Raw genomic sequence first — 144179 nt, 5'->3', positions numbered from 1 at the left:
TTGCCTAAAAAATGCATAGAAAATAAAATAATTACTGAAAACAAGTATCGCCCACAAAAAGCCCTATTTGTGGCAACAAAAACAAGATATAGATAATTCACATGTGAAAAGCAGTGATAAAGTTATGGCCAGATGAATGGGAGGAGGAGCGCTGACAGGTGAAAATGGCTTTTGGCGTTAAGGTAAAATGGCCAGTAGGCTGAAGCGGTTAATATATGATGTGTTTAGAAACACTACAGTTTGCAGTGTAGTTGGCATAACTCGATATTATATAAGATTACAGTTATGTTTTATCCCCACCACGTTTCCCTTTAATCCGTAGCTGGGGGAGTCCGGGGCAGGTAGGGGTTGCGCCCCGTGCAGCTCGGTGGCACGTAGCATGAAACAAGGCCCCTGTATGAAGGGATGATGTTTCCCTCTTATAGTGGGAAGAGGGGAGGCCCTGTTCCATGCCTGCAGTGCTACTGTGCTGTGTGGTGCAGGAGCCTCAGGATACAGACAGCCTTTGTAGCTCATGAAAAACAAGCCTGGCTCAGGAGAGCTGCACAGCCTGGAAGCTGAAGCCGCGGCATCCCAAACAGGAAATTCCCAGAGCAGACGAGCCTCACCGCCGATGCATGTGCTCTGCAACCTGAGTAATTACAGGGAATCTTCTTACCAGCGCTGTTTACAAGGAAGCACAGTATCCACGGCGATCGTCGCTTCCAAAGCATCGCCAAGCGGGCGGAAGAGCCCAAGTTATAGCACTAATTGGGCCTATTACTGTCCACTTCCTACCTCGCGACCTTGCGGTTGACACATAATGCTGACACTATGCTGACAGCGGTCCTCCATGTGAGAACTCCACCACCTTCTTTCTGGGAAATGGCTACAAGGAATTTTTAATATCATTAATATGGGATGATAATTGGCTTGATTTATTCAGGGCAGGTTCACCTGCGTGCATGAGAAAAAATGGGCGCGTGGTAAAGCGGATATACCGTAAGTCTAAGCAATAAACACCGTCAGGAACTGGGTGCTAAATGAAAAAATATTTACAGTGGTAAGGATGATAGTAAAACATTGGTAAATGTTATCGACATTTTACTACAGCTAAACCTAACCATACTCATAGACAGAACCCTCCCCCCTCTGACACCTAACCTTAAAGGGGAACTGAAGAGAGAGGTATATGGAGGCTGTCATGTTTATTTCCTTTTAGACATTACCAGTTGCCTGGCAGCCCTGCTGATCCTCTGCCTCTAATACTATTAGCCATAGCCCCTGAACAAGCATGCAGCAGATCAGGTGTTTCAGTGGTTCAGACTTATAAGTCTGATCTGACAAGACTAGCTGCATGCTTGTTTCTGGTTTTAATCAGATACTACTGCAGAGAAATAGACCAGCAGGGCTGCCAGGCAACTGGTATTGATTAAAAGGAAATAAACATGACAGCCTCCATATACCTCTCTCTTCAGTTCCCCTTTAAAGGGAACCTTAACTGTAAAAAAAATGAACGAAACTAGCTGGCAGCAAGGGAGGAGAGCAGCCATGAGTGACTGCAAGGGCACAGGATGGCTGCAGGGGGCTGGTAGATGCCCCAGGTAAGTAAAACTCATTTTTTTTTTTACAGTTAAGGTTCCCTTTAAAACTCCCTACCTGACACCTAACCCTAAAACCCCCGCTTCCTGACATCTAACCCTAAAACCCTCCTTCCTGACATCTAACCCTAAAACCCCCGCTTCCTGACATCTAACCCTAAAACCCTCCTTCCTAACGCCTAACCTTAAAACCCCAAAATGATACATTTAAAAACAATACTTTTTTTTAAACGATTATTATGATTATCATTATTATTGATTTATAAAGCGCCAACATATTCCGTGGCGCTGTACAAAGTAAGAAACAAACATGGGGTACATAATACAGACAATGGTGTACACTAATATATGAAATACATAATTAGTGACAAAATACAAAAAAATGATACAGCATACAGAATACAAAATACAGAAGTGGTAATGGCAGTGATAAAAGTACCATGATGAATAAAATGTATAATGATTTCCAAGACACAAAAGGGGGAGAGAGCCCTGCCCTTGCGAGCTTACAATCTAAAGGGAGTGGCAGGAAACAAGAGGAGGGGATTACTTCCAAGACTTCAAAATTATTATTTTCAAAGATGAAAAATGTTGGTTGCACGGTCCAGGCACCTGCTATTTATTACTGCTTTTGGCGCCCAATAACCAATATTTGCATTAGCGCCCATGGCAGCACCCAAACTGTCCAATAGCCACAGGGGCCCAAATTTCCTGCTTCCGGTTCATACTGGTATGCAGGAATAAATACATACATTTTTTAGTTCCCATTTTTTGTGGGGGACACCATGTCATGGACATGTTTTGTGGACACGTGGAAAAATTCACTTCAGGGCTGCAACCACTGAGGGCGACCAGGATATCTAGGGAGCCTTGTCCAAAGACTCCTTACTGGTTTCCAAACTGTACTGGCTTGAGCCAGGATGCAAACCTTGTTCCTCGGCTCAAATCCCACATCAAAGACAACAGTCTTACCAGTACGCTATCCAGCTCACTGCCGAGTGTCTGCCATATCCCACTAAACCACCTTTATTAATCGCTTGTCAGATCAGGCTGTTACTGACCTCTGCATGGCAAGCGTTAGCTGAAAAATCTTGTACAGTTCACTATTGTTCTGGGCTAGATGTGTAGCGGTAACACAGAGCCACATGTTACTGCATGGAGAGTTTACCTTGTACAGTGCCTGTAGCCGGAAATCAGAATCTGTGATGATTGGGATTGTTCTGTATGGAGGAACAGAGCCTTCATTCACTACAGCAGGGAACAATTGGCAGTTGTGTGCAGGGCACAATGACATTGGGCTGAATTCACAAAGTATCACCGCAGTTGCTAATGCAGAAAACAAGCATCTTGTCAAAGGCCAATTCACTAAGGCTGAAAAGTCCACGTTGTAACATTGCAAAGATTAAACATCTGATTCCCCCAGAGGATCTTCAAACCCTAGTCCACGCCTTCATCACATCACGGCTGGACTACTGCAATGCCCTTTATGCTGGCCTCCCCAAAAAGGACCTGCGTCGCCTGCAATTAGTGCAGAATGCTGCTGCCAGATTGCTAACAAACCAGCCTCGCCACTGTCACATTACACCGATCCTTCGCTCACTGCACTGGCTACCAGTAGAATGGAGAATACTCTTCAAGATTGGACTGCTGACATTCAAATCCCTGCACAATCTGGGCCCTGGATACATGAAGGACTTGCTGAAGCTGCACCACACCTCTCACAACCTCAGATCAGCAAGTTCTATAAACTTGGTCACTCCCAGAGTGCACCTCAAAAAATCTGGAGACAGAGCCTTCTGTCATGCTGCCCCTACTCTTTGGAACTCCCTACCACACCCAGTAAAGACAGCACCATCCCTGGAGCTATTCAAATCCAGACTGAAAAGCCACCTGTTTAGCCTGGCATTTCCAGATTTATAAAATTCTTCCTCTGTACCACGATGGTCGGAGCCATGCTTATGCGCTTTGAGTCCCATGGGAGAAAAGCGCTTTACAAATGTTATTTGTTGTTGTTGTTGTTGTTGTAACAAAAACCCACCTTTGAATCAGAATCAACTATGATCACCATAAATTGTGACAGTAACATAATTTAAATTTTGAGATAAATAAAATGTGTGGTTGGTATCTACAGTAACACTTATTATTGGAACCCTATAATGCAGGGCCGGATTACCGTCCAGGCAACAAAAGCAGTCGCTTGGGGCCCCATTCAGAGTCAAAGGGGCCCCATCAGCACATAAACCAGCCCTCGCCATCCTGTCAGCATTGGCTGGATGGTATAATGGTTAAAGGGACTCTGAGCAGTGCAGTAACTATGGAAAGATGCATATCATTTTAAAGCTCTCTTTCTCCTCTTTCCAATGATATATAAACCACCCTATGCCTTTTAGTTTTCGCTATTTTTGCAATCGAAATCGCGGCCACGGAAATTTCAATTGCCAAAATAGCGAAAACTAAAAGGCATAGGGCGGCGGTTTATATATCATTAGAGAGACTTGCCTAAGGTCTCCTACTGAATAGGTGCTGGCTTACTGAACAGGCAGAGCCGAGATTCGAACCCTGGTCTCCTGTGTCAGAGGCAGAGCCCTTAAAGGGACTCCGAGCAGTGCCTGTGGGTATGCCTTTAAGCATACCCACAACTAATTAATTACATCTTCACACCTACCAGCATGATGTTTGTAATTATATCCCCCTGGGTTCCTTATATTTCATTGCATTGTGCTGAATCGAGCTGCTGACTTTGGAGAAAAGTCGTCCTGTGTAATACAATGTAACTATGGAAAGATACATATCATTTGTAATTCTGTCTGGAGAACGGCTTCCAGTTTGGCGGTGTCCAGAGCTTTCTGCTATTACCAGGCTGGAGATGAAGGGGAAAGTGCTGCTGCTGTGATGTCTGGCGCCCTCTTCACAGTGGTGCCCCAGCCCCTGAATGCAAATGTCCCAGCCATTCATCTCTCACTCTGCATTTTGCCGCTGCTATTCCCTGCATTGTGCACCCACAGAGGAAAGCGAGCTATTGCCCATAGCAACCAGTAGCTCGGCTGCCCCGGTGTGTGCGGCATGTTGCTGTTAAGCTGTATCTTCTGATTCTATTACGACATGATGGGGGGGCCCAAATCAGTTACTTTGCTTAGGGCCCCATTTAGCCTTAATCCGGCTCTGCTATAATGGGTGAAAACTGAGAAATAATGCATTATTTAATTTTTTTTCTTTGTTGATTTAAAAAGTGTAGAAAATAAAATTATTCTTGGGAGAAAATACTTTCCAAAGAAAAAATCTATCTATCTAAGATGTTATTGCTGATTAAAGTGTACCTGAGATGAAATGTGATAAAGCATTAAAGCGGCTCTGAGATGAAAAACTAACTATAGAAAGTAATTTGTCTATATATATATCTCATCTAAAGTTCAGATGGTTTACACAGCAAATCTAGCTGCAAACAGCTTCAATAGTATATAATTATTTCTTCCTGTGATCAAATGATAGCAGCCATGTCATCATTACACAGCCAAGCTGCTCTGCATCTCCAGCCCTCAGTCTCTGAAAACTGCACTCCTCCTCCATCCTCCCATCTCCGTCCCCTTGCCTCTGAAAACTGCACTCCTCCTCCATCCTCTCCTCTCCGTCCCCTTGCCTCTGAAATCTTAGCAGCTCCTGGCTGGTAACGCCTCGTCCTCCTTCGGGAAAAGCCTCCTCCTCCCCAGACTGAGCTCCCATGAGCACTTGCTACATGGGACTCAGAATGCCTTAGTGCTGGCGGAGCTGTGGGCGTGGCTTGTTTAGTTTACAGGGAGTTAGAGCATTAAAAAAATAAGTATTTGGCTTGAGAAATGCCCTATAAAATATATGTCAGGGGCATAATTATAAAATGTGTAAAAGTTTATCTCGGATCATCTATTTTTTGCATTGTGGTGGGGATGTTATGCTCATGCCGCATCCCACCATAACTCAAAAAATGACAAACATATGACCCTGCAGCAGAGTGTGCCGACAGGGTCATATGCATAGCTCCACCCCCTGTTCAGTGAGGTACTTCCTGCTGGGCAGGAAGCACGTCACTGGGATTCCCTTCAGTCCACGCATGCGTGCTGCGAAGCACTCCCACCAAAGAAATGCCTGCATCACCCTTCCGCGGCGTCGCCACAAAAGTCATATGGTAACGCGCTGCTGACTTTGAGTTGGCTTGCCGGCAATTCAGAAACTTGTGACACAGTCAGCAGTACGAGACCCCATTGACTTGCATTACTGTTGCATTACCCTGCGGTAAAACAAGGTATTGCAATGCACACTTGCAATGTAAGTGTAAAGGGGGGCTTATACTTACCTGGGGCGTCTTCCTGCCCTTCCCAGGCCGCTCAAGTCTTCTGCTGGCCAGCCCAGTCTCTCAGTCGTGCTGTACTGTGCATGCGTGGCCTGGCCGCAGTTGTGCTCCTGTCGCCATGAGCATTCTGCACAGTACTGCGGGACTGGGGGTGACTTGAGGAAGGGACGGGTCAGCCAGCAAGGGAGCCTATGGTCTAAAGGGGGCTGAATTAAGCCTCAGGTAAGTATAGATGCTTTATTACATTTCATCTCAGGTACACTTTAAATAGGGACATGGCTAAAATATCATAACTGCTGTGGTCCTTATATGATGGTCCTGAAGTGATTAAAGTGACGCTTTGTTTTGCATAGGCTTCTACTTAGTATATGTTTCTTCACACATCCCAAAACATACTGCTAGGTTTACTGACTACCCCCCTCCAAAAGAAATGGCCCAGTATCAGGGACGTTAGATTGTGAGCCTCGCTGAGCCGCCACTAGTATTCTGATATGAAATGTTCAATGAATGGGGTAAATCTTTATAGAAAATGTGTCATCCCTATATGAAGCTATATTTATAATCTAATTTTGGACTGTTCCAGACTCCAAAGACTCTAAAGAGAAAAGCAAGATGGAGATTCTATACATTCTGGTTCCAAGCGTCACCATCCCATTGGCCATAGCCTTGCTGTTCTTCTTCATCTGCATCTGTCGAAATAACCAGAAGGTGGCGTCTCCAGCGGTGCTGCGGCAGCCCAAGCACGTCCGAGGACAGAATGTGGAGATGTCCATGCTGAATGCTTATAAGCAAAAGGTAGTAAATAAGGAGAATAACTGTCTTCTTCAGAAGTAAAGTGGGCTTATGCCAGCTTTAAGGGGTACCTGAACAATGACTAAATATAAGAGCTGGTTATACCTGGGGGTTCTTTAGTGTCCCCATAACCCGGGTGGCTCATCAGCTAAGCGAGCCACCCCTCCTTCTTCTTGCTGCCCTTTCAAAGCTATGTCTGAGCCCAGTTAGAACAGGGCACGTGCTCTGTGTCCTTCATGCATGTCCACTTTGATCACACTGCCGTAGGGTTCTGCACAGCATCTGTGGCCAGGAGTGCTGTGGGCATGCGAGGTTCGGACACATATTGTGGTTTGAGGTCTGTTTTTATCACACTGTCTCCCGTACCATACTTTGGACGCATTAACTGATTTGATCATAGGCAGCTCAGTCATAATCATTATAACCAGTGGTGTAGATAGAAAGCCATGAGTCCCAGTGCTAATGTGCAAATCTTACCCTGTGATCATGATATGATATTTCATCTCCCATGTGCGATCAAAATACAGGTAAGCATACATCAGACGACTTGGCGGCCGATTGACCATCCGGTTCAAATGATTATAATCTAGTCGGATGAAAATTGGTGCCACCAAGAGCATGCCCGAACAGTGATGCAACTAATTTTGGCCCGAAATTGGACATGCTGCAAGATGTCGGGCCAACATGCCCTATCGGGTGCGTGGCAGTAACAGCGTGCGATATCAGGACGAGCGACCAACGTGACAGAACCTCCCCAGTGTAAAATGTGCCTCAGGCATGAATACTTACCTGTCGCTGTCCTCTGCTGGCTCCGTCTCCATACTCTTCCTCACATACACGCACCCCACGTGGTTGCCGGCGTAACATAGGCATGTGTGTGATGTCACACACGTCACGTCCCCGCGTTACTCTGGCAACCATGCAGTATGTGAGGAAGACAGAGCCAGGCGGACACTTACATAAATTCATACAGAAATGGGGAAAACGTAGTGGGTGTGGCAAAATACCTTTCACAGAAATTGATTTGGCACAAAGTTCTGGGCTTAAACGCCATCTACACGATACGATTCTTTGTGTGATTCGATTACAATTCTATTTACGATCCGATTAAATCCGACATGTCCGATCGGGATTCGATTCAATTCGATTTGCCATTGTTTTGCAATGTCGGATTTAATCAGATCGTAAATAGAATCGTAATTGAATCGCACAAAGAATCGTATCGTGTAGATGGAGCTTAACTCTTCCAGTACGCAATGTGAAGATTCACACTGTAAGGACTCCGCCCATCTGGCAACACCTCTGTTTCCATATTCCCTGTGAAGCAGAGGATCTCGTTATCCCATCTTACTGCCTCCCCTATAATTAGATATCATTCTTCTGCGTGATCATCAGGAGACACAAAGGAGGTCCCACAAAATGTTTGGGAAAGTCATTCGGAATTAAGAAAAAACAAATGGAGTTTACAAAGAGGCCATTGTAGATGATTATCTGTAAAACTAACAGTAAAAAAACAAAACAAAACCCTTTTCTAGCTTCCTGATTCCCTAGGCGAAGAGCCTAATAAAACTAATCCTTCCATTCTCCTATAAAATGAAGACCCTGATTGCAAGACAGCCGGACTGAATTTTCCATTATACGATGTTTACTTTGGCTCTTATTCAGCTCCAATAGATCTATATATATATATTCTTTAGTAGTTACAAAACACGTACTTCTCAGGCACACCAGAACCTCATCACGAGACGCTCCCATTGGTTGAAAGTGATTCGGTACTGCCAAATCTTTATGGGTTTTGTTTCATGAGCAGGTATTCTATGATGTTGGTTTAGCTGGGCGTAGGTCATTCAGAGGTCATCTCATTTTCCTTGCCGAGATATAATTTACTATATGCCAGGATCTAAACAAGTTTTGGCCTTCAGGATTTGGGTAATGTAAACCATCTGGTCTTCAATAGCGGAGCTTATTTTCCACTATGGCCATGCATGGGACTGTTTCTCAGTATAGGGATTTCCCTCCAGTTATTGATTACACTGAGGTTGTTATTATTATTACATCGTGGTGATATGTCAGACGCTGAAGAACAAGTACCGATTTATGGTTAAAGTGGATCTCTAGACAAAGCTAATTTGGCAGCTTGGAGCAAGTAAGAATGTGTTGAAGTTTTATCAGGCTTTCCTGTGTCTGAGTTGAAAACTTACAAACAAGGGGTGGGCGAAACAGGTGGGGTTCCAATTGTACACCCCACCTGGGACCACCATCTGCAAGCTACACCCTAATGGGGGGGGCAGGAACAGTGCAGGTAGCCCCTCAAATGCTCTCACCACTCGGAGGACTACCCACTACTGCCCTCACCAGTAAGGCGTCTACCCACAAACATTCACAAAAACAAACAGAATGGCAAGAGCTCCTTTCCAAGCAGGGGAGCCTATCAGCAAATTTGAAGGCTGAACCGACTTCACTATTTCCTCTAAACTAGGGATGTCAAACCAGTCCTACGAGGGCCGGGGTCCTCACACATTTTTGACACAGCTCAAATGAATTGATGGGCCTGAATCAGGAAAGGTGTGGTCCATCAGTTAGAACACATTCCTCTCTTTCTCAGTCTATCCTAAACACTGGCATGAATCTGGCCCTCCAGGCCTGGAGTTCGACACCTGTGCTCTAAACTATGAGAAGACATTCAGTTTCACATAATAATACATTTATTTGGTAGCAGGGACGGCACGGGCAGCCAGTCTCTATGCCCCTATGTCCTGCACTTACTGTGCACAAGGGGGGAGGAGTAGGCCCTTGGTCCCTCCCACACGTGGTCACGGGGATAGCAGGGGGGGGGGGGTATTTTTACGCCTTTGCATTGCAGTCACCCAACACCAGCTGGACTAAGACTTCCTACATGCCTGAGCGCCCATTAAAAAGATAGACTGAGGCGCTGTCTAATTTTTTGCTGTGCCTGGAGTCTAGTTCCTTTGGATATAGCTGTAAGTCAATAACAATTTAATTCCCTTATCGTCACCTAAAACTAAATCTTGACTATACAGTGGTGTTCTCCTTTAATAAATAGCCATCATTCCTAGTCATGAACGAGATAAAGCCATAAAGACTGTCCCTCAGCACAGGTCCTGTAAAACCACCTCTGTCTGTTGATACCTAAGAACTCAAATACTTTCCAACTTTTAACTGCACCCACGGCCGATTATATCCTATTAATAGATAGAGAGGAATTTGCCAGCGTTATTTATAGGAATCTGCTGCCAGACTGAGGTTTACACTATGTAATCAGGGGGCAATCTGCATAAATATGTAGCTATATGTAATTATTAATCCTTGAATCCATGACTTAGACCAAAGAAGGTAGCCCCCTGAACATTACCCAGAAGCATCATGGGAATGTGGTCTAGTAAATGCTAGTGTACATAAGTTTGCTCATAAAATGGAAGAAATCGAGACATACAATGCTTTTCTTTCTTTTAAGACCGGCTACACTCCTCTTTTGGGGGTGGGATGGTTGTATTAAGTAGAGAAGGTCACATTCTTATATTATAATCAATTTGGATTTAATTAGCACCGACCTATTTTGCTGCTCTTTATAGAGTACATAGTCATGTCCTTATAGAGCAAAGCCTTTTTTTGGCACAACCTGTGATAGATTGTGGAAAAGCCGCCGCGTGGACTGACAGCAAGGCGGCTGATTCCGCGTCCAGCTCAGTGGTTTGCACGCAGCAGCGTGCGTTTGATCTGGCTGGGTCTGTTAGTGCACACAGGTTGAGGAATACACGCCACGCGCTGAGAGGCAGAACCTTTATGGCAAACGAGACGGGATCAGCTGACCAGGTTGGTCAGCTGATCGCAGAGCAAGTGGCCATTGGCTGATCAGCGGTGGGTGGCGCCCGGGAGCACCGCTCTATATATAGTTATTGCTGGTCAGTCTCAGGTTGTCTGCCGTTGCGAACACTTACGTGGAAGCACTCAGACCATAGTCAGATCCCACAGTGTGTTAGAACCAGGAGGACCTGGGAATTCACACTGAGCCAGATTACTTCTGTATTATCATTGTGTTATACTTCAGACTAGTTCCAGGGTGTTGAGACCACGGACCTCACACCCAAGACTAGGTATACTGTGTTATCATTGTGTTAAGCTTCAGACTAGTTCCAGGGTGTTGAGACCACGGACCTCACACCCAAGACTAGGGATACTGTGTTATCATTGTGTTATACTTCAGACTAGTTCCAGGGTGTTGAGACCACGGACCTCACACCCAAGACTAGGGATACTGTGTTATCATTGTGTTATACTTCAGACTAGTTCCAGGGTGTTGAGACCACGGACCTCACACCCAAGACTAGGGTGTAAGGCTTGGTGGTGTATTCTCCACAGTCAGCATGCAACGCATGAGCTGACGTGGAGGAGGTACACACACTAGCACAAGGAAACAGGCTATCCCTAGTATAGTGGAGGGGAGGACTGACTCCAACAGGAGATTGTGGCGCACAGAGCCGGTGCAGATCTGACAGCCACAAACAATGCTTTCGCTATAACGTCTCAGCGCAAAGTAGCGCTGAGCGCACAAACCAGAACTGAGGAGATCAGGACAGGTAAACAGAATGAACGCTTGCTAAACTAGCCACTACTTAGTGACAGCAAGCGTCCACAATAACACAGACTGGAATGAGGCAGCCAATGCGTTGCGGCGATGGCGTGCCTCACAAAGAAAGGACAGGATAGTCAGGAAATAGCAGGATCAAGATAGATGAACGTAACACAGACAAATATACAATAAGTATGTTTTCCTAGCGTATTACAATTACAGCTATCAATGAAACTATTTGTAACGTCTGACTAACATATGCATATATCGGCAATGAACCGATATATGACATAAGCAGGAACGCTGACTAGGACTGGAGTAATACAGGGAACAGAACTCAGAAGGATTCGCTATCTCTTCGCAGAGATGAACGCAATCCACAAACGGTAACAGAACAGGATTCAGAAGGATTCGTTATCTCTTCGCAGAGATGAACGCAATCCACAAACAGTAACAGAACAGGATTCAGAAGGATTCGTTATCTCTTCGCAGAGATGAACGCAATCCACAAACGGTAACAGGACAGGATTCAGAAGGATTCGTTATCTCCTCGCAGAGATGAACGCAATCCACAAACGGTAACAGAACAGGATTCAGAAGGATTCGTTATCTCTTCGCAGAGATGAACGCAATCCACAAACGGAACCAGGAGCAGGGTAACTACCTCAGCACGGGTGGTCACGGTACGCGCAACCTACCAAAACGTGCTGGAAAGCTGACTAACTGCACACAGGATATAAACAGTTCGTGTACGTATACATCAGCGACACTGATGTATCAACGTAACACAAATACAAGGAAAATAATAAACGTGCTGGTATGCATATATATTGGCAATGAACCAATATATGATACAAAGACCAGCAAAGTATCTTTAGAACAAGAAACACGATCGGGGGGCCGAAGCGACAGCAAGACAGGCTTAAACTGAAGCTATGAAAACCCAAGGAAACCCTGCAGGAAGCAGATCTTTATACTGAGGTCATCCAATGGGAGCAGACATGCAGATTCCCACACAGGTGAATGATAATCAGTCACAAGCTGACAGCAGGGAAAGGCAGACAAAGCTATGCAGCTTGCATGTAAAGAGATGAGAACTACCTGAGCTGCAGCACTACTACTTCCAGCAATGCCTGCTGCAGGAGCGATCATTACAGTACCCCCGCCCTTAAAAGCGGATTCCAGACGCTTTTCAAAACTGAAATTCCCAACAAAACAGTCTGACTGATAATTCATGATGACCGGGACAGCCCGGCAAGACCGAATTCCAGAATCAGTCCCCACAAGACTGGACCCATCAGAACCAGAACCTACAGAACCATGCCCATCAGTACTACAAGCCCCAGTGTGACACCCATCAGAACCATGATTTCCAGAAGAAAGCCCTCCGAAACTCCCTGAGCGAAACCCACCGCCTTCCAGGAACCGTTCAAAAATGCCAAAGCCTTTGCAATGCCCACCGGGACTGTCTTTACCAACACAAAACCCACTGTTGAACCAGTCCAAGGCACCAGGACAAGTTTTCTCAGAGACCTCCCAGAACACCTTGAAGCTCCAAAGAGATCCCCATAGGTCAGAACGCCCCTTAGGCTCACATGGAGAACTATCAAGAACCCCTATGGAACCTAGGGCAATTCCCGAGTCAGGGCCACAAGGACAAACATCAATATCAGGGCTTTCAGGGACCAGAACCATCTCTGGGCATGCAGGCAGACTGGCAACATCAGAACATGTTCCTACTAAGGAAGCATCAGAGCACGCTAACACCTTAGACACACTTGGGCATTCTGGCACACAAAGAACATCTGGGCACACTGGCACAAGAGAAACCTCTGGGCATGTCAAGGAACTGTGAGCCTCAGGGTCAGCCAAGACAGGACAGGACCAAAACCAGGACTGGCCAAAAAAAAATCATCATGACTAGACTTCGCAACTACTGGACTTTTACACGAGAATGCAGGATCAGACTTAGATGTCGCTGATTCCAGCAAAGTCAGTAACAAATCAGATTCAGGGGCACTAACAAGACAGGACAAATCTTCTGATGTATGCACTGAACCAGATAGGGACTCCACAACTACCTCTGGACTGGACTGAGACTCATCTAATACACTGGATTGGAGCTCATGAGGCGCTGCAGAACAAGTCAGTATTGCAGCAGCCCCCACCGGACTAGGCAAAACTGAGGAATTCCCTGGACAGGAAGGGGACTCTGGAACCTCTGCCACAGCGGCCAGAGAACCAGAATCTTTCAGGATACTGGGCTGGGTTTCAGGAACACTCATCAGACCGGACTGAAATTCTGAGATTTCTATTATTTTGACCAGAGAATCAGAATTATCCATGTTACAGGGCAAGACTTCTGAAACATTCAGAGGACAGGGCTGGAGTTCCTCGGCTGTTACAAAACTGGAGAGGGACTCAACAACATTGGTTAAATCAGACTGTGTACAGGGCAAGGTATCTAACACACTTGCTGACGAGGACAATATTTCAATGGCTTCTGCTTTGCTGGGCAGAAATTCATCAAGTTTTATTAGAGCAGACTGTAATTCCAAAACAGCTGCTAGACAAGTGAATATTACTGCAACACCAACTGAGGTAAGCAGTGCCTCAGACTCCTCTGCTAGAGGGTCTGAAGTATCCAAAGTACTGGGTGAAGCATAAGACTCTGCGACCACAGCTTCACTGAACAGTCCATATTGCAGGGCAAAACCATGGAAGCACCTGCTGGACAGCATAATGATTCTGTGACCTGAGTTTCATTGGAGAGATCTACTGCACAATTCATGGTACAGGGCAAATTTATTGGAACATTTTCTGAACAAGGTAATAATTCTGCAATTTCAGGTTCACATAGCAGATGCTCTGAGCTATTCACGAAACTAGAGCGAGGTGTAGAAACAGGAAGATCAAGACACAATGTTTGCGCATCTGAATCACCATTCAATTGTAAAATTGGAAAATTCAGATGCTGGGGTTCTGAGGTTTCTGGACAGGATTGCTGGGACTCGGAAACTGATGTAGTGCATCTATTGGCATCTGCTGGATCAGACAGGAGTTGAACTTTATTAACACAGGTAATTTCTGCAGAAGTGTTTGCAGAGACAGGCAAGATTTTTCTGGTGTCTGTTTCACTGAACAAAGACTCATGAGTACTGGCTAGGCTGGACTCAGAAGTCAGCAGGACCTCTGGATTCTCTGCTGAGAAATTTGTGCAGGGCAAAGTTAAGAAAGTATAAGTGGCTTCTGTTTTACTGGGAAGTAACACTGAGTTATCCATGGTACAGGGTGGAATTGCAGGAACTTCAATTTCACACAAAAAGAGCTCCGAATCACCTGCTGAATCAGCCAAAGGTGCTGAAGCAGGCGGGTCAGAACGCCAAATTTGCGAATTCGGAGTCACATAAAAATCATCCAAAATCAGTTCCCACACATCAATCAAAGGAGCCACACAGTCATACCTACACACACCAGCCTCTATTAGGTTATAGGCTGACTTAATGCATGCGTTCAATACCATTTCACTTTTTGCACTGTAAAATTGACAAAATGAACTTGAATCATTCTTCCATTCACAGACCAGGGCTTCCATCTCTCCCCTCTCGAATGGAGGATCCCATGCATACTTAACAGCGAAACATTTAGGCTGATCACAGTCTGCAGATATGATTGTGGCAGGCACATGTATAGGGTTAATTAGCAGGTGATTGGCAGATTCCTTATTCTTAAGAATCTCCAATACCTGTAGCAAGTGCTGAACTGTAGTGTATGCAAACTTTCCTTGCTTCACAAATAATTTGATTTGTTCAATACTCTGTAATATCTCCTCATAATCATACTCAGATAATTCTTTTAAACAAAAATCTTTATTTTCCCTAGCCAGGGAGGAAAGTTCATTAGTAGTTTCATAAGTCCATTTAACTCCCCTGAAAGACAAATGCATTTCATTATCTGTTAATGGCAGAATCTCATTATAGGTCTCAGTCGCTAAGGATAACGACTCTGCAGATCGGACACGTTTCTTAGAACGTTTGCGTTTTGCCTTAGACCCTGCTGTTTTTGGTGATTTATTCAAGGCTGCAGGAAAATTATCAGTAACACTTTCTGCTTGCTGAACATTTTTGCAAGCAATTGAAGGAGAAGCTGATTGGCCTGCTGCCAGGAGTTTATTAAGAGGAAAAGGCAATGGATCTATGCGCAACCAGTTATGGATCACAAACGCTAGAAATTCCAGCGGTCTCTCTTTCAAATCGGAATGATTGAGAACATCAAATGCCCACTGGAATAATTCCCCTTTAAACAAAATATAACTTAGTTGGAGTGCCCAGGTTGAAACAGGAGTCGCTTGGAGATCGGGATTGGCCAGGAACCTGGCACATTCAGAGAAAAACTCATTTTCTGTTTCAGAGTTAAGTTCTTCAAATTTCTTAAAGGAACAGGAACCATAATTAACAGTGTCATACTTTCTGGGAATCCCCCCCACAATGGGGATTGGTAATGGGGTTTTCATAATGTAAGGCTTGGTGGTGTATTCTCCACAGTCAGCATGCAACGCATGAGCTGACGTGGAGGAGGTACACACACTAGCACAAGGAAACAGGCTATCCCTAGTATAGTGGAGGGGAGGACTGACTCCAACAGGAGATTGTGGCGCACAGAGCCGGTGCAGATCTGACAGCCACAAACAATGCTTTCGCTATAACGTCTCAGCGCAAAGTAGCGCTGAGCGCACAAACCAGAACTGAGGAGATCAGGACAGGTAAACAGAATGAACGCTTGCTAAACTAGCCACTACTTAGTGACAGCAAGCGTCCACAATAACACAGACTGGAATGAGGCAGCCAATGCGTTGCGGCGATGGCGTGCCTCACAAAGACAGGACAGGATAGTCAAGAAATAGCAGGATCAAGATAGATGAACGTAACACAGACAAATATACAACAAGTATGTTTTCCTAGCGTATTACAATTACAGCTATCAATGAAACTATTTGTAACGTCTGACTAACATATGTATATATCGGCAATGAACCGATATATGACATAAGCAGGAACGCTGACTAGGACTGGAGTAATACAGGGAACATGACTCAGAAGGATTCGCTATCTCTTCGCAGAGATGAACGCAATCCACAAACGGTAACAGAACAGGATTCAGAAGGATTCGTTATCTCTTCGCAGAGATGAACGCAATCCACAAACAGTAACAGAACAGGATTCAGAAGGATTCGTTATCTCTTCGCAGAGATGAACGCAATCCACAAACGGTAACAGGACAGGATTCAGAAGGATTCGTTATCTCCTCGCAGAGATGAACGCAATCCACAAACGGTAACAGAACAGGATTCAGAAGGATTCGTTATCTCTTCGCAGAGATGAACGCAATCCACAAACGGAACCAGGAGCAGGGTAACTACCTCAGCACGGGTGGTCACGGTACGCGCAACCTACCAAAACGTGCTGGAAAGCTGACTAACTGCACACAGGATATAAACAGTTCGTGTACGTATACATCAGCGACACTGATGTATCAACGTAACACAAATACAAGGAAAATAATAAACGTGCTGGTATGCATATATATTGGCAAAAACCAATATATGATGCAAAGACCAGCAAAGTATCTTTAGAACAAGAAACACGATCGGGGGGCCGAAGCGACAGCAAGACAGGCTTAAACTGAAGCTATGAAAACCCAAGGAAACCCTGCAGGAAGCAGATCTTTATACTGAGGTCATCCAATGGGAGAAGACATGCAGATTCCCACACAGGTGAATGATAATCAGTCACAAGCTGACAGCAGGGAAAGGCAGACAAAGCTATGCAGCTTGCATGTAAAGAGATGAGAACTACCTGAGCTGCAGCACTACTACTTCCAGCAATGCCTGCTGCAGCAGCGATCATTACATAGGGATACTGTGTTACCATCGCGTTATACTTCAGACTAGTTCCAGGGTGTTGAGAACACAGACCTCACACCCAAGACTAGGCATTGTTTGATATCTGTTATGACCTATTGCATTCCTGACTATCCCTCTGCTTTCTGATTCGGTACCTACGCATATCTGATTACCTGTTGCCCTGCCTGCCCCTGGTTACCGAATCAGCCTTCTGTCTCTGTACCTTATCTGCCCGTGTGTTGCCGACCCGGCCTGACCGACCCTTCTACCTGTGACACCCCCCAGTGGGGTGCCCAGGAGCTGCAGGGACTCCCTGTCTCTCAGAGGGACCTCTCTGCAATCCAGTCAGGGACTCAATCTCACTGGAGTCCTTTGGCTGCAGTAGAGTCTGTTTCCCAACAGTTCAGGGAAACATTGACGCTTTGTGTACTCCTAGACCATCAGGAGAAACTCCTTATACAGTCTGGAGTCACCTGCCCCTCAGGTGGTCCAGACTCCCTTACTGTTGCACCAAACACTTACATTCAGGTGTCCAGAGGTTAGTTATATATCTGTATTATTGGTGATTCTGCAGATCATTAATAATCAGGTATAAATCTGTATTCTTGGTGATACTGCAGAACACCAATAATCAGATTTTCTCTGTGTGCTGTCACCGATCGCTACACAACCTTGTACTTATTGGCTGTGGGATACAACCTGAGTGCCCAGAGGAAACCCCCATAAACACTACTAGAAAGTACAAACATGCAGGTAACATCCGTGCCAAGACTTGAACCTGGGACTCTGTAGCTGCAAGGCAAGTACTTGTGGATGGGCATGTTATCTTAAGGAAATCAGGGACAGAGGTACAAATATTTTTATAAATTATAAATATACTATAAGCCAGGGGTCTCAAACTCGCGGCCCACGGGCCATTTGCGGCCCTCGATACAATATTTTGTGGCCCGCGCTGGCAAAAGCTTCCTTATAGTTTGCTTCAGTGCTCCCAAGTAATCCGCCGCATCCCCGCCGCTAAACGAGGACTGCAGAGCCCTCAAATCGCCCAGGGGGCAATCCGCTGGCATTTCCTGGAAGGGGCAGAGCTTTCAGCTCTGCCCCTCCTGACGTCAATCGCCGCCTCTCCCCGCCCCTCTCTGTGAAGGAAGGGTGAGAGGGGCGGGCAGAGGCGGCGCCGCGATTGACGTCAGGAGGGTCAGAGCTGAAGCTGAAAGTTCTGCCCCTTCCAGGAAATGCTGGCGGATTGCCCCTTGGGCGATTTGGGGGCTCTGCAGCCCTCGTTTTGCGGTGGGGACACGGCGGATTACTTGTAATGGGAGCACTGAAGCGAACTATAAGGTAAAATAGGCAAAATAGTTTGCTTCAGTGTGAATTTGATTTTGAAATAAAAATCTGACTTTGCCTCCTGCGGCCCCCAGGTAAATTGAGTTTGAGACCCCTGCTATAAGCCATGGACAAGGCTGGTTTCACGCTGAAAGATTATGATAAATTATGGCAAATATGATTAACAATGATCAGCAAAGTGCGCCCATTTCAGATAAAGCACGCCCATTTCAGGCACAACATACCCCTTTCATGGAAAACACACCCACTTCAGGTAAAGCACGCCCATTTCAGGCTCCACACACCCCTTTCATGGAAAACACACCCATTTCCGGCACAACACACCCTTTCCCTGGAAAACGCACCCATTTCAGGTAAAGTACACCCACTTCAGTCATAGCCACGCCCTTCCATAGGTTTCAAAGCAGATAACCCGTTTTTCTACTAGTTATGGAGATTTGTAATTGTACATCCTTGTTCACACGTATTCAATATTTCTTTTACCATTTTTAAAGCAAGAGAAAAATTTATATACAAGTAATATTTTCAAGGTAGTTTTTTTGTTTGGAATAAAAAAATGCTAATTACTTTATTTCTTCTTCCTTTCAGCAGACCAAAGCAAAGGAGCTTCCCTTGTCAGCAGTGAGGTTTATGGAAGAACTGGGAGAGTGTACTTTTGGAAAGGTCTACAAAGGTCACCTCTACCTTCCAGGAATGGATCATGCTCAACTTATTGCCATCAAAACACTGAAGGATTATACCAATTCCCAGCAGTGGTCTGAATTTCAGCAAGAGGCCTCTCTTATGGCCGAGTTACATCACCCCAATGTTGTTTGCCTTCTCGGAGTTGTGACTCAGGAACAACCAGTATGCATGCTGTTTGAATTCATGAATTTAGGCGACCTGCATGAGTTCCTCATAATGAGGTCTCCACATTCTGATGTTGGCTGTAGCAGCGATGAGGATGGCACAGTTAAATCTAGTCTTGATCATGGAGATTTTCTCCACATCGCCATCCAGATTGCAGCTGGGATGGAGTATCTCTCAAGTCACTTCTTTGTCCATAAGGATTTGGCTGCTCGTAACATCTTGGTTGGAGAACAACTTCACATCAAAATCTCCGACCTTGGTCTTTCTCGAGAAATATACTCAGCTGACTATTATCGGATACAGAATAAATCGCTTCTTCCAATTCGATGGATGCCACCAGAGGCAATATTGTATGGAAAATTCACCACTGATTCAGATATTTGGTCTTTTGGTGTGGTTCTATGGGAGATTTTTAGCTTTGGTCTTCAGCCATATTATGGCTTTAGCAACCAAGAAGTCATAGAGATGGTACGGAAGAGGCAACTCTTACCATGTTCCGAGGACTGTCCTCCTAGAGTGTACAGTCTGATGACTGAATGTTGGCAGGAGTTACCTTCCAGGAGACCAAAGTTCAAGGATATCCATATGAGGCTGAGGTCTTGGGAGGGACTTTCAAGCCACACAAGCTCTACAACACCTTCTGGTGGTAATGCTACAACTCAGACCACCTCCCTGAGTGCTAGCCCTGTGAGCAACTTAAGCAATCAGAGATATGCTAATTTTATTTTCCCTACCCAAGGTATGCCACAAGCCCAGATTACTGGCTTTATTGGGCCACCATTACCTCAAAACCAGAGATTTATCCCAATCAATGGATACCCTATCCCACCAGGTTATGCTGCTTTCCCTACAGCTCACTACCAACCTCCTGGGCCCCCAAGAGTCATCCAGCATTGTCCGCCTCCAAAGAGCCGCTCCCCAAGTAGTGCCAGTGGCTCTACCAGCACAGGTCACGTGACCAGCTTACCATCTTCTGGATCCAACCAAGATGCCAACATCCCCTTGCTATCCCATATGTCTATGCAAAGCCATCCGAGTAGTATAGGCGTACAGTCCTTTGCAAGCAAAGGAAACAAAGCTTACAAAATGGACTCCAAACAGTCATCCTTAATAGAAGACTCCAATATTCACGGACACAATGATTCAATGATTTCTGCGGAGTTGTAAAACTTTCAGTGCCTCCATATGTACTCTATGCAGATGAAAAAAAAAATGTTCAGACATAAAAAATGAAATTTATATGAAATATAATTGAGGACATTCCAGATGTTAAACAGACATTTGCTTCGGGTACCTTCTGTGAAGATTGAATATTTAAAAAAAATGGACCTGTGACCACCAGATTAGAACATGGCGGTAATTTTCTCAGCCTCAAGTGGGGAATTCACTGTATTGGGAAGCCACTCAGGCCTAATTTACTAAGATCCTCCTGAAGTGAAGGTTACTGGAGAACATGGCTGATCCTGGAAGTCTGGCCTGAGTACACCACTGCCCAGAGAAGGATTTAGACAGAAATAGGGCCCAAGGCAAAGTCGTAGCTTTGGCTCCTAACTAAAGTCTTTCTGGTCAGCTGAGGTGGGAGAGGAGTCAAAGAAGGTAGCAGTTGTGCCCTTTGACACCCAGTAGGCCCCAGGCACTTGCCTTTTGGATGATCCTACCGTGCCACTGCCATGACATTCACTTACTGTACCTACCAGCAGCCTTAACTGAGCCAGGCGAGAGTCACAAACTTTTGCCACACTCTAGAACACAGATTTTAACAATTCCAGTTCAGGATTACAGCTTCAATTATGTTCTCCAAAAATCAAAAGATTGGGAGAGTGTTTGGAAATAATGCCCACTGTACAAAGGCAACCCTTGGAGAACCTACAGGTGTTAACAAGAAGAAAGCAAATGAGTTTCCCGTTTTATGATCTTTCATACAGTTTGTCTGTCATTTATACTATATGTGCATTTATAGTTCTACCAAAGATCAATAATGAGGAAAATTAAAAAAAAAAATCAAAAAACAAAAAAAAACAGCTACAGCCAGACTACTAAAAACGTAGTTGAAACCCACTAGGACCACTATTGTGAAAAATTGTAACATTTAAAATACTGAATGAAATGTAATTATAATGCACTATAAATTAATTTTATCCTATATTGCTGTCACAGTAGGCAGTAGAAAGCTAACAGATATGACAGATTTTAGACTAGTTTATCTTCTCGGGGGGATTCTCATTATTACCTTTAGGGCCTATTTCCACTACACGCAGATTGGATGCAGAAAAACTGACTCCTATGGGAAAATCTGCATCAGAAAAATGACGTTTAGTGGAAATAAGCCCATAGGCATTCATTGGAGTCAGTTTTTCTGCATGCAATCTGCGTGTAGTGGAAACAGGCCTTAAGGGCTTGTTCACACTATGAGCGTTTGCGTTTGTTTTTTTAAGTGCTGGCAATTTTGTAAATCACTCTAAAAGCACTTGTGCAATGATTACCTATGGGAGTGTTCATATCTGAGTGCTCCGCTTTTGAATCGCAAATGCGGCTCCTGTACCATTTTCTGAGCATTTGTGTTCAATAGAAAGTATAGAGAAATCGCAAAGCACTTGAAGAAGTGCTTTGAATTTAGTTTTCCCGAGCGATTTAATGAATAAATACATTGTATTTATTCATTTACGGGTACAAGAGTTCACTTCCTGACTGGCTACAGTACACGAAATTAATCGCTCAGCAAAAACACTTTTCTAAGCGCATTGCTCTTTTAAAATCGCTCAACAAATCGCTCAGCGCTTACGATTAGGCTAGTGATTTGTAATGTGAACAAGGCCTTATTCTTTACAAAAGCATTTTCTGGAAAGGATTGATGCAAAGTTGTCAGCCAGCCTCCTTGCTCATTCGCACACTACTTTGCATATGGACTCAGAAACTGATATTCATTAAGTACTTTTGTAAATAAAGAAATAACTGAGAACTCCCCCATGAAAAGATGAACTAGTCCAAAACCTGTTAGATCTGTCAGATTTTCTGTACCTACTGTAAGTGACAGCGACATAGGAGAAAAATAATTTATAGGGCATTTTACTGTTCGAGAATTCTACATTTTATACATTAGTATTTTAAATTGGAAGGCTACTTAAGCACACTTGCTATACCATAGTGCCAACCCGCTTTTTTTCTATGTACTGTATTTTAAATTTTACAATATCTTGCAATAGCTGTGCTTTAAAAATTATTCAACTTGTAAAAAGCCTTATTTTAGATTATTTGCTTACTCTTCAGACTCGCCCTCCCCTGCTTTCAGTCTAATTTGTGTTAGGAGAGTCAGAGCTTGACCTACTGCAGAATGTGTGCAAGTGCACCACCTGCTGGCTGCTTTTTTTTATCTCAAAAGGAAATGCCCACAGCTACGACTCCCTCAGCTGAGCTACTGTATATCCCTCCTATAAACACAGTACCTCTCTCAGCTTACACTTTGTCATCCAAAACTTTTGCTTGTGATCATATCAGTCGACTCCCCAGAGCATATACTGTACAGGTGTCTCTCAAAGTCCGCAGACTTGGACATTGGTGATTGGATCTGCTAGAAAACTTTACCCAACTCCAGCTGCAGCTTGCTCCTCCTTATCCTCCCCCTTCTCTCTCAATAGAGCAGAACAGGCTGCTCGACACTGAGCCAAGCAGCATGTTTGTATGGGGCTCTGCCATCTGGATTGATGAGTAATGATTGTTTCAGGTGACAGTAATCACAAATGTGTTTAATACTTTTGCAGCAAACCTGATTTCAGCATTCAGCTGGCCTATGGCAACAGTAGTATGAGAGTCCAGGGGCACTCACAAAGACCAAGGTTAAAGTGTGTACCAAGACCCTCACCCTCCTACCACAGGGTCACAGTCCAGCAATATCCACAAACCGGGCGGCGTCACACGAATGTATTTGATAGTGCAATTAATTTTTTTAAATCATCAATGTTAAAACTGACAGCAAATTGTTGCTGTCAATTTTAACATTGATGATTCAATAAAGTGATAGAGCTATCAATATAGACGAGACACAGAACATTTACATTGCGCTTTTCTCCTGGTGGACTTGCCAGAGCTGCAGCCATTAGGGCTGGCAGTAGCAGTGTTAGGGAGTCCTGCCTAAGGTCTCCTTACTGAATAGGTGCTGGCTTGCTGAACAGGGAGAGCTGAGAATGCGAACCCTTGTCTCCTGTGTCAGAGGCAGAGCCCTTAACCAGTACACTTATTTGTGTGGTTTCGACCTGCTTGTGGATATTGTATGGCAACGCAATACCGGACTGGTAACACCGGATAGACTGAAATGGCCCTATGGAGTGCAGTGCTTTTGCAGTTTTGGCTGGAGTAATTCCTTAAACAGCTAGTAAACCAAACCTGTTTTATTTAAAAGGGCTATTATTATCACAAATGTAACAGTTACAGGGGCTTGTAAAACTATACAGATCTGGGAGAAAAAAAGGTTTGATCCGAACTTGAGAGATTTTTCAGCCAATGCCAGACTTCCTGTTGTAAGGTATAGAAGTCAGCAGTTCTCTGGCCTTTCATTTGTACTCACTGTTAGCTGTTGAAGAAACTTATATGCAACGTCAGATAACTTAGCTCCGCTTCCTAAAGGGGCTCCCCACTCCCATGTCTGTGAATGTTCTCTATAGTTCTTTCATACAAATCTGTCATTTTAGGTATGTTGGTCTTCAAACATAGATTTTAATTTATTTTAATTATAATCCTAACAGTATAAATATCAATGTGATGACACAGCTAAAACTGGTTCAAATCAAGTTCCTACAAGCCAATATATATATATTAGCATGCCCATTTTGAGCTGAGAAGTTATCATAACATTTATTTTTTTTAGGCATCAGTCTCCTTGTAATTTTCAATACAGTGGTGCAACTACAAATCTTGGCACTCCGATGTTTACACCCCTTCACTTGCCTCCCCCTTGGTGACCCTCACTGCCAGGGGTCCTTTTGCCGCCTCTGTTACCCCACTGTGTCACCTCTGTCCCCATGTGCATGTGACGCGTGGCGAGCAATGATGGGCGGATGGGCGCGCGCGGTGGAAATGTGCGTGCACGGCGGGCGCATGCGCAGTGACAGACCTAGCCCGTTTTTAAACGGGCTTAGGTCCACTAGTATTTAATATTTTTTAAATATCACATTGGTGGGTCATTTGTAAGTCAGGTGTTCAAAAGTCTGGGACTACCTGTACGTACCTTCTTCTGACTCTACATCCTTTGAGTCTGAAGAAGGTATCACTATATACTGAAAGCTTTCTCTTTAAATCTTTGAAGCTAGCTTCCAATTTAAAACTTCCTGTCTTAACTGAAGGTCAGCACGGTACAATACTCCACTGTACATGACTGCCTGTTGCTGCCTTTGTTTTGTCCACAATGCCATTATGCAGGGCTGTTCAACTCCAGTCATCCAGGGCCATACCCATGCCAGTGTTTAGGCTGGACAGACAAATGGAGAAGTGTCTTCTACTTGGTGAACCGCACCTTTCCCTAGTGTTTGCCATGTCAGCGTACTGCTGGGCAAAGTCCCGCCTCCCTTTGCCCTGATAGGACCATTAATTAATAAATACCCTCAGACACCCCATACTGCCATTCCTTTTTCAGTCCTCGCCTCCAGCAGGATGTATCCCTTACCTCCGCTATGCGGGTCCAGCAGCTTGGCTCTCTGCTGTAGTCCACGTCCTCAGGTGGCTAAATGTCCCTAAGAGGAGTGGAGCCCCCTCTGGTACTCTCCGGGGCACCTGGATAAGATTCCTGCGACCACAATTAACATCTAAAGGATGTTGTGAATCCCTAACAGCCATTGGACTTAAGCGCATGGTATGAATTGTTGGACGCTATCAGCAATGCTGGATAGCGTCAGTATTTCCTTTGCAGGGAGTAGGAACTTCCTATTATCGCGCGCACGTGCGCGAGATCTTCCCTTCTCATTGTTTGATTGCGGAGAGAGGGCGGAAGTGCTATGGCGGCCATCTTTAGTATGGGCAGTGCCGGGTATTTGCAGCCAAGCACTTCCGGGGCATCAATTTAAAGCCGGGCTGTCGCTGCAACATGGATGCGGCGACAGGAAGTGTGGATAGCGTCCTGGCTGTGTCGGCAGAACGCCTAGCAAGGAACCCGGCGTTACAGGAGTCTTCTGACCAGGTAGGACTATGGGTTACTTTCTTTTCCAGTACGCTGTCTATTGCAGGATATAATTCTAGTAGGTTCCTAGCTTGCTGATAGCTATTGTATCAGTCTCAAAGAAGTGTGGTAGGATATGCTGACTCTCTTGGAGTTTAGTGAGGCATGGCTATTCTGAGTGGATGTAGCTTATATGGATATTGGTGCATCTTAGAGTATCAGAGCACATGTGTATGTATGCATGGATGTGTATGTATATATGTATATATATATATATATATGTGTATATATATGTGTGTATGTATGTATATATATATATGTATATATTTTGAGACTAGAAGTATATTGTCAGGTTCGGTATGTTTTTGGCTGTACAATGGAGGATAATTGTCAGGTTGGGTCCTGATGGAGCGCTATTTCTATTACAGTTGCTGTTATGGGAAAACATCAGGGAGAGTACCCTAAGACTAGATCTCGTTCCAAATCCAGATCTAAGTCTAAGACAAATAGGTAAGGGTGGTAAGTATTTATGTGTGAGCTGAATGTAAATCTGTCATAAATACTGACGTGTTACCGTCATGTTGACAGGTCGCATGAAGACTGAAAGACTAGGGGATCATCTAGACATCAGGAGTCAAGAGAGAAGTCAGGGTCCCATGCAGAGGGATCGAAGACGCGGGAGTCTTCTTCACATACGTCCAGACTTAAGGAAAAGACTGATGATGTGGTTAAATTAGTGAAAACTACTGAGCTTCAAATCCAGCAGGAGGACAGAGGGTCCTCAAGTGATAAATCAGTGCAGGAACTAGGCCCGGGTCCATCAACAAGCACAGCGGATCATGGTCATTCAGGTCCTGATCTTGATAAATGCTGGATTTGTGGCAGAACTCCGTTACCGAACAAAAAAGTTTGTGATTTGTGTTATGCTGACATTGCTAGAGAAGACAGGGATGTATCTTCCCTAATTAAGCAAGTGGTTAAAGATGCGGTATCAGAACTCGCAGTGTCAAAGAAATCGCCCCAACCAGGGACGCCGGATTCTTCATCTTCAGAGAGGAGTTTGTCAGATTCCGAGTCTGAACATGAGGAAGCGGGGTTTGATTTTTCTCTAATTCCCCCATTTGTATCTAGAGTGAAAGCGGCGATTGAGTGGGAAGAAGACTGCTCTTCACCCCAAAATAAAAAGAAAAGATATTATAAACATCTCAGTAAAGAAAAAACCTTTTTTCCTTTGATGGAGGAAATTAGAGAGCTCATTCTGGAAGAATGGGAAAAAACTACTAAAAAACCGTCCCTTAGGAACCGCTATCAAAAAATGTACCCCCTTTCGCAACAAAGTGAGGATCTAGTACAATCTAATCCTATTGTAGATGCTTCTTTAATGAAAATTGTTAGAAATGTGACACTACCAATGGAAGATTCCACTTTATTTAGAGACGTATTAGATCGCCAGATAGATCAAGATCTTAAAAGGTCATACTTGGCGACAGGAGAGGCAGCGAAGATTGCTATCACCCTGACTTCAGTAGCAAAGGCGATGAAGGTTTGGGTGGAAGATTTACAAAGAGCAGTGAAAAGAGCAAAAAACATGGAAGATTTATCATTTGCTTTTCAGGAATTATCATTGACTGCAGATTTTGTTGGAGCTGCCAGTGTCGATCTAGTCCGTAGTTCTAGTAGGTCAATGTTATACTCAGTAATGGCCAGGAGATGTCTGTGGTTGAAGCCATGGTCGGCGGACCCAACGTCAAAACAGTCATGGGCAAAGATTCCGTTTGACGGGAAATATCTTTTTGGCCCGAAAATGGATGCAGCAATTTCTAGAGTGACTGGAGGGAAATCCGGCTTATTGCCGCAAGATCGCAAGTTTAGAAAACAGAGATTCCCACAGTACAGGAAACAAGTAGTCAACAAGTTCACAGAAGCGAAGTCGTATAAGCCTGGTAGAGAGTACAGAAGAAATTGGAGATCAACCCAACCATTTCAGAAAGTCAATAGATCAAAAACCACTAATGCAGAGGGAGGGAAGTCTTTTTGAAATGAGGCCCGCTCAAGAGATCCCAGTAGGTGCAAGATTGCAATACTTCAAGGATGTCTGGGCGGGAAGTGTACGGAATATGTGGATAGTGAACACTGTTTCTTCAGGTCATCAGTGGACATTCAAAAGGGGTCCGCCAAGAGACCATATGATTCGAACAAAAATTCCAAGTACAAGGAAAAAAAGACTCATTCTAAAAGAATATGTGTCAAAGATGTTGGATCAGAAAGCGGTTTGTCTAGTTCCGCCTTCAGAAGAAAGTACAGGCTACTATTCACCAATATTTCTGATAAAAAAGAAGTCAGGAAGCCTAAGACCAGTGTTGGATTTAAAGAGGCTGAACAAATTCGTTCAGATTCCAAAATTCAAAATGGAGACTCTGTCATCCATAATGATGTGTATGAGGCCAGGAGATTGGATGTCGTCCATAGACTTGAAGGACGCGTATTTTCACGTCCCGGTGCATGCAGAATTTCAAAGGTTTCTCCGGTTTGCGATTGGAGATCTGCACCTGCAGTTCGTTTGTCTTCCGTTTGGTCTCGCTACTTCTCCGCGAACTTTTTCGAAGGTGCTTCTCGCGGTAATTTCTTTGTTACGCCTTCGGGGAATACGCGTCCTTCATTACCTGGACGACATCATTCTCCTGGCCTCATCGGAACAGATGCTTCTACAGCACCAGGCTATAATAATAGAAACATTATCAAGTTATGGCTGGATAATAAACCTAGAAAAAAGTCACCTTCTTCCCTCACAAAGGATGCTGTTTCTGGGTGCAGTAATAGACACGGTACATCGCTCTATCTCTCTACCGGAAGAGAAGAGGTTAAAGATTCAAGAGTCAGTTCAGAGGATAATCAAAAAGCGATTTGTTCAAGCAAGGGATTGTCAGACTCTACTAGGCCTCATGTCCTCAACCATTCTCATGGTGTCATGGGCCCATTGGCATCTCAGGCCATTTCAGTTGAACTTTCTGAGTCAGTGGGACACAGAGAATATGAAGCAATGGATAGAGATTCCGGAGTCAGTAAAGAACTCTCTAAAATGGTGGTTAAACAAGCACAATTTAATGAATTGTCGCAGTTTATTCCCTCCAGACTGGAAAATCGTTACGACAGATGCCAGTATTGTGGGATGGGGAGCAGTGCTAGAATCCCGACCAGCGCAGGGAGTTTGGGAGAAGAACTGTCAGCAAGTCGTTTCCAATGTATTGGAACTCAGGGCAGCCCATCAAGCTCTATGTCATTTTCTCCCAAATTTGAAAGGTCATTCAGTCCTTCTAAGGATGGACAATGTATCGGCAGTGTCATATGTGAAGAGGCAAGGAGGGACGCACAGCAAGACCTTAATGAGGGAGGTTGGTCCGATTATGCAGCTGGCTCAGATATACTTCAGGGACATTTCGGCTATCTATCTGCCAGGTCCACAGAACCAGCAAGCGGATTTTCTGTCTCGTCACCATTTAGACAACAACGAGTGGTCCCTGCATCCGAGGATATTTCTCCAACTGGTACACAGATGGGGGTTACCCCAGATAGATTTGTTTGCCTCACGAAAGAATCATAAAACGCCCCTGTACTATTCGAGGTATCCGGACCAGCAGTCCCTGGGAGCGGATGCGTTGACACACAATTGGACGTTCAGCAAGGCTTATGCCTTCCCGCCGACTCCGCTAATCTTCAGATTTCTTCAGAAATTGAGTTACCTCAGGATGGAGGTGATTGCAGTACTACCATATTGGCCAGCCAGGCCTTGGTTCCCACTTCTTCTCCAGATGACCAAGGAGGATCCAGTACCACTGCCAATGGTCAGGGATCTCTTGTCACAAGGTCAGGTTCAACATGCCAATCTGGAACATTTACAGCTAATGGCTTGGAATTTGAGAGGGCTAGGTTACTAAATACAGGGTGTACAGTTGAGGTGGTGGAAACCTTACTTAAAGCCAAGAAACCGTCTACCACATCCTCATACAACAGGGTATGGAAGTCCTTTCAGGCTTTTTCCAACGAACAGGGGCTATCCTCAGAAAATATAAAACCATGTGACCTTTTGTTATTCTTACAAAAAGGCTTAAATTTGAATCTGTCATACTCAACTCTTAAGAGGCAGGTGTCAGCCATTTCCTCAGTGTCAGGAAGATCTTGGGCCGCTGAGCCATTAGTTAAACAATTCTTTAAGGCTGCAATCAAGTTAAGGCCTCCTATTAGACCAAGATTTCCGAAATGGGATCTACCCTTGATTTTGGATTTCCTTTCATCTTCTGCTGACTTCCAAAATGATAACGCAACACTACAAAATCTGTCATGGAAAACAGTATTCCTAATAGCCATTACTTCTGGGAGAAGGATGTCGGAATTACAGGCATTATCATGCAAGGAGCCTTATTTGATGTTCTTTCAGGACAGAGTGGTACTGTTCCCAGTGCAGTCGTTTCTTCCAAAATGTTCTTCTCTTCTTCACTTCAATCAGGAGTGGACGCTTCCATCATTTGTTTCTCAGGAGGATCCCTCTAAGCCTCATTCTCTGGACATCCCATCAACTATTAAGGCATATTTAGAAGCAACAAGGCAAATTAGGCAGTCTGACAGACTATTTATTATTCCAACAGGATACAGAAAGGGGAAAATGGCGTCTACAAGAACCTTGGCCTGTTGGGTTGTGAAGTTGATACAATTGGCATATAAGTCAAGAGACTTGGAGCCACCGCAGGACATTAACGCCCACTCAACAAGAAGTATATCTTCTTCATGGGCGGCATTGAACAAGGTATCATTATTGACAGTATGTAAAGCCGCAAATTGGGCAACTGATCACACTTTTATAAAGCATTATTGTGTTGAACCAGCTTCTCTATCAACTGTAGATTTTGGAAAGAAAGTTATTTCCTCTGCAATGAATAATGCTGTTTGATTTCAGTTCTATGTTTGGTTTATTAAAACTTCTGTTCAGCATACCCACCCTGAATTTGTCTAGTTATTGCCCAGCAGTACGCTGACATGGCAAACACTAGGGAAACTGGAAAACTGTATACTCACCTTGGGTAGTTTTCCTTTCCTGGTGTTTGTCCATGTCAGTGTACAGCCCCGCCCTATGCTGTCGGCTCGTTCTAGTAACACGGAATGGCAGTATTGGGTGTCTGAGGGTATTTATTAATTAATGGTCCTATCAGGGCAAAGGGAGGCGGGACTTTGCCCAGCAGTACGCTGACATGGACAAACACCAGGAAAGGAAAACTACCCAAGGTGAGTATACAGTTTTCCAGTTTCCTGACTCAGTCCTATCAATTAATTTGAGCTGTGCCAAAAATGTGTGAAGACCTCGGCTCTTGAGGACTTGATTGGACAGTCCTGCCCTTATGGAACACCTCTGTATTCAGGATCACACTAATCATTGCAAACTGTGAGGTGTGAGCCCGAAGGTAGGCCCATACAAACATATCAACAATAATCACTAGGGATGGTCGGAAAATTCCATCGGAATGCCGATGTCCAATCAGAAATTGGCTTTCCGCAGAGATCATCGGAAATCGGTACTTGGAGATCAGATTTCAGTGGGAATGCCACATTAACTCAACTCGTATATTTTAAGCCAGTCACAGAACTTCGAAGCATTGGACCAATCAGAAAATTCAGGATTTTTTAGTGGAAATCAGATTTCTGCAGTAATATTAGACCAATGATCTGCAAACTAGGCTCTCCAGCTGTTAAGGAACTACAAGTCCCACAATGCATTGTGGGAGACAGCCCCAGTCATGATTCATCAAGGCAAATGCATTGTGGGACTTGTAGTTCCTTAACAGCTGGAGAGCCAAGTTTGCAGATCACTGTATTTGACCAATCACAAGACTCCGATACTAGCGAGTTTTTCCAAGTCCTTTGATTGATTTAACATTTCTGTAGTTTTCCAATTTCTGTGGATTTTTTTTTTAAAAACTTTTTTTAAATTGCCTAACTTTATTAACAAAATTTGGGGAAATGGCAATTTCGGTGGAATTGGCATTTCCGACCATCCCTAGTCATCAGTACAGCAGCTTAAAAAAATGTGGCTTAATCCTCAGTTCACCTGCAGCTTACAAATAAAATAAAGGCCTAGCCATAGCCTGATGGTCTACATGTTCCCATGTTGTGTCTGATTACGCTGCCTGTGGATTTGCGCTGCCCCGCATGCGCAGTAGGAGACTGTGCGGCCACATTTCCTATAGAATGATGCTGCTGGAGGTAAAATACTAAATATCTCCGCTCCCACACCTCTTACACTCCCCAAATTTTCAGGGTACAGAGGGGACCCCCCGAACTACCTCTATACCAAATTGCAGCCCCCGAGACCCGCTGGTTCCCGAGATAGATTTCTCTAATCTATCTCCTGAACCAGCGGGTCTCGGGGGCTGCAATTTGGTATAGAGGACGTTCGGAGGGTCCCCTCCCTACCCTGAAAATTTGGGGAGTGTAAGAGGTGTGGGAGCGGAGATATTTCGTATTTTATCTCCAGCAGCATCATTACCTTCACACTGAGCATGCGTGTGCTACTCAGTGTGGAAGGGAGCTTCCGGGCAGCGCAATCAGACATTACACCCACCTTGATTGCAATTCCCCTTGTAGGAGCTCTGCTCCCATAATTCCTTGCACTGCATTGCAGAAATAGTCTGGTCTCCGGCTGGCAATGTCGCCCTCTGTCTTCTGGTCTTCACTTGGAGGAATCATTTTTAAACCGTTGTTGTTTTTTAGCGATTAGGAACTGTTCACTCTGAAACCACTTCAACATATTACAAACCATATTTTTATATTATGCTATTTACACTGTCAGTTTGTATATATAAATTAGTAGGATTTTTTTTTTTGTAATTATGGGGCTGGGCGGGGAGATTGAAACAGCTGTTTTACAGTTTTGTATTATGTGTTTATTATGTACAAATTTTTTGCACAAAATTGTTTTGTTTTATACAGCAGAAATGAAAATACATCTCTGCAATGGATGTGTTTGTGTGGTTATTTTATTGTTACTTATTGTAATAAAACTTTGCTTACCTGCTAAAAGTTTACTTATACCCGATACAACCGGGATCGCACTGAGAATGCAGCCTATCCATTTATTTAAGACATGTGACATAACCGAGGATGCAGCCTATCCATTTACTAGAGACCAGTGATATCACTGAGAATGCAGCCTATCCATTCACTAGAGACCAGTGACACCACTGAGAATGCAGCCTGTCCAATCACTAGAGACCAGTGATATCACTGAGAATGCAGCCTGTCCAATCACTAGAGACCAGTGATATCACTGAGAATGCAGCCTATCCATTCACTAGAGACCAGTGATATCACTGAGAATGCAGCCTGTCCAATCACTAGAGACCAGTGACATCAATGAGAATGCAGCCTATCCATTCACTAGAGACCAGTGACACCACTGAGAATGCAGCCTATCCATTCACTAGAGACCAGTGACACCACTGAGAATGCAGCCTATCCATTCACTAGAGACCAGTGACATCACTGAGAATGCAGCTTATCCATTCACTAGAGACCAGTGACACCACTGAGAATGCAGCCTATCCATTCACTAGAGACCAGTGATATCACTGAGAATGCAGCCTATCCATTCACTAGAGACCAGTGATATCACTGAGAATGCAGCCTATCCATTCACTAGAGACCAGTGACACCACTGAGAATGCAGCCTATCCATTCACTAGAGACCAGGGACATCACTGAGAATCCAGGCTATCCCTTCACTAGAGACCAGGGATATCACTGAGAATGCAGCCTATCCATACACTAGAGACCTGTGACATCACTGAGATTGCAGCCTATCCATTAACTAGAGACCAGTGACATCACTGAGAATGCAGCCTATCCATTCACTAGAGACCAGTGACATCACTGATCTTGCAGCCCATGCTTTCAGTAGAGACCAGTGACATCACTGAGATTGCAGCCTATTAATTCATTAGAAACTGGTGACATCACTGGGAATGCAGCCTATCCATTCTCCACAGAGCAGACAATGACATTACTGAGAATGCAGCGTATACATTTACTAGAGACCAGTGTCATCACTGAGAATGCAGCCTATCCATACACTAGAGACCAGTGACATCACTGAGAATGCAGCCTATCCATACACTAGAGACCTGTGACATCACTGAGAATGTAGCCTATCCATTCACTAGAGACCAGTGATATCACCAAGAATGCAGCCTATCCATTCACTGGAGACCAGTGACATCACCGAGAATGCAGCCTATCCATACACTAGAGACCAGTGACATCAATAATAACGTGACCTATCCTTTCACAAGTAATGACATTACTATTCTGTAGCTATCGATTTGCTAGAGACTAGAAATGAGTCAAATCTCTCTGCTTCACCCTGCTCCGAAATTTGTCTGTGGCCATTTTACATGTATGCCTCATGTAAAGCCTACCTTGTATATAAGATGTACACACTGAGACGCCATTAGTCTTATCCCACATACTAAAGAAGCTGACAGGCTGCGGTGTTATATGAGAATAGCTGGGTTTATCTGAGGTGGTGCATTTTTTCCTTATTTTTGAGAAATCTGTTCACAATAAAGCATTTGCTGAGAGGTAAAATCTCCCACAGACCACATCACAAGTCAGCTAAGCGATGTCAGAAGCAGATGGATTGATCAAAGCCTTTCAGCAGCCATCTAATGCTGTGCGAGGTGCGGAGTGCTTGCTCGCTGCTAATCATGTGCTGAACATCTATTATACATGTTTTTTTAAAGACTTTTTTGTCTGACTACAGCAGGGGCCTTGCAGTGACCTCAGCTGATTAGTACACTATTCCACCAAGTCTCTTCTAATTATTACTCTTGTGGCAGTGCAAGCCCTGTTATCAGGCAAATGGTTTCACCATCTGGTATTATTATCAATCTATAAAGACATTTCTGATATGGCTTGATTAGCCCAAACATTAACATGGACAATGTGTAGTGATGTCACCGTTATGCTTCTCCTTACCCCAGTCTATTTTAAGTTGAAGTGTATGTGCATCCATGGTAACAGGAAGTGATGCTAAAGAACCTGAAGTGAGAGACATATGGAAGCCACCCAGGGCTGGATTTACCATAAGGCACTGTAGGCTCGTGCCTACAGGTGCATTTTGATAGAAAGGCAGCTCTCTCCCCTCCACAAGTGCTTCCCTCCCTTATTCCGAGAATTCTTAAGAGTGTTTAAGAGGTTACTCCCCCAGCTCTCTGCATTCAACTATTGAGATCTCCCTTCAGTCGGGGGCACCCCTAGCTACTTAATACTGAGGGAGTCTTTGGCTACCTAATGCTAAGGGACACCTGTAGCTACCTATGACGGGCAAGGAAAGTAAGGGAGAGGTGACAGCTGGGCCAGCCAGCACACTTATGGTGCAGTTTGGTGGGGTTTGTAGGTTCATGGAGGGCAAAGTCTAGGGTGCCAGGACATCTGTGCCTATAGGCTCCAGTGATAAATAAATCCAGGCCTGAAGCTGCCATATTTATTCCCCAGTTGCCCGGCAATCCTGTTCATCTTTCTGGACAGTAGTGTCTGAATCACACACCTAAAACAAGCATGCAGCTAATCTCGTCAGATTTTTGTCAGAAACACCTGATCTGCATGCTGGAAGAAATATCGAATTGCGCTGCGTAAATAGCAATTATCAAAGGAGTGGGGAGTGTTAGGTATACAAAATATGAGACTGTATAACTTGGCATGCCTAATCCAACATGTTAAAGATTGGATAGACAATACCAGGAAGTTCTCTCACTAGGAATTGGAGGTGGCTGTAGCAGAACCCTGGACTTTAAAAGGTCTCCTTTATTTGCCCATAGGTATTAAATATACCCTTACCAAGTATCAAAGTAAATGACTTTATGGGGCAACCCAGAGTTCCCACCCACAATACAGCACAAGGGTTTCCTGCAATGGGAAGAAGGTATAACAATGCTTGGACACATCTGTGATCTGAGGGAGACGAGATTATTGACATTGGCGTAACTGAGGCACAAATATGATATCCCAGCTTCACACTTTCTATACTATGCACAGATTGCCTTCTTCAGTTCTTAGGGATTTGACACCTGCCTTAGAGGTGACAGTCAGGAATAACCATGTCAACACTGCGTGCAGAAATGGCTATGTGGAAAAGCATATCGAATCCTGGGGCTTCCCTCCAAAAATGTTATGTGTCCCCCAATGTTCACAACCATTTCTTTTTCTACCCCTGGTGGCCCATCTTGCAGGGGTCATAAAGCAAGTGTGGGCATCTTACTCTTCACACCCATAACAAATGTAGGTACACAACACCTGATGTGAAGGCTGGACCCTTTTATCGGAAGGAGTGAGATAGTAGTTGGAGCCCCTTACAGCTCTGGGCCCTCCTGTGGTCGCAGGAGCTGCTCCCCTGTAGTTCCGCCTCAAGGCCTAAAGAAGTGGGGAGGTTTATTGAATGATCTTGAGTCACCAAATCAAAGTCTGCAAGGGCTGGAGATGGTTGATAATAAATGTGTAATATTTGAGGCATGGAGAGAACCTCGTCTATTATTTCTACACAGGGCCAAGTATGAGTTCAACATACGGTATAGAAACTCTACCAAATGCCCGAAATGTGGACTGCAGGCAGTATGGCTGCTTCACTGTGTATGGGATTGCTTGGTTATTTAAAGGGAACCTAAACTGAGAAGGACATGGATTTTTCCTCTTAAAATAATACCAGTTGCCTGCCTGCTGATCCTGTGTCTCTAATACTTTTAGCCACAGCATCTCAACAAGCATGCAGATCAGGTGCTCTGGCTGAAGTCAGACTGGATTAGCTGCATGCTTGTTTCAGGTGTGTGATTCGACCACCACTGCAGCCAAAGAGCTCAGCAGGACTGCCAGGCAACTGGTATTGTTTAAAGTGAACCTAAAGGCAAAAAAAAAAAAAGAGGGCACCGATCGTCTGCAGGGGGCTGAGGGAAGCCCCAGGTGAGTTAATCTCATTTTTTTTTTTTGACTTTAGGTTATCTTTAAAAGGAAACATCCATATCCCTCTCAGTTAAGGTTCCATTTAAGCTTATTGGTATGCAGTGTGTACTCTAGTCAGCCGAATGTGTGGTAACACACTAACGAAAGGTCCTCACATTTGCCATTTAAAGTGTACCTGAGATGGTACACTGGCCCTTATTAATACGAGGCTTTTTCCAGCCCCATAAGCACCATGGCTTCCCTTGCCATCCACTTCGGACCCTCCGTTCTGGCTCTACGACTCCCGGTAATCTGGTCAGTTGCTGCCAGTCATGGGCTTCTGCGCATGCGTGACTTGGCTGCATGCCCCTGCCGCGCTCCCTTCCTCTGGAGCGTTCTGTGCCTACGAAGTACTGCTGCGCAGGTGCAGAACTCTCCAGGGGATGGAGGCACGGAGGGGGGGGGGGTGCGTGGTGCTCATGGGGCTGGAGGCAGCCCTATGTGTATAAATAGGGGCTAGTGTACCATCTCAGCTTCACTTTAATTATAGTGAAACTGATGCTAGAAATAGGCCCAACAAATTGGTCAACACTATTATCATATCAGCCAGAAAGGTAATATTTAATAGGTGTGTGCAGGGAGTACACAGCAATTTATCGTTAATTACGCAGACAAGGTAGAGCGACTTTACCGGTCTTTTGTGCATATACCTGATAGATAGATAGATAGATAGATAGATAGATAGATAGCAGATAGATTTTCCTCTTATTTTCCTTAGATTGCAGTTTTTCCAGCAGCAGATGTGAGCTGTTGGCAGCGGGAGGGATGAAGTGTGACTGGGCCCTTTTCACCCAGCACAGCCATCTGTGAAATATGTGTTAGTTTTACTCGCTCTGACTCTGCAGACTAATAATATTTACCCTAACGGTGTCACAAAATATGGAGCGTCAGGCCGTGGTTGATTCACCTTTCTCTAGCCGTACAATGAATGGCAACTTTCAGGAACCCCATAGCCCCAGTTCTTCACAGCCAGCCCGTTAAAGGAAATTTGGAAGAGAAGCATTTTTTATTTATTTTTTACTGAGCAAAGCTGAAGGGAAATAAATATTTCCAGAGAGGGAGGAAATACAGGGCTCGAGTGTTGCTTCACATTTATCCATATTCATAAAATTATTCATTTTGGACCGTAAAAAGTTATGGGCAGGAAAAGCTGGCAGGCTGCAGGGAGCGGTGAGCTCATAGAGCGCGCATTAAGGGAGGGGCGCAAATATAAGCACCAAGTATGACAACCATCTTAAAAAGGTCTGTATGATAGGGAAATTTATTTTTGCTTGGGGCAGCCAATTACATTTTCTTGGATGTTCTTCTCAGTGCAACGAAACCAGCAATGTATATCATGGCACAACAACAGACACTGTATGTATGTTTTCTGATTGTGAACATACAGTGCATCGATGTTGTTGCAGCCAGTAGCCTGAGGAAGTGATTTTATTCCATGAAACATGTCGTCATGTGCTTTTATCAAAAGACATCACAAAAAATTGTAAAATTTAAAATGTGTATAGGGTACATACCATTTCTCTCAGAACAAAATGCACTATTATTATTATTATTATTATTGATATATAAAACGGCAACATATTCCATAGTGCAGTACAAAGTACGAAAACAAACAAGGGGCACATAATAATACAGACAATGATATACAGGGCAACCATCAGGGGGGGACAACTGACACTGCAGTGAGGGGCCCAGGGCTTCTGGGGGCCCTGCCCCCCCCCCCCCCAAAGCGCTGGAAGGGTTGCATGTGCTAGCTGCGGGCCTGTGGCTCACTAACCAGCACACAGTGTTCCAGCACTGAGAGAAGAGTGACATCAGCGCTTGAACATGGGGAGCAGATGAGTGAGCCCGCTACAGCAGACTTTCTATACTGGGACACCACCTATATCTGGCTACAGGCTACCTATACTGGGCCACCACCTATACCTGGCTACCTATACTGGGGCTGGAACCACCTATACCTGGCTACCTATACTGGGCCACCACCTATACCTGGCTACCTATACTGGGGCTGGAACCACCTATACCTGGCTACCTATATTGGGGCACCACCTATACCTGGATACATATACTGGTGCACCACCTGTACCTGGCTACCTATACTGGGGAACCACCTATACCTGGATACCTATACTGGTGCACCACCTGTACCTGGCTACCTATACTGGGGCTGGAACCACCTATACCTGGCTACCTATACTGGGCCACCACCTATACCTGGCTACCTATACTGGGGCTGGAACCACCTATACCTGGCTACCTATATTGGGGCACCACCTATACCTGGATACATATACTGGTGCACCACCTGTACCTGGCTACCTATACTGGGGCACCACCTATACCTGGATACCTATACTGGTGCACCACCTGTACCTGGCTACCTATACTGGGGCACCACCTATACTTGGCTTGTTAACCGGGGCCTACCTGTATTTTGCTAGTATGTGGTTCCACCCACAACATGCCATGGTCACTCCCACTTTTTGCCACATCACGATGTGCATGCCGCTTTGTTCAGCGTTGGAGCCATGCGCATTTTTTGCCGCAGCGCAGTTCACGCACGGACACGGGGTGAGGTGGCTAGTGGGCGGGTACAGCAACCAGTGGGTGGGCCCAGGGAGGGGGGCCCAGGCCTGATGATGTGTGAGGGGCCCCAAAATTTCGGATGGCAGCCCTGATGATATACATCAAATATGGACACTGGTACAAAATACAGGACTGGTGATTACAATGACATGTAACATGATGAAAAAATGTAATACAGAGTGCAAGCTATGAAATGTATAACAAATTCCAAGACACAAAAGGGTGAGAGAGCCCTGTCCTTGGGAGCTTACAATCTAAAGGAATGGGGGGAAACAAGAGGTGGGGAAGCATCCAGCATACATACAGGCAGTTTGTGTTTAGGTTATCTAGCAAGGAGTAAAACTTGATGAGAGGTCGAAGGGGGAATGGCCTAAGTTAGATCACATGCTTGATGGAAAAAGTGAGTTTTGAGGGAGCGTTTAGAGGACACCCGAGGCGAAATTAAACTGATGAAATAAACGATTGTATCTATCTTCCTTCTCCTAAAAATGACTTTTAAGATATTCCACAGTTTTATTTTGTTTAAATCTACTTTTTAAGTTTTAACTGTTTTATTGTTTTTGCTCAATGACACATTCCTTGAAGTATGCCAGAGCTAAAATTTATGAACTATTGATCCTTTCTATCTCTTTCCTGTTCTCAGAAGCCATTTTCTGCTAGGAAAGTGTTCAGGATCACACTGTAGTCACTTCCTGTCCTGAGTCAAGACTGAGTCAGCCACTTACATACCTGATCTTTAACTCTTTCACGCAGATAAAGAAAAAAAGGAACACAGCATAGTTATTTGTGTGCTAGGCACTGTACATACACATGTCTATCTCATTATGTCACATGTCACCTCAGGTATCCTTCAAAGATCTTAATGGTTGGAGAGTGACGGATATGCTGTGGAAGGACAATCCAGAGCAGGGGTGATGCTACAGCATGTGAGAAGTCTTGTATATGTGAATGCGAGGAGGTGATTCTTGAGGAGGACACTATAAATTACCTTTCTCCCATGTTCCTAATGGTTAGTAAGGCAGTAATAATCTGACAAGTTTTGGACTAGTCTATCTCCCCATGGGGGATTCTCAGGGTTTTCTTGATTTTCAAAAAGCAGTGGTTCAGTCCAACAGCCAAAATAGTGAGCCAATGAGTATACAGGTTGGCTGACACCTTTGTATTGATCCTTTCCAGGGAGATGTGCTTGTGTAATGAAGAAAGCAAATACTGAGAATCCCCCAAAAGGAGATGGACTTGCCCCCCTCCGAGTGCCTCCCTCCAGCCTTAACTATGCAGAGTCCTAAGCGGAGCGTAAATGAGAGGTTACTCACCCAGCTCTTGGCGTTCCACTGACCCGATCTCCCTTCAATCGGGGGCACCTCTAGCTACTTAATACTGAGGGTATCTATGGCTACCTAATACTAAGGGGCACCAGTAGTTACCTATGACTGGCAAGGAAAGTAAGGGAGAAGTGACATCTGGGCCAGCCAGCACACTTGCGGTGCAGTTTGGGGGTTTGTAGGTTCATGGAGGGCGGAGTCTAGGGTACCAGGAATCTGTGCCTATAGGCCACAACTGATTGGGGTACTAGATGTCATTGTGGTTGGCCTGCAGTGCAGTAGGCCCTACACAGCTGTTAGACCCCTGGCATGTGGTCCTCCTTGCTTTTGATTCTTGGCGGGGGTGGGAAGGGGCATCAAAACTTTGTTAGGGTGTTGTAGTTTTGTTCCTCTATTATACATATGAAAATCACACCAACACTTACTTCCATGTGAACTTTACAATAACTCCGAATGACTACTTATGAAAACCAGAGAACTCTTTTGTATGTCAGTTTGAATTTAGCCAGAAGGAATAAGGAGTTAAAGAACAATGGCTGGGCCAGCATCTGCTTGGATGTCCCATAAAATCTTACAGAGTTTTACACTTTATTTTACACTGTCTGCCATAAGCTGCAATGTGCTACAATGAGGAAATTGTTTAAACATCACATTCTTTAATATTTAAATAATTCTCGGTTCACGCCAGGCTTCGGTTCCCAATGGATCATTTCATATTAAACTCCAGCTCTTTATCGCTGCACGTCGTACCCCGGCCTTCAGACCATTATTAAAAACAGAATGAACTTGTGTTACACTCTCACATCAAACGGACGGGGAGATCAACTACAGAAAATGTTGAAACCTAGAAAAAAAAATACATAAAATAAAAGATTAAATTATCAAAAGCATCTGTGTTTTCACTGGCTGTTGCAAGCAGAATTATCTTTAAATGTGATCTTTGGGTTCAAGACAATTGACGATTGGCCATTGAAAATGTCAAGTTGGATGTATTGTGAGTTTTTATTATTATTATTATTATTATTATTTTACAGAAGAGAGCCTTCGTAAGTCTGTATGTGAATAACTCCTGATTAAAGAAAACCTGGGGACGAAAAGAATATGGTGACCAGGGGCGTAACAATAGACCCTGCAAGAGATGCAGCCGCAGGGGGGCCCTGTCCTGACAGACTGACAACTAAGGGCAGGGAGAAAAAAACCTCTCTGCTCTCTGCACAATTGTTCTTTGTTCTCATGACTGCATCTGCTCAGCCATTGATGGTGACTACAATCATTAATGAATTTCACAAATTGCTAGATGTTAGTCTGTTATGCGAATATTGTGGTGGAACGGTATCCGAGTCACGCACCTTCAAGAAGCATGCAGATACCAGTCATGAAGTCAGAACAACTGATCTGTAATGCTGGAAATACACGATGCATTTTTTCGGTCGATTTTCCGTCTGCTCGATTTGTTTTTCAGCTCGATTTCCTGCTCAGTTCTCTTATCTTTTCTTATCTATTTCCATTGACTTCTATGAGAAATCGTTCAGAAAAACGATCGAAAATAAGATCAGACATGTGCGAAATTATCTATTGAACCATCTATCTGCCGGAAAAACGTATGGTGTATTCCCAGCATAAGGCTGTACAAGATGAGGCGATGAGGCAGGTCTAATCTTGTGACCTCCACTCCCGCAGCTTTGCACCTAAAAGGTTTGAACAGTGCTACAGTTGTCTTGACCATTGTAGGCTGCACCACTTCCATTAAACATAGAAATTGGCAAACGGAAGGTGTATGACCTTTTCTTTCTACTTGAACTTGACCTGACCTGTTCTCTCGTTACTGATAGGGCAAACCCAGGGGTCATGACCTGGTGGCGATCAGGTAGCAAAGTTGTCTATTGCCTGGTAGGGGTCACCACTTGTAAAATCAAGACTGTAGGCACTTAGACTTCACTCCTTGGGAGAGCCATGCCAATCAATGGTGGCAGATTCAACAGAAGCTGCTAGATCCACCTCCAGACGCCCGCGCTGTAGCTGGCATCAGTGAATCTATGGTAAGCGGAAACCTCCAGGCACTCCAGCTGAAGCCAGCATTAGTGGATCTACAGTAAACGGAACAGTCCGGGAGCTCCAGCTGTAGCCCACATTAGTGGATGAGGGAAGTGGAACACTTCAGACACCAAGCTGTAGCCAGCATAAGTGGATTAGGAAAGTGAAAAGCCTCCGGGTGGTCTGCTGTATCTGGAATTAGTGGATCTCCGGTAAGCGAAAGCTTCCATGTGCCCCAGCTGTAGCCAGCATTAGTCAATGAGGGAAGCCTCCAGGTGCCCCGTTGTAGCCGGCATTTGGCTCGGTCCACACTTCTCCAGGTGCAGATCGGATCCGTTTCAAAAATTGATCAGTTTTTCAAAATGTTGTCCTTTTGTAGCATACGTTTAAACATACATGTCCTTTCTTCATGTGTGTTTCTATTGGATAAGAGATGATGTTGAGGGGAGGAGCAGGCAGTAGGCAATCCGTTTTTGCCTCTGTTTTATGTGCAAAAGTTCTCTGTGTAGAGGGAGATCCCTTTTTTGGGAAGCATTTCACTACCCCTCCGTGTATCCGAGGTCCATGAAAAACCTGTAAATCCGGACTCTCCGTTCAGTTTTTCAAAATGTTTGGTCTACGAGAAGCAGAAGCCTCCGGATGCCCCAGCTGTAGTTTGCATTAATGGATGAGGTTCCAACAGAAAAGTAGGGTAGTGGGGTTACCCCCAGGTGCGATCAGGCCACGCCGAAATCGCTCGGCTGCTCCCAATGCAGTAACCACTGTAAAAGTACAATAAAGAAAAAAGAGGGGCGCTCTGAGGCTTGAGGTACACACTTCAATACATTCCCAATAGACAGGTCTCACCTGATCTTCAGTTGGCTGGCACAGCGTACTCAGCCACGGTTCGCCTGTGTCCCACAATGCCAAGCCGGGTATCGGGCTCTCCAGAATCTCGCTTGGGCTCGCGGGGTGGATATGACGTCACTTGCCGGAACCCTCCGCATCACAAGGATACTGTCATGGAAACCAGGACACCCGCTCTTCTCTAGCATAAGCTGCGCAGTAAGCGGCGCCTGGACATCGAGGCAGCAATGAATAAAACGAATGGGGAAACCACCACTAGGACGATATATGCTTAAAAAGGACTAGGAATTATAAGATGGGGATTTATTAAAACAGACTTAATGGATGAGGGAAGCAGAACCCTCCCGTCTCCCCAGCTGTACCTGGCATTAGTGGATCTCCAGGAAGCTTTTATTCTAACTCTATGTCCACTTGGATAGTGGACATTGCACACCAGGACCCAGACCATTAACTCAGGTTGCAAGGTTAGTGCTGCTGATGGGGATTATGGGGTTAATTTATGACCTGCATGACTTTGCACATGCTCAGTAGCATTTGTATGCTATTCTGTCAGGTATGCTAAAATGTTGGAACACCTGCATTAGTTGATCCCCGAGGTAAGCCTCTAGTGCCCCAGCTGTAACCGGCTTGGTGGATCTCTAGGTGCCCTAACTATAGCCGCCAGCTGTAACCAGTATCTAAAATTCTTGGGAGTGCAAATCTCCTTTGTCCCAGCTCGGCCTGCAACTGTGACCCGTCTGATGTAGCAGAACTTCTCTGTCGCTACCTCCTGTAAATAGCTGTGGCTATGCAGCCGTAATAAGGGCGTCCCGTGCCATAGCCAATACAGCTGGGGACACAAATTAAAACTCACAGGGGACCCGTAGCTCTTTAGCTGCACCACTACATCTTTGGAATATACAACCCTAAAATCTAGAAATTATTATTGTACTGCGTCTAGCAGAGTATTCGCCTGCTCCTCTCCAGCACGGCCTGAAGAGCAAAGAAACCGCAGAATGTAGGGGATTTTGAGACTACCTTGCCCACTGGACCTTTCATGATTGTATGAACCTTATCATTATAGCAACATTTTTGCACATTCCCACACCCAGTGGGCAAGTCCAGCTAGATGTTTTTGGCACTTGTAGCGTAGTTTGGGGGTGGAAATTTATACTTTATTAAAAATAAAAAGGTGTTCTTTGCCCCACGTATACATTTCAAATGAAATTCTCTCATTGTTTTGACAACAATGTGTAATTTGGCATTACCCTCTGTTACCTTTTCCTCCCTATCTGAGATATCAGAATCCTTATTTCAACTTTATTTTAACTCTTAGTTGTGTTTCTCTTTGGCGTAGAGAAGAATGAATTTCGCAAAGCCCTTTTTGCTTAGCTGAAGAAAATTATCAAACACATTCAGTCCCACAATTTACAATTGTTTTATAAGGACTGGTACACACTTTTAAAGAGACACTGAAGCAAAAAAAAAATATATATATATATATATATAATGAATTGTTTGGGTAGTATGGATAATTACTAGAACATTAGTAGCAAAGAAAATAGTCTCATTTTTATTTTCAGTTATATTGTTTTGTTTTGTTTTAATAACAATGCATAATTCTCTAATATTTGCAGTTTACACATTACACTTAGCATTCTAAATGATTTCACAGAGCAGGCTGATTAACTTTTGAACTGTCCTCTGCAGAAAAAAATAAAATACAGTGACAGACACTTGAGATAATAAGCTTCAGAAGACAGAGCTCTATGTGACTTTGAAAGTCGTGGAGAGATCAGTGGCTCTTTTGCATAGATAACAAATGGAGTTTCTTAACTGTTCATGTACTGGAAACAATATTAGACTTGTATCTCTGCTGCTAATGTTTTATTTCTTAGCTGTACTACACATACAAATCATTATATCATCGGTTTATTTTCACTTCAGATTCCCTTTGTGGGAAATTATGGCTGTTTCCAACTGCCAAGCAAGCAGTATCTCCCTCTCTCACTAACGGAACATTCTGTACAGATCACCTGGCGGGATGAAAGATGTTGTCACCTGTTTCAGAATGTAAATCAGGGTGAGGAAACATTTTACAATGGGCAAACAGTGGGTAAATAATTTATAAATTAATACTATAAAAAATAATTGTATTTATGATGTCATTTTTTACAGTGCTTATGTAAAGGGTTTCAGTTTCCACACAAACTTTGAAGGAGGGTGATCTGACCAGACATGGCATTCACTAGCACCGCAACATATTTATTCCTACCAGTTAATGAATGACTTAATTAAAGTAGTATTTCTCTTTGACCTTAGGCCCTGTTCACACTTGCGTTTTGCGGACCGGATCCTGATCGGATCAGGACCTGATCCTGCATCAGGCTGCCATCCGGATCCGTGGGCAAAAAATAGTTAAATTTAAATTAAAAAAAAGTTGGGGTCAGCAGAAGGTGCACCTGGTGCACCTGTAGAATCAGGTTTCTCCGCTGTAGGCCTCACCTCCACCTCCGACATACTGCCAAACAGCTCCAGCACGTCTGTCACTGCTGCTCCACTCCAGACATGCTTGGCCCATGTGTCCCCATCCGAAATGGCCGCTTGGATACGCATAGGAAGTGGGGTAGAACGTCAGGTTTTTGTAGGCAGTGTGTTCTGTGCCTTCCGTTCCCCATTGGTTTCTGTGTTCCGGATGGTGCTGTCAGGCTCAGGTCCGGCTCCGGTCCGGGTGCGTGGGCCGGAGATCCGGACCCAAAAAATAGCGCATGTTGGAAAAGTGTCCGGAGTCCAGATCCGATCCGGCTCCGATACGTACGGAACGGACGCGTGTGAACGTCCGCATAGACTTTACATTGCTATGCGGAACGTACGTTCCGTTTGTACAGTATGCGGTCCGGATCAGATCCGGAAAATCCGGATAGTGAACGCTAATGTGAACCGGGCCTTAGGCATACTGTATTTGATCCATCCATTTAGAAAGCAGAGTTGTCAGACTTGAGCAGGTTAATGCTGGTATATTATTCCACCCCCTGTAGGCCGTATCCCTCGCTGCCATAGCAACACAAACAATGGAGACTGTAACAGGCACAACAGTAGTTTAAAAAGAATTCTACCGCAAGTAAATGATAAAACACTTCATGACCTCATCACGATTTACAAGAATTCCTTTAGCACTAAATATTATAAATTCAAATAAAAACATTTTTTTTTGTAACTATCTCAAGGATCCCTGTATCTGCCAAGCTTTTTCAAGGTTGACTATTAAACCTCAGAAGAAAATAGCAACTTTAAAGAGTTCTTCATTTTATGCTTATTGCATTTGTTTTTATATTTATTTTTTCTCTGATGTGAACAAGCAGAACAAAGGATTAATTACTCGAGGTAAGTATGAGATATTTTAGCTGCTTTTGGATGTTTAGAATTATTGGTGTATGTAGCATTAGATGACAGTTTCCTTTAGCTCTGTTAATTATTTTCTTAATATTAATTTTGTACAGAGGACTGTTGTTTTCCAACTTCTGATATCAAGTTTGTTGTATGTGATATGGGCAATAAAATGTTGTTTTTTGTTTGTTTTAATTAAAAATAGTGTAAGGCTAAGTTCACAGTAGGATGTAGCATTGAGGTGCAAGGTTAAGGGCGCACAACGCAATTATAACGCAACTCTAAGTCACACAATGCAGACTGTGGTGGCACACGTTAGGTCGTATTGCGTTATGGTGCACGCGCTACTGAAAACTCAGAAGAAATGGATGACTATTGATTATCTTATTTACTCTGCACCTGCAACAGACATTAGTGCGCATGTGCAAACATTGTAACATCTGCAATAGATAGTGCATGCACTATTTTGGCCTAACGCAGCAGATTACACCTCAACGCAACGTGTGCATTGTAAACAGCACATATATTTTTCATTGCAGTGCGCTATTCTGCGTTATAAGTGATAACGTACAACTATAACATCCCACTGTGAACTTGGCTTAATAATGTGCCACAGGTGATTTTCCATGTACGTTTATCATATAAAAAGTAGAATATAGGGATGAGGGAGCGAAATTGTCAAATTCAGACCTGCAGCCAATTGGCCCCAATCTCGTTTAGTGATATTTTGTGAATTTACTGCCAGAATTAGCATTTTACATTTCCAAGTCATTGGCGCTGAGCTGCTGATCTCGGTGGTTTATGGCAAAGCTCCCACACATGCTTTCATCACCAAGGGGTGTATTCACTAATGCGCTAAACGGAATAGCGCGCATAAAGTCTTACAGCACGATGAGTAGAGAAGAATGGAATTGTGGACTTTACGCACGGTATTTTGGTTACCGCAGTATAGTGAATGTCCCCCAAACTTTGCTAGCGAAGTTAGGGAGAATAGGAGGGACAAGTCATTTTTTCTAAAAAAAAACATTTTTAAACATGGTTAAAGGAAACCAGAGATAAACAATATTAAAAGTGTTATACATACCTGGGGCTTCCTCCATCCCCATCTGCACGGATCGCTCCCACACCACCGTCCTCAGTCTTCTCCATCTTCTGCACCGGGTCCCGTAACTTCGACCAGCGGCGGCCAGTCTGCGCAGGCGTAGTGCACTGCTCTCGCTCACACTTGCCGCGACTGTCTGAACTTCCCGAACCTGGTGCAGAAGACTGAGGAGTGCGGCATGGGAGCGATCCGTGCAGATGGGGCTGGAGGAAGCCCCAGGTATGTATAACTCTTTTAATGTTGTTCTTCTCTGGTATTCTTTGAATGACAGATTGCGGCGTTATACCTAATAGTAATGTGCTTTATACACTTTATTACATTTTAACAAAATGGACAGTGTGGAGTCTGCCCTTCTAAGCCTCTTCATCCCATTGTCACTCATGCAGGCTGGCAGAGATGTAATATGAGCCTGGTGCCCCCCCTTCTCCCGCAAAACTCCACTAGCTGGGCCCCCGGGCACTTCAACACCCCCAAGATCGCAGTGTGTTCAGCATTGGGATGCTAACGGGGCCCCTACATAATCAGGGCCGAGGCAGAGGCAAGAGAGGCTCCAGCCTCAGGGCACAGTGTAGGAGGGGCGCACAACTTGCTCAGCTATCATTCCCCTATTGTGTTTGAAGCAGAGAGAAATAAGAAAAGGGGATACATGGCAGTAACTGCAAGCCAGATAACTAGAGATTAAGGTGTTGGGGGCCCTGGGGCACCTCTTAGTCTAATAGCAATCAGTGTGTGACGGCTGGGGTGGGGGGGATGGGGGGGCGCACTTTGGTGTCTCAGCCTTGGGTGCTGGAGGACCTTGTCCCGGCTCTGCGTACATTGTACCAGTGACGCAAGTAGCCTCTCTGCAGCTTGTGTCACATGTCCAGCACAGATGGGTATTGTGTGATTCTGCTCTCCATATTGGTATAAATCTGGGCCCCGGAGCCCCTCACCCTCTACCCCCCCTACACAGCGATGGTAGGGTTTCCTGGGTTATTTTTACGCCCATACAGAGATTGGAAACCATGGGAGTCGGCACCCTGAGCTACACCAGCCCACATAGTCCATATGGGGAGCTGTGTAATAGAGGTGCAGAGAAGCATGGGCTCTCCCTCAAAGCCCTAGTCTATGTAAAGGAGGAGAGGCATATAGTCATCTCAGAGTCAGGGATTACTAGGTTACTACTGTGCATTTTTTTTTTTTTGAAAGGTGGCACCATAATGCTAAAAAAAAGCAAATGTGAATGTGATATTTTCTATCGCAAACTAATTGCAATGCATTTTTAAAAACAAACACAAAGACACATAGGGGCTTGATTCACTAAGCCTACAAATCACTCTGTAACAGCGTGAGGTAAATCTTCTTACACTCTTGGTGGCACTTCCTGATAGCGCAGGCACTCTACACACACTATTTTTTAGACATTTTTGAAATAGAACGGTAGAAGGGCCCAGATGAGGGGGAATTAGGCTAAACTCTCTAAATACATACAGGCAGAGCTGGGACAAGGTCCTCCACCACCCAAGGCTGAGACACCAAAGTGCGCCCCTCCATCCCTCCACCCCAGCCATCACACACTGATTGCTATTAGACTAAGAGAGCCACAGGGCCCACAACCTCCCCAACACCTTCATATCTAGTTATCTGGCGTGCAGTCACTGCTATGTATCCCCTTTTCTTATTTCTTTCTGCTTCAAACACAATTAGGAATGACAGCTGAATGAATTGTGCGCCCCCTCCTACACTGCGCCCTGAGGCTGGAGCCTCTCCAGCCTATGCCTCGGCCCGGCCCTGCATACAGGGTGAATTTATCTATGTTTTCCTTCTGTCCTGTGCAAGAGTTTAGGTCCACTTTAATTGTACACCACCTAATAACTATGGACTGATCCTTTAATTCAAACATTCAGCCAAAAGCGCCAGTGTGACATCAGCCTGGCAGAACAATGAACAGGAAATGGCGGAGGGTGCGGGAATCCTTCGTGCATTATTGCGGCCTGGACGAGCTCGCCATTTATTTTCTTGTCTCGGGGATGATTATAAAGATGCAGCCACACTAATTTGTTTTATGAAAATGGTTCTTTATTTATTCCTGATTGTTTCGGGCTGTTCGGCGGAGTGGAATCTGCCTCTAGTTTAAGTCTTGTAATCCAGAATGTTCCCATATGTGAGGGGCAGCCGGGCATGATAAGTGACTAATACAATTTACAAAACAAGCATGAAGGTATCTGATGTTCCACAGCCCCCCCCCCCCCCCCCCCAATACTGTAAGAGGCTGTCTGAGCTCCCAGAGGCCTCCGTGCTCTTTCCAAGCCCAAATCCTGGCAAACAGGAAAGACCACTGTTAACTCCAGTTATGATTTCAATCGATGATTAAATGAATGCTATAGTCAATTTGTATTGTATGTTTATAGTTAGCATTTGCATTTGTTGTGTAGGAGTACAGTTTCACACGGTATACATTTAGATTCTAATTTCTTTATGTTTGCTGCTGCCTCTCCAGCCCTTGTTTCGTATCACAAAGATTGCAATTTATAGCTCTTCTAGGGTTGCCAACTTAAGGTGCCCATACGTCAGAAAATGTATGTGCTGATCGATTAAAAGACATCTCTCTGATTGGAGAGAGATCTGCTGCCTGCCCATACACCACAAGCCAATTCCCGATCAATTTCAGCATGAAATCACTTGGGAATCATCTTTGTGATGCCGCATTGGCTGCCTCCAGGGCCAGATTTACCATAAGGCACTGTAGGCATGTGCCTATAGGAGCCTGATGATAGAAAGGCGACTGATTCTGCTCCTCGAGTGCCTCCCTCCCTCTTTCCCTATGCTACTTAATACTGAGTGTACCTCTGGCTACCTAATACTAAGGGGCACCAGTAGCTACCTATGACGGGCAAGGAAGAACAGTAAGGGAGACGTGACAGCTGGGCCAGCCAGCACACTTGCATTGCGGTTCTGCAGGGGCTTGCAGGTTCATGGAGGGTGAAGTCTAAGGTGCCAGGAGATCTGTGCCTATAGGCTCCTGTGATGTAAATCCAGGCCTGGCTGCCTCACCACCACCCCAATGTAAAATGGTCCAGCCCAGTGTAATACATTTATTATACATTTATACTATATTTCAATATTATAATAGATGGATTAGTGCCTGAGGTTTGTTTTTATCCTGAAGTTTTTTCATATGGAGTGCAAACGTATACAATAGAGTATTGTTAATATTTTTTGAAACAGTGAATGGTGCTTAATGGGCAATTCCCTTTTCTTTTTTTCTGCTACACTTTACCTGTCTGTCGCTGGTTCTAGGCTCTGTCTGCATACACGCAGGGCCGGATTTGTACTTCTTACCGCCCAAGGCCGACTATTACCAGCCGCCCCAACCGAAACCGTATCCTACCACCTCTCTCCACACAAACCCAAAAAACTTTGGGCCGATGATGTCCACTATTGCGGCTAATGCCGAGGTCTCCATGGCAACGTGAAGTGAATCAATCACGTCACATGGGTAAACTGGTCAATCAAGCGATCTACAGGTGATGGACGTGGTGGGAGCCGTCCACCACACACACACATAGTCAAAAGTGGCTCACAATTGGACATTGGGTGGGGTCAGCAACACGTAAAAGTGAGTCCTGTACCCACTGCTGTCTCCAGGGTAACAGCACTGGCCATCAATAATTAAGAAATGGGTACTGTGAGAGGCTGCCTTCTGTATTCTGTACTATTTGCTGGTGCTGCCCCTGGTCCTTTCATCCCCCACACCAAGTGCGTGGGACCCGGCCTTCTGTAACTGCCTGCAGCTGCTAGTCATTGGACAAGGTCTGGCTTTTTGCTAGTCACACACTGTTCACAAACGTTTGGTTAACGGACTGCAGCTGCCTGTAGCACAGCACAGGCAAATGCCAGCTGGTACTAATAGTGCAGTTATCCTGATCACTTTCATTTGTTTGGACACTTGCAAATAATGCCCTGCAAATAATGCCCACTGTCTGCAGGCCGCCCCTTGTTTATCTGGTGCCCTAGGCCATGGCCTATGTGGCCTTGCCAGAAATCCGGCCATGCATACACGTGCCCCACTTGATTACTGGTGTATATGTGGGCGCATGTCTGATGTTACACGCCCATGTTACGCCAGCAACCACGTGGGGCGCATTTATGCAGACGGAGCCCAGAGCCAGTGACTGACAGGTAAAGTATACTGCACTGGGTACCGGGGGAACATTTTACATTAGGGGGACAGCGCCATGGTTCTGTCGCTTTCATCGCTTGTCCTGATATCGCACGCCGATATCGCCACGCACCCCGATCAAGTAAGTTGGCCTTACATCTTGGATCATGTCCAATCGTTACATGCAATCAATTTTTGCCCACAATTGGTTGCATCGTCAATTGGGCATGCTCTTGGCGGCACCAATTTTCATCTGATCCGATTAAAATAATCGAATAGTGGATTGGTCGCCAAGTTGCCTGACGTATGGCCACCTTTACTTTATCCTGTTTCATGGACAAAAGGCTAAATGCAAAAAGTACTGGACAATGCTAGTAAATACAGAGGTGCCTGGCTCTTCTACTGACCACATATGCTATTGCTTCATTGTTATTGTCTGATGAAGCAGGATCAAACCTGCGAAACGCGTTGCATTGTCCCCCGAAGTATGTAAATAAACTTGTTGTATTTGACAAATACATTGGCAATTTCTGTGTCTGCTTGGAGGCAGTAAGTCCACCACTGCCTCCACATGTTTTAAACTTTTTAGATTATTTTATCCTTTTTGCGCCTCTGTATCCATACTAATGCTAATAAATGTTCCGATTGTAATAATGCCCATTTTTCTACGTACCTCCTTACCACGTCCTCATTATAGTCCTTATATTACAGGGCTTCCATGATAACACCATGCTCCATGCTGATCCCTGCAGGGAGAGAAACTGACAGACTGTGAAGCAAGTGACATGTTTATAGACTACTGTTATGGTTAGCAGGGAACCTGTTGGACTGACATCATCAATGTAAAGGTGCCCAAACTAAACAAACAAACAAACAAACAAACACACGATGGCTTTCATCTGTTGAATTCTAAACAATTTTTTTAGTCTGATTGTATTCATTATCATTTCCAATCAATCGCAATGATTGGATAGGATGGTCGATGGTTACGGAAATTGGATCATTAATGGAATCTTCAGGCTTGGTTCCCACTTGCGATGGATCAAAACGGCCGGTTCAAATCGGAGCAGAGCAGGCCAGTTCAGTGTCCGCTCCGTTGTGTTGACCCGTTTGCGTTGTATCCGCTATAAATGCAGCAGTTCAGGACTTTGCTTTCTGTTTACTGCAATGCAGCAAATTGATCCATTTAAAACCACAAGTTGTAACATAAGCCCCGTTCTTATATTTGTTGCTGTGCTGCAGAAAATCATACCAAGTGGGTAGGTTTATAGTGCAAGTGGGACCTGAGCCTTAAGCTCATTACTCACCACCTAAAGGATCCAGCGAGGTCTCCTTGACGATGGTCGTTCAGCTATGCCTCTTCCTGATTGCGACGTTACATGACAACACACGGCAATTAAGTGATCGCAGTACTTTAATCGGAGTCGTCTGGGATCTTAAAGATCCAATCCGCCCTGATGGTTGTTGTCGGCGTTCGTCGCTAAATGTCAATAGAGGGTGCACCTGTACCGACATCACAAGATCGCAGAAAAGACCGATCTTCACTACAAAAAATCATTGGGAAAATCATGTGGTGGGTACGGGCCTTAAGGCACGGGCTGTCCCAAGGCTCTGGTCTTCACCAGAGCATCCCGCAAGACAGCGGTGTAGCAATAGGAGGTGCAGAGGTTGCAACCGCACCTGGGCCCTTGGGGCAGAGAGGCCCTCCCTCAACCACAGTAATAGCTCTTTATTGGTCCTGCTTTGAATAGTAGTAATCATTAGCAAACTGTTCCCCATCCCCTTCTGACACTGGGGTTGTCTTTGGCAGGTTTTGGTCCGCCGTATGTTTTGGTATGTATAGAGTGCTTGGGGCAGTGGGGGGGGCAATGTGAAACTTGCACCGGGGCCAATAGCTCTTTAGCTACACCACTGTCGGGAGGACATTACCCATAGAGGGAGGCTTGGATTTACCTCACAGGAGCCTATAGGCACAGATGTCCTAGCACTCTAGACTTCACCCATCATGACCCTACAAACCCCCTCTGAACCGCACCCCTAGAGTCCTGGCAGTCCCAGCTGTCACTTCTCCCTTACTTTCCTTGCCTGTCATAGGTAGCTACAGGTGCCGCTTAGTATTAGACAACCAGAAGTACCCTCAATATTAAAGAAAACCTGTACTGAGAAAAACCTCCCCTGGGGGTACTCACCTGGGGTGGGGGAAGCCTCCGGATCCTATTAAGGCTTCCCCCGTCCTCCTCGGTCCCACGGCGCCGGAGATAAAGCTCCCCGAACAGCGGGGATGTAAATATTTACGTTCCCGGCTCCAGCGCAGGCGCAGTATCGGCTCTCCACTCGGAGATAGGTGGAAATAGCCGATAGCTGTTGGGCCGCTATACTGCGCAGGCGCAAGACTCCTGCGTCTGCGCAGTAGAGTGGACCCGACGGAGAGCGGCTATTTTCGCCTATCTCCATGCGGAAAGCCACAACAGCACCCCCGCTGGAACCAGGAAAGGTAAATAAACCAGAGCTTATCAGCATTCGTCATGCTCGTCGAGGGAGGATACCGAGACACTTCGTGGAAGCCAGCGCTGGATTGCCTGCAGCTACAGAGGAGGGGGAAGCCTCATTGGGACCCTGAGGCTTTCCCCTCCCGAGGTGAGTACCCCCCAGGGGAACATTTTTTTGTTACAAGTTCTTTTTAAGTAGCTAGAGGTGCCCCCAAGTATTAGGTAGCTAGAGGAATCTCAGTATTAAGTAGCTAAAACTGCCTCTGACTGAAGAGAGATCTCATCAGTGGAAAGAGCAGGGTGAGTAACCTCTCATTTATACTCTCAGCAGGAGACTGCATAGGGAAGGAGGGGGGGAGGCGCTCAGGAAGGGGAGTGAGCCGACTTTCCACAATTAGTCACCTGTATGGATGTGCCTACAGTGCCTTATGGTCAGTGGCGTAGCTAAGGAGCTGTGAGCCCTGATGCAAGTTTTACAATAGGGCCCCCCAAATACTCTATACATAACAATGGATACGGCGCACCAAAACCTGCCAGTGGCAACTACAGTGTCAGAGATGCAAGAAGGGGATGGGGAACAGCTTGTTAATGATTACCACTATTCAAAGTATCTATAGAAGTGATTATTATGAGAAAAGGACCAATATAGAGCTAATACTGTAGTTGAGGGAGGGCCCTTCGGGGGCCCCTCTGGCCCAAGGGCCCCGATGCGGTGGCTACCGCTGCAACCCTCATTGCTACGCCCCTGCTTATGGTAAATCTGGCCCTGCATAGTGGGTAGCAAATACTGTGCTGTTAGTGCCTACGAGGTTGCAGCTCCTGGGATTAAAAGAGAAAAGGGAAGTCAGTACTGAGGTATGAGTAGATGGGACTGAATGTGGGGCTTGGAGTCCAGGAGATAAGGTCGGAGACAGGTCTGCAGGCAGCGGACAGACATAAAAGCTGAAATGGCATATCTCTTTTTTTCACCAGAATCCATACATACATATTCACATAGATCTGCATACTACACTTAAAGGAACACTTTCAATTAACATGTTTTTTTTCAATTGAGATAAGAATAGCTTTGGAAGTGCTGTTAAAGGCGTTATCAGGCAAATATAACAAAATAAGCGCTACTTACCTGGGGCTTCTTCCAGCCCCAAGCTCCCAGCATGTCCCTCGCCGCAGCTCTGTCCGCAGCCGTTCGCCGCAGCTCTGTCCCGGTCCCCGGCGATGACGTCAGGCCGACCTCGTCGGCCTGTACTGCACCTGCGCGAGCGGCGCTGTCAATCACAGCTACGTGGACCGGAGAGTACTGCTCAGTCCGCTCTGGTCCATGTGGCAGTGATTGACAGCGCCGCTCGCGCAGGAGCAGTACAGGCCGACCTGGAGGTCGGCCTGACGTCATCGCCGGGGACGAAGATGGAGCTGCGGCGAACGGCTGCGGGCAGAGCTGCGGCGAGGGACATGCTGGGAGCTTGGGGCTGGAGGAAACCCCGGGTAAGTAGCGCTTATTTTGTTATATTTGCCTGATAAATCCTTTAAGTACGGGTGGATACATTTCAATCCTCATCTCTTTGTTTACTGTTATCAAATTCGTTTCGCACTTCAGTGTCGCCAAATCTGACGGACCAGTGAACCATGAGAGGAGGGTGATTCCCTCACACTACATCTGTTAAGCCTGTGTGTGAGAGCTCTCACTGCAGCTGCCTTTCTCTGAGAGCTGTCTGCAGAAATCAGAGAAAATGTATCTTACAGTATGTGCAACATAAACATTTGTAATAGTATGTTAAACCTGACACCAGAGGCATGTCATATAACTCTGCTTCAATATTACACCGTTCTTAGCATGGCAGACTGCTGAGATTCACCTATACAAATGAGACATTCCGAACATACCTAAAATCTACCCACAGTGAATTGCCTCTGATATTTAACATGAAAAGTAGGAAAATGTTTACACAACTACTTAGACATTATTTGTATATTGTCATTTTATAACACTTGGTCTGATAGTGTTACTTTAAAGAGACACTATAGTAACATATAGTAGAATGCTGTAAATTATTCAGAATACCCACTTTTACTGTAATTTACTATATCTATAAATTGCTGTATATTGGTATTTAGTCCCACACTGTCAGTTATGTCAAAGCCTAGGCTGTTTAGCTATGCAGAATTCCTCTTCCCAGAGCATTCTGGGAGGTGTACCTGTAAAAAAGATGCTGGGAAATTTAAGATGGCCATACACTGGCCCGATTTTCCGCCGGTCGACAGCAGATTCGATCACTGGGATCGAATCTGCTGTCAAATCGTTCACTCAACACGCTAATTTTCGATCTATTTCAGCCCGAAATGGATCGGTCCCGTCGATCGCGGCGTTCGGAAAATTACTGTCGATCGCCGCAAATAAGGAGCGCATCGCTAGCGGCGTACGACCGACACAGGTATACATTACCTGAAGCCTGGTCCCGGGCATCTTCTCCGCATCACCTCCCGGCTGACATCTTCTCCGCATCAGCTTCTGCATCCCGGCATCCGGCATAACTTCCTGTGTCACTGCAGTGACAGCGGAAGTACAAATAGAGGGCGCTCTATTTGAACTTCCGCTGTCACTGGAGTGACAGAAAGTTATGCCGGGATGCGGAAGCTGATGCGGAGAAGATGCCCGCCGGGAGCTGATGCGGAGAAGATGCCCGGGACCAGGCTTCAGGTAATGTATGCGGGGGCCGGGGGGGCGACAGCGGCAGCTCAGCAGATCATGTATTTTACCATATATATCAATGGGCACATTAGAAAAAACACCTACCCTGCTCTCTGTTTCATTTTTAACTGTTTAGCGTTCTTCTTATCAGCCATGATAAAATCCCAGATTGAGCATTCAGTCTGGCTTTGCTCAGGAATCATTATTATTATAGCTGAGTCATTCGGGGACAGCTCAGTCGGGGACTTTATCAGGGCTGATTAGAAGCAGGCTGAACAGTTAAAAAATGAAACAGAGAGCAGGGTAGGTGTTTCCTCTAATGTTTCCACTGATATATAGGGTAAAATACATGAGGGTGCTTCGTCTCTGGTTCACTTTAAGGACTACTTATTTAAGGTAGGACCGATTTATGATAACCATAGTTTCATTACTATATAATACCTATATTTTATACATTGGCATATACCTACTTTTTTGGATCACCCTGGGTGCCTCCTAAGTCCTAACCTACATATAATCCATAATGTAATTTGATCTCTCAGCTGTGCCAGCTCAGGAATTTCTACTGCCTTGGCAGAGCAGCTAATTTGGAAACACAGGATGTTAACCCTATGTCTGCTTCCATGAAAGCCAAAAGTAGTCAAACTGCAGATTTTTTGCAGGATTTCTATCAGCTGTAACAAAGAAATGTTTTTCTTTAAAGGCTATTTTGCTGTTGCTTATCTTTTAGAGCAGAGAGGAAGTCCTGGGTTTAGGTCCATTTTAACTACAGTTCATCTGAAAAAGGGGACAAACGGATTTGGATCCAAAAGACGGAGCCCCTTGAAATACGAAGGATCGTGAGATACGGATAGGATAAATACACAAAATGACTGATACACTGTAACTACTTTGCAAATGTTTCAGGGCAGGCCTCTGTGAGTCCCAGAGAGAATCCTCATGCATTCCAGAGCCTATCTGCTGGTGGAGCGGGAATATGAGGAGCTGCAGGAGGCTGAGCTCTATGTGAGTATACAGAGATCTATTCATCATCATATAGGATGTGTAACAGCCCTGCAGAGAGCTCTTCATCTCCACTATCTTTATTATAGCATGCGTCTGTGGTTACTTCCCAGAGCCCAGATACAGAGCAACTGCAAGCCATAAGTTACATACATCAGCAAACGTCTCATTCAATTGTGGGAGCGGTTTTATCTGGACTGCACTTAAACAATCCACTTTATTTACTTTCACTATAGTTTATAGTCTATAATCCAATGCAGCAGCACTCAGAGGGTTTATTTAGTGCAACTGCAAAGAACAGGGGCCCTCCAACAAAACTTTAATGGGGCCACCAATGCTAACCACCCTCCCCCCCCCCCCCCCCCTCCAGCGTGGACCTCAGTATCCAGTATGTCTATGTTAATTTGCCAGGCAGTGGTGTAACTACAAATTAGAGATGGCTCAACCTCCGATTTTCGGTTCGCGAACCTCCGCAAAAAGTTTGGTTCGCGCAAAGTTCCGTGAACCGCAATAGGCTTCAATGGGGAGGCAAACTTCGAAAATTAGAAACATTTATGCTGGCCAGAAAAGTGATGGAAAAGATGTTTCAAGGGGTCTAACATCTGAGTTGTTGCATGGATGAGTGGGATAGATGCCAAAAGTCCCAGGGAAAGATCTGGATTGACATAAAGCAGCGTTTTAAGGGCAGAAATCACATTGAATGCTAAATTGGAGGCCTAAAGTGCTTTAAAACATATTACATATGTATACATCAATCAGGGAGTGTAATTAGAGTACTGCTTCACACTGACAGACCAAACTCACTGTGTAATGCACCGCATACAGCTGTTTGTGTTGTGACGGCCGTGCTGGACTGGTGCGCACCGTGGCCAGAGTGCAAGCCGTGGCGGTTTTCAAGCCCATATGGTCGCTGGGCTGTACATGCCTTTTGTTTTGTTGTTGCAGCTGCAGTGCAGCCAGAACACTTAGGCAGGCATGTACACGCACCAGAAAAATTATTATAGCGGCCGCTGCTAGCAGTAGCCTTAAAAATTCAGGAATCCGCCTTGAGTCCTGTTTTTGGTGGCGGAGAAGGCAGTCAAGCGGCCTGCAGGCAGAGATGCTGTGTGGGGATCGACTTAGTCATGGGGCAGGCAGTCACACAGCGTGTAGGCAGAGATGCTGCGTGCGGGGACTGACTTAGTTTTCGGACGGGCAGTAGCCCTCCCGGATCCATGCCTCATTCATTTTGATACAGGTGAGGTACTTAACACTTTTGTGACTTACGTGACTTCTCCTCTCAGTGACAATGCCTCCAGCTGCACTGAAGGCCCTTTCTGACAGGACGCTTGAGGCAGGGCAAGACAGAAGTTGTATGGCAAATTGTGACAGCTCTGCCTCTGGCCACAGGTCAAGCCTGCGCACCCAGTAGTCCAAGCAGGGCCGGGCCGAGGCAGAGGCTGAAGAGGCTCCAGCCTCAGTGCGCAGTGCAGGAGGGAGCACACAATTAATTCTGCTGTCATTCCCAATTGTGTTTGAAGCACAAAGAAATAAGAAAAGGGCATACATAGCAGTGACTGCAAGCCAGATAACTAGAGATTAAGGTGTTGGGGCGCCTCTTAGTCTAATAGCAATTCGTGTGTGACGGCTGGGGTGGGAGGGATGGAGGGGCGCACTTTGCTGTCTCAGCCTTGGGTGCTGAAGGACCTTGTCCCGGCTCTGAGTCCAAGGGTTCATCGCTGCTCAGTGTCTACATCCACACTTAAGGCCAGGTTTTTGGCTACCTGCCGGTCCAGGCATTGGTGGAGGGTGGATCCGGAAGGGCTAAGGCGAGGCGTTGGACTAAAGAATGTCCTTCATCACCATGTGATCGCTGGAGTGTCCTGTCCTTGCCTGCGTGGACATAGGAGAAGGATTACTGGCAGTGGTACCTTTATTCCATTGTGCTGTGACATCACCCTGAAACGCACTGTAAAGCATAGTTGCCAGCTTGTTGTGCAAGTGCTGTATCCTTTCTGCCTTCTGGTGATCTGGAAACATCTCCGCCACTTTGTGCCTATACCAAGGGTCTAGTAGCGTGGCCACCCAGTACAGCTCATTCCCCTTGAGTTTTTTTATACGGGGGTCCCTCAACAGGCTGGACAGCATGAAAGACGCCATCTGCACAAATTTGGATCCAGACGTACTATCCATCTCCTCTTGCTCTTCCTCAGTGACGTCAGGTTAGTTCTCTTCCTCCCCCAGTCACGAACAATACCACAGAAACGTTGAGCAGTACAAGCCCCCTGCGATGCCTGCTGCGGTTGTTCTTCTGCCGCCCCCTCCTCCAAAAAAAACTCCACCTTCCTCATCATCTGAGTCTGACTCCTCTTCCTCACACTGCTCCTCCCCCCTCTGTCGCCGCAGGTGTTGAGGAAACATCTTGTTCTGATGAGAATTGATCCCACAACTCTTCCTCCTGTTCCTGTTCACGCTCGTCCACAGCTTGATCCACCACTCTACGCATGGCACGCTCCAGGAAGAAAGCATATGGGATCAAGTCGCTGATGGCGCCGTCACTGCGACTCACCAGGTTTGTCACCTCCTCAAACGGCCACATGAGCCTGCAGGCAGTTCGCATGAGTGTCCAGTACTTCGGCCACAACATCCCCATCTCCCTAGAGCATGTCCGTCATACCTGGCATGCAGCATAGGCCCTGGGGAGCTGGGGCTGTGTAGCTGGAGAGGAGATCACAGCACCAGTAGAGTTGAACTGCCACTCAGCCAAAGAGGAGGAGGATGACGACAGCAAAGAGGATGTAGCAGGAGGAGAGGAGGTGGTAGCAGGCCTGCCTACAAGCCGTGGAGGTGTCACTAGGTCCGCTGCACAGCCACGTACTCCCTGCTTGCCAGTGGTCACCAGGTTGACCCAATGGGCTGTGTAAGTAATGTACCTGCCCTGACCGTGCTTGGCAGACCAGGCATCCGTGGTCAGATGGACCCTTGACCCAACGCTGTGTGCCAGAGATGACACCACTTGCCTCTCAACTTCATGGTACAGTTTGGGTATCGCCTTTTTGGAGAAATAATTGCGGCCTGGTATCTTCCACTGCGGTGTCTCAATGGCCACAAATTTTCAGAAGGCCTCAGAGTCCACCAGCTGGTATGGTAACAGCTGGCGAGCTAACAGTTCCGCCAAGCCAGCTGTCAGACGCCGGGCAAGGGGGTGACTGGCAAACATTGGCTTCTTCCGCTCAAAGATTGCCATCACGGAAACCTGGCTGCTGCTGTGGGCAGAGGAGCAGGAACCGCTCAAGGTGAGAGGCGGAGTGGAGGAGGGTGGCTGTGATTGTGAAGGTGCAAGGGAGAAAGCGGCTGAAGATGATGCATCTGAAGGAGGAAGAGGAGAAGTAGGGTGGCTTTTCTTCTGTGTGCTGCTTTTGCTCTGGTGCTCTTCCCATTGCAGTTTGTGCCTTTTCTCCACGTGCCTTTGTAAGGCAGTTGTCCCTACGCGGATGTTGGCCTTTCCACGGCTCAATTTTTGGCGTCAGAGAGAACAGATGGCATTGCTCTGATCTAAGGCAGACACACAAAAAAATTTCCAAACTGCTGAGCCCCCCTGGGGTGTGGGCACTATGGTGGCCTCAGCAGCTCACGTGGAAGGGCATGTTGGCTGGCTGTCCATAGGTGGCGATACATGGCTCCGGACACTGCCACAAGCTGTTTCTGAAGACGAGCTCCCCCTGCTTCTTTCAGCAACTTGTCTCCTCCTACTCCTCTCTGACTCCCCCTCTGAACTGTCCCCTTGGTCGTCTTGTCTCTTAGGAACCCACGTTGGCATCCGTATCATCATAATCATCCTCCCCACCTTCGCTTGCCTCAGACACCTCAGCAGGTACTTCATCATCCTCCTCCTCACACGTTACGTCCAAAGTGTTGGCTAAGTGTTGGCTAACTAACATATGAGGTGGTGTAACGTGCTAGCGGATGTGGTGCTTGTAGTAGCGCTGGTGGCTGCGGAAGATGAGGTGTTCTGTGTTAAATAGTCAACCACGTGACAATCTTGGGAGTTGATAGGACGTGCCTTCTTCTGAGCACTGTACTTTGGTCCAGGGCCACACGAAATCATGTCAGCACGACCTCAAACAGACCTGCCGGGTGGCCTGCCTTTGGGTCTGCCCCTGCCTCTGCCTCTACCTGTTTTGTCCATATCTGGGGGAATGAAGTGAAAGGTATGCACTGACTTGACTAATGCAATGTGCAGTCACACAGGTGCAGTGAAAGGTATGCAGTGACTGGTATTACAATACAATGTGCAGCTGTCACACAGGTGCAGTTAACAGGTATGCACGGAGTGGTATATTACACAACGTGCGGTCACACAGGTACTGTGAACAATTATGCGATGACTGGTATTACAAATTTGCAGCTGTCACACACACAGGTACCGTGAACAGGTGCAGTGACATTGCGTGCGCTCACGTTGGTAGGTGGGTGCACTGAACAACAGGTAGGTATATGCAGTGATGGGTATTACAAATGTTCACCTGTCATACACACACACACACACACAGGTACCGTGAACAGGTACAGTGACTGGTGGTATTAATTATCACACTGCGTGCACTCACGTAGGTAGGTGGGTGCACTGAACAGGTAGGTATATGCAGTGATGGGTATTACAAATGTGCACCTGTCACACACACACACACACACACACACACACACAGGTACCGTGAACAGGTACAGTGACTGGTGGTATTAAATATCACACTGCGTGCGCTCACGTACATAGGTGGGTGCACTGAACAACAGGTAGGTATATGCAGTGATGGGTATTACAAATATGCAGCTGTCACACACACACACACAGATACCGTGAACAGGAACAGTGACTGGTGGTATTAAATATCACACTGCGTGCACTCACGTAGGTAGGTGGGTGCACTGAACAGGTAGGCATATGCAGTGATGGGTATTACAAATGTGCACCTGTCACACACACTCACAGGTACCGTGAACAGGTGCAGTGACACTGCGTGAGGTCACGTAGGTAGGTGGGTGGGTGCACCGAACAGGTGGGTATATGCAGTAAAGTAGAGAGTGGATTCCGCACAATGTTGGTAGGATCAAACTTGCTTTATTAAATCACGCACATGACAGGCTAAAATCCATCACCACATGCTGACATGTTTCTGACGTTAAACACGCCCTTAAAGATAGCATAGGTGCAAGTGAACAGGGATGACCCTTAAATAGAAAAGCGCCACACCCAAAAACACATGCTCACAGACCCCACCCACAAAAAGGTGTGTACATAAAAACTGAGGAACAACCTCAATCATATAATCAAATAGATAAAAACATAGTACAAAGGTAAAAATGTAAATACATATGATTATACGCGGCACAATATTACGCAGCAACAGGCAAATAATCATCATAAACAATAAAATAAACAGACAGTTATTATTATTATTATTGTGATATTGAACAGATTACAGTCAGGGACAGTAAATCCACATTAGGTAACTGAATTCAGGTCCCATCTAGCATTAAGGCCTCTCGGTGAGCGTGTCCCTAGTTTAAAGATCCAATATGCCTCTCGAGTGAGGAGTCGTTTATACACGTCCCCTCCTCTTACAGGCTTCTGGACACGCTCAATGCCCTGGAATGAAAAAGAGGGCATATCGCCCAGATGGACTGATCTAAAATGCTTGGCTACATTCGATACCTCCATGGTCAACCACCCCGCACCCTTATAATGTTCCCCTATTCGCTGCCTCAGATGTCGGGTAGTGCACCCGACATATTGTAAATGGCATGAGGAGCATGAGATAAGGTAGACCACGGACTTAGTATCACAATTAATGTATTGTTTCATAGGGAAAACGTTTTCGTTAGAAAAAGATACAACAGAACGTGTAGATTTATGAACAACACAATAATTGCAGGTCGAAAAATTACATCTGTAAGAGCCTAGGGTGGTTAACCGACATGGACGTTGAGAACCGGTGGAAAACAGACTGGGGGACAAAATACTCCCCAATGTGGGGGCCCTCCTACTGGCAAATCTAACTCCAGGTTTGAGGATAACGTCAAGGGCAGCATCGGCCTGTAACACAGGCAAGTATCTCTTCACAATCTGAGTGACCTGTCTATATTCTTGACTATAAATAGTCACGAAAATTGTTCCGCTATTTGATTGTGACGGCACATCACGAGAGCCAGGGGTGAGAAGTTCCTCCCTGGTCCTCATCAAGGCCCGTCTGGGTATATGCAGTGATGGGTATTACAAATGTGCAGCTGTCACACACACAGGTAGTCACTGAATGTGCTGGGCTTGGCAGTGGCACAGTAGGAATTACCAAGGGGCCAAGGTCCCAGCAGCAGCTGCGACTGACTGACAGGGCTGTACAGGATCTTCTCAAAAAATTAGCATATTGTGATAAAGTTCATTATTTTCTGTAATGTACTGATAAACATTAGACTTTCATATATTTTAGATTCAAATACACACAAGTGAAGTAGTTCAAGCCTTTTATTGTTTTAATATTGAAGATTTTGGCATACAACTCATGAAAACCCAAATTTCTTATCTAAAAAAATTAGCATATTTCATCCGACCAATAAAAGAAAAGTGTTTTTAAAACAAAAAAAAGTCAACCTTCAAATAATTATGTTCAGTTATGCACTCAATACTTGGTCGGGAATCCTTTTGCAGAAATGACTGCTTCAATGCGGCGTGGCATGGAGGCAATCAGCCTGTGGCACTGCTCAGGCGTTATGGAGGCCCAGGATGCTTCGATAGCGGGCGTCAGCTCATCCAGAGTGTTGGGTCTTGTGTCTCTCAACTTTCTCTTCACAATATCCCACAGATTCTCTATGGGGTTCAGGTCAGGAGAGTTGGCAGGCCAATTGAGCACAGTAATACCATGGTCAGTAAACCATTTACCAGTGGTTTTGGCACTGTGAGCAGGTGCCAGGTCGTGCTGAAGAATGAAATCTTCATCTCCATAAAGCTTTTCAGCAGATGGAAGCATGAAGTGCTCCAAAATCTCCTGATAGCTAGCTGCATTGACCCTGCCCTTGATAAAACACAGTGGACCAACACCAGCAGCTGACATGGCACCCCAGACCATCACTGACTGTGGGTACTTGACACTAGACTTCAGGCATTGTGGCATTTCCCTCTCTCCAGTCTTCCTCCAGACTCTGGCACCTTGATTTCCGAATGACATGTAAAAGTTGCTTTCATCCGAAAAAAGTACTTTGGACCACTGAGCAACAGTCCAGTGCTGCTTCTCTGTAGCCCAGGTCAGGCGCTTCTGCCGCTGTTTCTGGATCAAAAGTGAGTTCATGCTTCCATCTGCTGAAAAGCTTTATGGAGATGAAGATTTCATTTTTCAGCACGACCTGGCACCTGCTCACAGTGCCAAAACCACTGGTAAATGGTTTACTGACCATGGTATTACTGTGCTCAATTGGCCTGCCAACTCTCCTGACCTGAACCCCATAGAGAATCTGTGGGATATTGTGAAGAGCAAGTGGAGAGACGCAAGACCCAACACTCTGGGTGAGCTTAAAGCCACTATCGAAGCATCCTGGGCCTCCATAACACCTGAGCAGTGCCACAGGCTGATTGCCTCCATGCCACGCCGCATTGAAGCAGTCATTTCTGCAAAAGGATTCCTGACCAAGTATTGAGTGCATAACTGAATATAATTATTTGAAGGTTGACTTTTTTTTGTTTTAAAAACACTTTTCTTTTATGGGTCGGATGAAATATGCTAATTTTTTGAGATAGGAAATTTGGGTTTTCATGAGCTGTATGCCAAAATCATTAATATTAAAACAATAAAAGGCTTGAACTACTTCAGTTGTGTGTAATGAATCTAAAATATATGAAAGTCTAATGTTTATCAGTACATTACAGAAAATAATGAACTTTTTCACAATATGCTAATTTTTTGAGAAGATCCTGTATATGCAGCACAAGTATCAGTGGGACACACACAGACATAACAAAAAAAAAATAGATCACAAGAACAACATTAGCTCTCAAAAGAGCTGGATGAGGAGTGCTTTTTAGGGCTCTTTCACAGTAGGGCAGACTTTGTGCGTTAACGCAAACGGAAGCCGTTTGCGTTAACCAAGGTAAGATGAATGTCCATAGACTTTCATTTTACCTTTCACACTCGACGCTGCGTTTCGATGCGTTGCGGTTCCGACGCACCCGGGCGCAGTTTTTCCTCCAACGCACCCGCGAGCCGGCGTTTTCCGTCGGGTTTAATTACCAGCTACCGCCGCTGATTGCGTCGCACCGCAGATACCCGACGACACGCCGCAGGCAGACAGCGCGTGCAGGAGAACGGCTCCTGTTCGCGTTGTCTGATGTGAAAGAGCCCTCATCAATAAGTATCAGCAAGAAAGAGCAACCTAACAAGCCTAAGTGTAGCCTAACTAAGCTTTCCCTAATGTCTCTGCAGCACCTCTCCATTTTCTAATTACTGCAGCTACACGAGTGAGTGAAATGGCTGACGCTACCTGCTTTTTATAAGGGGGGGGGGGGCTCCAGGAGGGAGTGTAGCCTGATTGGCTACCCTGTGCCTGCTGACTGTGATGTATAGGGTTAAAGTTGACCCTAATCATGTAGTATAGGGGGCGGGTTGAACCGCCATAAAATTCGCTGTTCACCGCGAACGCGAACCACCGAAGTTTGCGCAAATAAGTTTGCGGTCGAACCATTCAGGCCATCTCTACTACAAATTATGGGGCCCTTCAGCAAAACTTTGATGGGGTGTGAAGGGGTGTTCACACCCCTTCCCTTGCCTACACCTGATGAGCCTCACAGTCTGGGGGGACCATTTTGCATAGGGTTAAAAAACAAGTGTGGACATCATAATCTTCACAGCCATGACTAGTGTAGCCACAAAAACACCTGATCTGAAGAATGGACCCTTTTATCAGAGGGAGTGAAGTAGTAGTTGGGGTCCCTTATAGTTCTGGACCCTCCTGTGGTCCATTTACCACAAACAATTGGAAGGTATATTAAAGTGAATGCAGCTGCAGGTCACCACTTTGGGGTAAATACAATAGGCCAAGTACTGATTGCCAAAGGCGTAACTGCAGGTGAGCTCTGCATTGCCTCTGTTGGTTTACATTGCAGGTGCAGCCTTGAGTGCTGTCATTTGTCTGTCTGCTTGAAGTAATGTGTATACCATTTATGATTAGCAGCACAAGGCATATTATGTTTTTATTACTAGATTAGTGTTAGGCCTTCCCCGTGGGGGTCCGTCATCGCCGTGAGGAAGTCTATTAGGTAATAATCTGTGCACACATTATCACTGAAGCTAACACCCCCCTTTGCCTGTAGTGAGTGCTAGGTGTGTAATATAGTCCAGTTACTGGAGCTCCGCACATCCATGCAGATTGATCATTCAGGTATAACTCCTGTTTGAAAGTGCTGCCATGTCTCCCGCTGTACAAATTGAACGTAAATATACTAGTGGCTAGCTGCATTCATTGCTTCAAATCTACATCCACATTTTTAGATTAGAATTAGTACATAATTTGCATCTGTTTTGCATTCAAGGCATGTATTTAGCCCCAGTTGAGCTGCATTGCCTCTGTTGCTTTACATTGCGGGTGCAGCCTTTAGCACTGTCATTTGTCTGTCTTAATACAGAGGGTACTTCTGGCTACCTAATAATAAGGGGCACCTGTAGCTACCTATGATGGGCAAGGGAAGTAAGTGGGAAGTGACAGCTGGGCCAGACAGCACACATGTGGTGAGGTTCCGCAGGGATTTGTAGGGCCATGTAGGGTGAAGTCATCTGTGTCTATAGGCTCCTGTGATTTAAATCCAGGCCTGTATGGCAGCCTTCATATCTCTCTCACTTCACTTTAAAAAGTAGCAATTCCTGAGCCATTGACTAATTGGCTACATTGAATAATAGCACAGTTATAGCAAAGGATATAGAGAGGACTGGCTGCGAATTTAATCTGATGTCACAATGGTTGTAAACAATAAGTCTTTTCTTTTAGGGTATCTCAGTAAGACCTGCTACAGACAGCTTTATGACATGGATAGCCAGGATCCAAGGGCTGAAAGACTCCCTTTGGGAAGGTATATATGCTATATCTACCTATCTATCTGTCTATCTATCTATCTATCTATCTATCTATCTACTGTTAGCAATAGCTGACAGCCGAATTACATCTTTCCCCCTGAGTCCATGGCGGCCTGGAGGGGGAATAGTAATTAACGCCGCTGGGACTTTTGCAGCAGCAGAAGCAGGGTGAGATGTTTTTCACCTTTACTCTGCGCCCTAATTTCTTGGCGCCGTTTTTGGATGCATGCCTTCCCAAGACCTCAGTGGCTGGCATGTAATCATGTGACAGGATGTTGTGCAATGCAGGAAGAGCATACTTCCCAAAACATTGAGTGCATCACAGTTTCTATTATCATTTATATTATAAACAATAAAGCGAGCAAAGTAGGAAGAAGGGAGCAGTCTATTTCCACTATGCCTAAATCCATGCTGCATCTGTAGTGTTTTCCTGCATGCAAGTGAAATGGGGTAACACTGCCCTATCTAACAAGTGAGTTGCCGACCAGATTGCACTGTGGAGTGAATCTGGATGGCATGCTGCAGACCTCTGCAGCCTACAGCCAGCCAAATCCCTATAGCCATGCATAGCACAGCTTAGCGATTCGGGCTATGGCTACATAGCGGAATGGGAGCCACAACAAAATGGGAAACGGCTGTGGCCAGTGGCGTAGCTAAGGAGTTGTGGGCCCCAATGCAAGTTTTACAATGGGGCCCCCCAGGCACTCCATACATAGCAATTGATACGGCGCACCAAAACCTGCCAATGGCAACTACAGTGTCTGAGGTGCAAGAAGGGGATGGGGAGCAGTTTCTTAATAATTACCACTATTCAAAGTATCTATAGAAGTGATTATTATGAGCACAGGACCAATAGAGAGCTAATACTGTAGTTGATGGAGGGCCCTTTGGGGCCCCTCTGGCCCAAGGGCCCCGATGCGGTCGCTACCTCTGCAACCCCTATTGCTACGCCCCTGGCTGTGGCTCCTATTGGAAATTGGCCTTTATTGAACCTTTTTCACCAGTATGTCAATAGTGAGATCTGCGGTCATCACACAAATCTAACAAATCTAACATTTTACTAAAAAAAAAAAAAAAAGTTGAAAATTATTTCATTATAATGATCTAACAGAAGCCCAACAAAAGGCACCTGTGTAAAATAAACCTTCTGTTATTTTGTATTCACATGCAGGGGCTGTCCTCCAGCTCTCCATCTCCTACACAGAGGAATACAACTACATCCCCCCAACAATACGATTTCATACCATTCCGTTTCACCCAAATGGTAAGAACATCAAACAAGATTTGTATGACTAGACTTCTCTAAGATGGTTTTACTTGGGCCGTGATGGTCAATATGCTAGTTACAGGGCATGAGGTGTGATGACTGACATCACAAGAGGGTCACATAGCAGTTACAGCTAAGATCCTGCAACCATATGTACCACTTAACATAAAGACCACCTGAAGTGAGAGGGATATGGACAGAGCCGGTTTTAGACTTTTTGCTGCCTGAGGCAAACTTGTAAGGATGCCCCCCCCCCCGCCTAGGTAGTATTCTTGCCCCCAGTATAGGTAGCCTGGAGGGGGTAGCAGCCAGGAAGAGGGGGCAGCGGGCACAGCGGTGGGGAGGGGGGTCAGACCCCTCCTCCCTCACCTGGGGCTCCCCCATTTGCGCTCCCCCTCCAGCTAATTGCGCAACATTACCGGCATATGTTCAGGAAGCAGCGAGCGGGGAAAGCAATGACTCACCAGCTGACGCAGAAATGGAATGCAAGCTGGTGAGTCATTGATTTCCTCGCTCGCTGCTTCCTGGACATATGTCGGTAATACTGCGCAATTAGCTGGAGGGGGAGCGTGGATGGGAGAGCCCCAGGTGAGGGAGGGGGGGGTCTGACCTCCCTCCCCACCACTGTGGCCGCAACTCCCCCTTCCTGGCTGCTACCCCCTCCAGTTTGGCAGCCCCCACTCTGGCAGTCCTGCTGATCCTCTCCCTCTAATACTTTTAGCCATAGATCCTGAACACCTGAAACAAGCATGTGGCAAATCCAGACACTACTGAAGCCAAAAAAGATCAGCAGGACTGCCAGGCAACTGTAATTACTTAACCACTTCATCTCCACTAGGTTTTTACCCTAATGGACCAGAGCAATTTTCACCTGCTAGTGTTCCTCCCTTATTTTCGCCAATTCGCCAAGGTCGCATGGTGGCGTAGTGGTTAGCGCTCTCGCCTTGCAAGCGCTGGGTCCCCGGTTTGAATCCCAGCCAGGTCAACATCTGCAAGGAGTTTGTATGTTCTCCCCGTGTCTGTGTGGGTTTCCCCTGGGCACTCCGGTTCCTCCCACATCCCAAAAACATACAGATAAGTTAATCGGCTTCCCCATAAAATTGGCCCTAGACTATAATACATGCACTACATCATATAGACATATGACTATGGTAGGGACTAGATTGTGAGCCCCTCTGAGGGACAGTTAGTGACAAGACAATATATATATAATCTGTACAGCGCTGCGTAATATGTCGGCGCTATATAAATACTTAAATAAATAATAACTTTATTACCACTTACCGGTAACACAACAAAATTGTCTGTATCTTGTTTGTTTTCACTACCAATTAGGCTTTCTTTGGATAGTACAATATGCTAAGAATCATGTTATTCTAAATGCATTTTAACAGTAATAGTAGGAAAAAAAATGGAGAAAATAATTATCGGGGTCATGTCCATTCATTCCAGACATTGCGATTGGATAGGGAATGTTTGCTCCCCTTCCCCAATCATAGATCTCTGTGTCCTGACGGGTGCAAGCAGCGTGCACGACGCACGGCGGAGGCAGGAGCTAGCGATGCATTACAATGTCCTGGAGCTGTTAAGAGGCTCCAGCAGGACGTCTTAATGTGGCAGTTTGCCACTAAGTCGTTAAAGGAAATAAATATGCCAGCCTCAATATCCCTCTCACTTCAGGGGTCTTTTAATCAATAACTGGTTTTGTTCCTATAACAAGTTATTGGGTACTTAATAATGCATTCTTCAGACTCATCCTGTGTACCAAATATGATCTTAAAGGGAACCTGAAGTGAGAGGAATATGGAGGCTGGCATATTTATTTTCTTTTCATGCAAATGCAAATGGCCTGGCTGTCCTGTTGATCCTCTGCCTCCAATACTGTAAGCCATAGACCCTGAATAAGCATGCAGATCACAATCTGTTCATAGTACTCAAAATCTGTTGGCCTTCATACCACTGCCCATGCTTAACCCTAACCACTCCCCCAATCCCTAACTGACCTCCCCCCACCCTTCCCCATCCCCAGTGATGCCTAATCCTACAAAAAAAACCACTGATGCCTTACCTTAAAAGACTCCCCCAGCAACGTCTAATCCTTACAAAATACAGCAATCATCAGCACCTAGTCTTAACCGCCCCCCCCTGCCACAAACCCACCGGGAAAACTAAAAATAGTGGGCGCTGCAGAAGTTTGGGTGCTGCCATAGGGAGATAGCAGGTGGCTGATATCTACTGTAGCTGATATTACTATGGGAGCCTATGGCAGGGCCCAAACTTCCACGGCATCTAAAGACCTAATGTAGAATTTGAACGAGGTCACCTAGTGGGCCCCCCTCTGATCCATGGGCCCTGGTGTGACTGCACCCTCTGAATCAGCTATCGCTTCACCACTAATGCTAATTCCATATATGTTTCTCTCTAGCTGCATTTGTAGTGTGGTGGTAGCATATTTTGCAATCAGAATTTGCATCCTATAGGAGAGGGGATGAGAGATTAGTGTTAGGAAGAGGAGAGGGAGGTTAGTGTCAGGCAGAGGATGAGTGGAGGGTAGTTTTAGGCACAGGATAGGGTTTGTTAGGGGTAGGGTAGTTTTAGGCATAGGATAGGGTAGATTAGGCACAGGATAGGGTACTTTAGGTGGAGGGTGGTTTTAGGCACAGGATAAGGTAGGTTAGGCACAGGATAGTGTAGTTTAGTGTTAGGCACGGGGTGGCTGAAAAGTGGTTTTAGGCACAGGATAGGATAGCGTAGGTTAGGCAAAGGATAGGGTAGTTTAGGTGGAGGGTAGTTTTAGGCACAGCATAGGGTAGGTTAGGCACAGGATAGGGTAGGTTAGGCACAGGATTGGGTAAGTTAGGCACAGGATTAGGTAGTTTAGTGATAGGTACGGGGTGGCTGAAGGGTAGTTTTAGGCAGAAAGGTTGGAAGGATGGTAGAAGTTGCAAATTCTGATGAAGTTGCAAATATTTTTACTACAGGCAGAATTTTATCCAACCTGTCAGAATTTCCACCTAGGAGAAGAATGGTAGAGGTTGCAAATTCTGGCAAAGTTGCATTTATTTTTATCACACCAGGACAGGTTCACTTTAAATCAGCAGCCTAGGAACACGTGCGTCGGGATGATTGATTTCATGGCCAGGCAACTGATGATTTAAACAAGAGGAAATTCTTGCCGTTAGGAAATGAGATCTCTCCAGTGTCTATTATGTCACTTGTAAAATAGCTTTCCGAGCAGAAGTGTTCCTCGGCTGCGGTAAATTGGGCGCTGAAGAGCGATAAGTGCTCACAGTAGGCCTGTTTTACAATAGCAGAAGCTCTAAACTGCTTTCACTTTACCTCTCCTGCATTTAACCTGCTTTTCCTGCATAAAGTAAAGGGGCTGCTAATGAAGATGGAGAGGAAAATGCCGGATGTGGTGGGACTATAAATGTATTGATGTCATAGTCTGTACACCGACCACGCCAATCCAGGGGACATGTGGATGGATCCTTCTACATAGCTCCTAACTGTCCCTTTTTCATAGGGACAGTCCCTCTTTGGGAACCCAATCCCTCTGTCCCTCTTTCTTCCTCGTTTGTCCCTCTTACAGGACTGATGTACCGATCTGTGTGAACATATGTATTTTTATACTGAAAATGCCTTTGATTCTATACTTTATTCACATCCTTAAAATTAATATATTGTTTTATTTTCAAATGTTAACATGCAGGAAAATGAACCATTTTTCTAATTAAATCTTTATGGTATGTGTGACTGGGGGTGTGGTGGGGGCGTGGTTAGGGTTGTGGCAGGGGCGTAGCTTAAAGAGGAACTCCAGTGAAAATAATGCAATAAAAAAGTGCTTCATTTTTACAATAATTATGTATAAATGATTTAGTCAGTGTTTGCCCATTGTAAAATCTTTCCTCTCCCTGATTTACATTTTGACATTTATCACATGGTGACATTTTTACTGCTGGCAGGTGATGTCAGTGGAAGGAGATGCTGCTTGGCTTTTTGGCAGTTGTAAACAGCTGTAAACAGTTATTTCCCACAATGCAATGAGGTTCACAGACAGGAAACTGTCAGGACCATGGTCCTGACATCACACTGTGGGAGGACTTTCACCACAATATCAGCCATACAGACCCCCTGACGATCCGTTTGAGAAAAGGAATAGATTTCTCATGGGAAAGGGGGTATCAGCTACTGACTGGGATGAAGTTTAATTCTTGGTTACGGTTTCTCTTTAAGTGTCCCTCTTTCTTATCTTAAAAAGTTGGGAGGTATGTTTCTAATGTTAAGCTCCATGTTAGGGATGGGCAATGCTAATGCCAACCATTCCGCTTTCCATGCAGATTTGTTGCTAATTGTTTGTAGCTTGGATCTGGGCCAATCAAGTGAACTTACTGTGGTTGTTGATTGGCCCAGTTTCGAGCTACGTACAACTTGTATTCAAATTGCATGCAAGCTAGAATTATTAGCATTGCATTGTTCATCTGTACTTCAAACGCCCACGAGTAAAACAATGTACCTCAATACACACACTTGTGTTCCTTAACCAATCCCTCCCCCTGTGCCTAACCTAAGCCTCAACACGGAACTAGAGTGGGATAAACCACAAGGCTTCACAGGCAGGTGCCTAGAGTCTAGTGGATGGCAGGGGCCCACGGTCTGCCGTTTAGCCGCAATCAGCCCCGGTAACTGGCTCAGTTGGGTCCAGTCTGGATCTTCTGTGCATGCGCGGGAGGTCCTTGCATGCACAGAAGATCCAGACTGGACACGACTGAGTTGTTACCGGGGCTGATCGCGGCTAAACGGCAAGCCGCGGGAGGACGGCGAGGGACAACCCTCTTATGGTTTAGAGGAAAGAATGTAATTTTTATATATTTTTGCCGCTAATCGAAATCAAAGAGAGCTTTCAGTCCAGATGGCCACAATGCTTTGCTTGCTGCGAAGGCGGGGGTAGTGCAAATAAAAAAGAGGGTATTGCTTACTGGGGGCTGAGTGGCAGTGTACGTATATGTACGCTGTCAGTGAGCTGGGCGCAGGGTGAGCCAAATGACGGTTCACCCTGCTGCCACTCAAATCCCGGAGGCGTTAAATCATTCTTCTGAGACATAGCAACTAAAGAGAAGTAATTTGGCGTCTGATGATTGTCGTAACCCCTAATTACCCTTACACGTACCATGCACCATAGCATTAGTGCTATACAGTAGCAGCGCCCTGCTCAGATGCCTGGCGTCAAGTGCTGAAACCAACTGATTTGTGAGTGGTAACCCTGGCAACGCCCTCTCCCATAGTCCTCTCCCTCTCCTATAGGCCTCTCCCGTAGGCCACTCCCTCTCCCATAGTCCTTTCCCTCTCCTATAGGCCTCTTCCATAGGCCACTTCCTCTCCGATAGGCCACTCCCTCTCTTTTAGTCCTCTTCCATAGGCCACTCCCTCTCCCATAAACCACTCTCTCTCCCATAGTGCCATGGCTGCCAACAACTGTGATCGAAATTTCAGAAAGTTATAGATGGCTGTAGATTTACATAGGTATTTTTCAGTAACATTTAATTACAAAATAATCTGTGCCTCAGTTAAGTATTTCATGTTTTATGGAAGTAGATTTGTGCTCCATGTACATTGTGCTTTCTCTGCGGTGGGTTAGTGAGGTGTTACGAAGCTTGTTGTGTTTCCCAACATCTGACCTTAACTCCTTCTCGAACCCCATTAGCTCAGCCCTCTTATGGGAATTGCCATCTGTCATGCTTGATACTTGTTTGGACGGCGTATCTGAATTTATCAAAGACAAATATACACTGCCATATTATTTACATCCGCCATAAGGAACACTGAGTAATATATGACATCTCCCTTTGGGCGGTAAAAAAAAAAAAAAAGGAGCAATTCATGTTTTAAATAATTAAATAATACTGAGGACGGCTTGCAAATTAAAGGGCTACAGAGCTAAAAGTGGAGGTTTGCTTTTCACACTAAGAAATAAATTGCTGTGGATGCTTCGTACGCCACGCAGCCAAACGTAGGTGGACATATGATCGCCGCACCCACACCAGCTGGTTGAGCATTTAATTTCAAAACCATAAACATTAACCTTTTAGCAGCCAATTTATTTTGAGGTTTGCAAGTGCTCCAAGACAATTTATTTTAGCGCATTTTTTATTTCTTACTTGTTACATTTCCTTGCTTCTAATTAGTACTGCTGCAATGCGTATTTATGGCCACTTGTGACTAGGGGGCAGTGTGAGACAATAATAGAGGACTTCTGCTTTCAGTTTCTATATTTTCTGGTAGTATGGAGAGATCAAAGCATTCCAAGAATTTACAGCACAAAGACTTCTGCCGACTGAGGTGAAAAGCAGCTCACTTATCGCAAAATGATATCACTTTATTGAAGTTTCTAAAAGGTTAAAGGGATAAAGAGCTGAAAGTTGAGGTTTACTTTTCACACTAAGAAATACTGTAAATTGTTGTGGATGCACCACACAGCCAAACGTAGGTGGACACATGATCGCCGCACCCATACCAGCTGGTTGAGCATTTTATTTCAAAAGGATAAACATTTATATGGAGTTGATCCTCGCCTTCTTTCAATTTTGAAAAAAAGAGCCTCCCCAAACCGTTCATACACAGTTCCCCAAAATGTCATATTATGCTGCACCAGTCTTCTTAAAGAGACTCTGAAGCGAACAAAAATTGCTATTTTTACCTGGTAGTTCGCTTCAGTAGTCTCAGAAGATGTAAACCACCGCATCCCCGAACCAAAACGAGGGGTTTATACCCCCCAAATCCCGGGGCAAGCATCCACAACTTTCTTGGTTGTGGATTTTGCTGCCCGGGGAGGCAGAGCTTTAAGCTGCAGCTCTGCCTCTACTGACGTCAATCACCGTCCGGATCTCCGCCTCTCCCCGTCCCTCTCTGTGAAGGAAGACAGAGAGGGGCGGGGAGAGGCGGTGATCCGTGGCGATTGACATCAGTAGAGGCAGAGCTACAGCAGAAAGCTCTGCCTCTTTCAGTGTCACGTACCTTGCTGGGAGGAGACCGATGTGCTGAGGACAGCAACCCCTGCGACTTATTAACTGGTAGCCCTGGAATGGGTACAGAGGCGGCCAGTGAACAAAGGGCAGGAGCGCTAACAGAACCGATGACGGAACCACAATGGAACTGAAGCGCTCCCGCAGGCTGAGTCGGGTAGTGCAAGGACTCAGCTGGTAGCTGGTAGCAGGAACAGGCTGGATTCCAGTGAGCAGGTAAGTAGGTAGGCAGGCAGAGGTCGGCAACAGTGCAGGTTCTCGGACAGGCAGTAGGTCGGTAACAAATCGGATTCTCAGACGGGCCGGAGTCAGCAACAAAGCGGGTAGTCGGACGGAGCAGAAGTCAAAGCCGGAGCGGGTAGTCAAACAAGCCAGGTTCAGCATCAGAAATCAGGAACAAGTGATTTGGGCAGACTCAAGGTCACGACACGGGAGTGCAAACTTGCTGCAATACTACAGCACCGCAGTGTTGCACTCTCCAGGCTTTTATAGGCCGTTTGGCGCGCACCGCACAATGCGTCACGCGCGTACAGCGTCATGCACGCACAACGCAGCGCGTCACGCACGCACGGCGCTACGTGCAATGCGCGCATGCGCACAGGCGCACACGCGCATGCGCAACACATACGCGTGCACGCGCGCACACACGCGCGCACCACAACCAGAGACATGCATAAAACAGATCACCCCTTGCGCGCGCGCGTGCACAACGCTCACATCCGCGTCCTGAAACGCCAATGCTTACGTCGCACAACACGACACGCGCTGGAGAGCACCGACAGGCCGCCCCGTAAGGAAGCCCGCCGAGACCCCCCAGGATGACTGCCAGCACCCGTATGTGCCAGCCGCCTCACCTGGACAGGTAACCGACCGTGACATTCAGGAAGCTCTGCCCGAATTGTCCCCCGGGAATTTGTGGGGTCTAAAGCCCTCGTTTTGGCTCGGGGATGCGGCGCTTTACATCTACTGAGAGTACTGAAGTGAACTACCAGGTAAAAATAGCAATTTTTGTTCACTTTAGTCTCTCTTTAAAAAAGGGGCCTGATGCACAAACCGCCAGTAATATTGACATGCGCTGGCAATACACAGCAATATTATCGGTACTAACGACAGCAGAGTACCAATGAATAAAACCTATGGTACATGGGTAGCTCAAGTGTTGCAATGTTATCGCACATTAAGCAAGTAATGCATGTACTGCAGCTCACACTAATTGTATGCAGCTAAGAATTGGACGAGTCAAATGTACTTCCGGCCTATCCGGACTTTCTCCCCTAACCTATAGAGCAAGATAGACCCACTCAAACCAACCCATATTCACAGGGAGCACGATGCAGGCATGTCTGTCGAGTTGCAGAGGAAAAGAAAGGAAAGCTCTTACTATTGAATCACTTAAACGGTCTACTATTTATAAGCACTGATAGCTCACGTGTATCGGAGTGAGAGCAACTCCTTAGTCATAACATGAACGAATACCTTCTCTTTTTTTTTTCCTCACCAACCTCAAATAAATCATTGACCATCACTTATGCCCAGAGTAAATGCCACATTAAGAAGTGCCCCCCCCCACCCCCACCCCATTATGGTATTCAACACTATAAAGCCCCATTCTAGTTCTCCTCTCATTATCTTACTCTCCATTATAGTACGCTGGAGGTGGTTAGTATAATACTTCCATGCACATCACCATGTGTGTGTGTTTGGGGAGGGGGCAGTTATGAGCTGCACAAGCAAATCAGGGTTATTGTGAGCATGTATTGGGGGTCCTGTATTGCTGTGAAGACCACTTCAAATAATGTAAATCATGGCATGAAATGGTATGGCTGGGTGCAACGTGTGACGCTTACTAACCAGTTTTCATGTGACAGTACAAGATTGGAAGATACAACATTAGTGCTAATGGACTGAGAAACTGCAGTCACAAAGGTACAAAGCTTTTCTGAAATAGTTTTTTTTGTTTTTATTTTGCTTACAGTGGATCAGACATCTGGGAAGCCTTGTATTGACTTCCTGGATCACACAGAAGACTGGAATCCACGATTCACAATGAGTTACTTACTGCTATCAATCCAGGTACAGTATGATAGTCTCTCTCCAGTAATATCCATGCTAATGGGATGCTATCATTACAATAGAGAGAAATACAGTTTATCATCTGTCAGCACTTCTATAGCTGCAATTCCATATATTGGGACGTTACACATGACAGCCCTCCTATATATTTACATTGTTTTTGCATTTTTTTCAGGGCTGCTGTGAAACAAGTACAACAAGACAGTAATACCACCCCTGCTTTACTGATTAAGACCTCCCCCACTATACTGATTAAGATAAGACCAACCCCGCTGTACTGATTAAGATAAGACCACCCCCACTATACTGATTAAGATAAGACCTCCCCCACTATACTGATTAAGATTAGAGTTGGGCCGAACGGTTCGCCTGCGAACGGTTCCAGGCGAACTTTGGGGGTTCGCGTTCGCCTGCATCAGGCGAACTTTTGCGGAAGTTCGATTCGCCCCATAATGCTGTATTGAGCAAAATTTTTAGCCTCCATTTCACTGTCAGCAGACATGTTATTGTCAAACACACTGCTTTCAGTGTTAGAGAATCCGCCCACCCTCCCTTCAAGCTAGGTCCTTTATACCATTTGACTCAGTTGTCTGCCTACACTAATTAATTACGGGACAGCTGCTACACACTCTGCTAGGGAGATTTTAATTCCTCCCTCCTCCTCCCTCCTCCCCTTCTACCTATTCCCTCCTCCCTCCTACCGGAGGGAGGAGGGTCTCTTCTGCCAGGGAATTATACTATTTTAAAAACCAGTATACATCATACCATAGCTGGTACATCATACCATAGCTGGGAATACATACATGAGTATACATCATACCATAGCTGGGAATCGAACCCAGATCTCACTGTGTGGTGGACACGTCACCCTAAGCACTGTACCACTACAGAAGTAAGTGAAGCTAGCCTAAAATTTAACATTTATGCTCAATGCAATAGAACCATTAGGTTGCTTAAAGGAGAACTGTAGTGAGAGGTATATGGAGGCTGCCATATTGATTTCCTTTTAAGCTATACCAGTTGCCTGGCAGCCCTGCTGATCTATTTGGCTGCAGTAGTGTGAATCACACCAGAAACAAGCATACAGCTAATCTTGTCAGATCTTACAAACACTGTACACACACACATTGTACACACACATTGTACATACACACATTGTACATACACACATTGTACATACACACAATGTACACACACACGTTGTACACACACACACACACTGTACATACACACACACTGTACACACAAACATTGTACACACACACGTTGTACACACACACACACACTGTACATACACACACACTGTACACACAAACATTGTACACACACTGTACATACACATACACTGTACATACACACATTGTACACACACACATTGTACACACACTCACACACTGTACACACACGCACTCACACACACACTGTACACACACACATACACACACTGTATATATACACACACACACACACTGTACACACACTCACACACTGTACACACACGCACTCACACACACACTGTACACACACATACACACACTGTATATATACACACACACACACTGTACACACACACACTGTACATACACGCACTGTACACACACACATTGTACACACACTGTACACACACACATTGTACACACACACTCACACACACACACACACACACACACACACACACACACACTGTACACACATGCACTCACACACTGTACACACACACATACACACACTGTATGTGTATATATATATATATATATATATATATACACACACACACACACATTTTGTACACACACTGTACACACACACACAATGTACACACACACACACACACACACACACCTACTCTCACTTCACATGAGGGCACTGCTGACTGTAGTGAAATGAAAACACTTCCCTTTCTGCCTCTTTGAAATTCCCCTCCCCCCCACCATACCTCAGGTCTCCACCTGATAACAGCTGGGTGGTCTGTCTGTCCCAGTCATCAGTGAGCAGCTGCCGTAGATGCTAGTAGCAGGGGGTCCATGTTCCTCCCCACAGAGTCCAGCTTCATCCAGGCAGACTCACACATGCAGTCTCCAGTAGTGTTGTCCGGATCATGAACGATTCGGATCTTTGATCCGAATCTATTTTATGAGTCGACCATCCGAATCATCAAAATGAGTGATTCGGATCGCAAAAGGGGCGGGGCCAGGAGCGACACGCCCCCTCTCAGCGGGCAGCGGGGTCTTGGAAGCAGAGCTGAGATGGATCGCTCTGTTGGATGGGAGGCAGCCTTGCAGGGAGACAGGTAGATGAGAGAGAGGGGACATGGGTGCCACTGCCAGATATGTGTAGAGCACACATACTGGCTATAACGTGCTGCTCATTACAGGCTGCCTGTTCCGTAGTGCTGCACAGTGAACACATTGGAAGCTTTTTGGCTCAGCACAGCTTGGTAACTTTGCAGACAGTGTGATTGAAAGGCAATATAATCCTCCTGCACTCGGCACTAAACAGCTGCACTTATCTTCTGGAAATGCTTTCTTTCACTGTGCGACCTTTTCTTTCAAAGTGTACAGATGAGCATATAGGTGAAATATATGTAGAGCATATGACTTCAGCATGTGGGTATTGTGTGCAAACATTTCTGCTCTCTGCTCGTCCCTCCTCCCTTCTCTGTCCACTCCCTGCCCTCTGTCCATCTTCTCCCCTTCTCTGTGTGTCCACTCCCTCCCCTTCTCCTGTCCACAGACCTGTCCTGCTGTTCATTTCACCCCCGAATGCTTCCGGTAGTAAAATGATCCGAGATTCGGATCAAAGATCCGGATCTCTTCAATGATCCGATTCGAATCATCCGGATCATTGAAAAGATCCGAACTTCCCATCTCTAGTCTCCAGAGACAGGCAACTCTGCAGGAAGCCGACACCACACCAGTTCCGTTCCTGCTGAATTCGGCTTCCTGCTGTTGCCTAGCAACCTGATGCACACAGCCCTGCCTGTCATCTCTTTGATGACAGCGCGGCTGTTATAGTTCAGAGCAGGCAGGCATGCTCTGCTAAATAGGAGGAGAACACTGAGGGGAGTCAGGGGACTCCAGAAGATTAGTTTAGTGGCAGGGAATATCGCAGAGCAGGAGTGTATAGGGCAAAGGAATGGGGCGGCAGGGAGAGTGTACAGGAATGCGCCCTCTAGTGGCAGCGCTCAGAGGCTGCAGCCTGTCCTGCCTCTGCCTCTGCCTCCTCCCGGCCCTGGGTGGGAGGTGGGAGGAGGGAGGTGGGAGGTATTAAAATCTCCCTAGCAGAGAGTGTAGCAGCTGTCCCATAACTAATTAGTGTAGGTAGGCAAATGGTATAAAGGACCTTGCTTGGAGGAGGGAGGGTGGACGGGTCCTCCAGCAGTGATGTGTATTTCACTCAATTAGGTGTGGCTCCAGGTATTAGAGCTTTTGAAACATGTTTTCTATCATTTTTCCAGTTGATAGAATTTTTTAAAACTTTGAAAGTTCGCCTCCCCATTGAAGTCTATGGCGGTTCGTGAACTTTTTCGCGAACCGAACCTTTCGCGGAAGTTCGCGAACAGGGTTCGCGAACCTAAAATCGGAGGTTCGGCCCAACTCTAATTAAGATAAGACCAACCCCGCTGTACTGATTAAGATAAGACCACCCCCACTATACTGATTAAGATAAGACCAACCCCACTGTACTGATTAAGATAAGACCACCCCTGCTGTACAGATTAAGATAAGACCTCCCCCACTGTACTGATTAAGATAAGACCACCCCCACTATACTGATTAAGATAAGACCAACCCCACTGTACTGATTAAGATAAATAAGACCACCCCTGCTGTACAGATTAAGATAAGACCTCCCCCACTGTACTGATTAAGATAAGACCACGCCCACTATACTGATTAAGATAAGACCACCCCCACTGTACTGATTAAGATAAGACCACCCCCACTGTACTGATTAAGATAAGACCACCCCCGCTGTACTGATTAAGATAAGACCACCCCCGCTGTACTGATTAAGATAAGACCACCCCTGCTGTACTGATTAAGATAAGACCACCCCCGCTGTACTGTTAAGATAAGACCACCCCCGCTTTACTGATTAAGATAAGACCACCCCTGCTGTACTGATGAAGATAAGACCACCCCCGCTGTACTGATTAAGATAAGACCACCCCCGCTGTACTGATTAAGATAAGACCACCCCCGCTGTACTGTTAAGATAAGACCACGCCCGCTGTACTGATTAAGATAAGGCTACCCATGCTGTACTGACAAAGTGTTAAAGGGTCACTCTAGACAAAACTTTCTTTTTTCATTTTGGCCAGAATGAGGAGGGGTTAGAACAAAAGTTTTTACTGCAAGGGGAGGGGGCTCTGATCAAACAACAGACCTTTCTAATCCGAATGATCTAGAAATTAAAGAAAATTGTAAAAAAAAATACTTAAAGGAGAGGTAGATGGAGGCTGCCATATTTATTTTCTTTTAAGCAATACCAGTTGCCTGGCAGTCATAGAAATATTTTATAAATGCTTAATGATAGATGCTGACCTACAGCACTGTATATGGAAGTGTCCTCATATAAGTGGGTTCTGGGATGAGGTCTCCCCCTCTTTCCTGAAGACTGTATGTAAGAAACAGTTTGAGAAAGCACCAGAATTATATCTGTTTCACTCCTCTGCTCATGGTACGATTCGAGAACTCCACTAAATAGGTTATTGGAGATAGGTCACCTTATCTTGGCAACAGCCAAGAAGGCGATCTATAATGGATTTACCCTACTATTAGATGGGCAGGATATACTGTCTTATCTGATGCAACTTGATAAGTTGGAGGCAATGCTCAATATATAGAAAGAAACAAAAACATTTTTTAGAAGATGGAAACCATATATTCCCCATACAGCATCCTAGGAGGCTATAAAACTTCTGATGGAACCCTTTAAATATTCCTCATGGTACGCTTATGAGCAACTGCAAGGCACACTTGGGCGGTTGGAACTATAGGTGATGATTGCAATTTAGGTTTTTTGTTCTTTGGGGAGTTTTTCACATGGATAATGAGCAAGTGGGAGGGGGAATACTTTCTGTGATATTTTGGGGGGGTTGGATGGAGGGAGGGAGGGTACTTGGGTTAGATGAGGAAGTTATGATGTTGTGCTGTACCACTTTAACTATACCTTCTCAGCTTTGATTTATGTACACTGGAAATGTCTTTGTGGACACAGCAATGTTTTTAAAATATTGTGGTATAGAAAATTGCTTTGAAAACAAAATAAAACATTTATTAAAAAAAGAATATTGATCACTCAGTAAGCATTTTGGGCCTGGCTTAAAATATTAATTATTGGTAGTACACTTATCTCATAATTATATTTTACATGAAAATTAGAACCAAGTCCTGAAATAAAGTTGATGACAGCATCTCATTAAGTAAACCTGAACTGGAAATTAAAAAGACAAAATAACCATACACACGTCATACTTACCTCCCGTGTAATCTACTCCTCAATCACAAACTCTCCTGCGTCCTGTTTGTCCACTGTGAACAATGGAATTCTCTGTCCTCTTTTTGAAAATGGCCAATACCCCATAACAGCTTCCAGGTTAGCACACTGTTAAACTTTAATATCGCCCATGTGAGCCATAGGGAAACATGGACATTACTTTGCCTATCAGTTGTCCTTTCTGACTGACAGCAACTGATCTATTTCAGTTCTGACAAAATCTTGTCAGAAATGGAAGGGATCACTGTAAGAAGAAAATGGTGAGCTTCTGAGAGGAACTGACGGCGAGGTAAGTATGTAATATTCATTTGCAGGTACAGCATGTGTTTATTTTACATAGTTTTACTTGGTTCGGGTTCACTTTATGGCCTTTGTGCTCAGGTTGTAGCAGTGATCATTTACACCTGTTTCTTATTTACTCCTGATTCAGGCCTTACTGTCCAATCCAGTGATGGAAGATGCGGTTAATCTGGAAGCTGCAAATATGTTACTAAACAAGCCAGCGGCGTACAGGCAGATGGTTCTGGGCTGTGTGAAGGTCAGCCGACAGATTGACGGTAAGTCTATGGAGTCTATTTCACCAACAGTGCAAACCGCAATGAGAACCATTTATAAAGGGTCAAAATTCAAAGTCCTCCAGCATCAGTCTGCATTCACCTTCTATCATTTACCTGATTTATAAAGCATGTCTATTGTCAGTATTCGCCGACATATTCACCTCTACAAGACTGATTCAACAGATTTCTTTCTTCTGGCATCTGTAACAGTTAATGTGGTAAACTTTACATTCAGGGTAGAGAGTTACCCATTAATATTGACTACTGAACAGCCGATCCCACACTTTTCAACTTTGTGTTGAATAAAGTTCTGTGGACATCAAGTAGAGTGGCAAGTTTTAACCAGAGAAGGTAAAACATAGTCCCCCATTGGGCAGCTATAGCCAACCATTCTTCACAGGGAATTATTCTTCTAGACTCTTCAAAACTATAACTCTTCCCACATTTACCTTCAGTGATAACTGATCTGAATGACATGACTTGTAAGAAAAGAGTCCCATCTTACATCTGCTGATTTTTCCATTACTACCCCAGCAATAAGTTATTTTGGTCACATAAGAAGAACCGAGTATGCAGTATACTATGACCACTAATGCTTCCCAACAATAAACAAAACAGAAATATGCCTTCTTAAAACAGAAGGTAATTGTGATTTTTGAGGTTGGAGTGAGCAGATGTCTCCTACAATGCATCACTGCGGAATATGCACATCATCTCTTGTTTGTCCCTGTAAGCTTAACACACCTCCAGAACCACTGAAATGCAATGATGCGTCAAGCTTGTTAATTGTATAAAGCCAAACTAATCTAACCATTGAACGTATTTCTTTACAGTATAGAGTGTACAAACTTTTTGCTGCTGGCGCTGCTGGTGATTGGTCAGAAAGCAAGGGAGGCACAGAGACACCTTTAAGACACGCCTCTGACACACCTCTAATCATGCCCCCGCCACACTCCCTAGTCACAATGATTCAAAGCACAGAACATTTATATCGCGCCTTACTCCAGGTGGACTCAAAGCACCAGAGCTGCAGCCACTGCCCTGCGCTCTATAGGCTGCAGCTCCTCAGCAATGTATATGTAACAACCATGTGTATGACACAGACCACATAAGCCTGCTTACTAAGGACAGCCACAGTGTGAAACATTTATGAGCAGGGAGAGTGGAACCGCTTCTGAAAGCAAAACCTGAACTGTTGCCACAGCTTTTACTTTTCTCCTTTTCTGCACCCAGCACACAAGTGCAATTGTCCTGGGCAGAATTTACCGTAGTTCATGAACAGCTGTGAAGAAACGCGGAAAAGCCACCGTCTCTCAAGGTGAGGCGGCTGTTTCCGCGTCCAGCATGGCGTCACAACGCGGAAAAACCGCCGCATGCCGTATAGGCAGAGCGGCGGAATCCGCATGGGGAACGGCGGAATCCGCATTGGGAGCGGCGGAATCCGCATTGGAGGCGGCGAACTCTCCGCATGACAGTGTCCCTGGCAAAGGGGTTGAGCATGGGGAAGCCGCCGCTGGTGTAGTGAGCGGTACGGCGGCTCCCACGCTTGGTTCACTGGATACATTGCAAAACAGTACTGGTGTGGCTGGGACTGATAGTCCACCAAGATTCAGAGTGACACACGCGCGCGCACAGAGGCAGAGCTTATGTAACAGCCAGAAGTGAGTCAGCTGACCAGGCTGGTCAGCTGACATTTTCTACAACTCTCATTGGTCCAGCAATTAGGGAGGGGCCTGGAGAGTGTTCTGGTATATATACTGCTGGCTGTTCAGTTGCTGGTTGTCTGGCATTGCGATCCGAAAGTGTGCCGGGACCAGCTGGAGCTGTAATCCTACACTTAGCTAGACTTTGTTGATAGTTTAAAGTACTAGTTTGATTGTGTTTATCTGTTATAACCTTCTGCCTGCCTGACCATTCTCCTGAACTCTTATCCTGTACTTTGCCTTTCTGATACTCTGTTGCCGAACCCCAGCTCGTCCTTAGACTCTGCATCTGCCTTCTGACTTTGTACCTCGATATTTCTGATACCCTTTTGCCGAACCCTGCCTGTACTTTAGACTCCGCCTTTGCCTTCTGATTCTGTACCTTGTCTGTCCGTGTGGTTACGACCTGTTCTGTCCGACCTCGAGAACCGACCTTACTGTTAGAGGCGGTTCCCAGTCCCGATAGTGACACTTCCTCTTGAGTGTCACTCTCGTTCTGGCATTCCTTCTCTCAGCCTGACTCCTCCCTCTGGGAGAGTCCAGAAGGAATTGTGCAGTACTCCTTACTGCACTGAGGCCAGTCCTCTCAATATTACTGTTTGCACCAAAAACTCTACTCAGGTGTCCAGAGGTTAGCTTGTATATCTGATTATCGGGGATACTGCAGATCATCAATAATCGGGTATAGATCTGTATTGCCAGTGATACTGCAGATCATCGATAATCAGATCCTCTCTGTGTTACACCGATCGTTACAGAACGCCAGACCAAATACAAAATGGACGCAAACACTGATCGTCTGGGTGTACTTGCCGCTTCGGTGGACAACATCAAACAAGTACTGGGCTCCCACATAACTCTAATCGATGCCCTGTACAAACCCTCCAGACATCAGTGGATCATGTGCGATCCCCTTCTAGCTCTGACATACGTATGCCTGTACCTGAAAGCTTTTCTGGCCACAGATCTGACTTCCGGAATTTTAGGAGTAGAGTGTTGTCCTATTTTGAGTTGAGACCCCAATCTTCGGGTACTGAGACCCAGAGGGTGACGTTTATTAAAACTTTGTTGTCCGGCGACTCCTAGTCTTGGGCGTATAGCCTGCCCACCGGAGACAAAGCTCTTACCTCTGTAGAGGAATTCTTTAAAGCTATGGCAGTAATTTACGACGATTCGGACCTTGCCTCAACTTCTGAGCGGAAGCTCAAGCTTTTGCGTCAAGGCGAAGGTCCGGTCGAAGATTACGCGGCCGAATTTAGGAGGTGGTCAGTTACGGCCAGGTGGGACACTTATGCCCTGTTAGATTGTTTTTTGTCAGGGCTGTCCGATGAGGTCTCTGATCTGATGCTAAGTCAGCCCGAGCCCAGAACAGTCGATGAGGCTATCTCAGCGGCCATCCGAATCGACCGCAGGCTGCGCTACCAAAAACAGACCAGGGGTAGGTCCCGTGTCAGAAGGGTGTCTTACACCACGGCCCCAGTGACTCCACCTCCTACTGTTTCATCTTCTCCGGTCTTGCCTCCATCCGAGCCGATGCAGATTGGTCGGTCAAAATTGACCCAGATGGAGCGAAGACGGAGAATGACCGAACAGCTGTGTCTGTATTGCGCTGAAGGGGGGCATAGAGTACGAAACTGCCCTAATAAGCCGGGGAAACGCTACCGCCTAGGAGTTGTAGGGGGTAACACCCTAGGCGTACGACTTTTACCCCTAGAAGAAAAGCGGTTGCTTCTTCCCTGTACCGTTACGTGGGAAGATAAGACCGAGGTCACGGAAGCCTTTATTGATTCAGGCTCCGCGGCAAATTTTATGGATTTTGAGTTTGCTAAGAGATTGTGTATTCCGCTCACACCAGTACAGCCACCCATCCAGGTTACGGCAGTGGATGACTCTCCGCTGCAAGGGAATCACCCACTGTCTCAGACACCAGAGGTGGGAGTCACCATAGGAGTACTGCACTGGGAAAAGTTACAGTTCTTTGTATTGCATATGACAACCTCCACCATTATACTCGGCAAGCCGTGGTTGCACCTTCATTCTCGACACATTGATTGGGCCACCGGCCAACTAATTTCTTGGTCAGCACACTGCTTTCAGCAATGTTTAGGGAAGGTGAAATTGGGCCAAACTAGGGTTCATGTACAGGGGGTACCTGAGCAATATTTAGAATATTCTGATGTATTCTGTCCCAAAGCAGCAGACAAATTACCCCCACACCGCTCTTTCGATTGCCCCATTGATATCCGTTCAGGTTGTATGCCCCCTCGGGGTCATTTGTACAATTTATCTGGGCCAGAAAAGTTGGCTATGCAAGAATATATCCGTGAGAATTTGGCCAAGGGCTTTATTCGCCCGTCCCGATCGCCTGCTGGAGCAGGTTTCTTTTTTGTTAAAAAGAAAGACGGGGGCCTGCGGCCCTGTATCGATTACCGGGGACTAAATAAAATCACGGTGAAGAATCGCTATCCGTTACCCCTGATAGACGATTCATTTACACAGGTCACCGACGCTAAGATCTTCTCTAAGCTGGATTTGCGGGGCACGTACAATCTGGTGCGCATAAGAAAGGGTGATGAGTGGAAAACAGCCTTTAACACGCCAGATGGGCATCACGAGTACCTGGCGATGCCCTTTGGGTTATGTAATGCCCTGGCCGTTTTCCAGGAACTCATCAACAAGGTCTTCAGAGAGGTGTTGGGGAGATTTGTTCTGGTCTATCTTGACGATATACTTGTTTTCTCCAACAACCTCTCTGAGCACAGAACGCATGTAAAATTTGTACTAAACAAACTAAGGCAGCACTCACTTTACGCTAAACTTGAGAAGTGTATTTTTGAAGCAACATCTGTCGCCTTTTTGGGGTACATAATTTCCACCACGGGCCTGTCTATGGACCCCGCCAAAGTCTCCGCTGTTTTGGAATGGCCTCAGCCGGTTGGGTTGAAGTCTTTACAGCGGTTTTTAGGCTTTGCGAATTATTACAGAAGGTTCATAAAGGGGTATTCCACGGTCATTGCACCCCTCACCTGTCTTACGAAAAAAGGGGCAGATACCACCCACTGGTCTCCTGAAGCATTAAGTGCTTTCTCCACTTCAAAAAATGTGTTTTGTTCCGCACCCATCCTGAGACATGTGGACACCTCTTATCCTTTTATTGTTGAGGTAGATGCCTCGGAGGTTGGGGTAGGGGCTGTGCTGTCTCAGCGGTCAGGGTTGCAAGGAAGGCTACACCCTTGTGCTTATTTCTCTCGTAGGTTCTCTCCGGCAGAGAGAAACTACGATATAGGCAACAGAGAGCTCCTAGCCATTAAACTTGCTTTTGAGGAGTGGCGTCACTGGCTGGAAGGAGCAGAACATACGATTACTGTATATATGGATCACAAAAATTTAGAATACATCGAGGGGGCTAAGAGATTAAGTCCCCGTCAGGCTCGATGGTCTTTATTTTTTTCGAGGTTCAGGTTCGTAATTACGTATACCCCGAGTAGCAAGAACATTAAGGCAGATGCCCTGTCCAGATGCTTTGAGTTGGAGACAGCACAGCCCTCTGCCTGAGAGACCATTATCCCACAGAATTTGGTGCTAGCAGTAACGGAGACTTGGGAAGACTGGACAGAGACCTTGAGTCCGTTTCAGCAGGATGTCCCTGAGGGGAAGCCTGAGGGGGTTTTATTTGTGCCTTTGCCATTCCGTCTCCGGGTACTACAGATGTTCCATTCACACAAGAATGCGGGACATCCTGGGGCATCTAAAACGCAGGATCTTGTGGCCAGGTGTGCTTGGTGGCCTTCTCTGGCAGCTGACTGCAAAGAATTTGTTAAGGAATGTGCGGTATGTGCTAAAAGCAAACCCTCCCGGCTGGCACCTGTAGGTACGTTGCAGCCTTTACCCACCCCGAGTGAACCATGGACCCACTTATCCATGGATTTTGTAAGTGAGCTTCCCAGGTCAGAGGGCATGTCGGTCATTTGGGTGGTAGTCGACCGCTTCAGCAAAATGGCCCATTTTGTGCCCTTGAAAGGCTGCACGGCATTCCGGAAACATAGTGTCCGATCGGGGAGTCCAATTCGTGTCTAGATTCTGGAGGGCATTCTGCCACCAAATGGGCATGAAGCTGTCGTTTTCATCGGGCTACCACCCACAGACCAATGGGCAGATGGAGAGGGTCAACCAGTCTTTGGAGCAGTTTTTGAGATGCTACGTTGCAGAGGCGCAGAACGACTGGGTCAAATTTCTGCCCTTTGCGGAATTCGCACAAAATAATTTGAAAAGCTCTTCCACCGGATTTTCTTCGTTCCAGGTAGTGTCTGGAAGATTGCCCAAATTCTCACCATTGCCAGTGGCCTCCACCCCGTTTTCAACTCTGGATGCCTGGCAAAGGTCTTTTAAAGACATTTGGCGGACGGTGAGAGATAGTTTGCAAAAGGCGTTTTTGAGTCAGAAGGGTCAAGCTGACAAAAGACGTTCGGTGGAGTGGAGGTTCCAACCAGGAGACTTGGTTTGGGTATCCACACGTCATTTGACCCTGAAACAGCCCTCAGACAAATTGGGCCCCAGGTTTGTCGGTCCGTTTCCGGTAGCGAAAAAGATCAACAACGTTACTTATACCGTTGATCTTCCCGCCAGCATGCGTGGGGTAAGGTCATTTCACGTATCCCTGCTCAAACCAGCAGTCCATGTGGGCCCTACTCCTCCTCCTCCTGTCCTGGTGGATAGTCAACCTGAGTTTGAAATAGAGAACATTTTGGACTCACGCATTGTCCAGAACTCGGTACAATATCTGGTACATTGGAAAGGGTATAGCATTGAGGAGAGACAATGGGTACCGGGGACTCGCATGCATGCGGACGAGTTAAGGAAGGAGTTTCATGCCTTACATCCCGAGAAACCTGGGAGGAGTTGTCCAGAGTCCACTCCTCGGGGGGGGGGGGGGGACTGTGAAGAAACGCGGAAAAGCCGCCGTCTCTCAAGGTGAGGCGGCTGTTTCCGCGTCCAGCATGGCGCCACAACGCGGAAAAACCGCCGCATGCCGCATAGGCAGAGCGGTGGAATCCGCATTGGGAACGGCGGAATCCGCATTGGGAGCGGCGGAATCCGCATTGGAGACGGCGAACTCGCCGCATGGCAGTGTCCCTGGCAAAGGGGTTGAGCATGGGGAAGCCGCCGCTGGTGTAGTGAGCGGTATGGCGGCTCCCACGCTCGGTTCACTGGATACATTGCAAAACAGTACTGGTGTGGCTGGGACTGATAGTCCACCAAGATTCAGAGTGACACGCGCGCGCACAGAAGCAGAGCTTATATAACAGCCAGAAGTGAGTCAGCTGACTAGGCTGGTCAGCTGACATTTTCTACAACTCTCATTGGTCCATCAATTAGGGAGGGGCCTGGAGAGTGTTCTGGTATATATACTGCTGGCTGTTCAGTTGCTGGTTGTCTGGCGTTGCGATTACTACGTGGTAGCACGCAGACCTGAGTCAGATCCGAAAGTGTGCCGGGACCAGCTGGAGCTGTAATCCTACACTTAGCTAGACTTTGTTGATAGTTTAAAGTACTAGTTTGATTGTGTTTATCTGTTATAACCTTCTGCCTGCCTGACCATTCTCCTGAACTCTGATCCTGTACTTTGCCTTTCTGATACTCTGTTGCCGAACCCCGGCTCGTCCTTAGACTCTGCATCTGCCTTCTGACTTTGTACCTCGATATTTCTGATACCCTGTTGCCGAACCCTGCCTGTACTTTAGACTCCGCCTTTGCCTTCTGATTCTGTACCTTGTCTGTCCGTGTGGTTACGACCTGTTCTATCCGACCTCGAGAACCGACCTTACTGTTAGAGGCGGTTCCCAGTCCCGATAGTGACACTTCCTCTTGAGTGTCACTCAATAATCGGGTATAGATCTGTATTGCCAGTAATACGGCAGATCACCGGTAATCAGATACTCTCTGTGTTACACCGATCGTTACAACAGCACATGCTCAGCTCAGTATTAAAAGGAAACACTTTTGTATGAAGGAAAGAGGATGCGCACATGCGATTCCCATTAATGGGCATGCTCAGTTAACCCTTCGGCAACCAATTTATTTAGAGACTTGCAAGGGCTCCAGGCCAATTTATTTTAGCACATTTTTTTATTTGTTGCATTTCCCTGCCTCTACTTAGCACTGCTGCAATGTGAATTTATGAACACTTGTCACTAGGGGGCAGTGTGAGACAATAACAGAGGACTTCTGCTTTCGCTTTCTATATTTTCTGCTAGTAGAGAGACATCAAAGCATTCCAAAATTTACAGCACAACCAGTTCTGCCGACTGAGGTCAAAAGCAGTGCACTTCTCTCAAACGAGATACCTCTATTGAAGCTGCTAAAGGGTGAATGAACTCACACATACGTGCAGCACTATTAGTTAAAGCACATACAGAAAAAAACCATATGGTCTAGGGGCCCAAGTGCCATCACTACTTATCACTACTTCTGTGTCCCCTATTGCAATACCACTCAGTAGCGTAGCAATACGGGGTGCAGAGGTAGCCACCGCGTCGGGGCCCTTGGGCCAGAGGGACCCCGAAGGGTCCAGCCTCTATCACAGTATTAGCTCTCTATTGGTCCTCTCCTTGTAATAATCACTGCTATAGATGCTTTGAATAGTAATAATTCTTAACACACTGTTTCCCATCCCCTTCTTGCAACTCTGACACTGTGGTTGTCCTGGGAAGGTTTTGGTGCGTCATATCAATTGTTATGTATAGAGTGCTTGGGGGGGGGCATGTAAAACTTGCACCGGGGCCCATGGCTCTTTAGCTACACCACTGTACCACTGGCAGCTTCCATATTGTAGGCAGTGGGGCTCATTGTGAAAAGGCTTGCATATCCATAGAAAATCTGTCCGTCTGAGTTCTCTACAAATGCACCAATAATGGTCTTGTGCACCATTGCTGAAAGAATGGTAGCAACACCTTACAGGTATTGTCCATGGCTGCTGGCTTTGGTGGAAGTCTTGGAAAAGCCTGTAAAATTTCATAGTCCTCCTGGGTTGCTGTGCTTACAGGTACCTAATGGGTAAAGCAGGCCTACTTGCACTGAGTTACAGAGCAAGTCTTCTTGTAGATGGGTGTGTCCGGCAAAAGAGCGAACCCTTGACAGTTGCAGTAACTGTTTAGAAAAGTGCCTGCAGGCGATAGTGTTCTCCAGTAGGGGATGGGGAATGTTTCTTGCATCAGTACAGGCTGATAAGGTCTGTAAGTCTGGTATGGTGTGAGCTCCACCAAGTCCTTCATGTCTACATGAGTCTCAGAAGGAGCTGTTAAGACGTAGTGCCTTTTGGCACGGCCTCGCACTGAGCTCACAGAGGGGGGAAGTTCTCTGGCACCGACAAATCTGCAAATGGATTCTGCACAAAGTCCACCAAGAGCACAAGTAATTCTGCCTTCCGCAGGAAGATTAACGTTAAGTGTCCAACTTTCCTCTAAAAATATAGGATCTGGCAGTCGCTTCGTAGCTGATTATTTGACTTTCATGTCAAGTTATATAAAGAGAGTTTTTCTTATCACACAACAAGTTGGACGCGGTTCCAGGTGCTGAGCGACTGTACGCCAGATGGTGTTAACCCCTTGCCTGCCAGAGGAATATAAACACACAATGCTATTTCTGCTCAGACTAATAGCCCTAAGCCTCCTTTCACATTATGTTTGTGCATTAGCTTAGATCTAACACAGAACCAAAAGGGAGAGGCGCATCAGCAGCGTAGCCCCAGTGTGAGTTGTACATTGGACCCCCTCAAGCATTCTATGCATAACAACTATATAACATTACTGCTATGGGGCGCCTAGTTTTGGCACTCGGTGCTGAGCGGTGCAGTGCCGAAACCACCTGCTTCAGGTCTAGTGGTCTCACTAACACCAATTTACCCTCAACCTCTGCCTGAGCGAACCCCTCCTCCACTCCTAAGACTAACAGCCGCACTGCTAGCACTAACCTGCCTTTAACCACTTGAGGAGCGTAAGCTTACACCCCAGCCCCATCCCCCTCCCCCCCTCCCCCACCTTAGTGACCAGGTTATTTTTTTACAATGCGGGCCACTGCAGCTTTAAGGGCTCGCTGCAGGGCCGTACAACTCAGCACACAAGTGATCCCCCCCCTTTTCTGCCCACCAACAGAGATTTCTGGTGGTGGGCTCTGATGATTGCTCCTGCGATGTTTGTTTGTTTATTTATTTATTTTATTTAAATAAATATTTTTTTTTATCCCCCCCCCCCCCCCCCCCCTGCCAGCCAATGACAGCGATCAGCTGTCATAGACATCAGCCTATGAGAACCAATTGCTCCTGAGCCTCTCTAGGGGAGAGCTGAGTGACACGTTTGTCCCCAGTACAGCGCTGCCATAGATCGCAGAGCTGTACAATGTAAATAGACGGTTTCAATACGATAGCCGCTGGTAGACTGATGACAGAGCGGGGATGCGTCACTCAAGTGGGGAGGCGTGTGATACCCTGCAAAACATGCCCCCTGCAGTTCACACCAACTGGCGTTGTGCGGTTCTGGGGCTACCACCTTGCGACTGCCAATTGGCGTCAGGTGGTCACAAGGAGGTTAAACCTGCCCCTATGGGATAAATATCAACAAGCCGGGGGAGGGATATGAGAAGGACTCTAGTGAACATACACAAATGGGGTTTTAGCATGCCCCGAGGTAAAAGGCATGCTTTAGTACCACAACAGCTCAGTTGAAGTGTACCTGTAAAAAGTGGCCCAAAGGAGTACTCACCTCAATATCCAGAGGCTTCCCCCATCCTCCTCCACTGGACCGTTCCAGTGCTGCTTTCCCAGAAAGACCATCAACAAGCCCAATCAGGCTTGGCTTTTCGGCCAAAACCCGAAAGGCTCCATGCTACTGCACAGGCGCAGTGCAGCCACATGCCTGCGAGCCCCGGAACTCTGAGCACTGGAACAGCGTGGTGGAGGACGGGGGAACTCTCTAGAAGATCGAGAGGCTTCCATCTCCTGTGTCCGATTTTTTTGCTTCTGAAAGCTTACAGGTTTACTTTAACCACTTAACGACCGTCTAACGCCGATAGGCGTCGGCGGGTCGTTAGTGGTATAGCATGGAAACGGCCGCTCGATCGAGCGGCCTTTCCATGCCAGTTCACGGAGACTGTCTCCGTGAACAGTGTGCGAGCCGCCGATCGCGGCTCGCACGCATAATGTAAACATCCGGGGAAGAAATCCCCGCTGTTTACATCACACGGCGCTGCTGCGCAGCAGCGCCGTGACATAGATCGGCGATCCCCGGCCTCTGATTGGCCGGGGATCGCCGGCATCTGATAGGCAGAAGCCTATCCTATCAGGCGCAGGACGGAACTCCGTCCTGCGCCACTCACAGGGTAAGGGAGAGGGAGGGAAAGCCGGGGAGGGCGGAAAGCGCTCCGGAGGGGGGCTTTGAAGAGCCCCCCCCCCCCGGAAAGTGCGAGTAGCCGGCGGCGATCAGACCCCCCCAGCAGGACATCCCCCCAGTGGGGAAAAAAGGGGGGAAGTCTGATCGCCCTGGCTATTTCCTGATCGGTGCTGCGGGCTGGAGAGTCCACGCAGCACCGATCAGAAGAAAATACCCCGGTCCTTAAGTGGTTAAGGAAAAAAATAACACTACAATTAGAAGCTGTTTTATAGCATTCATTTGACATTTTTTATCCATGAATATTTTATTCCCCAGTCATTAAGTCATATTTCCAGTTAATCCTTCCTGTGTGAAGTTTGGTGTGTCACACACTGATTGCCGTCTTGGATAGATAGTATTAGTTACATATGCTCAGTTTCTGTATCATGGTAACCCAGCATTTCCCTCACTGAGAAAACTCCCAGGACTTGCAGCGGTCACTAGACAGCCTATCTCTGAAGGATGAAGCAGGCGGTTGTACCGCGTTGTATCTCTGAAGGCTGACAGACTTGCAGCGGTCACTAGACAGCCTATCTCTGAAGGATGAAGCAAACCGTTGTACCGTGATGTATCTCTGAAGGCTGACTAATAGAGATATTTGACTTTTTGCAGCTGGTGCGCTTGAAGATTACACGCCTGTGCGAAGGACACCAGCAGTGGAGCCCGCACCTGCGCCGAGGTCTGTTTAATGTCTGCTTATTTCTCAGAATTATTACCTAAAGATAAAGCTGCATTTACTTAAATGAATTGGAGTTATACGCTATATGCGTTGCCAAAAGCTCCTATCCTTTTGTATTAGACAACTTGAAATTGGAAAAGTGAACAGCAGCGCTGGATTTATCATATGGCATTGTAGGCACGTGCCTACAGGCGCCTGATGATGGAAAAGCGGCTCACTCCCTTTTCCTGGTGCCCCCCTCCTGCCTAACCTATAAGGTCGGGCGGATCGCTCAGAAGCAGCCGTATCAGTCCGCCGACAGTGCGTACAGACGCCGGACTGTCGTTGGAACGCCCACCCAGCGGGAGGTGGCGACGGACCCGTCGTTGCCTCCAGTCCGGCGTGTGTACGGACCTATAGAGTCCTGATGAGAGTGTGAATTAAGGCTCATACACACATACCAACATTCTGTCCAACTATCTTTCAAAGATAAATTGGGTGTGTGTACAGCTGACAAACAACAAGTTAACCAGCTGATAACAGTTTGTTTGCCAGATCCAACGAGTGGATCAATCTGACCAACTATCATGCAGGTCGGAATGTGTGTACAAGTCTTTTGAACAACTTTGTTGTTTTAAGCCGCATCTACACACGTAGATGCGGCCGCGATGCTCCTTATCAATAGAGCCGCTGATGCAGCTCGATTGATAAGATCCAACAGGACGGATCTTGCTTCCGCCGATTCCCTGCTCGCTCCCCGCGAGGAGACAATGGCAGGGAATCGAGCGGAAGATAAGCGGCGCTGGCGGGGACGAGCGGGGAATCGAATGCGGCGCACGCGCAGCGAGCGGGGACACGCCGGGCACGCGGAAGAGGCGATCCGGCGGCTAATCGAGCCGCCGGATCGCAGCCTCATTTACATATGTAGATGAGGCTTTTGAATGCAGACATGTTGCGCAGTTTGTCATTTTGCTTGCACGCATAGTATTTAAAGAGACACTGAAGCGGGAAAAAAAAATATGATATAGTGAATTGGTTGTGTACTATGAATAATTACTAGAAGATTAGCAGCAAAGAAAATATTCTCATAATTTTATTTTCAGCTATATAGTGTTTTTTCTAACATTGCATCATTCTCTAATATGTGCAGATTACACAACACTCCGCATTCAAAATGATTCTTTCAGAGCAGTCTGTGAACTAATGACCTCTCCTCTGGCAGAGAAAAAGTAAATAGTTTAGGAACACTTGAGATAATAAAAGTCAGATAACAGCCCTCTCCACGACTTTGAAAGTCATGTTGTACAGTCGGTTGTGCATTAAAGAAGAACTCCACTGAACATTTTACTGTTGGCAGGTGATGTAGCTGCCGCATGGTTTTTGGCAGTTGCAAACAGCTGTAAACAGCTATTTCCCACAAAAGTTCGAACTTTTCTTGTGGGAGGGTATACTTGTGGGAGGGGTTTCACCACAATATCAGTAATACAGCACCCCCTGATGGTCTGTTTGTGAAAAGGAATAGATTTCTCATGTAAAAGGGGGTATCAGCTACTGATTGGGATAAAGTTCAATTTTTGGTCTGAGTTTCTCTTTAAGTTGGACATGTGTATGAGCCTTTAGAGGGTACTCACGCAGCTCTTGGCATTCCACTGATAAGATCTTGCTTCATTCAGGGGCACCTCTAGCTACCTAATACTTAGGGGGCACCTCTAGATACTTAATATTGAGGGTATTTTTGGCTACCTAATACTAAAAGGGCCACCTGTAGCTATCTATGAGGGGGCAAGGGATCTAAGGAGAAGCTGGGCCAGCCAGCCCACTAGCCATTCGGTGGTGGGTTGTAGGTTTATGAAGAGCGAAGTCTAAGGTGGCAGGACAGATGCCTACAGGCTCCTGTGAGGTAAATCCGGGCCTGGGCGGAGTTGTTCCTTGCAGCAGCCAATCAGCTTCCCACTGTCCTTTTTTGGTGCATGCTAGATAAAGTTAAACAAATATCTGTCTAGTGTGGATGGCCAATAACATACTAATAATGCCAAATTGCATGCAGATTTCGTGGCCATTCCCTGTCAATTCTGACTGGTCCAATTCTAAGCTGCATACAAGTTGCATGAAATGTGCTTGCAAGACTGAATTATAAGCATCTCATTGAACATCTGGTTGGACTTGATGGAGGAATGTCTTTTTTTCAATCAAACTAACTATGTAACTATCTCTATTGCCTAGTGGTCACCTCTCTGCATAAGCATAGATTAAAGTGTACCAGAAGCAAAAATAATAAACAAAACTAGATGTTACAGTTTTGTACACAGTAGAGAGGAATGGCAGTGCATCTAGTACCAAGCTGCACCTGACTGACAACTATCTGCATAGAGCTGCAAGGCCTCTTAAAGGAGTTATCAGGGATTTATATGTAAAATAAGTGCTATTTACCCAGGGCTTCGTCCAGCCCCAAGCTTCCAGCATGTCCCTCGCTGCAGATCTGCGGTGAGCCGTTCACCGCCCCTGCCTCTCAGTCCCCGGCGATGACGTCAGGCTGACCTGGAGGTCGGCTTGTACAGGTCAGCCTGTACTGCATCTGCACAAGAAACCACATCGTGGACCAAAGCGTACTGCGCAATAGTTCTACGCCTGCTCAGTATGCTCCGGTCCACGTGGTGGTGATTGACAGCGCCGCTCGTGCTGGCGCAGTACAGGCCGACCTCCAGGCCTGACTTCATCGCTGGGGACCGAGAGGCAGCGGCGGCGAACGGCTCACCGCAGAGCTGCGGCGAGGGACATGCTGGAAGCTTGGGGCTGGACAAAGCCCCGGGCAAGTAGCCCTTATTTTACATACAAATCCCTGATAACTCCTTCAAAGACACAACTGCGCTCGTTACAGCTGAGACAGATGCTAAACACCTAATGGAGGATGTTTGCATGCAAAATAATTTGCATGCAAAGGATTTCATACTAGACTCTTCAATCACGATGAGGTAATCCCTTCAGAAGGGACCCTAGCAGCTATCCATTAAAATGGAGGAAGAGGTGCAGCGTTTGACCGCACACAACCCTAAACTCTGTTTAAAATAAAAAACTAAATGCAGTTGTTTCTTTAACAGGCTTTGTAGCTCTATGCAAATACTTGTCAGTCAGGTGTAGCTTGCCCTCATAGCTTGGCCCTCATAATTATTCATGGTAGAAATAGGGGCTTTGCCATGCTATTTATATAGTTGATAGGTGCTTTCCTGTCCATCTAACCCTTTGACTTAATTTCTTCACAATTAGATGACCTTCAATAAGTTTGCTGTCAATCAGCAGGGTTGGTTTTAAGTGAAATGGGGCCCAGGACAAATGAACATGCCCCCCATAGCAGTATTAGGTGCCCTTTGTCCCTCCACCCCACCTCTGGACCCCAGGAGTGATGCCTTTTAAGCCCTACATGCTCTGGGCCCCTGGACTATTGCCCAGTTTACCCCTATGGAAGAACAACAACAACAAAAAAACTGCACAGAGGGTAGTCTAGGAAGTGCTTGCTAGTAATGTCTGCAAGGCTGTTATGTGCCTCAAGCAAAGTCTAATGCTGGATACACATCATGCGTTTCCGCGTCGAATGCGTCCGTCGATACGCGTCAATGCGATTATTTCCGAGCATTTCCGAACGAATTTCGATAATTTTTAGGTCGATTGCCATGTAAAGTATGGCAAATCGACCTAACGATCCATCGAAGCTTGAATCGGACATGTCGGAAATAATCGAATCGATATGTATCGACAGACGCATCGAACGCGGAAACGCATGGTGTGTATCCAGCATTAGGCAGGAACTAGTAGGCTTGTGGAGAAGAGCAGATGATGTCACCACGGCGCCGCTCCTCTGGGCCTACTTGGAAAGGCACCCTGATTTACATGCACCGCATCACAGAAGGCCACGTTTACAGCACATTTGAATAAATTCTGTCTAATTGTGTCTAATCCAGGGATAATATATACATAGGCTTTTTAATCTGCACACCTGGAGTTGAGCACTAAATGTTCCGCACATTTCAGTAAACTGTTTAGCCAAGACATTTTTTCCACACAACTCCTCTGTTCAAACCCATTATTCATTAAGAAAATGTCCTAGAGAGCTTTGGCTACTCCAGTTTCAGAAGCTATTGATTCTGAAACACTCACATTTTCCCCAAGCAAACAAATGGAAAGTCAGACTGTGAGATGCGATTAACTCACCAGTCACAAAGTATTTTTCTGACTAATGCTGCCCCCTGGTGGTTAGATTGTTTAACTTCTAAACTAAATGGGAAATACTCAGTGGTGCTCAGCAGAGCTCGAATATTCAAGTAGCTCAAATATTCAAGGTCTTTTTCAGCTATTCGAGCTCGAATACCGAGCTCGAATAGCTGCAGCTATTCGAATGGGCTATTCGAGTGAACTCGAATAGCACACTCACTATTCGAGCAAACAGCGCTATTCGAGCTCGAATACCGAGCTCGAATAGCGTCATAGCCCAGATTGATGTCCTTAGAGCCAATCAGAGGGCTCCCAGGCCCTCTGACGGCAGCCAATCACAGAGGGGGACCCTGGCCAGCCCCTACCCTATAAATAGCGGCCGCCATGTTAGGTTTTTCCGTCCTTGCCTGACTTTGTACAGAGAGAGATCTGCTCCTTTGTGCTTTGGCTTAGCAAGTGCTCTATAGTGGTCAACTACCTAGCGTTTTTGCTCACATACACCTGCTCTATACACCTATATTGTTGTTAGCTAGATAGAGATTGTATTTTAGTTAGTAGCTTGTGTGTTACATAGAGACAGGCAGCTGCTGCAGGCAAGCTTACACAGCTTTAGGCCTCAGGGCCTTGCCTGTGTGGGCAGCTGTCCTCCTGTCCTCTGTTAGTTTATTTCTGTTCTATACCAGTGTTTCTGCTGTTTATTCTACCCTGTCTTGTCCTTTACTTACTGATTGATTATTGTATTTTGTATACTGTACTAGGGACACTCACTGTTACTGTTCATAGCTCCTGCGTGTGTGTGTGTGTGCGTGCACTGTCTGTAGTGTGTACACAGTACACAGTATTCCCTTCTACTGAATCATCTGATTACTACTGAATCTGATTATTGTATTTTCTAGCTCTTACTGTACTAGGGAGGGACACTCAGTCACTGTTCATAGGCTAGCTCCTGCGTGTGTGTGTGCGTGCACTGTCTGTAGTGTACACACACTCTATTTCCTTCTACTGAATCTGATTACTACTGATTATTGTATTTTCTAGTTAGTGTACTATGGGACACACTCACTGTTCACTGTTCACACTTACTGATTCTACTAATTATTGTATTGTATTACTGATTATACTAATTATTGTATTTTGTATTTGTACTGTACTAGTAATCACTTAGCGATCTAATCACTTAGTGATTAGTGTCACCTCACCCACCAACCCACTCCATTAAAGTACCCCACTTTTTCACCCGCCCTTTTAAAAAACTTTTTTGTTTACGCCCAAAACATCTAAGATGTCTGGAAGTGGCAGCCAGCGCGGTTTGGGCAAGGGGAAGGGCAGCAAGGGAATCAGGAGGAGAGGGAGCAGCATTGTGGCAAGCCGCGGCCGCGCCACCATGCACAGTTCCGCAGCAGCTGCGTCAGTGGCTAACATTCCGCCTATAGCCACTGGCCGTGGACGCCTTGGGCGTCGCCAAGCAGGAGCAACTCACGCTGCAGAGACACAGCAGCAGCGTGTAGTACCTGCTCCTATTTTGCTCCAGCCGGGTCAGAAACGTCCCATTGAGGAAAAGGATGCAGCCACTGTGGTGCAACTGATGACGGAGGATGAGCAGCCCGCCATCAGCTCTGCATCCGAGGCCTCCACCCTCACCACCACCACCACCACCACCACCCCTGTTCGCAGCAGCCGCCCAGCAGGGCCTGGGGAGGAGGCCAGTTCACCGTCAGTTGGCGATCTGTCATTCAGCAGTCTTTTGACCCCAGGCATCATGAGTCAATTGTCTGCTGTTGTTGGCGATTTGGAGGAGGAGATGTTGATGGGCACTTTGGGGGATGAGGGATTGGACAGCAAGACTGTGGCGACAGTCAAGCAGCCCATCCATGCATCAGGAGAGGAGTTTGGGGGGTCATCATCCCAGCAGGACATGTTTCAGGAGGGGGAGGATGATGATGATGACGTGGTGACAGACAAAGACTGGGTGCCGCCACCACCAGCACCTGAGGAGGAGGAGGAGGAGGAGGATGCACTTGTGGGCCTTGCAAGGAGGCGCATCATTGCAAGCATTGGCAGCAGTAGGCAGGTCCCACAGCCTGCTGGTGTCTCAGGCTCAGCAGCAGCAGCAGCAGCAGCAGCATCTGCCAGTACCACCACCAGCCGCACCCAAGCCCTCCACCCCCCCCCCCCCCCCAACCACCACAGGGAGACAGGCAGCAGCGGCTCCAGGCCGTAGGGGGCTTTTCTTGTCACCAATCTGGCAATTTTTCACCATGCCCACAGTTGACAGCAAGTACGCCACTTGCAACCACTGTCAGCGGAAGTTGAGCAGAGGTGCAGACCCCTTAAAGTTCAGCACCAGCTCTCTCATCAACCATCTTGCTGCTAAACATTACCACCAGCATGAGGAGTTCCAGAGGCTGAAGGCATCTGGTGCTGGCAGTGGCACCACACCCATCACTGCACAGCCTTCAGCAACAGCAGCAGCAACAGCAGCCACCCGCCCTCCTGCTCCTCCAGCAGCACCAGCAGGAGTGAGGAAACGCACTGCTCCTCCCCCCCTCTGCAACTCCTGCCGCCGACACTGAGGCCTGTTCTGGCAGCCAGTCCTCAGTGGCCTCCTCTGCTATCTCCGCTGGTTCCCGTGCTAGCAAAAGGCAACGCCAGAGCCTTTTGAGCGAGTCCTTCCAGGGGGTGGTTAGGGCTCTGCCTCCCAGCAGCCGTCGCGTGCGTCAGCTGAACGGCTTGCTGGCACGGGCCATGTGCCGTACACGCTCGTGCAGGAGGGAAGAGACATGCGTGCGCTGCTTGCTTGTGCAGCCCCAGACTGGCAGCTCCCCAGCAGACACTTCTTCGCCCGCCAGGTCATGCCTGCACTGCACCGCTTTGTCATGGCCAATGTGGAGCGAGGGCTGGAGCACGCGGTTGGTGAAAGGGTCCACATCACCATGGACTCCTGGAGCAGCCGCTTCGGGACAGGCCGCTACCTTCACTGTCCACTCGGTCAGCTTGGTGGAAGGGGGTGAGGATGGGAGAGCAGCAGCAGGCACAGCAGCAGCAACACAGTGGGTGGTGCCACCCCGCAGGGTCAGGGGAACTGCAGCAGGTTCCTCCGATCCTCTGCCATCCTCCGGCACACCTGGCCAAGCCCCCCGCCTCAGCAGCAGCGTGAAGCCACGCCACTGCCAAGCGCTGCTGCAGTTGGTCAGCCTTGGGAAGACCAAACTGACGGCAACCCATGTGTTGGCCAAACTCCAGGAGCAGGAGAGGATTTGGCTGACAACCAGAGGCCTCAGAGTTGGAGAGGTGGTGGCCGACAATGGGGCCAATCTGGTTGCCGCCATCGACAGGGGAAACCTGACCCACATCCCCTATGTTGCCCACGTGCTGAACCTGGTGGTGCAGAAGTTCTTGCGCACCTAACAAGGGATGGGCGAACTGCTGGAAACGGCAAGGAATGTTGTGCGTCACTTCCGGCGCTCGGCTGCAGCCTGTGCGAGCCTGGAAGACGTGCAAAAGGAGCTGGAGCTGCCACGCCATCGGCTGATCCTTGACGTTCTAACTCGCTGGAACTCCACCCTGGCGATGTTGGAGCGTCTGGTTGAACAGAAGCACGCTGTCAACCAGTACCTTGCCCTGGCCACTGTGTCCGCCGCTCAGAAAAGGGACAAGACCAGCAACATCCCGTCCATCGTCCCCGATGACGACTGGGGGCACATGCAGCAGGTGTGCTTAGTGCTGGCTCCCTTTCTGCAGGCCACCAACATGGTGAGCAGGGACCATGCTATGGTGTGCGAGTGGGTGCCCCTGGTTTGTCTGCTGAACAGGGCCCTCAATGCTTTGCTGGAACAGGGAGCGGCAGCCTTGGCCCAGCAGGAGCGGCATGCAGCTGCACAGTCCACCTCTGAGGGGGAGGAGGAGGAGGACTTGGTGGAGGTCCCTGACCTTGCTGCTGATGAGGGGGATCAGCACAGTGCAGCTGAGTTGGTGCGGGGGTGGAGAGAGGATGAGGCGGCAGAGGAGGAGGATGAGGACAGCACTGCCGTCGATGTGCCAGCAGACGTGGCCCGCCTCTTCCCAATGGCAGCGCACATGCTGACGTGCCTGCGCAAGGACCCCAGGGTGATCCAGATGAAGCAGAGGGAGGACATCTGGATCAGCATGATGTTGGACCCGCGCCTCAAGGGGAAGTTGAGCCAGTTCCTGCCTCCTGCAGGAGGAGACCCAGCGCAACAAATAAGGAGCTTGCAGCAGGCCCTTGTTGAGCGCTTGGAGGAAGCCTTCCCCCAGCCTTCCACCCCCACTGTCCAGCCAGCACAGAGGCAGCAGCAGGTGCCTGCATCCAGCAGCAAGCGCCCTACAGACCTGCTGTCTCTCAGCAACGAGCTCTACAGGACTGTAGAGGCTCCAGCAGTGACTAGAGAGGAGGTGCATGCAGCATCCTCCTCCGGTCACAGCCAGTGCCTGACCCGCATGGTGGCTGACTACATGAGGTCCTACAGCGGGCTAACTGTTAGCACCGCTTTGTGAATCAGGCCCTATGTGTTTGCATAGATTACATGTATAGTGCATGTGTGTGTATGCATAGATTGTATGTACAATATGTTTGTGTGCTGTGTGGGTATGTACAGCATGTGTGTATGCAGTGTGTGTGTGTGTGTGTGTGTGTGTAGATTGTGTGTGCAGTGCGTTTATGTGCTGTGTGGGTATGTACAGCATGGGTGTATGTTGTGTGTGTGTGTGTGCATATATGTAATGGTATGTTTTCACCATCCCTAGCCAGCAACCGAGTGCCACCATCCCTTCCCTCCCACCCACCATGGCCAATACCCAGTGTGTAACCCTTCAACTTAACCAGCCAGCAATCAGCATTTAACCCTCCCACCCATCCCACCAGCACCCAAAGTTTTACTCAACCACCCACCCCACCAGCACCCAGCATTTACACTTTAAAAAAAAAGGGCAGATGAGGCACTAATCGCTTTACAAAAAAGCTTCCTCAGAGGCCAGTAGGATGAGGATAGCTCATCCTACTGGCCTCTGAGGAAGCTTTTTTGTAAAGTGAAACAGCTGTCAGGCCTCCCTCACCCCCACTGTGCACCCCGCTGTGACCTTCACCGTGGATTAAAGGTATTTTTTTTCTGTATCGATTAGTGCCTCATCTGTCTTTTTTTTTTTTTTAAAGATTCTGCTCTACTGCTCTGAGTGCACAATCAGGCATGCAATACATAATCCGGTGACCCAGCAACAGCTTCGGTTGGTCTCTAGTGCCAGTCTGCTCTCTCTTCTACACATCCCAGCATTTACACTGTTACATTAAAGTTGGCTACACCCACTTCCTGTCCATGCCCATTTTCCCCATCATTATGTCATGGCCACGCCCATTTTTTTGCCGCGGCACATGCCGGACTCTAACTTTCTACTTGGTGCCCCAGATCTTTTAGGCTCTTAATAACGCCTGACACTAACAATGTGGACTTATATATAAAATATATAAAATATACAATGCTGCCCATAAGTATTCATACCCCTGGCAAATGTTGACTTAAAGTTACTTTTATTCTACCAGCAAGTAATTTTTTGACAGGAAATGACATAGGTGAAAAAAGAGAATAAGACATTGTACAAGAGGCATTATTGTGGGGGGAAAAACACATTTCTCAGCTTTTATTTACATTTGAGCAAAACGTCTCCAATCCAAAATTATTCATACCCTTCTCAATAATTAATAGAAAAGCCTTTATTGGCTATTACAGCAATTAAACGCTTCCTATAATTGCAGACCAGCTTTTTGTAGGTCTCCACAGGCATTTTTGCCCATTCATCTTTAGCAATGAGCTCCAAATCTTTCAGGTTGGAGTTTATTCTTGCCATCACCCTGATCGTTAGCTCCCTCCACAGATTCTCAATTGGAATCAAGTCAGGACTCTGGCTGGGACACTTCAAAACGTGAATGTTGTTGTCTGCAAACCATTTCTTCACAATTTTTGCTGTGCGTTTTGGGTCATTGTCATGCTGTTATGTCCACTGGTGCCTGATGTTGTTGCTGAGAAATCTCATGCATTGCTCTTTTTTCATGGTGCCATTTACTGTGATTAGGTTCCCTGTCCATTGGCTGAAGAACACACCCAAAGCATTAGGTTCCCACCACCACGTTTGACAGTGGGGACAGTGTTCTTTGGGTTGAAGGCTTCTCCTTTTTTACACCAAATGAAGGAAACATCATTGTTACCAAACAATTCAATTTTTGTTTAATCTGTCCATAACACAGAAAACCAGAAGTCTTCTTCTTTGTCCAGATGAGCATTTGCAAAGGCCAAGCAAGCTTTTGTGTGCCTTATCTGGAGAAGTGGCGTCCTCCTTGGCCTGCATCTGTGGAACCCAGCAGTGTGCAGTGTCCGTTGGATTGTCTGCCTTGAAACATTGTTACCAGCAGAGCCCAGATTCACCAGGATGGCCTTTATGGTGATCCTTGGATTCTTTTTCACCTCTCTCACTAGCCTCCTGGCCAGCGCAAGTGTCACTTTTGGCTTCCGACAACATCCTCTGAGATTTTCCACATTGCGGAACATATTGTATTTTTTTAAATAATACTTTGCCCTGTGAATTTGAAACCGTTTAGAAATGGCCTTGTAGCCCTTTCCTGACTTGTGAGCAGCCACAATGTACAGCCGCAAGTCCTCACCGAGCTCCTTTATCTTAGCCATGACTGTCCACAAACCAACTGCAGAGAGCTTCTGTTTTTAACCGTTGAGTTGATTAAAAGAGCTGTTCCCAATTAATCAGGGTAATTAGATGCTTTAGAACAGCTTGGACTATTTGGAATGGTATAGAACTTTGGATTTTCCCACAGACTGTGACAGTTTGTGAAGGGAATGAATCATTTTGGACTGGACACTCTTTGCTCAAATGTAATGAAAAAGCTGAGAATTTTTTTTTTTTTGGGGGGGGGGGGGGGAGGGGGACACAATAATTCCTCTTGTACATCGTCTTATTATCTTTTGGGAGACACCCATGTCATTTCGCATAAGTCAAAATTTGCCAGGGGTATGAGTATGAATAATTATGGGCAGCGCTGTACATACCTGGGTCTTCCTCCAGCCCCCTCCAGGCTTATCGCTCCCACGTCGTCCTCCTTCACTTCCTCTTTTCGTCCGCAATCGGCCCCGGAAAGTTCTCTGGTCAAGGGCCTACTGCGCAATGCGCAGCCTGGCCACGCATGCTCTCATGTCTCGCTCCCGCCGCTGGGAGTGTTCTGCGTGGTACTGCGCAGGTGCAGAACGCTCCTGGCAATGGGAGTGAGACAGGGAAGCACGCATGGCTGGACTGTGGCTGCGCCGACTAACCCCGACTGGACAACTTACCGGGGCCAGTTTTAGGCAAATGAGAAAGTGAAGGAGGACAGCGTTGGAGCAATAAGCCTGAAGGGGGCTGGCGGAATCGCCAGGTATGTATATTTTGTATATTTTATACATAAGTCTCCATTTCAGATACACTTTAAAGAGAACCAGAGACGAAGCACCCTCATGTATTTTACCATATATATATTGGTGGGAACATGACAGTAAACACCTACTCTGCTCCTTGTTTCATTATCCTCTGCTTAATCTGCCTGTTATCAGCTGTGATAAGAATCCCCAACTGAGCATTCAGTCTAGCTTTGCCACGGAATGATTATAGCTGAGTCTGTCTTCTGTAATGTCTTTTCAAGCCCAAGCCTGCCCCCTTGTGGCTCTGCTATAATAACTCAGCTATAATCATTCCAGGCAAAGCTAGACTGAATACTCAGTCTGGGATTCTTATCACAGCTGATAACAGGCAGATTTAGCAGAGAGGAATGAAACAAAGAGCAGAGTAGGTGTTTACTGTCATGTTCCCATTGATATATATGGTCAAATACATGAGGGTGCTTCGTCTCTGGTTCTCTTTAAGATGATGATTAATAAAAGCTACATTTTATAAATCTTGAGGTGTTGGATTTACCACCGACCTGTTAAACCCGCACTCTTTGTATTGGTTCCTTGCTGTGTGAATTGCTCTACAGAGGTCTATGTACTATTTACTATGTACTATTTATTTGTATTATACATTATAATGCATAACATTTACATAAGATTTTAAAGAGACACTGAAGCGAAAAGAAAAGTATGATATTATGATTTGTATGTGTAGCACAGCTAAGGAATAAAACATTAAGATCAGATACATCAGTCTAATTGTTTCCAGTACAGGAAGAGTTGAGAAACTCCAGTTGTCATCTCTATGCAAACAAGCCATTAAGCTCTAGGACTAAAGCTGGCCATACACTGGCCCGATTTGCCGCCGTTTCGACAGCAGATTCGATCACTGGGATCGAATCTGCTGCCAATCGTTCGCGCTACACGCCGAATTTCGATCCATTTCGTCCGATCCCGTCGATCGCTCCGTGCGGAAAATTACCGTTGATCGCCCGCGGGTAGGGAGCGCGTCGCTAGCGGCGTTCGATTGCCCAACGACCGACGCAATGGAGCGGCAATACATTACCTGCTCCGCCGGCGCGACTACCCCCGGTCACCGCTGCTCCGTGTCCGCGCTGGTCTCTGGCATGCTTCAGTTCCTCCTGCTCGGCAGGAAGATTAACCAGTAGAGGGCGCTCTACTGGTTAAACTTCCTGCCGGGCAGGAAGAAGCAAAGCATGCCGGACCTGGAGACCAGAGCGCAGACAGAGCAGCGGTGACCTGGGGACTGGAGTCGCGCCAGCGGAGCAGGTAATGTATGCGGGCGGGGGGAGCGGCGGCAGCAGCAACACCACCACCACAACAACAGATTGTGAACGGTTTCAGGCTGAAATCGGTTCACAATCTGTTTGCAGTAAAGGTAGCCATACAGATTCGATCAGAGAGGGATCTATCTGTTGGTCGAATCTGATGGCAAATCGACCAGTGTATGGCTACCTTAAGTTAGTCGTGGAGAGGGCTGTTATCTGACTTTTATTATCTCAACTGTAAGTAAATTGTTTACTTTTTCTCTGCTAGAGGAGAGGTCATTACTTCACAGACTGCTCTGAAAGAATCATTTTGAATGCTGAGTGTTGTGTAATCTGCACATATTATAGAATAATGCAATGTTAGAAAAAACACTATATACCTGAAAATAAAAGTATGAGAATATTTTCTTTGCTGCTAATCTTCTAGAAATTATTCATAGTACACAACCAATTCATTATATCATATATTTTTTTTCGCTTCAGTGTCTCTTTAGGGCAAGAAGAAATTATTTGCATCCTATTGATTATCCTTATCTGTGACATAATAAATCACCACTAGGTGGCATCCAAGCACTGCAGTTTGATGTTATTGAAACATGAGTCAAGTGGGATTCCGAATAGAGACGGAAATGATGCTGCCTGCCATGTTTGTCCCAGCAGAAAAAAAAAAAGTACTCCAAATAAGCTGATATTTTTCACTTGCCAGGTGCTGATACTTTGTAAGTAAGCATGAGAAAAAATATCTCACTGAAAATTCGAGAGAAAGGTTTATTGAATCAAGACCCTTGTGGTCACAATTATATCCAATAGGGGATGCAGAGGTTATGACCCATGGACTAGAGGGTCCCACTAGCTTTTTATTGGTGCAATGCTGGTAATGAACACCTTACTCTAAATACACCTTTCTGACACTGCAGCTGTCATTGATAGAATTTGAGACACCATATCAATAGAGTGTTTGGGGCCCCATGATAATCTTGCACTGGGGCCCCAAGCTTCTTAGTTACGCCACTGCACTTCCATGCTATATGAGAGCTTACCTACACAATATGTTCATAGTATTCAAAATCCATTGGCCCTCATACTGCATGAAAGAGGTAAAATTAGCCAATAGATGGCCATGGATGTGTGTATGTAATGCACCCTTAGCGGGCATTATTCTGTTGTTGGCTTCCACCAATCAGACTAATTAGCTTTCAATGTTGATAACGTTGATAGAAAATTAGCTGTTTTTTACGTTATTAAAACTCGTCATTCTTCTGTGCAGGAAAATAAAGGCAATTTCGTTTGAAGATTACCACAAAAGTTGGAGAGAAATTGGCACATCAGCTGCACCCCAAGATGGAAAATCAGCAAGTAAGATTAGTAGAGATTGAGGGCAGAACTCAGGGGCGTAGCAATAGCCATAGCAGAGGGGGCCCAGTGGGTACTTAACCACTTCACAACTGAGAGGGTTTTACCCCTTGAGCACCAGAGCAATTTTTACCTGTCAGCGCTTCTTCCATTCATTCACCTATAACTTTATCACTACTTATCACAATGAAAATAACTATGTCTTGTTTTTTTCGCCACCAATTAGGCTTTCTTTGGGTGGTACATTATGTCAAGAATTATTTTACTCTAAAATGTTTTTTAACGGGAAAATAAGAAGAAGATTTGAAAAAAAATATCCCAATGTATGGCGCCAATATTTTATTTGGAAATAAAGGTTTTCTGTTTTGCGTCCATCACTATTTACAAGCCCATGATTTTAAAAATAACAGTAATGTAACCTCTTACATATTTAAAAAGTTTAGTTCCTAAGATAACTATTCATGTAATTTTTTTTTAATTCACATTAACCACCCTGGCGTTCTATTAAATGCGACAGGGTGGCGGCACAGCAGTTTTTTTTTAATTTTATTTTTTAAATCATGTAGCTAGCCTAGCGCTAGCTACATGATGCCCCCCTCCCTGCGGCGTCCGTCCGTACCTTACGATACGATCGCCGCCGGCACGTACCCTCGTAAGGAAATCGCGTTCTGAACGGGATTTCCTTTAGGGCTTCCCCCGTCGCCATGATGACGATCGCGTGTTTCTCTACCCTCTGAATTTGTCTCAGTGCCCATGAACTATGTGTAGTGTGGATAGCATGAGAATGTAAATTGCCCAGTTAGCTAATATCTATAGAGTAGGGACAGGTGGCATTGATTTAGCCTATATCTGAGGGCCCCATGAAAGTTTTGCTATGGGGCCCCATGATCTCTAGCCAGGGGCGTATCTGGGTGACATAGCGCCTATGGCAAACACTGAAATTACGCCCCCCCTTACCCCATCAAACCACCTTGTCCCATAATAACAGCTTATTTTCTTGCAATGATACAAGTCTCCCCAGTATAGGCTGCTAGAGTTAACCCCCAAGTAAAGGTAACCAGAGGTAGCACCCTAGTATAGGTAGCCAGAGGTAGTTCACCCAGTATAAGTAGACCCATGTTTACATTGCCCACCCAGTATATGTAGTTAGAGATGCCTCCCCAGTATAAGTGTCCTTCTTTAGCATAAGTGGTAAGAGGTATCCCCCCAGTATAAGTAGTCCCTCAGTATAGTTAATGAGGTTCCCCTCAGTAGTCAGTATAAGTAACCCCCTCAGTATAGATTTGGCAGGTGCCCCCCAGTATAAGTAAACACTCCCAGTATAGGTAGTGAGAGATGTCTCTCAGGTACAAATGCCTGAGTGGAATCCTTCAGTATGGTGCTGAAGCATGAGGGAGAAGAAGGCAGCCATGGCGCCCATGGTGCTGTGGCGCCCATGGCACAAGCCATGCCTGCACCCCTCTAGATACGCCTCTGTCTCTAGCTACGCCACTGGCAGAACTGGTTTACTCTCAGCAATACACATATGCCTCAATTCACTGAGCATTACGGCATTCGGTAATGCAGAAAACAGCTGATGATCACCTTACCAAATACCAATTCACTAAACCTATTACCACACTGAAAAGCAAAATTACCTGACTTGTGCGGTAAATTCATCAAAAAATGTCAAGAAATTGCAATTAATAAAATGTAAAGCATTCCGTAAATGGAGTAAAAGTGTTTGGTATTTTCCTCCAGCTCCGACCGGCTGGTAACTCACACAGTGCAGTCAAAATAAAATGTTTAATCATAGCTCCCAACTGTCCCTCTTTTGGAGGGACTGTCCCTCTTTGGGAGCCTGGTCCCTTTGTCCCTCTTTCAATGTAAATATATATATTTCTCTACTATAAAATGTGTTTGCTTGACTCTAAACTTTATTCCCATCCTTTAAATTGATATACTACTCATTTTAAAATGTTAATATGAAGGAAAATGAACCAGGATAGAAAGGATCAGTGTGGTTTGAATTATAAAACAACATTTTTCTTATGACAGTTTTATGGTATGCGTGACTAGGGGTGTGATGGGGCGTGCCGCGTGACCAGGGGCGTGGCTTAAGTGTCCCTCTTTCTCATCTCAAAAAGTTATGGTTTAATGCATCTCTTGTAAGCTTGTTCCAAGCTGCTGGTTCACTTGCAAGTGGTGCAGGAACCAAATGACAGCCCCAAAGCTTTACATTTTAAATAGAAGTCGGCAAAAGTGACTTCTGATTCTTTTTTTGCTAGTACCCAGGGCCGGTGCTACCATAGAGGCAAAGGGGGCAATCGCCCCAGGGCCCCAGAGCTTGTAGCAGCCCCCAAGGTGTCTCCTCCCTTAATTGTTCCTCCCAGGGGCCTCTGCAGAGTCTTTGGAAGAGTAATGTCTCACCTGTGCTAGTGGGCAGGTGAGATACTACACTGCCAAAGGGCCCAGGAAAGAAAATTTGGCTGCTACAATGGGCCCCTAATGCTGCTTATTGGTGGGGTGGTGTCTGTTGGAGGGCCTCAGGGTTAATTTTGCCCTGGGGCCCCACTGTTACTAGAACCGGCCCTGCTAGTACCATAACCACAATCTTAAAGAGACACTGAAGCGAGACTAAATCTCGCTTCAGGTCTTATATATAGCAGGGGCACGTGTGCCCCTGCTAAAACGCCGCTATCCCGCGGCTAAACGGGGGTCCCTTCACCCCCAACCCACCCCCCGCAAAAGATGGTCGGCAAGTTGGTCGTGGGGATTGTCTTCCTGGAGGCAGGGCTAACGGCTGCAGCCCTGCCTTACAGCGCGTCTATCAGACGCGCATCGCCGACTCTCCCCCGCCCCTCTCAGTGAAGGAAGACTGAGAGGGGCGGGGGAGAGGCGGAGATACGCGTCTGACAGACGCGCATGGGGCAGGGCTGCGGCGGTTAGCCCTGCCCCAACCAGGAAGCGCTCCCCCGCTGCACGGAGGGGGTTTGGGGGGACAGGGACCCCCGTTAAGCCGCGCTATAGCGGCGTTTTAGCAGGGGCACACATGCCCCTGCTAGCTATGAGGTCTGAAGCGAGATCTATTCTCGCTTCAGACTCTCTTTAACAGTTATCTCTGTAACCTCAAAGTTTTGGAAGAGTAGACAAAACATTGTACCCGCAGTTCTGTATCTCAAAGGCTGTTATAATACAGCAGATTTCCCAGTACCCAGCAAGTATTTTACAGCCTGCCAACACCCCGAAAAAAAAGCCCCCCAAAAAGTTCCCTGTTATCTATCAGACACGCTGGTTAGCTGAGACTTCTGTTTGCCTGAGTTCCGGATAATGGGAACTTTGCTATATTATTTGTATAGTGTGTATTCTATGTGACCAGCAGAGAGAGTACATTTGAAATCGGCGCCGGTAGACTTGGGCGCAGGATACAGCGGTATATAGCTGATCCTGCTTCTGCACAAGTCCGGGCCGTTTTAATTACTATTCCCCCTCCAGGCCGCCATGGATAGTGGGGGAATGAAATAATTCGGCTTCCAGCGATTGCTGGAGGCCGAATTATTGTGTTTTTTAAGCAACCTCGGTTCCGTCTTCTGACGGAGCCGACGTTACTCACTGAGCGCTGCAATAGGAGTGATTCCTATTGTAGTCTATGGAGGCGCTGGCTGCGCCCAAATCTAGCAGCGCTGAAAAGCACTGCTCCGCAGCAGAGACCCTGTTGTTACAAATAACTCTTTATCTCATACATACATACATTCAGGCATTGCCAACACAAGGGGAAATGGGGGACATAAGAGGGGCTGAATTCTGGGAGTCAGGGGTGAAATAGAGGTATAATAGATAAGCAATCTGTGGACGTTTTTTAGGTATACAGTTCATGCTCTTCAAAAACTCTGGTATGCTGTGACGTAGTGTGCAGCGATTGTCACTGTGGATTCCGCCTCTCAGTCTGTGACTGTAACGATCGGTGTCAACACACAGAGAGAATCTGATTATTGGTGATCTGCAGTATCACCAAGAATACAGATCTATACCTGATTATGGATGATCTGCAGAATCACCAATAATACAGATATAGCGCTAACCTCTGGACACCTCTAGATATATATGGTGAGTGTTTGGTGTAACAGTATGACTTTGAGCAACCCACCTGATGAACAGGTGACCCTAAGCAGTACAGAAGATACTGCTATGGAGGGTACAGAAACCTTCCAGCAGCCTGAGACTCTCCAAGGGGTGGAGTCAGGCTGAAGGTAGGAAGGACCAGAGAGTGAGTGACACCTGAAGGTGGATGTCACTGACTGATCTTGGAGACTATCTCTTAAATGGAAAGAGATAGCTCTCGAGGTCGGGCAAGCCAGGTCGGCAACACACAGACAGATAAAGTACAAAGACAGAAGGCTGATTCGGTATCCAAGTCAGGCAGGGTTTGGCAACGAGATATCAGATATGCGTGGTACCGAATCAGAAAGCAGAGGGATAGTCAGGAAAGCAACAGGCCATAACAAATAACAAACAATGCCTAGTCTTGGGTGTGAGGTCCGTGGTCTCTACACCCTGGAACTAGTCTGATGAATAACAGAACGATAATACAAGTTCCCTAGTCTTGGGTGTGAGGTCCGTGGTCTCTACACCCTGGAACTAGTCTGAAGTATAACAGAATGATAATGCAAGTTCCCTAGTCTTGGGTGTGAGGTCCGTGGTCTCTACACCCTGGAACTAGTCTGAAGTATAACAGAATGATAATGCAAGTTCCCTAGTCTTGGGTGTGAGGTCCGTGGTCTCTACACCCTGGAACTAGTCTGAAGTATAACAGAATGATAACACAAGTAATCTGGCTCAGTGTGAATTCCCAGGTCCTCCTGGTTCAAACACACTGTTGGATCTGACTAAGGTCTGAGTGCTTCCACGTAGTGATCGCATCGGCAGACCACCTGAGAGTGGCCAGCAGTAAGCATATATAGTGCATTGCTTTCTGGCGCCACCCCGAAGTGATCAACCAATGGCCACCAGCTCTGAGGTCAGCTGACCGGCCTGGTCAGCTGATCCCTCCTTGGCCATCATAAAAGTTCTGCCTTTTTGTAAACCTGTGTGAACTAACAGGCTCAGCCACACTAGCTACACGCTCCTGCGTGCAACCCGCCGCGCTGGACGCGGAACCAGACGCCTTACTGTCGTTACATGCGTCGGCTTATCCGCGTTCTGCCATGTCACTAGATGCACGCTTCCGCATGCAGACCGCTGCGTTGGACACAGAATCAGCCGCCTTGCTGTCAGTACACGCGGCGGCTTTTCCGCATTTTCTCACAGTGGCATACTGTGACATAGCGTGCAGCGACTGTCTCTGTGGATTCCTCCTCTCAGTCTGTGCCATGCTGTGACATACCGTGCAGCGATTGTCACTGTCGAGTCCTCCTCTCAGTCTGTGGCATGCTGTGACATAGCGTGCAGCGATTGTCACTGTGGATTCCTCCTTTCAGTCTGTGGCATGCTGTGACATAGCGTGCAGCGATTGTCACTGTGGATTCCGCCTCTCAGTCTGTGGCATGCTGTGTAGAGTGCAGAGTTTTCTCTCATCCTCTGAGTGAAGTCTGCGGCATGCTGTGACATGGCGTGCAGCGATTGTCAGTGTACTTTCCGCCTCTCAGTCTGTGGCATGCTGTGACATAGTGTGCAGTAACTGTCTCTGTGGATTCCGCCTCTCAGTCTGTGGCATGCTATGACATAGCGTGCAGCGATTGTCACTGTGGATTCTGCCTCTCAGTCTGTGGCATGCTGTGACATAGCGTGCAGCGATTGTCACTATGGATTCCGCCTCTGTCTGTGGCATGCGGTGATATAGTGTGGAGCGACTGTCACTGTGGATTCCTCCTCTCAGTCTTTGGCATGCTGTAACATAGTGTGCAGCGATTGTCACTGTGGATTCCGCCTCTCAGTCTGTGGCATACTATGACATAGTGTGCAGTGACTGTCTCTGTGGATTCCGCCTCTCAGTCTGCGGCATGCTGTGACATAGTGTGGAGCGACTGTCACTGTGGATTCCTCCTCTCAGTCTGTGGCATACTGTGACATAGTGTGCAGTGACTGTCACTATGGATTCCTCCTCTCAATCTGTGGCATGCTGTGTAGAGTGCAGAGTTTTCTCTCATCCTCTGAGTGAAAGTCTGGAATTATTTGCCTTTTTTATTATTATTTTTATTATGTATGTATGTATTATTATGTAAGTTGTATCCACAATTTTGAAAAGTTTATTAACAGTCAATTTTTTCATGAGGGCGTAAAGGACCTGAATCGAGAGTGTTGTGTAAGGAGACCACTGAGACAAGTTATATCAATAAACCGTAAGTACTGTGATACCAGATTACTTAAATACAGCAGGTCATCATTCATGATGTTTCTACTTTAGGCAAGATAGTCTAAGAGCAGAGCAATATTATCCACAAGGCAACTTAGGCAGGTGCCTGGGGCCTGGAGAGAGACCAGAGAGATACTAACCTCTACCATATATTACCAAAAATGCAAGGTGGCCATCAGGGATGGGTCAAAATTGCTATGGTGCCTAGGGCTCCATTGAGCCTTGACCCATCTCTGCTATAGAGGACTTAGCTGTGTGGAAAGGAGACTTGCTCTTAGATAGCTATTGCTAAGGTTCTAGAATATTTCCATATTACCATTTTTCATTCCTTACTGTTTAGTAAATCAGGCTCAATGTGTTTCCGGACTGTCAGTATAGTTCTGTCCTATTTCTCCTTCCTGGACTATGTGTACATCAGTACAGTGGAAGCTTGGTTTGTGAGCATAATTAGTTCTGGAAACAGTACGGTTCTGATCCAGTTCTGTAGCATGCCTGAAGAAGAAACTTTACGTTTTGAAAGTTTGCAAAGAAATCTTGTACAGTTAATTATTAACCACTTCAGTACCAGCGGTCTCTGGCACCTTAAGAGAAACTGTCGTGAAAATCTTAAAATTTAATACGCATACAACCAAGAAGTACATTTCTTCCAGAGTAAAATGAGCCATACATTACTTTTCTCCTATGTTAAGTAGTTGACATCAGACAGAAGCGACAGGTTTTGGGTAGAGATGGCTCGAACGGTTCGCCGGCGAACTTCAGTGGTTCGCGATCGCGGAGAGCCGCAAACTTTTTTGGAAGTTCGGTCTGCCCCTATACTACATTATTAGGGTCAACTTGGGTCAACTTTGACCCTCTACATCACAGTCAGCAGGCACATTGTAGCCAATCAGGCTACACTCCCTCCTGGAGCCCACCCCCCACTTATAAAAGGCAGGCAGCGTCAGGCATTTCACTCACTCGTGTGCCTGCAGTAATTAGAGAAGGGAGAGCTGCTGCAGAGAAAGATATAGGGAAAGCTTAGTTAGGCTCTTGTAGGCTTGTTAGCTTGCTGATTCTTATTGCTAAAAAAGCATCCCTCAACAGCTCTTTTGAGAGCTAATCTTGTTCTTGTGATCAATTTGTTTTTTGTGTGGCCCACTTGCATTATATACAGCCCTGTCAGTCAGTCGCAGCTGGCCTTTGGCCCCTTGGTGGTAATTCCTACTGTGCCATTGCCAGGCCCAGCACATTCAGTGACTACCTGTGTGTGTGACAGGCAGCTGCACATTTGTAATCCCAGTCACTGCACTTGTTCACTGTTCAGTGCACCTACCTACCTACGTGAGCGCACGCATTGTTAATACCACTAGTCATTGCACCTGTTCACGGTACCTGTGTGTGACAGCTGCACATTTGTAATACCAATCACTGCATACCTGTGTGACCGCACGCTGTTTAGTATACCAGTCCATGCATACCTGTTAACTGCACCTGTGTGACAGCTGCACATTGTATTGTAATACCAGTCACTGCATAACTTTCACTGCATCTGTGTGACTGCACATTGTATTAGTCAAGTCAGTGCATACTTTTCACTTCATCCCCTCCAAAATGGACAATACAACATGCAGAGGCACAACCAGAGGCAGGCCACCCGGCAGGTCTGTTCAAAGTCGTGCTGACGTGATTTTGTGCGGCCCTAGACCAAAGTACAGTGCTCAGAAGAAGGCACGTCCCATCAACTCCCAAGATTGTCAGGACGTGGTTGACTATTTAACACAGAACACCTCATCTTCTGCAGCCACCAGCACTACTCCAAGTACCACATCCGCTACATTTGACACTTCGCAGGAGTTATATGGTGGGGAAATCACTGATTCACAGCTAATATTGTTACAACAAGATGAAGGCGCTAAGCAAGTTACACCACCTCATATGTCTGAGTTAGGCGACACTATGGAAGTAAGGTGTGAGGAGGAGGATGATTAAGTATCTGCTGTTGGTACAGTTTTGGAGGTGTTTGATAAAAGTGAAGTTGGGGAGGATGATTATGATGATACGGATGCCATGTTGCTTCCCAATAGAGAAGATGAACAGGGGGACAGTTTAGAGGGGAGGTCAGAGAGGAGTAGGAGGAGACGAGTTCCTGAAAGAAGCAGGGGGAGCTCGTCGTCAGAAACAGCTGGTGGCAGTGTCCGGCGCCATGTATCGCCACCTATGGACAGCCAGACAACATGCCCTTCAACGTCAGCTGCTGACGCCACCATAGTGCCCATACCCCAGGGCGGCTCAGCGGTGTGGAATTTTTTTTGTGTGTATGCCAAAGATCAGAGCAATGCCATCTGTACTCTATGCCACCAAAAATTGAGCCGTGGCAAGACCAACACTAAGAAGGCACATGCAGAAAAGGCACAAACTGTAATGGGAAGACCACCTGAGCAAAAGCAGCACACAAAAGCAAAGCCACCCTCCTTCAGGTGCATCATCTTCAGCCTCTTTCTCCCTTGCACCTTCACAATCACAGCCAACCTCCTCCACTCTGCCTCTCACCTTGAGCGGCTCCTGCTCCTCTGCCCACAGCAGCAGCCAGGTGTCCGTGAGGGAAATCTTTGAGCGGAAGAAGCCAATGTCTGCCAGTCACCCCTTTGCCCACGCGTCTGACAGCGGGCTTGGCGGAACTGTTATCCCGCCAGCTGTTACCATACCAGCTGGTGGACTCTGAGGCCTTCCGAAAATTTGTGACCATTGGGACACCGCAGTGGAAGATACCAGGCCGCAATTATTTCCCAAAAAAGGCGATATCCAAACTATACCTTGAAGTTGAGAGGCAAGTGGTGTCTTTTCTGGCACACAGCGTTTGGTCAAGGGTCCATCTGACCATGGATGCCTGGTCTGCCAAGCATGGTCAGGGCAAGTACAGTACTTTACACAGCCCATTGGGTCAACCTAGTGACCGCTGGCAAGCAGGGAGTACGTGGCTGTGCAGCAGACCTAGTGACACCCCCTCGGCTTGCAGGCAGGCCTGCTGCAACCTCCTCTCCTCCTGCTACATCCTCTTCGCTGTCGTCGTCCTCCTCCTCCTTGGCTGAGTGGCAGCGCAACTCTACTGGTGCTGCGATCTCCTCTCCAGCTACACAGCCCCAGCTCCCAAGGGCCTATGCTGCATGCCAGGTACGACGGTGTCACGGCATCTTAAACATGTCTTGCCTCAAAGCGGAGAGTCACACTGGACCAGCTCTCCTGGCTGCTCTTAACAAACAGGAGGATCAGTGGCTGACCCTGCTCCAAGTGGAGATCGGCAACATGGTGTGTGACAACGGCAGCAATCTCATTTCGGCTTTGAATTTGGGAAAGTTGACACATGTACCCTGCATGGCACATGTGCTGAATCTCATAATTCAGAGATTTGTGTCTAAGTACCCAGGCTTACAGGACGTCCTGAAGCAGGCCAGGAAGTTGTGTGGGCATTTCAGGCGGTCTTACACGGCCATGGCACGCTTGGCTGATATCCAGCGGAGAAACAACTTGCCGGTGAGGCGCTTGATTTGCAATAGCCCGACTCGCTGGAATTCGACCCTCCTGATGTTCGACCGCGTGCTACAACAGGAGAAAGCCGTCACCCAGTATCTCTACAACTACAGTAGAAGGACATGCTCTGGGGAGATGGAGATGTTCTGGCCGAAGAACTGGACACTCATGCGAAGTGCCTGCAGGCTCATACGGCCGTTTGAGGAGGTGACAAACATGGTGAGTCGCAGTGAAGGCGCCATCAGCGACTTGATCCCATATGCCTTCTTCCTGGAGTGTGCCGTGCATAGAGTGGTGGATCAAGCTGTGGATGAGCGTGAACACTAACATTTACAGGAGGAAGTGTTGTGGGATCAATTCTCATCAGAACCAGATGTTTCCTCAACACCTGGGGCAGCACAGAGGGGGAGGGGGAGGAGGAAGAGACGTGTGGGGAAGAGGAGTCAGATGATGAGGAAGGTGTTTGTTTTTTTTTAGGAGGAGGCGGCAGCAGAACAACCGCAGGGGCCTTGTGCTGCTCAACGCTCCCGTGGTATTGTTCGTGGCTGGGGGGAGGAGAAGAACTTACCTGAGGTAGAGCAAGTGGAGTTGGATAGTATGTCTGGATCCAACTTTGTGCAGATGGCATCTTTCATGCTGTCCAGCCTGTTGAGGGACCCCCGTATAAGAAAAAAACTCAAGGGGAATGAGCTGTACTGGGTGGCCACGCTACTAGACCCTCGGTATAGGCACAAAGTGGTGGACATGTTACCAACTCACCTGAAGGCAGAAGGGATGCTGCACATGCAGAACAAGCTGGCAACTATGCTTTACAGTGCGTTTAAGGGTGATGTCACAGCACAACGGAATAAAGGTACCACTGCCAGTAAACCTTCTCCCATGTTCACGCAAGCAAGGACAGGACGCTCGAGCGATCTCATGGTTATGTCGGACATGCTGACATTCTTTAGTCCAACGCCTCGCCTTAGCACTTCCGGATCCACCCTCCACCAACACCTTCGACCGGCAGGTAACCGACTACCTACCTTAAGTGTGGATGTAGACACTGTGAGCTGCGATGAACCCCTGGACTACTGGGTGCGCAGGCTTGACCTGTGGCCAGAGCTGTCACAATTTGCCATCCAACTTCTGTCTTGCCCTGCCTCAAGCGTCCTGTCAGAAATGACTTTCAGCGCAGCTGGAGGCATTGTCACTGAGAAGAGAAGTCGTCTAGATCACAAGTGTTCAGTACCTCACCTTTATCAAAATGAATGAGGCATGGATCCCGGAGGGCTACTGCCCGCCCGAAGACTAAGTCAATCCCGACTCCCCACACATAGCATCTCTGCCTGTACACTGTGTGACTGGCTGCCTGCCCCAAGACTAAATCGGTCCCCACACAGCATCTCTGCCTGCAGGCTGCTTGACTGCCCCCACCAACAGGGTCCACCAGGACTCCAGGCTAGCAGCGGCCGCTATAATAATTTTTCTGGTGCGTGTACATGTCTGCCTAATTTTTCTGGCTGCACTGCAGCTGCAACAACAAAACAAAAGGCATGTACATGTGTCAATTCCCCTTCGTGATCGTTAACTTGCCGCGGTGAAGGGGCTTGCGTATCACAATGAAGCAATGACCGCCGGCTATATGAGTGTGTTGGGGTTGGGGGGCACACCTGACCCAAGAAGATAGATAATAAGGTCGTTGCTTCATTGTGGACAGACCAAATTCGATCAGCTGGACACTCAGTCACTGTTGTTCTGTCATACAGCTAACTCAGCCCGACCATATGGGCTTGAAAACCGCCACCGCCTGCACTCTGGCCATGGTGCGCACCAGTCCAGCACGGCCGTCACTACACAAACAGCTGTTTGTGGTGCGTTACAAAATGAGTTTGGTGTGTCAGTGTGAAGCAGTACACTAATTATACTACCTGATTGATGTATACACATGCAAGATGTTTTAAAGCACTTTAGGCCTGCAATTTAGCAATAAAATGTGATTTCTGCCCTTGAAAACGCTGCTGTGCGTCAAATCCTGATTTTTCCCGGGGAGTTTTGGCATGTATCCCACTCCGACATGCAAAAACTCAGATGTTAGACCCCTTGAAACATCTTTTCCATCACTTTTGTGGCCAGCATAAATGTTTCTAGTTTTCAAAGTTCGCCTCCCCATTAAAGTCTATTGTGGTTCACGGAAGTTTGCATGTTCGAAAATCGGAGGTTCGAGCCAGCTCTAGTTTTGGGCTAGTCCATCTCTTCAATGGGGGATTCTCAGCATGGTCTTTATTCTTTATAAAGACATTCTCTGAAAAAGATTTATACATTGATGCTGGCCAGCCTCCCTGCTCGCCATACTCTTCTTTGGCAGTTGGACAAAGCAACTGACATTCACTAAGTGCTTTTTAAAAATAAAGAAAAACCCTGAGAACCACCTATGAGAAGATGGGCGAGTCCAAAATCTGTAAGTGACAGCAACATACAGGATCTTCTAAAAAAATTAGCATATTGTGATAAAGTTCATTATTTTCTGTAATGCACTGATAAACTGTAGACTTTGATATATTTTAGATTCATTACACACAACTGAAGTAGTTCAAAGCCTTTTATTGTTTTAATATTGATGATTTTGGCATACAGCTCATGAAAACCCCAAATTCCTATCTCAAAAAATTAGCATATCACGAAAAGGTTCTCTAAACGAGCTATTAACCTAATCATTTGAATCAACTAATTAACTCTAAACACCTGCAAAAGATTCCTGAGGCTTTTAAAACTCCCAGCCTGGTTCATTACTCAAAACCGCAGTCATGGGTAAGACTGACGACCTGACTGCTGTCCAGAAGGCCATCATTGACACCCTCAAGCAAAAGGGTAAACACAGAAAGAAATTTCTTAATGAATAGGCTGTTCCCAGAGTGCTGTATCAAGGAACCTCAGTGGGAAGTCTGTGGGAAGGAAAAAGTGTGGTAGAAAACGCTGCACAACGAGAAGAGGTGACCGAACCCTGAGGAAGATTGTGGAGAAGGACCATTTCCAGACCTTGGGGGACCTGCGGAAGCAGTGGACTGAGTCTGGAGTAGAAACATCCAGAGCCACCGTGCACAGGTGTGTGCAGGAAATGGGCTACAGGTGCCACATTCCCCAGGTCAAGCCACTTTTGAACCAGAAACAGCGGCAGAAGTGCCTGACTTTGGCTACAGAGACGCAGCACTGGACTGTTGCTCAGTGGTCCAAAGTACTTTTTCGGATGAAAGCAGCATTTGTACGTCATTCGGAAATCAAGGTGCCAGAGTCTGGAGGAAGACTGGGGAGAGGGAAATGCCAAAATGTCTGAAGTCCAGTGTCAAGTACAGGTCAGGCGCTTCTGCCGCTGTTTCTGGTTCAAAAGTGGCTTTATCTGGGGAATGCGGCACCTGTAGCCCATTTCCTGTACATGCCTGTACACAGTGGCTCTGGATGTTTCTACTCCAGATTCAGTCCACTGCTTCCACAGGTCCCCCAAGGTCTGAAATCGGTCCATCTCTGCAATCTTCCTCAGAGTCCGGTCACCTCTTCACGTTGTGCAGCGTTTTCTGCCACACTTTTTCCTTCCCACAGACTTCTCACTGAGGTGCCTTGATACAGCACTCTGGGAACAGCTTATTCGTTCAGAAATTTCTTTCTGTGTCTTACCCTTTTGCTTGAGGCTGTCAATGATGGCCTTCTGGACAGCAGTCAGGTCGGCAGTCTTACCCATGATTGCGGTTTTGAGTAATGAACCAGGCTGGGAATTTTTAAAAGCCTCAGGAATCTTTTGCAGGTGTTTAGAGTTAATTAGTTGATTCAGATGATTAGGTTAATAGCTCGTTTAGAGAACCTTATCATGATATGCTAATTTTTTGAGATAGGAATTTTGGGTTTTCATGAGCTGTATGCCAAAATCATCAATATTAAAACAATAAAAGGCTTTGAACTACTTCAGTTGTGTGTAATGAATCTAAAATATATGAAAGTCTAAAGTTTATCAGTACATTACAGAAAATAATGAATTTTATCACAATATGCTAATTTTTTGAGAAGATCCTGTAGTAGAAAAGTAATTTATGGCTCATTTTACTCTGGAAGAAACGTACTTCTTATCTGTATGTCATTACATGTATTTTAAATTTTATGATTTTTGCAACAGAATGAACCAGAGATCGCCAGTACTAATAAACGGGGCTTTCCGACTAATATACATGCCATACAGACCCACTGCTACCGTTAATCACGCTGTTCACCCGTCGCCCCACCCCGTCTCTATGACGGCAGAGGTCTGTGAGGCGGTCAGGAGACGATTTCATTGGCTCCTGACCCTGTGATCACTGTGAGGAAATGAGAACGGCTCACAGTGATGACAGGGTCAAGATCCAATGTAATCGGCTTCTGACTGGCTCACAGAGCTCCGCGGTCATAGAGACGGCAGGGAGAGCGAGCTAGTGGCGCGATAAGCGGTAGTGGTGAAAATGCAAGGAGGTGATGTTGAAATCTGTCCTGAACATCCTGTCAGAAATAAGCGGCCACAAACAGGACGTAGATTTCAATTCGCATGGCACGGAAATAGTTAAAGGTATCACCGATACAACTTTTGTTGTTAGGTCTTCTCGGATTTTCTGTATGACTAACACCAGAACACACAACTGGCTTTACACTTGGATTAACCACTTGCCGACCGCGCACTCATAACGCGCATCGGCAAAGTGGCAGCTGCAGGACCAGCGACGCACATCTGCGTCGCCGGCTGCAGGCTAATTAATCAGGAAACAGCCGCTCGCGCGAGCGGCTGCTTCCTGTCAATTCACGGCGGGGGGGCTCCGTGAATAGCCTGCGGGCCGCCGATCGCGGCTCGCAGGCTAAATGTTAACACAAGCGGAAATAATCCGCTTTGTTTACATTTGTACAACGCTGCTAACAGTAGCAGCGTTGTACTAGATCAGCGATCCCCGGCCAATCAGCGGCCGGGGATCGCTGTCACATGACAGGCAGGAGCCTGTTAGAGGCTGCACAGGACAGATCCGTTCCTGTGCAGCCTCCGATCTCTGGGACAGGGAGGGGGGAGAGGGGGAATCCTGCGGCGGAGGGGGCTTTGAGGTGCCCCCCCCCCCCCCCCCGCCAGCCACACGCAGGCAGGAGCGATCAGACCCCCCCAGCACATCATCCCCCTAGTGGGGAAAAAAGGGGGGCGATCTGGTCGCTCTGCCTGGTATTTGATCTGTGCTGGGAGCTGTAGAGCCCACCCAGCACAGATCAGCGAAATCAGCGCTGGTCCTTAAGGGGGGGTAAAGGCTGAGTCCTGAAGTGGTTAAAGAGGAACTGCAGTGGAAATGGCATAATGAACACAATTGCTAATTGTTTGCAATATTCATTTATAGATTATTTAGTCAGTGAAATTTGCTACAAGAATGCAAGACTATAACATTTTTAACACCTTTCTTTTTTTTCTTCTTCACAGATACAGTGTTGTTATTCGTGAGATTGTTGTTAAGAGGCCAGGAATGATGCCAGCGAAACAGCAGCGAGGAGAGGAAAACACAGACAGCTGTGTATTCTGCAGGCTCTCAGGTACACGCGTACTGGTCTGCCAATCACCAATACACTATGCAATGTCAGGTACAGACAGGTCTGCCAATCACCAATACACTATGCAACGTCAGGTACACACACTGGTCTGCCAATCACCAATACACTATGCAATGTCAGGTACACACACTGGTCTGCCAATCACCAATACACTATGCAATGTCAGGTACACACACTGGTCTGCCAATCGCCAATACACTATGCAATGTCAGGTACACACACACTGGTCTGCCAATCACCAATACATTATGCAATGTCAGGTACACACTGGTCTGCCAATCACCAATACACTATGCAATGTCAGGTACAAACACACTGGTCTGCCAATCACCAATACATTATGCAATGTCAGGTACACACACACTGGTCTGCCAATCACCAATACATTATGCAATGTCAGGTACACACTGGTCTGCCAATCACCAATACACTATGCAATGTCAGGTACACACACTGGTCTGCCAATCACCAATACACTATGCAATGTCAGGTACACACACTGGTCTGCCAATCACCAATACACTATGCAATGTCAGCTACACACACTGGTCTGCCAATCACCAATACATTATGCAATGTCAGGTACACACTGGTCTGCCAATCACCAATACACTATGCAATGTCAGGTACAAACACACTGGTCTGCCAATCACCAATACATTATGCAATGTCAGGTACACACACACTGGTCTGCCAATCACCAATACATTATGCAATGTCAGGTACACACACACTGGTCTGCCAATCACCAATACACTATGCAATGTCAGGTACACACACTGGTCTGCCAATCACCAATACACTATGCAATGTCAGGTACACACACTGGTCTGCCAATCACCAATACACTATGCAATGTCAGGTACACACACTGGTCTGCCAATCACCAATACACTATGTAATGTCAGGTACACACACTGGTCTGCCAATCACCAATACATTATGCAATGTCAGGTACACACACTGGTCTGCCAATCACCAATACATTATGCAATGTCAGGTACACACTGGTATGCCAATCACCAATACACTATGCAATGTCAGGTACACACTCGTCTGCCAAACACCAATACACTATGCAATGTCAGGTACACACGCTGGTCTGCCAATCACCAATACACTATGCAATGTCAGGTACACACGCTGGTATGCCAATCACCAATACACTATGCAATGTCAGGTACACACACTGATCTACCAATCACCAATACACTATGCAATGTCAGGTACACACACAGGTCTGCCAATCACCAATACACTATGCAATGTCAGGTACACACACTGGTCTGCCAATCACTAATACACTATGCAATGTCAGGTACACACTGAGGTCTGCCAATCACCAATACACTATGCAATGTCAGGTACACACACTGGTCTGCCAATCACCAATACACTATGCAATGTCAGGTACACGCACACTGGTCTTCCAATCACCAATACATTATGCAATGTCAGGTACACACACTGGTCTGCCAATCACCAATACACTGTGCAATGTCAGGTACACACACTGGTCTGCCAATCACCAATACATTATGCAATGTCAGGTACACACGCTGGTATGCCAATCACCAATACACTGTGCAATGTCAGGTACACACGCTGGTCTGCCAATCACCAATACACTATGCAATGTCAGGTACACACGCTGGTATGCCAATCACCAATACACTATGCAATGTCAGGTACACACGCTGGTATGCCAATCACCAATACACTGTGCAATGTCAGGTACACACGCTGGTATGCCAATCACCAATACACTGTGCAATGTCAGGTACACACGCTGGTCTGCCAATCACCAATACACTATGCAATGTCAGGTACACACGCTGGTATGCCAATCACCAATACACTATGCAATGTCAGGTACACACACTGGTCTGCCAATCACCAATACACTATGCAATGTCAGGTACACACACTGGTCTGCCAATCACCAATACATTATGCAATGTCCAGTACACACGCTGGTCTGCCAATCACCAATACACTATGCAATGTCAGGTACACACACTGGTCTACCAATCACCAATACACTATGCAATGTCAGGTACACACACAGGTCTGCCAATCACCAATACACTATGCAATGTCAGGTACACACACTGGTCTGCCAATCACCAATACACTATGCAATGTCAGGTACACACACTGGTCTGCCAATCACCAATACACTATGCAATGTCAGGTACACACACTGGTCTGCCAATCACCAATACATTATGCAATGTCAGGTACACGCACACTGGTCTTCCAATCACCAATACATTATGCAATGTCAGGTACTCACTGGTCTGCCAATCACCAATATATTATGCAATGTCAGGTACACACACTGGTCTGCCAATCACCAATACACTATGCAATGTCAGGTACACGCACACTGGTCTTCCAATCACCAATACATTATGCAATGTCAGGTACTCACTGGTCTGCCAATCACCAATACACCATGCAATGTCAGGTACACACACTGGTCTACCAATCACCAATACACTATGCAATGTCAGGTACACACACTGGTCTGCCAATCACCAATACACTATGTAATGTCAGGTACACACACTGGTCTGCCAATCACCAATACACTATGCAATGTCAGGTACACACACTGGTCTGCCAATCACCAATACACTATGTAATGTCAGGTACACACACTGGTCTGCCAATCACCAATACACTATGCAATGTCAGGTACACACACTGGTCTGCCAATCACCAATACACTATGCAATGTCAGGTACACACTGTGCTGCCAATCGCCAATACACTATGCAATGTCAGGTACACACAGGTCTGCCAATCACCAATACACTATGCAATGTCAGGTACACACTGGTCTTCCAATCACCAATACATTATGCAATGTCAGGTACACACTGCTCTACCAATCACCAATACATTATGCAATGTCAGGTACACACACTGGTCTGCCAATCACCAATACACTATGCAATGTCAGGTACACACATTGGTCTGCCAATCACCAATACACTTTGCAATGTCAGGTGCACGCACACTGGTCTGCCAATCACCAATACATTATGCAATGTCAGGTACACACACTGGTCTGCCAATCACCAATACACTATGCAATGTCAGGTACACACACTGATCTGCCAATCACCAATACACTATGCAATGTCAGGTACAAACACACTGGTCTGCCAATCACCAATACACTATGCAATGTCAGGTACACACACTGATCTGCCAATCACCAATACACTATGCAATGTCAGGTACAAACACACTGGTCTGCCAATCACCAATACACTATGCAATGTCAGGTACACACACCGGTCGCCCAATCACCAATACAGTATGCAATGTGTAAATAGATTATCCATTAGTTTAATAAAAACATTCTACTTTAAATTAGATGATTGTAGCTGTGTCGGGGCACTTGTAGCATTGAAAAAGAGGTTGAGATTGTATTTGAGTATTTGCTACTGTAATTTGTGCTAACGTTAGTAGTAGTGGGGCAGCCATGGGCAGGATCAGTAGGAGATCTGTGACTAGTAATACTCAATTGGTATTCAATGAGATTCGCGCTGAGATCTGAATATTTCATGTTGCAGGTAGTATGCAAAGTAAATGAGTGACACTGGGGAGGTTTCAATTGTTTAGTAAGCCAACCACTTGACTAAACAGTGTCTGGCCATCTTTAAGGTGGGCATACACTTATTAAAGTTTAACAGATTGACATTCCGGCATTTTTTTTCCTGTAAAGATCAGAGAATAATTGATTAGGGCTAGTGCCTAGTGCCCATTAGTCAGTTGCACTGCAGAATAATTCTGCATGTCAGCTCACTGCCCTACAGTTATATGGGCCTGTTCACAGTAACGGATTAGCGTTATTGTAATGGTGCCCATACATGGTGCAATTTTTTTCATTTTTTTCGATTAGATAATTTTGTTCGATTATTCTATTAGATTGAATATAAAGATTTTTTTTTTCCAACATGTCCAATCTAATTTTCATCAAATATGGGAAAATTGTTTGTTTTTCTTGTTTGAAAAAAAATATACTTTTTAACTTGCATTCGATTTGATTATTTTTGTCGAATAATTGGGACAATCTAACATTTTTATTGTACTATTTATGGGCACCATAACTTGCTGCATGCAGGCTTTGTATTAAAGTCTATGTCCAGCCTCCATTGCATTTCACATGCATTATAAAGCATGTGCTATGCAACTGACCATTGTGGATCCAGCCTTAGTGCTCCACACACTGGAATCAATATCTAATAGATTTCAGGAAGTGAGTCATATTGCGCATGTTCAGAAACATTGAATTTATCAAAATACAGTAGATTTAAAATGCACTTGATTGTTGTTTAATCGACTGAAATCTTCCATCAGCGTTTTGACCGTCTGACAAGTATTATTGATTGAACAGCCATAAATGTATTTGGTTCATCCTCAATCTGATGTATAGTAAACCAAGAAGGTAGGGAAAAAAATTGATTTTACTTTCCAGGGGCTTCTTGCAGCCCCCCGTAATTCTTGAGTTCCCTCTGTGTCCTCTGTATCCCCTCCGTTGTGCCGCTGTCACCAAAATTCAAGTCCGTGACCCGGCCAGGTTGCACAGTATGGCGCCTGTGCTCTCCGGTCCATGCACCTCCTTGATCGCGCTCCTGTTGCTGGAAGAATTCTGCGCATGCGTAGTTACAAGTCTCTATGAAGTGCGCATGCGTAGAATGCTCCTGGCCATGGCACCGTAGTCCACGATTCAGCCAGTCAGACTCAAATTGGGGTGATAGCGTCACAAATGAGGGGACATGGAGTACACTGAGGGATCTCCAAATACATTATTTTGCAGTAGTCATTTATTAAAGGGCCACTATCGCAAAAAAGTGTAAAATGTAAAATACATGTAAACACATATTAGAAGTACGTTTCTTCCAGAGTAAAATGAGCAATAAATTACTTTTCTCCTATGTTGCTGTCAATTACAGTAGGTAGTAGAAATCTGACATTACGGACAGGTTTTGGACCAGCTCATCTCCTCATGAGGGATTCTCAGCATGGCCTTTATTCTTTATAAAGACACTCCCTGCAAAGGATTTATACAAAGATATTGGCTAGTCTTCCCACTCTCTGCACAATTTTTTTGGCAGTTGGATGGAGCAACTGCCATTCACTAAGTGCTTTTGAAATTAAATAAAACACTGAGAACCCCCCATGAAGAGATGAGCTGGTCCAAAACCTGTTGGTAATGTCAGATTTCTACAACCTACTGTAAGTCACAGCAACATAAGAGAAAAGTAATTTATAGCACATTTTACTCTGGTAGAAATGTACTTCTTATTTGTATATGTATACATGTACTTTAAATTTTACATTGTTCGCGATAGTGGTCCTATAACAAGCACTCATGCTAATACAGACTACTGCCTTCTGCACGGTGTTTGCAAAGTAGGTATTAAAAGGGAACTGCCTATGACAAAACCCTTTTCTAGGTAGCATTTGTGGAACTACGCCATAGATCTCTTATTTCTGATTTTCATTCTCATTTATTTAGAAAATTGTGGCGTGGAACTCACGGGACATGCTGAACCTCATTACAGCCAAAGAGCCATTTCAAATGGTAAAGGGGTCGCGTTGTTCCACGGATTGGGCTGTGATGTAGAACCCCAGGAAGAGGAAGTGGATCATCTGGTGGCCTGGACTAATACTCTCTGTTCTGATTCGCTAGAAGATTGAGAACTTTTTAATGCATAATCTGTACATATGGTGCTCTACATTATAACACAGGAACACATGGGTGTCTCCTTCTGGAGGTGCTGTGCCCTAATATACAGAGTAAGGCGAGGTTCACATAGGAGGATTCCTATTGCTGAGAGTCAGTTGACTGTAGGCTGACGCGTGTGGAAAAGGCATATCTAAGAAGGAAAAATAGTCAGTGGAATACTGCAGGCATTTTTCACAGACCAAGTTTGAACCTTATGTTAAGTATACACAATGCTCCTTGCTCCTCCTTTCCCTCTCCATAGAACAGAATACATGGTTCAGGCTAAGAGCTGTGTAGCATGTCTGCACAACGATCCCTTAAAGAGGCTCAGAGACGAGATAAAGTACAGCTCTGATACTTACCCGGGGCTTCCTCCCACCCCATAAACACGTCTAAGTCCCACGCCGTCCTCTCGCGGTGATCTCCGTTAACAGCCTCAGTGACGTCAGAATGGGTCTACTGCGCATGCTCGGGAAGTCTGCGCATGCTCAGTACACCCTGACTGGCATCGACTAAGGCTGGTAACGGAGATCACCACGGCTGAACGGCAGACCACGGGAGGACAGCGTGGGACATCAAAGAGAACTGTAGTGAGAGGTATATGGAGGCTGCCATATTGATATCCTTTTAAGCAATACCAGTTGCCTGGCAGCCCTGCAGAGGTATTTGCCTGCAGTAGTGTGAATCACACCAGAAACAAGCATGCAGCTAATCTTGTCAGAGCTGACAAAGATGTCAGTAACACCTGATCTGCTGCATGCTTGTTCAGGGTCTATGGCTAAAAGTATTAGAGACAGAGGATCAGCAGGGCTGCCAGGCAACTGGTATTACTTAAAAAGAAATAAATATGGTAGCCCCCACTACAGTTCTTCTTTAAGTCGTGTTTATGGGGTGGGAGGAACCCCCGGGTAAGTATCAGAGCTGTACTTTACCTCGTCTCTGAGTCTCTTTAACCTCCGCAGGACCGCTTCACGCCAATGGGCGTGGCCGCGGCGGCAGCCCCAGGACCGCCTAACGCCGATTGGCGTCAAGTCCTGGGGCTGCATTTTGCAGATCACGTGCAGTGTGCGCGCGCATCTCCTGCTCGGGGGGCGGAGCTCCGCCCTGCCTTCAGTCTCAGAGCGGCAATTGTTAGACGCCGCCGTCTTTACTGTTAGTACAGCGCTGCGATCAGCAGCAGCGCTGTACTGGTGACAGTCGTGTGACACGGCTGTCCCCCTGGGGGACAAGAGAGTAATCGGCTCTCATAGGCAGAAGCCTATGACAGCCGATCGCCGTGATTGGCCGGCTGGGGGGGAGGGAGGGGATTGGAAAATAAATAAATAAATAGTCAAAAACAGAAAAAAACAAACAAACATAAATATTTATAAAAAAAAAAATAAACAACTGGGGTGTGATCAGACCCCACCAACAGAGAGCGCTGTTGGTGGGGGGGGAAAGGGGAGGGGAATCACTCGTGTGCTGTGTTGTGTGGCCCTGCAGCTTGGCCTTAAAGCTGCAGTGGCCATTTTAGTAAAAATGTGCCTGGTCTTTAGGGGGGCTTACCACTGTGGTCCTCAAGTGGTTAAGGAGTACCCGAGATGAATTGAAATGAAAAATTCATACATACCTGGGGCATCCTCCAGCCCTCTTCACCCTGATCGCTCCTTTGTTGTCGTCCTCCACCTTCTGGAACCTCCGCAGTCCTCATGGTAACTTCGACCAGTTAGTGCAGTAGGGGCGCGTGGCTGGGCCGCGCATGCACACTTACCTCCGACTCCCGAAGTTACCGTGAGCCATAGCGGAGGAAAGAGGCGGACGGAGAGGGTTGCCATGGGATGCGGCAAGAGCATTGCATTCCCACTGAAATGCAAAAATCAGGTGTAAAACCGTCCTGAATCAAAGTGTCATTCTCAGTGTTTTCCCATGAAAAGATATAATAAAATATTTCAAAAAAAAATTGAAAGGTGAATGTACTATATCTGTTTCCCTGACCTCCATCCACCAGTTGATTAGTGCCTTATATTTCCAGGATGGAAGAACACAGAAAAACTGAAAGGACAGCGCAAGTTGAACCATCAACCTGACAACCCCAACAACTCCCCCCCCCCCCCCCCCTTTGATCCAGCACCCCATAGCAGCTGATATGGCAGTTGCTATGCCCCTGCTCTATCGGGGGCTTCGCAGTGGCTTAGCAATAGGGGGTGCAGAGGTAGTGAACGCATCTGGGCCTTTCGGCTAGAGGGTCCCCAAGGGACCCACCCCTCAAACAGAATATTAGCTTTTTATTTGTTGCTGTGCTTGTAATAATCACTTCTATTGTTGCTTTGAATAGTAGTAATCCTTAACACACTGCTTTCCATCCCCTTCTTGCACCTCTGACTCTGTGGTTGTCCTTGATTGGTTTTAGTGCGCCGTATCAATTGTTATATGTAGCATGCTTGGGGGGCCCCCACTGTAAAACTTGCACTGGGGTCCACAGCTTCTTAGCTATGCCACTGGGGCTTCGTGATCCCCCCTCCCCCCACTTTGATCCAGGGCCACATAGCAGCTGATATTGCTTCCTGATGAGCCAAGTTTAACTTTTTGAGATTGTGTACTTACTTACGCTATACCTACTAACTGCGGCAGGTTGGTTGTTTCATAATATTAGATACTACAAGCAGGAAGCATATGATGGGTTGATTAGGGCCCTTACACACATGCTAAACAGAACATCACACATTCAGACAAGTGAAATGAAATGAAGTTTTCAAAATTCAAGCAAATACAGTATATAAAAATAGATAATAAAAGTGAATGATGACATCCGTATAAGGACAAGTTATGGAAGCAATTACACCCGGCGTTCTGAAAATATGGACAGAACGCGGATCCTGCTCGATCTGCCAAGCCGCCGGTCACATGACTTCCAGAATTCCAGAAACAGATCTTCACAATTAGGCTTTTTATGAGCTGGAATGTGATGGATGGGTGCAATCCTAATTCAATTATTGGGGGGAATAAAAGCAGGATGCTCTGCTCTGGTGACAGATGGCTTTTATGGAAGATGCTTTTATGGAAGATATTTTTCTCTATATTCGGTTAAAGTGTACCTGAACTCTTGCACAGGACTGAAGAAAAACATACAGGGAGTGCAGAATTATTAGGCAAGTTGTATTTTTGAGGAATACTTTTATTATTGAACAACAACCATGTTCTCAATGAACCCAAAAAACTCATTAATATCAAAGCTGAATATTTTTGAAAGTAGTTTTTAGTTTGTTTTTAGTTTTAGCTATTTTAGGGGGATATCTGTGTGTGCAGGTGACTATTACTGTGCATAATTATTAGGCAACTTAACAAAACACAAATATATACACATTTCAATTATTTATTTTTACCAGTGAAACCAATATAACATCTCAACAATCACAAATATACATTTCTGACATTCAAAAACAAAACAAAAACAAATCAGTGATCAATATAGCCACCTTTCTTTGCAAGGACACTCAAAAGCCTGCCATCCATGGATTCTGGCAGTGTTTTGATCTGTTCACCATCAACATTGCGTGCAGCAGCAACCACAGCCTCCCAGACACTGTTCAGAGAGGTGTACTGTTTTCCCTCCTTGTAAATCTCACATTTTATGATGGACCACAGGTTCTCAATGGGGTTCAGATCAGGTGAACAAGGAGGCCATGTCATTAGTTTTTCTTCTTTTATACCCTTTCTTACCAGCCACGCTGTGGAGTACTTGGACGCGTGTGATGGAGCATTGTCCTGCATGAAAATCATGTTTTTCTTGAAGGATGCAGACTTCTTCCTGTACCACTGCTTGAAGAAGGTGTCTTCCAGAAACTGGCAGTAGGACTGGGAGTTGAGCTTGACTCCATCCTCAACCCGAAAAGGCCCCACAAGCTCATCTTTGATGATACCAGCCCAAACCAGTACTCCACCTCCACCTTGCTGGCGTCTGACTGGAGCTCTCTGCCCTTTACCAATCCAGCCACGGGCCCATCCATCTGGCCCATCAAGACTCACTCTCATTTCATCAGTCCATAAAACCTTAGAAAAATCAGTCTTGAGATATTTCTTGGCCCAGTCTTGATGTTTCAACTTGTGTGTCTTGTTCAGTGGTGGTCGTCTTTCAGCCTTTCTTACCTTGGCCATGTCTCTGAGTATTGCACACCTTGTGCTTCTGGGCACTCCAGTGATGTTGCAGCTCTGAAATATGGCCAAACTGGTGGCAAGTGGCATCTTGGCAGCTGCACGCTTTACTTTTCTCAGTTCATGGGCAGTTATTTTGCGCCTTGGTTTTTCCACACACTTTTTGCGACCCTGCTGACTATTTTGAATGAAACGCTTGATTGATCGATGATCACGCTTCAGAAGCTTTGCAATTTTAGGAGTGCTGCATCCCATATGCAAGATATCTCACTATTTTTTACTTTTCTGAGCCTGTCAAGTCCTTCTTTTGACCCATTTTGCCAAAGGAAAGGAAGTTGCCTAATAATTATGCACACCTGATATAGGGTGTTGATGTCATTAGACCACACCCCTTCTCATTACAGAGATGCACATCACCTAATATGCTTAATTGGTAGTAGCCTATACAGCTTGGAGTAAGACAACATGCATAAAGAGGATGATGTGGTCAAAATACTCATTTGCCTAATAATTCTGCACTCCCTGTAGAGAAATGCAGCCTGTATGTATTTAGAGAGTTTAGCCTGTTTAATTCCCCCTCATTTGTGTCTAATCACAAATTGTAATCTAATCTCTCTCCTGGCGTCACATGACTGCCTATGACAGATAAGGCCATTTGAAAGCACAGGAAGTTAACAATATGTCTGCTTCCATGAATCAGAAAGTAGAAACAGTGCAGATTTATTTTAGGATTTGTATCAGCTGTAACAAATACATGTTTGTGGTTTATAGGTTATTATGCTGTTGCATAGCTTTTAGAGCAGAGAGGATGTTCACAGTTCAGGTCCGCTTTAAAGCAAACTCAAGGTGGTGCATAAAAAAGAGAGAAGAGGGAAGCAACTGGTTCCTCCATAGGTGGTTTCCCAAGTCCTCTTCGACCCACTGCCACAGGCCAGGACCCTCCTATAGTTCATGACGACGCTTCTTCGCCCAAGAGAACGCTGTACTGTGCCTGCGTGAGTACGGCCGTGCATGTGAAGTAACATGGAGCCGTTTGTGGCTTTGGTTCCGCTGTCTTACCAGATCGGTCCCTTCCTTTGCACTCTCCAGTCTCCGCCACAGAGGCGGGCATGTTTGGGGCTATTACCGGACCTAAAGTTTGACACCTTTTACTGTGTTATGATACATGGCAACATTCCCCTGGGGTATCTATCCCATGGAATGGTCATTTTTGAACTTGTTAGAGTGATCTTCTACACAGACATACACCCGGGTGCCTACTCCGATCCAACAATGACCAGTGCCTGACTGCCTCTCGCATCTCCCATTCCCATGCAAGGACTTCTCAAGAACTGCCCTAGCTCTCTGGAACTCCCTTCGACCAACCTATCAGGCTTGTCCCATCCTTCAACACCTTCAAACAAGTCCTCAAATTGCAGATCGCCCCTCCCCCCCCCCCTTTTCCATCAATGTTATAAATTGTTCTGCTGAGCACCTATTAGGCAACCTGAACCTATTGTGTCCCTACCCCCTCCCTTTAGAGTATAAACCTCTGGCAGGGTCCTTCCCCCTTGTGTATTCAACTTGATCATGTACCCCCTTCATCAGGTACACTTCCTGTGGACTTGAACAATGTGGTCTCTAAAAGTGGCCATACAACAGACAACTTGGCGGCAGATCGACCATCCAATTTGATTATTATAATCCCATTGGATGAAAATTGGTGCTGCCAAGTGCATGCCTGACTGACAAAGCGACCAATTTCGGGACAGAAATTGGTCGCATGATTGATTGCGCATGTCGCAAGATGTCGGGCCAAAGTTGGTTGGGTGTGCCCGGGTACGGTGGCAATTTCCGGAACGAGCGACGAGACGACGAAACTGCTGCCGCAATGTATAAATGTGCCCAGTGTGTGCATTTATACGTTACCTGTCCTGTAGCAGCCTCTGCGTGGTGTTCGTAATCCTCCAAACAGCCCTCCGTACACACTACTGGCGCATAGTGTCTGACGTCGGTGCATAGCGTCTGGCGTCAGACACTATGCGACAGTGTTGTATACAGAGAGCCGCCCGGAAAATTACGAACACCACGCGGAGGCTGCTACAGGACAGGTAATGTACTGTATAAATGCACACTCAGGGGGGCACATTATACATTGGGGGCAGCGGCGGTGCTGATTCAGCCGATTCCTTTAAGATTTCATGCTGAAATCGGACGGGAATCTGTCTGTAGTGCTTGGGCAGAGTCAACAAAAAACAAATGCATCTCTAATAAGATTTGATTAGAGATAAATTTGTCTTTGTCGAATCTGCCCATAATCCTCAGGTCTATGTGCACCAAGTGAACCAGAGACGAAAAGGCAAAAAAAATTGGACATACCAGGGGCTTCCTCCAGCCCCATCTGCCTGGATCGCTCCCACGCCGCCGTTCTCCGATGTCTGCAGCTAGGAGGATTACGTGCGCTGGTTTCTTCCCCTCCCGGCGCTATACTGCATGCTGCGGTTTTTGTAAAAGCGCTTTTCTAAGTGCTTTGCCAGAGCGGTTTTGAGATTAACTCCCTGAATCATACTGCCAGGGAGGTTAAGCACAATCAGGGTTATGTACGGCAGCCGGCGACCCCGACCTGCAAGCAATCTGGCGAGGTCAGGATCTGCAACGGAGGGAATCCGGGGACACCGGAGCTGCAGCAAGGAACAGATAGGCTGCCAGGGGCTGGAAGTAAATCTTGCTTTTTTTTTTTTTTTTTTTGCTCGGATGTATCCTTTAAGGCCTGATATCCCCCCGAAACTACTTCTGGATCGGGAGGGTCAGTGAGCACTGCTCAGGCGCTGCCCAGCAACGTGAATCCTTGATCGCGCACCCGCAGCTGGGAGTGCTCTGTGCATGCGTACTACCTCACAACTGCAAAACGGCTTGCACAGAGTGTTCTCGGATGTGCGATTACGCGTGTGCGTATCCGGGGAGTGCCCGCACAGTGCACACCAACCCTTCTGACCCAGAAGAAGCTTTGGGGGGACATTAGGCCTTGATGAAGGGGGACAAAGGAGAATGAAGGAAGTGGTGGGTATGAGGAGAGCCTCCTACGCATGCTTGTATCCCCCTTTTTGAATTTTGTATAGGGCTAAGGTAACATTTATGCTTCAACAGAAAAGAGGTTGGAGGAACATTTTAGCAGCGTTCACACCATGCGAATTCCGCATGCGACTTTCCACATTTTTGCACAAGTCCAATTCTGCTTTTTGTGATTTTTCACTTATTGTACTTTGTTTTTTCCTTTGCGATTTTGTCCAAGTTTTTATGCACCCTTTTTAATTGCGATTTTTTTTTTTTTTTGCGCACAACACCAATGAAGTTGTTGTCTGGTGCGATATCCTTTCCAGAAATTTCTCCCATCACCTGTACCCTCCTCCAGTCCTCAACGGCTCCCACCAGCCACTATAACTGCTCCCACTATCCACCTCAGCAGTTACAACTGCCTTTTCTGCACACTTCCCTGAGAGCGAGGACCTAAGTGCAAGCAAGCTAATACCTGAGGCCTCCTCCTTACTACATCATCAGTGCTGCTGCTTAACATGGCGAGGCCTAGCGCAAAACTAACCACCCAGCGAGGCAGAAGAAGGGGAAGTAGGAGGAGCAGTGTGGTGCGAACACCAAGCAAACGGCGCAGAACACCAGCCATAAGACGCAGAACACCAACCGCAAGACGCAGAGCCAGCGTGGTAAGAACAACCACACAGCACAGAACACCAACCGTAAGACTCAGAACACCATCTGCACATCGCAGAGCCAGCTTGAAAAGAAGAACTACCACGCGGCGGCGCAGAACACTAACCGCTCATCGCCGAGTCAGCGTGAAAAGGAGAACCATACGGCGCAGAACACCAACCGCACATCACAGAGCCAGTGTGAAAAGAAGTACTACAACGCGGCGCAAAACACCAACCACACACCGCAGAGCCAGCGTGAAAATAAGAACCACCACGCATCGCAGAGCCAGACGCTCACGCCACCATGACGCCATCAACTCGAGCATTAGGAATGTGCTGAAGAGTGCACACCGAGTCCACAGTATACCTGCCAGCAAGGTCATGTCCCACCACTAGTAGGCAGTAAAGTACATCCTCCAGCAAATGGCAAATGAATAAAAACAAATAAGCAGCATTCCTTTGCTCTCTGTTTTGTTATTATAGGTCTAATTTAGGCTGTAGAAGACACACTGTGGCCTGGAACCCACAAGCAGTACATTACTAAGCTATTTCTAAGCTCTTGTAATTAGAAAAGCTCTTGCTAATGTAATGGTATGTTTGTGATCTCACTTGAGCGATGTGATTTTATAAAAATCCCCCATAGCATTGCATTAGCAAGAGCTTTTTCAAATCACTAGTGCTTAGGAAAGGCTGCTAGTGGGTCCCAGGCCTGTGATCACTTTCTGGGAGCTTTTCTGACCCTCAGCGCTTTCTGAGAATTTTAAAAAAAAAAACGTTCCCATTCACTTACATGAAAATCGTGGTAATATCGCAGTTTATTAAAATATTGCAATCACTGTGATTTTACCGCAATTTTAATTTAATTCAATGGGAGCATTAAAACAAAAACGCTCAGAAAGGCCTAGTGCACACCAGAGCGGTTCGGCTGCGGTTTGCGATCCGCTTGCGGGTGCGGATCCGCTAGGGTAATGTATTTCAATGGGCTGGTGCACACCAGAGCGGGAGGCGTTTTGCTGAAACGCATACTCCCGGGCTGCTGCAGATTTTGTATTGCGGATGCGTTTCTGCCTCAATGTTAAGTATAGGAAAAACGCAAACCGCTCTGAAAAACGGCACTTCAGAGCGGTTTGCCAGGCGGTTTTTGTTACAGTAGCTGTTCAGTAACAGCTTTACTGTAACAATACATGAAATCTACTACACCAAAAACGCTTCACAAAACCGCAAAATGCTAGCTGAAACGCTACAGAAAAAGAAGAAAAAGCGTTTCAAAATCCGCTAGCATTTTGCGGATCTGCTAGCGGTTTTTGGTGTGCACCAGACCAAAGTGCTGAGGGTCAGAAAAGCTCTCAACACTTATGGTACGTACACACCTGCGATAACGATCTTTCGTTAGGAACGATAGTTCCGCGACGAACGATAGTTGGACGAGCAGAGCAATAAATGCAAATTAGGCAACTGAGAATTAGCGCAGCGATTGTTATTGCAGAAACGAACGATCAGTGAAGAATGGTTGCATGCGCACACGGATATGACATAATTAATGTTTTACAAAACATTTGGATTAACAGCAAGATTGATGTTTTTTTTTTTTTTTTTTTTTTCAAAATTCTCACAGAACGATCGTTACCAAACACAATACACCGGAAATACGTAGGTTCCAGCTATATGCGCAGTTGCGCACTACATTCTGTAACGATCGTTCTCGCACGCTTGCTGTACACACCTTTCTTTAACAGCGATGATTGCGCGATAGGATACAACTTGTTGGAAATTCGCTCGTGCAATGATTGAACTTTCCTCGCTCTCCTTAACGATCGCTTCTGATCGCAATGGATCATAGCTTGGATGTGTTCATCTGGTATTAGGTGTCAAATGTTTGCAACCTTCACCTGGGTTATATTAGTGGGAGGTTGCTGAAAGGTTTGTAAATGTTTTAGTTGGTGGGTTACTAAGGTGTTGTACATCCACAGTGAGAATGCGTAAAAATAAATAAAAAAAAAATGTGTTTAGTTTATGGCAGAAAGTATTAATTAAGGGAGATACTATTTAATGGCTAATTTTAAAAGATTGATATCATTCTGATTGTGATTCATCTCTTATTGCCTGAACTGATAATTAACATGGTACAATACTCTACTGGAAGAATATTTTTACAAAAGACAATGATTTTCCCAACAACATAAACACTATATGGTAATACAATTTCACAAAAGTAACAATGCTCTGTAGTAAATGGAGCAGGAGAAAATGCATTTTCATTTTTACACTTTTTTTTGCAGAGATTCATATTTTTAAGAAAATGTAAATATTGTGAAAAATTAGTTTGTTTCTCCTCACCACAAAAATGGTTTTCCACATTTTGCAGACTAAACTCCACAACACTGCAAAATCATTGCAATCTGCATGGTCACTCACCATCTGTCTCACTAGGAAAACGGAGACAAAAGACAGTCCAGGGCAGCAGAACGGCAGTGGAGGAAAAGCTCCAATGCAGATGACTTCGCCCACTATAAAAACACGCTGCTCCAGCTCAGGGACTTTCTCTCACTTGCAAAGCAGTCATCCTTCTCTACACTTATATCTTCACAATCCCATAACCCTAAACAACTTTTCAACACCTTCAGCTCTCTTCTCCACCCCCCGCCTCCCCCTACAACCACAAGCTTGTCTGCAGAAGACTTTGCAGCATATTTTGTGAGCAAAATTGAAACACTACAGAACAGCTTTCAAAAGCAACCCTCTTCACCGGTCCAATTACCTCTTCCTTTTTCCTCTCTGCCCAGCAGCTCCCCTACTATCAACTATCCCTCTCCACATAACCACTCACCCACTCAAACCTCCTCCCCACTAACAATCTTCTCCGCCTTAACTGAACAGCATCTTTCTTCACTAATCTCTAAAGCTCATCTTACTACATGTGCCTCAGACCCTATTCCCTCTCATCTTATCCCCCAGCTCTCCTCCCCCCTCATTCCTGCTTTAACAACACTGTTTAACCTTACCATCTCAACTGGCACTTTCCCTTCTTCATTTAAACAAGCTATCATAACACCACTAATAAAAAAAAACCTCTTTAGACTCTACTGCCCTTTCTAATTACCGCCCAGTCTCTCTCCTTCCCTTTGCCTCCAAACTGCTGGAAAGCCACATTTACTCAGAGTTGTCTAACTTTCTCTCTGCTAATTCCCTGTTGGACCCCTTCCAGTCTGGCTTCCGCCCTCAACACTCTACGGAAACCGTTCTCACTAAGGTTGCCAATGACCTCCTAGCTGCTAAAGCCAAAGGCAGATTTTCGGTACTAATACTCCTAGATCTGTCCTCGGCCTTCGACACTGTGATTCATACCATACTTCTCCAGACCCTCTCAACACTGGGAATCAAGGGCCTAGCACACTCCAGGCTCAACTCATACCTGTCTGGACGTTCTTTCATGGTCTCCTATGCCAATACCAACTCCTCTCCGCGCCCACTGTCTGTGGGAGTACCACAAGGGTCCGTCCTTGGACCCCTCCTCTTTTCCATTTACACCCATGGCCTGGGACAGATAATAAGCTCTTTTGGGTTTCAATATCACCTCTATGCTGATGACACCCAAATTTATTGTTCTGCCCCAGACCTCTCCACACTACTATCAAAAGTCCCCGAATGTCTATCCACTGGATCTACATTTATGTCATCCCGCTTCCTTAAACTCAATATGAGCAAAACGGAGATTGTGATATTTCCACCTTCGCTCTCTGTTCCACCTCCCATTGTCACAATCAATGTAGATAACACCTCAATAGCATCAACCCCCAAAGCTCGTTGCCTAGGGGTAACTCTAGACCCTGAGCTCTCCTTTAAACCACATATTAACACTTTGACTACCTCCTGCTACTTCCATCTCTAAAACATTTCCAGAATCCGTCCCTTCCTTTCACAAGGAGCAACTAAAATGCTTGTGCATGCCCTAATCATCTCCCGTCTTGAATACTGCAACACACTACTCTGTGGTCTACCAAAAAGTAGACTGGCACCTCTCCAATCCCTACTAAACTCTGCGGCCCGTCTCATCCACCTCTCTTCTAGATCCTCTGAGGCAGACCCTCTCTGCCAATCCCTCCATTGGCTACCAGTTGCCCAAAGGATCCAGTTTAAACTTCTCACACTTGCATACAAAGCTCTACACAAGCTATCGCCTCCATACATTTCCTCTTTGATCTCCAGATACCTCCCCACCCGGACCCTCCGTTCCTCACAGGAGACCCTTTTGTCCTCCAGCCTAGTCACCTCCTCTCACTCTCGCATCCAAGACTTCTCACGGGCTGTCCCTCTCCTTTGGAACTCTCTCCCTCAGCCGGTTCGTCACACCACGAGTCTGGAAACCTTCAAATGTACTCTGAAAACACACCTGTTCAGACAAGCCTATAATTTGTATAGGCAGCACTGAAGGCACACTGGCTCACCCACTAATCTTTTTGTTTCCTCCACACTAC

At 46.2% G+C, this 144179-nt stretch overlaps 2 protein-coding genes across 10 annotated transcripts in view; both read left to right on the top strand.

The window, feature by feature from the left end:
- Positions 1-24910, top strand: part of ROR1 (receptor tyrosine kinase like orphan receptor 1) — a 428674-nt gene extending 403764 nt beyond the window's left edge. For all 7 annotated transcript variants that reach the window (XM_068239315.1, XM_068239313.1, XM_068239314.1 and 4 more), the window contains 2 exons: positions 6488-6699; positions 19122-24910. In XM_068239315.1, coding sequence (XP_068095416.1) covers positions 6488-6699; positions 19122-20549 — 1640 coding nt within the window. In that variant the 3' untranslated portion in view covers positions 20550-24910. The remainder of the gene's footprint in view (positions 1-6487; positions 6700-19121) is intronic.
- Positions 24911-46419: 21509 nt separating this feature from the next.
- UBE2U (ubiquitin conjugating enzyme E2 U) lies at positions 46420-132225 on the top strand. Of its 3 annotated transcripts, none has more exons than XM_068239312.1 (12): positions 46420-46718; positions 52676-52812; positions 58046-58144; positions 68147-68228; positions 69404-69496; positions 78497-78594; positions 84527-84653; positions 96391-96457; positions 110641-110729; positions 116986-117043; positions 126014-126123; positions 131678-132225. In XM_068239312.1, the coding sequence occupies exons 3-12, from the start codon at positions 58079-58081 to the stop codon at positions 131857-131859; spliced, it is 972 nt and encodes a 323-aa protein (XP_068095413.1). In that variant the 5' UTR covers positions 46420-46718; positions 52676-52812; positions 58046-58078; the 3' UTR covers positions 131860-132225. The 3 variants fall into 3 exon arrangements, 2 of the variants coding, with proteins under 2 accessions (XP_068095413.1, XP_068095411.1); XM_068239310.1 differs by having other exon boundaries at positions 116977-117043; XR_011021951.1 differs by lacking the exon at positions 116986-117043 and having other exon boundaries at positions 131678-131765.
- The last annotated feature ends 11954 nt before the right edge of the window (positions 132226-144179 follow it).

Source organism: Hyperolius riggenbachi, chromosome 6 (genome assembly GCF_040937935.1).
Source record: "Hyperolius riggenbachi isolate aHypRig1 chromosome 6, aHypRig1.pri, whole genome shotgun sequence".
Classification (NCBI taxonomy): Eukaryota; Metazoa; Chordata; class Amphibia; order Anura; family Hyperoliidae; genus Hyperolius; species Hyperolius riggenbachi.
This window is presented reverse-complemented; position numbering and strand designations above follow the sequence as displayed.

Coding starts and splice junctions, on each gene's coding strand:
- UBE2U (XM_068239310.1), top strand. CDS start 58,079: ATGCATTCCAGAGCCTATCTGCTGGTGGAGCGGGAATATGAGGAGCTG. Junction 110,730..116,976: donor CCAAGATGGAAAATCAGCAA/GTAAGATTAGTA, acceptor TTTTTTCATGAG/GGCGTAAAGGACCTGAATCG. Junction 126,124..131,677: donor TGTATTCTGCAGGCTCTCAG/GTACACGCGTAC, acceptor TCATTTATTTAG/AAAATTGTGGCGTGGAACTC.